This window comes from Podarcis melisellensis (assembly GCF_964234715.1).
Source record: "Podarcis melisellensis genome assembly, chromosome: 6".
NCBI lineage: Eukaryota > Metazoa > Chordata > Lepidosauria > Squamata > Lacertidae > Podarcis > Podarcis melisellensis.
In genome coordinates, this window is record NC_138538.1 from 9805787 (window position 1) to 9949965 (window position 144179).

At 45.9% G+C, this 144179-nt stretch overlaps 1 protein-coding gene across 2 annotated transcripts; it reads left to right on the forward strand.

Moving 5' to 3' along the window:
* Positions 1-27204: 27204 nt before the first annotated feature.
* On the forward strand, positions 27205-79956 carry GATA5 (GATA binding protein 5). Of its 2 annotated transcripts, none has more exons than XM_081917141.1 (7): positions 27205-27473; positions 51847-52517; positions 66379-66548; positions 75008-75133; positions 76407-76494; positions 77891-78015; positions 79192-79956. In XM_081917141.1, the coding sequence occupies exons 2-7, from the start codon at positions 51983-51985 to the stop codon at positions 79345-79347; spliced, it is 1200 nt and encodes a 399-aa protein (XP_081773267.1). In that variant the 5' UTR covers positions 27205-27473; positions 51847-51982; the 3' UTR covers positions 79348-79956. The 2 variants fall into 2 exon arrangements, with proteins under 2 accessions (XP_081773267.1, XP_081773266.1); XM_081917140.1 differs by lacking the exon at positions 27205-27473 and adding an exon at positions 45845-46235.
* The last annotated feature ends 64223 nt before the right edge of the window (positions 79957-144179 follow it).

Sequence of the window (144179 nt, forward strand, 5' to 3'; positions counted from 1 at the left end):
AAGTGCGCCAGAAATAGTGTGTGTGTGTGTGCATGCGCACGGGTGCTTCTCCATCCTGCACATGTGCGCACACACTATTTCCGGCCCACATCTGGGTCGGAGGAGCGCCCGTGCGCATGTGCACAGGCGCCATCGACCCGCAAATCGGTCCCCGCACTGCACCACACCGGTAAGAGCGGGCAGCGGGGTGGGGGCAGCAGGGGTTGCTATGGGCCAGTTAGACAAGCCTCATGGGCTGCTACCAGCCCATGGGCCTTAGGTTGCTGACCCCTGCCCTATATAGTGGATAAAGCTTGCTAAATTATGAGCAAATAGGTCCAGAAAACCTTGTGCTGGACACCTAAAAATTATATTTAAAAATTTTAAAGATAATGCTGATAATCTTTTAAATTTGGGGGCACCACTGGATGACATTTACAAGCCAAGCCAATCCTTCTGAGTCCTGATGAATTTCAAGGTAACTGCAGTAGCTTTCTGACAAAGGCAGAGTTCCCTGTGAAGAGGGATTGATTGATTGATTGATTGATTGATTGATTGTTAAGCCACTCTGGAACTACAGCTCAGGGAGCAGAATAAGGGTCTCCTAGGGTCTCCTAACCTCTCTCAGCAGGGATGCGGGTGGCGCTGTGGGTTAAACCACAGAGCCTAGGACTTGCTGATCAGAAGGTTGGCGGTTCGAATCCCCACGACAGGGTGAGCTCCCGTTGCTCAGTCCCTGCTCCTAGCAGTTCAAAACCACAACAGTGCATGTAGATAAATAGGTACCACTCTGGCGGGAAGGTAAACGGTGTTTCTGTGCGCTGCTCTGGTTCTCCAGAAGCGGCTTAGTCATGCTGGCCACATGACCCGGAAGCTGTACGCCGGCTCCCTCAGCCAATAAAGCGAGATGGGCATCGCAACCCCAGAGTCGGTCACAACTGGACCTAATGGTCAGGGGTCCCTTTACCTTTAACCTATCTCAGCACCCTTAACAAACTACAGCTCCCAGAATTCTTTGAGCGAAGCCATGGCCATTTAAAGTGGTATCATAGTGCTAGATATTTATGGTGTGAATGTAGTGCATTACTAATCAGCAGCACCAATAGCATCATTCTACATTTTAAGTAACATAATTAAATATACATAGAATCATAGAATTGTAGAGTTGGAAGGGACTACGGAGTTCATCTAGTCCAACCCCATGAAATCCACCTCTAAACATAAGTAAAAGAACTATGAACCACATAAACAATCTATATAAAAATATATGTTTGAAGGGTTTTTTAAAAAAAAACCAGGAGAAAATGATCAAAACCAAATCATATCTAGAAAACAAACCAGTCTGGAAAAAGCATGTCCCAGACTTTGGACTACAGGGCAGAAGAACCTGGAAAGGGTGTTTTGAGAAACGTCTGATTAAACTCCAGCCCTTTGTCAGCCTCTCCCATATTGCTGTGAAACGTGGCAGAAGCAAACAGCCTGGCTCAGCAAATAGCTCAGCACCGGCAATGTGACGAAAAGGCCCTGGAGCCTGGTACTGCCAGTTACGAGGCTGGTTGACTCATACCCTTTCCAGCCATAAACCTGCAGAGGCTGTTGCAAATTGCAGGAACGTAGGGCCAGGGAAGGAGGGGCACTGGCGGGCCCCTCCAGTGTGGCTCCAACGGGGGTGGGCCTCTGGATGAGGATGCAGCTACTCCCCAATGTCCATCTCTGGTCCGTCGGATGGATGGAATATATCCTCCGCAGATCAAAGCAAGGCAGGAGGGAGGCTTCCTCATTCTGCTTGAACTATGCCTGCTGACCCCTTCTCTCCAGTACCTTCCGCTCATTCCTTCTCAAACTTTAGTGTAAACAAAAGGAACATCCAAGAGGGATCATGAAAGGCCAGGAGCGATAATGTTGATGAAGGCTGCTGGTGAAATATTTTCTGTGTTGGGGAAATGGCTGGACTCGCGATCTCGATAAGGGGTCAAGTCCATCTCCATATATCCTTGGGCATTAACAGGCCTTAGTTGGAGGGCAGGGCTTAGGTAGAATGAGCAGTGGCGTAGCGTGGGTTGTCAGCACCCGGGGCAAGGCAAGTAATTTGCACCCCCTAACCCGTGGATTTGCGCCCCCTAACCCGTGGATTTGCGCCCCCTAACCCGTGGATTTGCACCCCCTAACACTAACCCCCAGATGTTGCGCCCGGTGCGGCCAGCCCCCCTGTCCCCCCACGCTACGCCACTGAGAATGAGGCTAAGAAAGATAGACAGAGGTGAAAGATAGACAGAGGTGAAAGAGGGAGTTTCAACTAAGGTCCAGGGGTTGTTGTTTTTCAGCTAGTACTCACCTCTCACTTCTGGCACCACTCAGGTGTGTACCATTGCCATTCTAAGAGAACGAGGGAGGCATTTATGGTGAGTTCTGGCACCTGTTTTTCTAGAAATATACCACTGCTAAGGTCATATCTATACTAGAGCAATGCCTTACCCCAAAGAATCCTGGGAAACGTAATTGTTAAGGGTGCTGAGAGTTCCTCTCTCAGAGCTAGAATTTCCAGAGTGATTTAATATCCAGTTCCTTTTCCCAAAGAATTATGGGAATTGTAGCTCTGTGAGATGAATAGGGGTCTCCTAAGGGACACGGGTGGGGCTGTGGGTTAAACCACAGAGCCTAGGACTTGCCGATCAGAAGGTCGGCGGTTCAAATCCCCGCGACAGGGTGAGCTCCCGTTGCTCGGTCCCTGCTCCTGCCAACCCAGCAGGTCAAAAGCACATCAAAGTGCAAGTAGATCAATAGGTACCGCTCCAGCGGGAAGGTAAACAGCGTTTCCATGCGCTGCTCTGGTTCGCCAGAAGCGGCTTAGTCATGCTGGCCACATGATCCGGAGGCTGTACGCCGGCTCCCTCGGCCAATAAAGCGAGATGAGCACCACAGCCCCAGAGTCGGCCACAACTGGACCTAATGGTCAGGGCTCCCTTTACCTTTACCTAAGAACCCTTAACAAACTACCCTTCCCAGAATTCTTTGAGGGGAGTCATGGCTGTTTAAAATTGGTATGATACTGCCTGATTTCCTTGAAAGGAGATCAGAAAACATCGGCTATTTGATTCATTCTGATTTGTTTGCAGAGAGGCTAGATGGTGTTGCATCAAAGCCAATGCTATTCCACACTTTCTGGCACATTTCCAGAAATCACTTTCCTTCTTGAGAAAAGGCCAGTCTTTTGTTTTTGTTGCAGTACTACACCTCCCAATCAAGTACAACTACACAGCTGAATTTGCTGGTGTGTGATGAAATCCTGCAAAGACAGTATAAAAAGCATCCTAAGTCGGCAGTGCAGGAGATATGCCCTCAGCCCAACCGAACTGCAATTCCCAGGAGTCTTTGCAGAGAGCCATGTATAAAATGAAAAGAAATCTATAGTGTAGCTATACCTTACTGGGTTTGAGCCAATGAAAGTGCTTTCTTCCATTCCTGTTTCCAAGCCAAAGATGGTACATGTTTCCCAGAGCTATGAGCTCCCATCTCCTCCCAAGCTCTTTCCTGTCTAAACTAATAAGATGCTGAGATTTGTCTTACAATTGGCACCCCTTCTCTCTCCACCCCCTCCCCAAATAAAAATCTGGCACTGATCCCAGGAATTCCCCAGTACCAAAGGTTAAGCCTATGGTGAATTAAAAGGTAAGTGTCTTTGTAAACCTTGAAGTCCAAGCCAACTGCCGGCTCCAGGTATCTGTACAATTAATAAAACCTGATTTAAGCTGGCCGTGCCTCTGACATTTCACAGATGTATGAAAGGGAGAAATTGACTTCTGGGATGGTCATTCAAAAGAGCAGCAATGCTGTTTATTAGTAATCTTGTATTTATTTGTTTTTTGGAAAAGGGGAGATGCAAGTGGGGGGGGGGTGAATTGCATTCCCAGAACTTTTCTCATTATGAAGTTGTAGAAAGACAAACTGCTCTTTTATTTTTCGTTGAAAAATAAATAAACCAGCACTTCCACAGCTCCATGCCATCAAATACAACAGAAAACCAGAATTGATATATTGGATTGTATCCAATGCTAGTCTTCTTCAGAGTATGAATCCTTTGCAAAGAATGACCATGACTAACTCGGGTTCATTGTTTTTAATAGGTCTACTCTGAGTAACACTGAGTTGGATAAAACTCAGAAAGGCAGACCAATAGTGGGGTGACAGCTTGCCAGTTACTGTTGGTCTGTTGCATGAATGAGTACATTTTATTCTGTCTTTCAAACAAACATACAATGCAATCCTATATGGGTCTACTTAGAAATCCCATGGAGTTCAGTGGAGTTTGCTCCCAGGTTAAAGGGTTCAGGATTGCAGCCTTAAGTTGCATTTTGCTCATGAGGATAGTGGCGGATAGCTAAATATTCTGAGATTGTGTGTTACATTTCTTTCATGATCTTCTGGACGACCGCCTCGCAGACGTGGGGATACAGGGCATAGCCCGTAACTGGCTGTGCTCTTTTATCTCTGGTCGGGGACAGAGGGTGGCACTAGGGAGGGAAATGTCGTCGCACCACTCCTTGGTGTGTGGAGTGCCGCAGGGCGCAATTCTCTCCCTGATGCTTTTTAACATCTTTATGCGCCCCCTTGCCCAGATTATCCGGAGCTTTGGGCTGGGCTGTCACCAATATGCTGATGACACTCAGCTCTATCTGCTGATGGATGGCCACACCGACTCGGCCCCGAACACACTGACCAGATGCTTGGAAGCTGTGGCTGGATGGTTTCGTGGGAGCCGATTGAAACTAAATCCTTCGAAGACAGAGGTCCTATGGCTAGGTCGGGATGACATGGGGATGAGGGACCAACTCCCTTCTCTTGCATGGGCCCAATTAGTGTCATTGCCTTCCGTTAAGAGTTTGGGTGTAATCCTTGACACCTCCCTTTCCATGGAGGCACAAGTTATAGCAACAGCCAAGGCAACATTTTTCCACCTTCGCCGCATCAAGCAGTTGGTCCCTTACCTTTCCCGCCCCGACCTGGCCACAGTGATCCATGCGACAGTCATCTCCAGGCTTGACTACTGTAATTCGCTCTACGTGGGGCTGCCCCTGAAGCTCTCCCAGAAACTCCAGTGGGTGCAGAATGCTGCAGCGAGGCTCTTCACGGGGTCTCTGCCATGGGAGCATATTCACCCAGTGCTTTTCAAGCTGCACTGGCTCCCGGTGAAGTACAGGGTCAGATTTAAGGTGCTGCTTTTGACCTTTAAAGCCCTTCATGGCCTAGGACCCTTGTACAGGACCGCCTCTCCTGGTATGCCCCACGGAGAGCCTCAAGGTCTATAAATAGCAACTCCCTAGTGGTCCCGGGCCCTAAGGAAGTTAGATTAGCTTCAACCAGAGCCAGGGCCTTTTCAACTCTGGCTCCGGCTTGGTGGAACGCTCTGCCTCATGAGACCAGGGCCCTGCAGGATCTGATTTCTTTCCGCAGGGCCTGTAAGACAGAGTTGTTCCGCCTGGCCTTTGGCTTGGAGCCAATTTAATTCGCTCCCTCTCTTTCTTTTTTCTTTTCGTTCTCCTCCTGCGATGAGCTACATTTTAATATTTTATTGTTTCAATATTTTAATGTTGTATTTTAATTTTGTTTTTAAGTTGTAATCATTCAACTTGTTATTATTATTTCTTGTAAGCCGCTCTGAGTCCGGCCTTGGCTGGGGAGAGTGGGGTATAAATAAAAATTATTATTATTATTATTATTATTATTATTATTATTATTTCCTGTCTTCTTTGCATAAAGTGGTCTCTTATTCTGGGACTGTGCAGATGTACAGTATATAGTTTCAGGAAGGCTGTTTCATTACACCATGTTTTTGGATCAAGGTGTTAAAAGGATTGAACTATTCTTTGCCAATGCCAAATGATAGACATAGTTTTCCTATCCCTTCTTCTGAATTTGACCACTGAGTGTGTTCTCATCATCTCAGGTGACAATTTCTCATAACCCGCTGGTGACCTTATCAAGCCCGTTCCTTGGCAGCTGCCTTCACCATGCTGATCCCGCACACCAAGAGACGCAACAGATAAGCACAAAGGCAATCACTGAGCTCTGCTCTGGAGATGACCTTTGCTTGATCTCTCCTTTGGCAGGTCGCACAACAAATACTCATTGGCAGGGCCGATCGGGTTTTTCCCAGCTGGAACAAAATGCCATATTTAACATGGACAACCAGAACATCTCCACTGGGGCAGGTTGGTCTTCCTGGGTGAAAGTTTCCAAGGCTGGCTCACATGAGATCAGAACTTTTTCCCTGATAACATGTTGGGACATAGGAACATGCTTTCTACCAAGTCAGACCATTGTCCCCTCGAGTTCAGTGCTGTCTACATTGATTAGCAGGGGGTAGGGGGGACTCCCTGGTCCTGAATGGGGCAAATGTGCCCCTGAAGGAGCAGATGCGCAGCCTAGGAGTCATTTTGGACTCACAGCTGTCCATGGAGGCGCAGGTCAATTCTGTGTCCAGGGCAGCTGTCTACTCACTCCATCTGGTATGCAGGCTGAGACCCTACCTGCCCACAGACTCTCTCACCAGAGTGGTGCATGCTTTAGTTATCTCCCACTTGGACTACTGCAATGCGCTCTATGTGGGGCTACATTGGAAGGAGACCTAGAAACTACAACTAATCCAGAATGTGATAGCCAGACAGGTGACTGGGAGTGGCCGCCGAGACCATATAACACTGGTCCTGAAAGACCTACATTGGCTACCAGTACGTTTCTGGGCACAATTCAAAGTGTTGGTCCTGACCTTTAAAGCCCTAAATGGCCTTGGCCCGGTATACCTGGAGGAGCGTCTCCATCCCCATCACTCAATCCAGACACTGAGGTCCAGCTCCGAGGGCCTTCTGGCGGTTCCCTCACTGCGAGAAGTGAGGTTGCAAGGAACCAGGCAGAGCGCCTTTTCAGTAGTGGTGCCCGCCCTGTGGAATGCCCTTCCATCAGATGTCAATGAAATAAACAACTATCTGACTTTTAGAAGACATCTGAAGGCAGAAGTTTTTAATGTTTGATGTTTTATTGTGTTGGGAGCCACCCAGAATGGCTGGGGAAAGCCAGCCAGATGGACAGGGTATAAATAATAAATGCTGATGATGATCTTGTATCTCCAGGGTTTGAGCTAGAATTGTTGTCCATCCCTGCATGGAGACGCTGAGGATTGAACCTGGAATCTTCTACTGTGGTACCTCGGGTTAAGAATTTAATTCGTTCCTGAGGTCCGTTCTTAACCTGAAACTGTTCTTAATCTGAAGCACCACTTTAGCCTATGGGGCCTCCCGCTGCCGCCGCGCCTCCAAAGCACGATTTCTGTTCTCATCCTGAAGCAAAGTTCTTAACCTGAGGTACAGTCTGTAACCTGAAGCGTATGTAAGCCGAGGTACCACTGTACATGCAAGACGTGTCATTTTACACTGAGCTATGGCTCTTCCCTATGACGTTGGGTTCTTGGGTCCCAGCTGCGCTCCCGTCGAGCTGATCCTTGACACGGGGAAGACAGTGGTTCCCCTATTTCTGCAGTGACCCCACAACCACCACCGAAACTTTCTGCCACTCAGGGAAAAGAAGAGCAATGAAACCAAACAATGTGATTGTGGACTGAGGAGGGAAGGCGGAAGAGTTGGTTTGTACAGTTCTGTTGGGCCGTATGAACCCTGTCTGTTGCTATAAATCACAGCATAAATGGGAAGCCTCTTAGACGAATGAGAAAATCAAGAGTCGTTTCGGAACATCTCATCCATCCTCCAAGGTTTGTTTTGTAATCTTTCAGTATGCCTTCCATTAAAGGATGCCAGGATTTTAAACTTTGGCCGGTCCCCTAATGACTGTGCAACGTGGGGAAAGACATTGTAAGTTCCTCCGAAGGGAAATATTTAACCCGGAGATGTCAGCGGAGTATAGAAATGTGGGGTCCAAGAATCCCAGAAGCCTGTCTTGTTTTTGTCTCGTCTCTTTCATCTCCCACTCGGGGTCATGGCATCACTTACCGGCTGCAGCCCAAGCAAGCAGCCACAGAGTTAAGAACCTGGAGTTCAAAGTGAGCCATAAACCTGCGTCTCTAAGATAAATCATACAAATTACTTTACAGAAATAAATAGAACATTTGGAAGAGAGGTTATCTTGTTGCCTTCGGTTTACATCTCTAATGATGGTAAAGTTCACAAATACATTCCATCAAAGAATACTAACATTGCCTTTATTGTCCCACAAAAAGATGGATATTTATTGCAGGGCTGCAGTTTGTTTGGAGAAACGGACGTCTCTTAATTCCTCCCTCCAAGAGGCAAGAACTTTCAGGCTCACCTGATGAAGTTGGTTGGCAGTACATTTAAGATGAAATACTGGGGGATGCGGGTGGCGCTGTGGGTTAAACCACAGAGCCTAGGACTTGCCGATCAGAAGGTCGGCGGTTCAAATCCCCGTGATGGCGTGAGCTCCCGTTGCTTGGTCCCTGCTCCTGCCAACCTAGCAGTTCGAAAGCACGTCAAACTGCAAGTAGATAAATAGGTACCGCTCCGGCAGGAAGGTAAACAGTGTTTCCGTGCGCTGCTCTTGTTCGCCAGAAGTGGCTTAGTCATGCTGGCCACATGACCCAGAAAAACTGTCTGTGAAAGTGGACAAATGCCAGCTCCCTAGGCCAGTAAAGCGAGATGAGCACCGCAACCCCAGAGTCGGTCACGACTGGACCTAACAACGGTCAGGCTTCCCTTACTGGGGGAAACTCTGAACCAAATGTCTAATTGCTGTTGGGATTCACTCATTCATGATGTCCACAAACTCAGAAGCACTCTTAAAGAAATAGACCAGAGGTTGTCATGTCAAACTATGGTCTGCAAAGCTGCATAACTGTGGAGAATACCCTGCACTTTTTTTCTCCCTTAACAATGGAAATCAACACCTCTTTGATCAGGTCTGGATTTCTCCAAAAGGCTGTCAAGATCCCGACATGGGGGCTTGTGATTTTCATAATATGGTGGAAGTTTTTCCTATTTTCCCCTCCTTCAAATTTACCATTATATTTCAGGCTTCTTAAAGAACAGGGGTGCTGCCAGATTGTTTTGTTTTGTTCAGGTGTCAATCTCGCTTCAGATTCTTTAAGCAAATCTAGAATGCACCATTATATTCCATCACCAAAATCACTGCTATTATTTGGGTCACAGTATGAAAATGTTAAGCAAAATAAAACATGGGAGGCTGTTCATTCAGAAGATGATACTTGCAGCTGTGAATGTACATTTTTGGGGGGAGTATTTTCTCACACACATAGCATTTTGCTGGTCTGGGTCCCTTGGTACTTAATTTTCCTAGTTGAGTGGAAAAGATCTGCACATAAGACACAGCAAGAGAGAGAGAAATTTGGTTCAAGGTTACTCTCAAGAACCCTTATCTGATCCCTGACAGTAATTTATCAGGCAGAGCCCATCATTAGTGTCAAGCTGTTTTATTACCCACTAACTTAACACTGTTTTGCCAAGAGTCAAGTGTGATGTCACTCACGTTAAAATAATTTACAGCTAATAGATTTGGAGTTCGGATCACCAGCTTGCCTCCTGGATGTTGTACATGCCCAGGAATTGTGATTCTTTCACAAATTGCCCAGCAATAATCAAAACACAGCAATAAGGCATATATTGGCAAAGAGGATATTTACTGCTTCATGAAGTGGGTGTCATTTGTTATTATTAGTAATTTATCTATCACCTTCAGCACACAAATGGCTTTCAAAGCCCTTATCTTGTTTGCCTTCGTGACATGTCTGTGTGGTAATGGCTTATAAATGCCGGGTTGTATTCAGTGCTAGCCCTACTCAAAGTAGATCTATTGAAATTAATTGACATAACTAACTCAATTCCATTAATTTCAATGGGTCTACTCTGAGTAGGACTCAGTTGAATACAACAACCCATTGTCCTGGTTTACTATCTTAATTTTTTATTAAAGATTGTCTTGGTTTACAACAGCACATGCCTTGTCTCTTTTTTCAAGTTGTACAGTCTTTTCTATAGTCTTTGTTATGAGATTAGTGCTGAGTACAGTATAAGGTCAGGAGAAGAGAAGAGAAGGGGAAAGGAGGGGTGGTGTTAAAATTTATGTTTTTTACAGCTTACGTGTGGGGTTTTGTGTCAGCATCAACTTAGATAGGGTCTCTTTCTATCCCCTTGTTACATTCCCTTGGTATTAAGAGATGTTCGGGGTCCAGGGTGTGGTTGCTTATCTGTGGTTGGCTGCAATGGGGTTTGTTTGCATTTGTGAGTGGGGAGGGCTTGTTGGATCAAGTAAGCCATATTGATTCATATGCTGTTGGTGGGTTCTTCTTGTTGTCTTGCTGGACTATGTATGTGATAAAAGGGAGTCATACTGGGGTGAAGGCATCCTCTTCTATTTGCCTCCGTGTCAGTTTCAGTTTCTTGGTTAGCTTTTCTCAGGGGTGAAGGAAGGCTAACTGGCCCCTGGTGCAAGGTGTTGGGGGCAAGGCAAACTGCCCAGCGGCACATGCGCGGTGCTGCTACCTACAGCGCATGTGTGGCACCGCTACGTATGGTGCATGCGCAGCACCACTACATAAGGCGCACACACATGCGCCATACATAGCAGCAGCGCTCATGCACCACCAGGCAGTTTGCTGATGGTGCTGCTCACAGCTGCCGTGGCAGTGGCAGGGATCCTCCACACACGGCTGCAGCGGCGCAATGGCAGCCGCTCATGCCGCCATGCCCAGGGTGGCAGGGTGAGCCCCCCGCGGGGTGCTTTCTTGTCACCCCCCTCAGAGATGACACCCAGAATGGACCGCCCTCCACTCCCCTTCCTCTGCCACTGGCTTTTCTAGTAAGGCTGTTTCCCATACGATTTGGTACCACTGGTCCATGTTCACTCCTGAAAGGTCTCTCCAGCCCTAGTTTACTATCTGACAACTCTAAGAAATTTGGCACAGTGAAATCACCCAGGGAGGCTGCAGTCAAGTCCTCATCGCCAAGAGGCATCTTTTGTAGAAGGAAGATTCCATACGCAAGCACCTAACTGGAGAAAGATGTGTGTACACATTTCAGATGTTGCCCATGTGGCCCAGAAGCTCATCATTACTCCAGTCACAATGACAGCACTGATCATCTGTGCAGAAGAACAGAGCTAAGTTCTGTCCTTTCTCCCTTCCTTTGAGATGTAAGTGTATAATGCGCTTTGGGCCCACCTAATAGATGGCCACGCTATGGTCTGGTAAGGACGGGTGGAGAACTTTTTTCAGCATGACTCTGGTGGGTGGAGGCCAGAGGCAAAGGTTGGAGCAGCCAGAGACAGAATGTGGGCAAGTCCAGAAGCAAAAGTGAGTGAACAAACTAGATCTGATTGTTGCTGTTGTACGGCAGCACATTTTCCAGCCATGCAAAAGCCAGAGGATTCTACACAGAGACAAACATGTCTCTCCATCTGCAATTCAACTAAGCAAGAGGCTGCTGGGCAGTGGACCAAACTGCATTGGTGGGAGATAGTGGGTTCTCAGTTGTGGGTGTATTTAAGGAGAAGTTGGACAACCGTCTGTCCTGGATGTTGTAGTTGCAGGGGTTTCAACCAAATGACCACCAAGATCCTTTCCAACACTATAGGTTGCGTTCAACTGAGTTTTACTCAGCAAAGACCCATTGAAATTAATGGACCTAAGTTAGTCATGTTCATTATTTTCAGTAGGTTTGTGCCACATAAAAATAGTGTTGGATATAACCCTATGGTTCTGTGTAAGCTGCAGTTGGACAGTATGTCTCTTGTCATACAAGCTGGAGATAAGAACGTAAGAAGACCCTGTTAGATCATGCCACTGTAGTCTTGTCCTCACAGTGGCAACCAGATGCTTGTGGGAAACTCTCAAGTAGGATCCAAACACAAGATTATTTGGATGGAGTGTCCTTGTGAAAAGCTCAAGAATTCCCCATCAAGTTATTTTGCTCAAGCCTCACTCCATGTGCCACACAGGATGGGAGAGTGGAAATGATCTCTCCTTTCCATTTCTATTCAACACTGCTAAACATTTGTGTTTTAGGGTGAAATCTGTATGGGTTTCCTTTCACTAAAGTAAAGGCCAATATGAGAAATATGTAAAATAACTAAGCAAGTATCACCCCAGAATTGTCCCTACTAAACATCTTCCAAGACAACAATACCCACTTACACGACAAAGAAATCATAACCCGCCTACTTTCAGCAGCCAGAAACACCATAACCAGACACTGGAGAGACCTGTCAGGGAGTAAGCGTGGACCAATGGTACCAAATAGTATGGGAAACAACCCTACTAGAAAAATTAACCAACAAACTGAAACTGACACAGGAACAAACAGAAGAAGACGCCTTTACCACATGGCTCCCCTTTATCACATACACAGCCCAACAAGACAATGACAATAATCCACCAACAGCATACAAATCAATATGGCTAACCTGATCCAAAATACCCACCCACCCCACTCACACACGAAAACAAAGATCACCACAGCCAATCACAAACAAACATACCCTAGGCCAACCCCAATCTCTCTCACCACCAAAGGAACACAAGTGAACAGCAGAGAACCTGCATGAGCAACGCTGACACCAAACCCTACATACATTAAGCAAAATAGAAACATCGCCACCCGACCCCACCCCCACTCACCTTCCCCCCTCCACCCCTTTTCTTCCTAATGTCCCAACAAATGAAACTGATTTGTAAAAATGTTACGTGGAAAAAATACAAGAGACATTACACATCTGTAAATCAAGAAAATCTTTAATAGGAAAAAGAAAAAAAGAAAAGGCCAAAGGAAAGGAAAAACAAACACGAAAAGATGATTGTTATTCAATTGAAATCAATGTCATTATTATTAATAATAATATATTACTTGTATCCCACCCGTCTGACTACATTGCCCCAGCCATTGTGGGTGGCTTCCAACAGAATATAAAGGAACATAATGAAACAGTGGGAATGGTATTTTAGGATTGCTTGGGATCAATATTCATCCAGTACTCATGTAAACTCCATTAGAACAACCTTTGTCAGTATTCCCATCTCACCTGGTTTAGTTCTTTTGGGGGGTTACCATATAAAAGAAACAGCAATGCACAGTGCCATTTTAGTGGATAGCCAGAAGAGATGGAAAATATTGCAGATTGAAGTCAAAATGGAGTCCCAATAGCAAAATGCCTTAAGGATTAAAATTTAACTTTCCTTGGAATCTCGGGTAAATATCTTGCTTTTTACAACAGCACCTGGACTGTAAATCATTGCAACATGCACCCTGTCAAATGCAACATCAGACCTGTCAATGTCTGTCTTGGTTAACAAATTCTGCTTGGTCAACAAGAGCTCTCAAAGTCAGCCTATTCAAGGGGTGACCTCAACTTCAACTCTGGAAGAAACATTGGATGCCGATCAATGGAGGTCTCATATGACCTGACCTCAGCTGCCTTGGTCTTCAGAATGAACAATGGTGGTCAATCCATTTAGGAAACAGCTGGGAGAAATGGGCTCAAAACATACCCCAATCGGATATCTAACCACAGGAGTTCAAGATGCCAAGTGGTTGCCCCCTTTAGCAACATGTTGCCTAGAACGAAGGTGTGCAACTGATGTTGGCACAGTGTTACCTATGTCAGGAAGATTCTGGACTGAAGTACTCTAGTGACCTCCTGCTTTGACTGCAGTAAAGCACTCTATGTAGGGCTGCCCTTGAAGACGGTCCAGAGGCTGCAGCTATAGCAGAATACAGCTGCTAAGTTGGTAGGTGGGCCAGCCCAAATGTCACTGGTCCTGAAACCTCTGCACTAGCTGCCAGTGAGCTACCAAGCCCAGTTCATCATGCTAGTGTACAAAGCGCTAAATGGCTTGGGAGCCAAATGGCTTGGGACTCCAGTATCAACCATCTCAGTACCTACGATCAGCAGGAGAAGTCCTGTTGGTGATGCCACTTCCGGCTGCTGCCTTGTTGTCACTCACCCATGATAGGGCCTTCTCAGTGGTGGTTCCCCTTTTCGAGAGTGCCCTCCATAGCAGGAATGGCCCATCCCATTTTGAAGCACTGGCAGTGAGTTCCATCAAGATGTCGGGAGATCTTGGTGACGTCTCATGAGATCTAGCTATAAACTGGCGCCACTGCTGGTGCTGCTTCACCACTGGAGGCAGCGAAGTATTATTATTATTATTATTATTATTATTATTATTATTATTACGCTGTTGGATTGCCATAGACATCACACCCTCCTACCCCACCACTTGGACTGCATACATGCCCTACATTTAAAGCATATGGTTTCCCCCCAAGAGTTCTGAGAACTGAAACTTTCACCTAACAGAACTACAACTCCCAACAAACTACAGTTTCTGAGGTTATTTGGGGAAAGCAATGTGATTTAAATGTATGGTGTGCGCACAGTCTATTTGTATGGAGGGAAAAATCTATGCCCTATATTTGCATTTCAATTTTTAAAAAACCCTCAGGCACATTTATCCCAAATAAGATGATTTTGAATAGCATGAACTCCTTTCTTTTTTGCCTTTACTTTGGCCTTTGGTTTGGACTCAGTCTGACCCTTATGTTTCCCTCCCCTTATGGTTTTGATCTGAATTTTAATGGTGTTAGCCGCCCTGAGCCGGGGAGGGCGGGGTATAAATAAAAATTATTATTATTATTATTATTATTATTATTATTATTATTATTATTATTATTGACTTTCAGAAGAAATTGAAAACCATTCCTGCTTACCCAGGCATTTGATGACTGATAGATACTAGTCATGACAATCATGCAATGCTCAAAGTCAGCAGAGCCATCCCCCAAAGTGTGCATACACACACACACACACACACACACACACACACACAATTGTATGTCCTGGAGAATCACACACACACACTTAACACACAAGCACACACAGGCGAAATCTGCTCTGTTAATTTTTTGAAAACTTGTCTGATTTGCATGTTATTTCATTGATGGGCTTGTTCTGATACTTCACTGTTGTGTTTCTTTGTTTAGAGCCTTTGCAAGTTGCCTTAGGAGGATCTTTGAAAAGTGGCATACAAATCAAACAGCAGCAACAGCAATGGCACATTTAAGACACACAGGGACGAACACATTTCTAGCATGCGCATCCATGCACTTAATGCCTCTGCTTTTGCTCAGCTCCATCAATATGCCAAAGGAGGTAGGATGAGAGAAATTGGCTGAGATATGAAAGTGAAGGACCGAGGAATAAATGTGAATGAAGAATGAAATCAGTCAAATGAGAAATGCGACCGAAGGAGAGGTGGGTGAAAAGCTATTCCACAGAGATTTTTGTTTTTTTTATTTTTAGCAGAAACTTGCAGGAGGAGGTGAGAAAGAACATGGAAATAAAAAATGAGATTAAAAGGCATTCGGTGAAAGTGTGGAGGAATGAGAGAGCCTTAGGCAGAGAGACATGAAATCCCATTGTGGAACAAACCAAGAAATGGAAGTGTTATGTGCCCACATTGCATTAAAAACACACAGCAAGGGGAATCTAAAATAAAATTGTGCAGTGTTCCTCTTCAGGGCTCCAGCCAACCATGCCTTCTTTCAGGATATTCCATTTCACCATCACCCTGGCATTTAATGTCTGCCCCCCCCAAACAGGTACTCAACATTCTGTAGCCAATGAGCATGCTCTGTCCTAATTGGGCTACTGGGGGTTGCTCCATTAGGTTCCCCCACCAAAGAATAGCTTCGCTTCCTTGTTCTGAAACCTGATAGAATGGCTATGGCTAGGAATGATTTGTACATTATCAGCTCTGAATGCAGAGCTAGGAGCTGGCAAAAGTTTTGATGCATTATTCTAGAGCAGGGGCTCATTTAGATGACAGTGAGTTGAAATTATTGGAGTAGACTCTTGAGAGTACGGTGGACTGCAAGGAGATCAAACCTATCCATTCTTAAGGAAATCAGCCCTGAGTGCTCACTGGAAGGACAGATCGTGAAGCTGAGACTCCAATACTTTGGCCATCTCATGAAAAGAGAAGACTCCCTGGAAAAGACCCTGGTGTTGGGAAAGATGGAGGGCACAAGGAGAAGGGGACGACAGAGGATGAGATGGTTGGACAGTGTTCTCAAAGCTACCAACATGAGTTTGACGAAACTGTGGGAGGCAGTGGAAAACAGGAGTGCCTGGCGTGCTGTGGTCCATGGGGTGACGAAGAGTCGGACACGACTAAATGACTAAACAACAACAACCTTGGGTTATATACGGTATACTTCAGGTTACATACACTTCAGGTTACAGACTCCGTTAACCCAGAAATAGTACCTCGGGTTAAGAACTTTGCTTCAGGATGAGAACAGAAATCGTGCTCCCGTGGCACGGCAGCAGCAGGAGGCCCCATTAGCTAAAGTGGTGCTTCAGGTTAAGAACAATTTCAGGTTAAGAATGGACCTCCGGAACGAATTAAGTACTTAACTTGAGGTACCACTGTATCAGTATTTATGGGCTGTATCCAAAACAGTGCAAAGTCTGTGCAAGGATATCTACTTGCACAAAAGGACTTGTCTCCTCTCTCCTCCCCCTAAACCCCCTAAATCTGTTTTAGGGGTTCCCCGCTGGAACAGAATTGGGGAGGGAGGAGTCTCATTGCAAAAGCAGCAATCCTTTCTCTTATAGGAAATGTTAGCTGAAGATCCCCAAGGAAATGCTCTATGGGGAGCTGGCTTCAGGCACCATGCCCATTGGGAGACCAAAGCTGGATCTAGACACATCAAAAAAACATTTCAGGAAAATGTGTTGTAAAACTCATAATGGGGAATCGCGCTGCCAAAGGATTGAACTCTACAGCGCCATCTACTGTCACTGTGTTATAACCCATTTAAAATACTTTTTCCAAAACTAATGTAACTGAGTCCCAACTACCGTATTTTTCGCTCCATAAGGCACCTAGTTTTCAGAGGGGGAAATCAAGAAAAAAAAAATTATCTAGAAATAGAAAAGCCAGCAGAAGCCGCTCACCATTTAAAGAGTGTGCGGCTTTTGTGTGCTTTTGCGGGAGGTGGGGGAATTCCCCCACCTCATAGAAAAGCCAACAGGAGCCGCACACCCTTTAAGGAGCGCAAAGCTCCTGCAGGCTTTTCTACGAGGAGGGAGAAGGGACTGACTGGCCGCATCAGTCCCTTCTCCCTCCTGGGGAAAAGCCTGCAAGAGCCGCATGGAGCTTGTGTGCAGCTCTTGGGGGCTTTTCCTTCCTGCCTGCCTCCCCCCTACATTCGCTCCATAAGATGCACACACATTTCCCCTTATTTTTTAGGAGGGGAAAATGTGTCTTATGGAGCGAAAAATACAGTATGTGTTACAAAGATGTCTGCAAACGTGATGTGAAAGCTAGCAACATCAACCCTGCTGAGGACGAATCCCTTGCCGATGACTGTAGTGCCTGGAGACAAACAGTCAAGGTTGTACACCCATAGCAGTGACCAGAGAAGGAATAACCGCTGGGAGGACACCATTGTGTATCCACAGCAGCACAACCAGACGCCTTCCTCTGCCCCAGCTGCAACAAAACATGTCTCTCCCAGTATCGGTCTCTACAGCCACAGCAGACACTGTGATCTTCCAACAGTTTGACTTCACCCCCAAAGGCTCACTCCTCCATTGTCTCCCAAGACAGATGAATGCCAACCTAAGTGTACTAGCCATGCTAGTGAGTCATTTGCAACTCACTATGTTTCTGTGGTCGGAGCCTTTCTGATACCTCCCCTCTACCAGCCACTAAGCCCTGGTAGCCAGTGGTGAAAATGCTACAGTTTGATAAAAGGTTAGGATTGAGAAAGCTGTTCAGGCCCCTGGTGAGAGAGCAGAGCTGGCTGGATCTCCTCACTTCTTGGGGAGGCTATTATCCCTCGATATCTATTAATGTAAAGGTAAAGGGATCCTTGACCGTTAGGTCTAGTCGTGACCGATTCTGGGGTTGTGGCACTCATCTCGCTTTATTGGCCGAGGGAGCTGGTGTACAGCTTCCGGGTCATGTGGCCAACATGACTAAGCCACCTAAACATTAGGAAGAACTTCCTGACAGTAAGAGGTGTTCGACAGTGGAATTTCCTGCCAAGGAGTGTGGTGGAGTCTCCTTCTTTGGAGGTCTTTAAGCAGAGGCTTGACAACCATATGTCAGGAGTGCTCTGATGGTGTTTCCTGATTGGCAGGGGGTTGGACTCGATGGCCCTTGTGGTCTCTTCCAACTCTATGATTCTATGATTCTGGCAAACCAGAGCAGCGCACGGAAACGCCGTTTACCTTCCCGCTGGAGCGGTACCTATTTATCTACTTGCACTTTGACGTGCTTTCAAACTGGCAGGAGCAGGGACCGAGCAACGGGAGCTCACCCCATCACGGAGATTCGAACCGCCGACCTTCTGATCGGTGAGTCCTAGGCTCTGTGGTTTAACCCACAGCGCCACCCGCGTCCCCTATCTATTAATGTAAGTAGTCCATAAAAACGTAATTTGGGGTGCAATCCAAACTTCCTGTGTGCTGGGCAGGTTAGGGGGTTGGAATGAGTGGAGATGTTCAATGCACTTGGCACAATGTGTGAATAGTCTTTATGACCAGCTCTTCAAGGTTTTCAGGATGTGTTTTTGAAAAGTACTATTAGAAAGCTGAGATGGAGGGGAAGAGAATAGACTGGTTTGGGGAAACTGGTGGCCTCTTTTTTAGGGACAGAGACCTTGAAGTGGACCATCCCTCTAGAAACAGCTTTTTTTTAAAAAAAAGAATATCACACAATTAAGGGCTGTTGAGACAGTCTCTCTGCCCTCTCTCCTATTTGAATGTTTGGAAACGCTCCTAACTTGAAAGGTCAAACTGGGACACACTGAATGTTTCATGGGGGGAACGAGAAGGAGAAACAAGCAACCTTCATAGCTGATGGTGCCAATGGTGGCAGGCAGTTCCTTGGCAATGTAGTACAGTGAGTAGAGTTTCCGATTAGGAGCTGGAAGACCAGGGTTCAAATCTCAACACAGTTCACTGGGTGATCTTGGGCCAGTCACTACCTCTCAGCCTAACCTATCTCACAGGGTTGTTGTGGGGATTAAATGAGGAGGGGGAGAACCATGTATGTCACCTTGAGCTCTGGGGGGGGGGTGAGATAGTCTTGCATGCCACCCCAATCTCTGAGCATTGCGAGTTTCCAGTGGTTTGAGGAGTTTAGCCAGGGTTCAGATTTCTTGGAATGAGGAGACTGTGGTGTCTTTATGATATATGGTTTACTGTATTTGCACATACAGTCGTACCTCGGAAGTTGGACGGAATCCATTCTGGAAGTCTGTTTGACTTCCAAAACGTTCGGAAGCCCCATCGGACGTTCAGCTTCCCAAAATAGTTCACAAACCGGAACACTCACTTCTGGGTTTGCGGTGTTTGGGAACCAAAACGTTCGAGAACTAAGCTGTTTGGAAACCAAGGTACGGCTGTATATACAACCTGAGGGGCTCACAACATTAACACTACAAGAAGGTCTTGTTTCTCCCATAGCCACAGAATTGGTTTCCAGCAGAAATCAAGCATTTCTCTCCCCTCCAGGCTTCCTTCCGCCTGCTGCCTGCTTCTAACTTCTAGCTCATGAACATCTCAGCCTCTGGCTTTTGTCCTTCTAACTACCAGCCAATTGAAGGAGGGAGGGAAGGAGGGCTCATGCACTTGCCCTCTGGCACAAATCCATTTTCTTTGCTATTTTCAGGACCTTTACTTAGGCCATTAAGTTAGCCTGGCTATTCCAACAAGTGAATCTTTGCTGGATCCAGGCATTAGGAGGGGCTTGGGCATATGGGCCAACCCTCCCCCCAAACTCATAACATTATAAATGCAAGCAAGCAAGCAAGAAACAAACAAACAACAACAACCCCCCCTCCAGTGGCGTAGCATGGGTTGTCAGCACCCGGGGCAAGGCAAGTAATTTGCACCCCCTAACCCGTGGATTTGCGCCCCCTAACCCTAACCCCCAGATGTTGCACCCGGTGTGGCCGGCCCCCCCTGCACCCCCCACACTACACCACTGCCCCCTCACTCTACTGCAGGGACCAGGAAGCTGTGGCTCTCCAGATATTGTTGGACTCTTAACTGTCATCAGTCACAGACAGCATGACCCATCAGGGGCGATGGGAGCGGTTGTCCAACCACGTCTGGAGGGCTGCAGTCTCCCCATGTGTGTCCTCCGTTCAAGATTATGTCACAGTTCGCAAAGGTTGCAGCTTTTCCTTTGGCCCAGATGAACAATAGCGAGCTGGGCTTCCCTTCCTCTCTGCGATCACGCCTCCTCCTCCTCCCTCCACCTCCTCGCTTCTCTTCATCTATAAATTTGCCTGAGCAAACAGTTCCCAGGATCTGGCAGGAGGCTAGAACTGGGAGTGAGCTGAGAGATAGGAGAATGACAGTCTGAAATGAAACACAGAACTGCTGGGGCTGCAGCAGTCAGACAGGAGCCTGGCCCTCTCCCTTAAAGATTAGTCAGACTCCTTTGCTGGAGCCCTGCGCATTCCCCACACTCCTAGCAACAAAGTGCTGTCTCCCGGCCTCCAATGAATCATGTGAATTTAACCTTTCACCTGGCCGCAAGGAGGTTAATAAACCAAAATAGCCTCCTCCTCCTGCCCTTCCCCCACTTTATGGGCTGGGGGGGGAGAATCAGGAAATTCAGGAAGGAAAGCCACGTATTATTGGAAAAGGGACCCTTCTTTTGTGGAAACAAGGGCAGACCCTCCAAGTGTCCCTATTTTCCAGGGACAATCCCACATTTACAGTTTCTGATTTGATCCCGGAATGTCCCGCTTTTCCTTAGGATGTTCCTATTTTCATCAGAGAAATGTTGGAGGGTATGGAATTATCCGACCACCACCACCCCGAGGCATCTGAAGGCAGCCCTGTATAGGGAGGTTTTTTGTGTTTAATGTTTTATTATGTTTTTATGTAAGTTGGAAGCCGTTCTGAGTGGTTGGGGCAACCCAGTCAGATGGGCAGGGTATAAATGGTAAAATTGTTGTTGTTGTTGTTGTTGTTGCTATGGAATAGGATGTCCCTATTTTCATTACCACTGTATTGTTTTTAACTCTTGATTGGGAGCCACCCAGAGTGGCTGGGGAAACTCAGCCAGATGGGCGGGGTATAAATAAATTATTGTTTATTATTATTATTATTATTATTATTATTATTATTATTACAGAAATGTTGGAGGGCATGCAAGGGTCATGGGATTCTGGAAAGCAACGTCACTACAGTTTGGTTTAGACTGAGGGTGTTTTCATACTGGCACAGTATTTGGGTGAGATTCATTCACATACAGTGGTACCTCGGGTTACATACGCTTCAGGTTACAGACTCCGCTAATCCAAGAAATATTACCTCGGGTTAAGAACTTTGCTTTAGGATGAGAACAGAAATCGTGGTCTGGCGGCGCGGCAGCAGCAGGAGGCCCCATTAGCTAAAGTGGTTCTTCAGCTTAAGAACAGTTTCAGGTTAAGAACGGACCACCGGAACAAATTAAGTACTTAACCCAAGGTACCACTGTACCAGTAAATCTAGATTGCTCAGTTATAGCTGATTTGGTGTTCTTGCACAAGAAATCCACTTTCCCAAAAGACTGGAACGTTTTGCAATAAGGTAAGTGATGGAGGGAAAGCAAAAGGTGGTTCTTGCTTTGACGCCACATCGTCTAACCTCCCTGCAAACAAATCAGGATGGATGCACACAGGGGCGTTGCCAGGATTTTTGTTAGGGGGGGCAGGACTTGGGGGGCAGAACCATTGTGACTGGCCAGTTAAGTATTTCTACTGTTTTACTTGATGGGGGGCAGCTGCCCCTCCCTGCCCCCCCCCTTGGCTACACCCATGGCTGCTCAATAATGAGGTCATCTGGAAGCACCCAGATACAGGCGGCATAAGGATATCCCAGCTGTCATTTAAGGTCGCATCCAGCTTATCTGCTTATTAAGCATTCATTCCGACTAGTTTACACAAAGTTTCTGTGGAGGTTGGATGATGTTGGCATTTTACTGAGCACTCGTTCTGATTTGTTTGTGGGGAGGTTAGACAAAATCCCATCAAGCAATTGTTATCCCACACTTTCCCTGTCACTTTCCTTACTGAATTAAATCTGGTTTGGGGGGGGGAGTGGGTTGGTTGTTCTAGAGCATTGGAGCCACTGCTGCCATGGAACTGAATCCCACCTGCACATAGCAACAGCTTAGAAGTGTCCTAACGTTTATCCAGCCCATCACAGCAGCAGTGGCCTTCAACTGGTCCAGACCCAAGACCGGCCTCTGACTCCCAAGCTGCAACATGGGACCGACTTTCACATTTTCACTTTTTCATTCATTCATTTTATTTGTATGACACTTTTATACACACACACACACATCATGCTCAAAGCAGCTTACAACAAGGAAACTGAGATGCACTTCAGGCAAACACTATAAACACAATGTCATAATAACATAGCAAAACAATAACAATGTCATAATAAGTTAGCAAAACGAAAGCAAATGTAATAACTTACCCAAAAAAAAACCACATTCCAATGCTATAAATATACCAAGATTACTTAATCAACATGTAGCAGCCAATATCAAAAAACAAGAAGGGAGATTCAGAGCAGGCTTCCTCAACCTTGGTCCTCCAGATGCTTTTGGCCTACAACTCCCATGATCCCTAGACAGGAGCAATATAGTAATCTCTGCAGTGTTTTCAAGTGGCTACATGTGACCACTTCCTAAACGTTCATCTGAATCAGGGCTGTGTGTGTCGGTTTTATTTTTCCATTCATTTTCGTGATTCATTATCTCGTGTGTTCAATTGCTCATTCATAAAAAATCACACTTGTTTTATTATTGGTTCCATATTGCTTCTTTCATTTTTGTTTCTGTGACTCCCCCCACCCCCATTTCTTTAACTCATTTTATTTTCTCCCTGCTGCTCCCCTGTGATGGTAACAGTAGTGGCAGCGGCAGCATAGGAAGCTTCAGTTTTCCCAGAATGCCTTGGGTGTTGCACAGCACCCCAGGGTAATAAAATCTATGAGCCTCATTGGAAGCCACCACTTTTTCCTTGAACAATGCACCATCTGAGACACTCTGGGGAAATAAAAGGATTGCTTTACAATGCGCACCCCAGAGAAACTCAACCTGGTGCCAAGATTGCCAGCTTTTAGGTACCAGGCAAAGCCATTCACATTTAATCAGGCTTTTGGATAGTCATTCATTCATTCATGATGTTGTTGTGTGGTTCAGCAGCTCCTTGTGAAGAGGGTTTGATTGTTAAACCACTCTGAGAATTGTAGCTCTGTAAGTAGAATACAGGTCTCCTAACCACACTCAGCATTCTCAGGAAACTGCAGGTCCCAGAATGCTTTGAAGACAGCTATGGCTGCTTTAGGGACACGGGTGGTGCTGTGGGTTAAACCACAGAGCCTAGGACTTGCCGATCAGAAGGTCAGCAGTTCGAATCCCTGCAATGGGGTGAGCTCCTGTTGCTCGGTCCCTGCTTCTGCCAACCTAGCAGTTCGAAAGCACATCAAAGTGCAAGTAGATAAATAGGTACCGCTCTGGTGGGAAGGTAAATGGCGTTTCCGTGCGCTGCTCTGGTTCGCCAGAAGCGGCTTAGTCATGCTGGCCACATGACCCGGAAACTGTATGCCGGCTCCCTTTGCCAATAAAGCGAGATGAGTGCCACAACCCCAGAATCGGTCACGACTGGACTTAATGGTCAAGGGTCCCTTTATCTTTTTATGGCTGCTTTAAAAACATGTTGCAAATGAGGCGGCAATGTGCTTCTGTACAACTCCAATTCCAATTCATCCCAACAGAACTTCTGCAAGACAAGCTGTTCATTGGCAGTATGCTAATGGTTCAGAACTAGGATATGAGTGTCACTCCAAAAATTCCATTTTAACATGGCTGTTGATTAAATGTAGCATCCTGCACACCATTCCAGACAAAAGTTCCTTACCTCCCAATTGATATCACCAAGAGTTGTGCATAGACTTAAGGCTGCAGTCCTACAGATGGCATTCAGTCCGCTACAGGTTTCTAGACGTATTAGCCATCCGGGCACAAAGCCACAAAGTGTTCAATCAGTTTCAATAAATCCTGTAATTGCAAGTTGAGGTGTCGTCTTAAAGGCTTTCTGTAGCCTAGGCAAAATAAAGCTGGATAGCGCAGTTGGTTAGGTAAGGGTAAATGGACACCTGACCGTTAAGTCCAGTCGTGAACGACTCTGGGGTTGCGGTGCTCATCTCGCTTTACAGGCTGAGGGAGCCGGCATTTGTCCACAGAGAATTTTTCCGGGTCATGTGGCCAGCATGACTAAGCCGCTTCTGGCACAAGGGAACACTGACACCAAAGCAGCGCGCAGAATCACTGTTTACCTTCCCTCCGGAGTGGTACCTATTTCTCTACTTGTACTTTGGGGCGTGCTTTCAAACTGCTAGGTTGGCAGGGGCAGGGACTGAGCAACGGGAGCTCACCCTGTCGCAGGGATTCAAACTGCCAACCTTCTGATCAGCAAGCCCAAGGCCTCAGTGTTTTATTAGCATGGTGCTAATAATGCCAAATTTGCAGGTGATAATGTCATCACTGCAGGTTTGATCCCCATATGGGACAACTGCATGTTCCTGCATTGCAGGGGGTTGGACTATCAGAGTTTCCCAAACTTGGGTCTCCAGCTGCTTTTGGACTACAACTCCCATCATCCCTAGCTAGCAGGACCAGTGGTCAGGGATGCTGGGAACTGTAGTCCAAAAACAGCTGGAGACCCACGTTTGGGAAACCCTGGACTGGGAAACCCCCAGAGCCCCTTCCATCTCTACAATTCTATGAGCAAGACTATAAAAGCATGTCAGGCTGTATGGGATCTAACATAGAAGATTCTTAAAGGAATCAGACCAGAATCGCAAATATCTCTCCCCAGCATCTATTCCACCATCCCCAAGTGGAGCAGAAGAAAATGTGAAGCAACTGAACCTTGCTGCTCATTGTCATGTTTGCTGTAATATAACCCTGGACTCCTTATTCTACTGTATTCCAGCTGACCTCCCTTTACAGTCTGGTTGAAGTGAAGCCCTTGGATATAAGGCAGCCAGGCACATTTACATGAAGTTGAACCCCACTGGCTTCGATGGAATGCCCAAGAGCCTTAAGGCTGATGATTTCACACACATTCAACTTTAGGCAAACTTTCAGAAATATGATTCAGGTTCTGGAACTTCCACAAGTTTTGGAACTTCCTTTTGAAACACATTTTTAGGTACACTTCGTTATGGAAAAACAGAGACCCCCTTAAATCTTACATTTTGCTGATGAATTCTTTGGCAATCATGATGGCTAACCTGCAAGGGGAAAAATACATCTTGGATATAATCCAAATAAAATTATGCATTTTCAAGTCCCACTGCATTCAGTGGGAGTCCTGTATGCATGTTCTTAACTCTCTGCTTAAAATCAATGACATTTAATAGGGTTTTGCTTTGACTGTACAGTAGAGTACTTCTTGTTCCCCATCACAGCCCATAAAAGCTTTAAATCCAGCAGGACAGCTGAACATTCAGATTCAGAATTCAGATTGGAAAAGCTTTTGGCAAGCGGGCTGAGACCAGGAGAAATTGTTCTTTCAGCACTCCTCCCCGCAAATTGGTTCCCCTAGAGCAAGTGAATTGTGTTCTTCGTGCCTATCACCCGAAATGTGAGCAATGCAGGCCAGCATTTTCTACTGAATTCCAACGGGGTCCTGTTCACACGGTCCTGCATGAAGCTACGCGTCACCTTCAAAGTGCAATGTTCTAATTAGCAAAATTGTGGGTGAGTTTGTTTTGTGCCCCACTCCCAAGACCACGAGTTCTTTTCCTCCATCATCCTCCCCATCTCATATTTATAAATGTCAGGTGGGTCATCTCTCCCCAAAAAAACCCTTGCCATTTTCGCGATATTATTGACTTTATGGAACTGCACGCCACTAACTTGACTCCATCCAGCGAGGGTTAACTGCGTTTCAATTCCATTGAAATAAATGCGGGGTAAATTCCTTAGGCTGTGATCCTAGGCCCACTTACATGAGAGCTCCCTTGAACTCGGCGAGACTTACTTCTGCGTAAACAGGCCTTTTAGGGTATCAGGCATTGCGGGAAGCGATGCTACATACTGAGGAGTTATTCCCGTTAAAATGAATGGCCCTGGATTCTGAGTAAGCATGGATAGGATTGCGCCATGGATTTCAGAGGAGCTCTAACCTAGGCCTCCGATGAGGCTGGCTATTCGGCACGTGCGCTTAGGATCTTAGGACCTGAGACACGCTTAACTTCCTCCGGCCTGCAGACCTTAATGTTTAAGGTGTGCTAACTAAAGGATAGTTAAAGCTATGGTTTTCCCAGTAGTGATGTATGGAAGTGAGAGCTAGACCATAAAGAAGGCTGATCGCCGAAGAATTGATGCTTTTGAATTATGGTGTTGGAGGAGACTCTTGAGAGTCCCATGGACTGCAAGAAGATCAAACCTATCCATTCTGAAGGAAATCATCCCTGAGTGCTCACTGGAGGGACAGAGCCTGAAGCTGAGGCTCCAATACTTTGGCCACCTCATGAGAAGAGAAGACTTCCTGGAAAAGACCCTGATGTTGGGAAAGATGGAGGGCACAAGGAGAAGGGGACGACAGAGGACGAGATAGTGGGACAGTGTTCTCGAAGCTACCAGCATGAGTTTGACCAAACTGTGGGAGGCAGTGGAAGACAGGAGTGCCTGGCGTGCTCTGGTCCATGGGGTCACGCAGAGTCCGACACGACTAAACGACTAAACAACAACAACAAACTAAAAGATCATCTAACCGTAGAGCTGGAAAGAACCCAAGGAGTTATCTAGTCCAACCCTTTTGCAAAGCAGGAATCACAATGAATAAATTTATTATTGACAGGAAATCCTGAGAAAGTGATCCCTGCGTTAAGACTCCCTCTTGTCCTGCGGGTGGAGGGTGAGGAAACCGGACTGAGCCCGGTCTGGCATTTGCTCACCCAAAGGGAATCCCCGCCAGCCGGAGTCAAGCAAGGCAAATAATATTATTCCCCTGCAGGGCGATCTGTTTGCTTAACCCTTTCCAGAGACGGGTTTCTCCGGCTTCCCGAGATGCCTCTTCGGCCTCCTCCCCGCCGACCCTTCTTATCTTCCTTTCCTTCCAACCAGCCCGTGAGGCTGTTCCTTTTCACTTCGCATAACATCTCTGCCTTCCCACTCCCTTCGGGCTCCCTCTCTCGATCCCTCTGTCTAGGTCTCTCTTCTCCGATCTTTTACTGCCTTCCACCTTCCAAAATAATCTCTCCTACTTTCCAAATAAGATGCATCTCTCTCTCCCCAACCCCCAGCAATCTTCTCTCTTTTTTCTGTTGCTGCGCGCCTGGCGGAAGCGCCTCCTCGTTTGTTCCTTGCAAGAGGCGCTTGGAATCGGGACCCAAAACGCCTAGAGAAAAGCTACTCTGGACAGGTAGAGAGGCGGGGGGTGAGGGTGTGGGTGTGGGTGTGGATTTGAATCTTCTCTGGGCTTTCGAAGGAAAGGTTTGCTTCCTGAACTGAACGACCATCAGGTTATGAAACTGACGTTTCGATCGTCAGGTGTGCGCTATATAGAACACGCACTCTGGGATCTTAAATGTTAATTTCGCAGCAGTGCAGTCGTCTTGGCCGTTTCAGGGCTTTTGCAAGGCTACGGTCTTAAGTCAATTGCACCGCGAAACGAGACCCGCTGAAATTGCTTCGCATTGAGCTAACAGCTGAAAAACATAAAATAAGTAACTGCGACTTCCGTGATTTAAGGGGATCGCCAAGTTTTAAGCGGCCTGCGGGTTTTAATCAAAGTTAGTCGCTTTAACCAGGTTGCATTTCGGGGTGGGGCGGGGTCGGTAATGCAAGGCAAGGGAAGAGGCAAGAAATAATTCAGCAGCCCTCGAAAACGGTTTGCCTGCTCGTACATCTTATTTGGAAGGAAAGACATTCCTAGGTTAACCTGATTATCAGCCCGATCCCCAAACAGGCTAAGCCGAAATATGTGGTTGGTGCCTATGGATACATTTAAAGCACATTATTTCCATTGGGAGCTGTAGTTTTCCCGCCCACAGAGCTATAATTCCCAGCACCCTTTCCAAACTATAAGTCCCAGAACTGTTTGAGGCAAATAATGTGCTTTCAATGTAATAGTGTCCATACAGCCTGAGATCGCGGGGCCCTAAGTCCTTCGCTGTCCCTTATGGAGAGCAGATTTTCTTTTCCCTACAATAATTCCAACCCAGTTCCAATCAGTGTCATTCGCAATTTATCCCCCGGAGTCGATTTTCTAAACAAAGGGCGTGAGTTGGTGTCAAACAAGCTTATTACTCGAAAGTAAATCCCAGTAGTCTGGGATTGCGCCTGAAGAGCTGGGCAACTGTGCCCACGTCCCGCAAAGCGCTACCTGGTTGTTTTTAATCATTTGAGAGATCATCAGTGCCTTTGAAGAAAACAAATCTCAAGGCGTTTCATCGAAATATTTATTATTTTTTATTATTGTATTTTATTAGCGCCGGAGGTGTAGGGAGCGATCGGTTTACTCGATAGATCTCAGCTTGCATCGGAGCCGGTATTCACTGACTATAGATTGGACAACTCCAGGGGAAAAGGGTTTTAGATCTCTTGCGCAAATAGATGGACAGACAAATATATGGCAGACAAATCGCCTCATCGAGATATAAAATCGACTGACACCCCATCCTTAATGAATACAGTTCATTAAAGCATAATTTAACAACCTAATGAAAAATTGAGTTGCTAACTCGACTTCGGTTAAATGCTGCGCTTCGATCCCTTTTAACACTAACCAGATATTAAACATTATTTAGCCGTTGCTGAAAGCTGTAAATAATGATTGATTTGATCTGAACGGTTAACGCAGAGCGATCCCGATCACCTTAACTTGTCAGTGGGAATCTACGAACAATAGAAAACTATTTTGTACGTTTTCCAGAGAGGCTGCAGCGAACACATAAAAATGAGCTTTGTGGCACCGCAAATACTAACAGATGTATTGCCCTCTGGAAATTGCTAGTGAATCACACGAGCGCGCACGCAGCCCATTAAAAATAAAAATAAAAATCTGTACGGAATCATATAAACGTAAAATGATCGTGTGTTTTTTTAAGAAGCATTTTCTATTTTGCATACCTTGTCAAGTTAATAATGCTACCCAGATGGGAAACACATCGCCGTGTAAGGGTACAGATGTAGCTGACACAAAAAGTCTTGATATGAATGGGTGTATAGTATTTATTTTAAAGATGGCGTGCATCTTTAAAATCTAGATCTAAAAATCACTTTAAACTGCATTAAGCTATTCTAGCGGCATACTTTAAAAGAGACGATATATGTCCATGAGTTGCATACGGAACAATCGTCTGATGTTCGAAGATGGCTCATAATTCACAGACATTCTGCACATATCCAATACACATCATTCTACCATGACAAGGGAGTAATTAAGACAGGCAGAAAATTGTCACTTAAGTTCCCAGAATCCCGAACTACCTAAGAGCATAGCAATCAGGGGAAAAATCAGGAGATATCAAGGATCTGCATTTTGAATTTGAGGTCCTGCGTGATTTTTCAGCTATGAAACTGGATTTCCAGCTTTAGGGAAGGTTGTCCGTGCTCAGGTTTTGGCAGCCAGATTTGAAACTTACTTTAGGCAGGTTTAATTAAGCGGGATAAAGGCGGGACAAGATGCGGCCAAAATGGAGTACTTTTAAGACTGCGATCCTGCTCCACATTTAATTGTGAGCAAGCCTCATTAAAGAAAAGGGAGCTTACTTCCGAGTCGGGCAACGCACGTCCTGAGACGTGGGAAAAACACCCTTAAATCTCTTCCATGTGAAATAAGTCGGATGGACCGAAACGGCCGTTTTTCAGACGCAAATGCCGACTTTCTCTTGCCCCGAAACCTGGAAAGGAACAGCGCGACGGTTTTCTGGAAGTTCCAGTTATTTGAGGGAGAATGGACAATTTCTAGCCTTTTTATATATTATTATTATTTGCAAATATATATACACAGTGTATGTAACATTGGGAACCTATGAGAAGTACCGCTAGCTCAAATACCGAAGTTTCGTCTAACCCAGTTTTCTGTTTCCAACGACGGACAGTCAGGTGTTTCTGGTGAGGATCACAAGAAAATACCTGGTGCTGAATGTATGTTATATTTCATTAGAAGCGACTCCGCTGGACATCGCTTCCATTTCAATGGACTGAGACTTCAAGGAATAGAGGTGGAAAGTCGCCACCCCGTGAATCTCCGACAGCCGAAGCATCAGCCAACTCCTAGGGGCCGAGGGGTCTTCGCCTCCACCCCCAATAAAATATTTGAGGGGGCTGCCCCCTCCAAGCTGATGAACATTGCCACTCAAATGGTGTGCACGCACCGTTGTCATGCGATCAGTTGTGCGGGGCGGGGCTTACCTGGAAACATCCCCCCAAAAAATAATTTCTTCAAGTTGGCACCCCTTTCAGAGAGATACACAGAAAGGTGGTTGTGAAAGGTCCCCTTCTTGGTAGGGAAAAGCCATGCAGCAGCGCCACCACGTCTGCAAATGCAATACACTGCAATGCAGGTAGAAGGAATCCTCTTGGGCTGACTCCCATGGTTTTCATACTACGTGGAGGAGAAGGTCGGAGCGGAGGGACAGGGGACCTGTAGTTTTCCAGGCGCTGCTGAACTCCCAGCTCCCATCCTCCCTGACCATTGGATATGCTGGCTGGGGCTGAGATAATGGGGCCCCAGCTCTCCACCAGTAGAAGCTGTAGAGCAGCTTTTAAGGGGGAATTCACAGGCAGAACTCCTGGCGCTTTGAGGGGAGGGTGGAAGTTCTCTCGAGGCAACCCTCCTCAATGAAATAAAAGAAGAATCTGAGCGGTCGGCTTCTATTTGGGACTGTGCACGGTCCAACAAATGCGGAGTAGGGGTTAAAATAAATACTTGCTGCTACTTAAACACGGTAAATGCTCAAATATAGGTCAGCATGATTATTACCATATCGCAGAAGGAAAGAGGTGGTGAGAGAATAAGTCGCTTTGGCATAGTAAGATCGTGGAGGAATGGAGATTTGATATACTAATGTTGTTTCTTTCTTTCTTCATATCCTACCGAGTGCAGAATAGGCTTCTCAGCAGTTCACAAGTATAAAAACAAATCACACGTGCATCAATTAAAATACACACTTAAAATGAATGCCAAATAAAATCCATCCCGTTGCAACATAAAAATAGAATCACCCCTTATTAAAATATACGCCAAAGCAATCCCCTTTAAATGACACAGTATTGTAATTAAAAATAAGAGAGTCGGGGCGAAAGAGCCCCCTGAATCAATCAAGCCCTTCCTGGGGCTTCCTGAATCAAGAAACTAATTGCAAGTTAATTTTTAAAAAAAAAAAATTGCAAAATGGGGTGGGAGGAATGGGGGGAGATTCCTAGTTTTGTCTAACTTAGTTGGAGATTCCTGGAGTCATGCGTGCTCTGGCATCGCAGCAGGAGACACGCACAAATATGTCTCTTCTCCCAAGGTGAGGCTGAAAAAGGAGTTAGGAAATGAGGTTAACAACTCTGAGAGTAAGTAAGGCTAGCACCTGAAGAAATGAACAGCACAGGTGAGTTCAGAAAGGACAGGGTAGGGAACTTGGGTCTTTTTCTCTCTGCATTCTCCCAGGAAGACGCATGAGCTTCCAGTGCAAGCTGAGTTGTATTCCAACACTTTCAGCACGCACTGTGTTGAACACCCTAAGCCCACAATGCTATACCTACTTACTTAGAAGTAAGAACCTCTGAATGCAGTGGGTATTACTTCTGGGTCAAGATGCCCCTTAAAGCATGCCACAAGTACAGTCTGGTATAGTGATTAGTGCATTGCAATTACAGCAGGGGTAAAAGGGTAAAGGGACCCCGACCATTAGGTCCAGTCCTGGCCGACTCTGAGGTTGCGGTGCTCATCTCGCTTTATTGGCGAGGGAGCCGGCGTTTGCCCACAGACAAGCTTCCGGGTCATGTGGCCAGCATGACTAGGCTGCTTCTGACGAACCAGAGCAGCGCACAGAAACACCGTTTACCTTCCCGCCAGAGCGGTACCTATTTATCTACTTGCACTTTGATGTGCATTCGAACTGCTAGGTTGTCAGGAGCAGGGACGGGAGCTCACCCTGTCATGGGAATTCGAACCAAGGACCTTCTGATCAACAAGTCCTAGGCTCTGTGGTTTAATCCACAGCGCCACCCGCGTCCCAACAGCAGGGGACTTAGCTGCAAAATCCTCACTCAGACGCAAAGCTTAGGTGACCTTAGGTGCGCTGATATCTCTTAGCCTTACAGGGTTGGCGTGAGGATAAAGCGGAGACGGAGACTCAGCTCTTCGGAGGAAGAAGGCATTCGAATGTTATAAATATGTACACATAGTAAGAATTATCACAGACTATGCTTCTTAAGCGCAGAGTGTGGCAGGGTGTCACTGGAGGTGTAAATGATTGTTGATAGGGGGACAGAACCTTAGATTTGTATTGATTTTGATTGATTTAGGTGGGGAGCTGCCCCCCTTGACTTTTGTTGTTGTTTAGTCCTTTAGTCGTGTCTGACTCTTCTTGACCCCCTGGACCAGAGCACGCCAGGCTCTCCTGTCTTCCACTGCCTCCCGCAGTTTGGTCAAACTCATGCTGGTAGCTTCGAGAACACTGTCCAACCATCTCATCGTCTGTCGTCCCCTTCTCCTTGTGCCCCCCATCTTTCCCAACATCAGGGTCTTTTCAAGGGAGTCTTCTCTTCTCATGAGGTGGCCAAAGTATTGGAGCCTCAGCTTCAGGATCTGTCCTTCCAGTGAGCACTCAGGGCTGATTTCCTTCAGAATGGAGAGGTTTGATCTTCTTGCAGTCCCTTGACTATGTCCATGTAATGACCATCAGATTTTGAAAAGCTGGAATCATTGGATAAAGTTCATCAGTTTTCTTGAACTAATCAAACTAAATAACTTTAAACTGGAGTCTGAATCAATGTGAAATTAATTCTTACTGTTTTGAAAAATGCTTTTTATAGGGCAGGGTAAAAGGCATTGGAACCAAGCTGGGGGGGGGGGGCAAAGTTTGGGAGCCACAGTTTTAAACGCTCAGCCCCATAGAAACCAACTCCTAGGGGCCGAGGGGGTCTTTGCCACCCCACCCCCCCCATAAAATATTTGACGGGGCCGCTCCCCAAGTTAATGGGCATTGGCATTTAAATAGTGTGCGTGCACCTCGTCATGTGATCAATTTGCGGGGCGGGGCTTACCTGCCCACCCACCCCCTCAATATTTTATTAAAGTTGGCACCCCTGCTAACACCCCTGTTAGAAACAGATTCGGGATTGAGAGACTCAATCTCTGAAATGTTTCCATTTTGCGGGCAGAGAAAGGCATCTGGGAAGGAGTGACGTGCGCACGGTCCCGGGTTCTCCGGGTCCACGAAAAAGACAGGATTCGAACCCAGGTCTCTTCCTAATGCCAGGCCTGTTTTCCCTTTGATTCGGCCCCTCCCCGCCGCCGACAAACAGCCCCGGATTTAGTGGAAAGCCACCGATTCCTATTCTCAACCCCTGCTAAGGACGCCACGTGTCTTTGTTAGGGCGAAAGGTCCACAAATCAAAAGCGAAACGTGTGGGGAGGGGATGGATTAGGCGTGGGGCGTCTAAAGGGCGCCGCTCTGTCTGTCGCAGGGTCCTGGAAGAAAACTTACCTGGACAGCTCAACCCTCCTAAATCTACTCTCCCCTCCCCCCCCCCTCAACCTTTGCATTCAGCCCAGCTGCGAATTATTAATACCCAGCGCTCGGAGTACTTCTGGCCGTGCGCTGGAAAATAATGCTAGGGTAATTACGGTCCTTTATCTGGCCATGCTTTTTGTAAAAGGAGCAAGATAAAGAGGGGGGAGAATGAACTATCCTACATTTGGATCCTGCACTCGTCTATTTATTTGTTCTTATCTCCGCACACACGCACTCAAAAAAAATCTGGCTTATTCATTTTACCGCATGTAATTGTGTCCTGGCAATGCATGCAGTTGTGTTTTGGCAATCCAAAGGAATTTCCCCCTTGCAAATAAAAAGTGGTTTGGGGATTTGATTTCGTTTCACTTCCAACAAGTGTTTGCAGAGGCTCGGCCCCTGGAATCAACTGGCTTTCTGTGTCGTCCCAGAAGCTATTCCTTCTGAGATCTGCTCCGCTGCCACCAGTTTGCTGTATTCTTAATGCTTCTGTTTAAATGCTTCCCTTTATCTACACCCACGAAGTCTTATACTGCCACATTCAAGAGTGACTCGCAAGATTCTTCTGCAATATAGACAAGAGAGGCTGTGCTTTTGAAGATCAGTGAATTTCTAATAGAGTTGACAGTGCACTATAGCTGTCAAGATTTATTGTCGTCTGTGTACATCAATTTAAAAAACTTTGTCCCTCCAGGCAGGGTCCCCAAATGTTGTTGGACTACAACTCCCATCATCTCTAGCTAGCTAGCTCAGGGATGATGGGAGTTGTAGTCCAACAACATCTGAGGAGCCACAGGTTGAGAACCGCTGCCAGAGGTTGCCGAAATACAACTTTCATCAGCCTCAGCTAACACAGTCAATGGCAAAGGATGATGGGAACTGTAGTTGGAGGACCAACCATTGCCCACACCTGATATATAACATTGGATTGGGAGTGCCTTTGGTCTGAGGTGCAGCAAGGCAGTACTTATAACCCGTTAGGGAAATGAATGGCGGGCCGGCCTATTAATGTCCATTAAAAGCACAATAGCTAAAAATAGAACTTTAATGTCTGGCGCATTGTAATTCTATTTCCAGTGTTCAAAGGAAGCATATACTCATTGTACAGAAAAATGGCATCACTCCTGCACAGACGGAAAGAATCCCAACATACTCAGAAGTAGGGTGGTGGGTTGAAAGGGTGGGAAAATGAAGGAGGGGGACCCAGAAAAACTACCCAGTTGGGACTGGGAATGCTCTGTGGTTGTGGAATGCTGTTACTTCAGAAATGAGTCCCATTGAGTTCAGTGATGCTACAGTACTTCATAGTTACAGTAGGTGGGTATAGAATTACAGTGTAAGTGCAGCTTTGCCCGTCACTGTGAAGGCAGAAGCTGTGACCTGGCTGGGACCTGTCTGTCTCGAGAGACAGTGAAGGAGTGTGCCTTTGGGGGTGAGGTCAAGCTGTTGGAAGGTTGCAGCTCCCTGCTTTGGCTGTAGGGAGCGACATGTTTTGTTGCAGCTGGGGTAGATGAAGGCACCTGGTTGTGCTATAATAGCCCTCTCTCAGGAGAGCAAGCTGGTAAGCTTGGCTTGCTTTGAAGGAGAACGTAAAAGAATCTGCTGAATCAAGCCAATGGCCCATCCAGTCCAGACTCCAGCATCCTCATCTCATAATGGTCAACCAGATGCCTGGGGAAAACCCTCAAGTAGAACTCAAGCACAACAGAGTTCGCCTCTCCTGTGGTTTCCAGCAAACCACAGATAAGATAATCCAGAGATCAGGAGACTTTCTGGTTTAGAGGAAAGGTGAGTCAGAGGCAACATGATAGAAGTGTTTGAAATTATGCATGGTATAGAGAAAGTGGATAGAGATTTCTGCCACCACACCTCCCATAACACCGGAACTCGTGGACTAATAATAATAATAATAATAATAATAATAATAATAATAATAATAATATTTTTATTATACCCCACCCATCTGGCTGGGCTTCCTCAGCCACTCTGGGCGGCTTCCAACAAAATATTAAAATACAATAGTCTATTAAACATTAAAAGCTTCCCTAAACAGGGCTGCCTTCCAATGTCTTCTAAAAGTCTGGTAGTTGTTGTTCTCTTTGACATCTGGTGGGAGGGCATTCCACAGGGCAGGTGCCACTACCGAGAAGGCCCTCTGCCTGGTTCCCTGTAGCTTTGCTTCTCGCAGTGAGGGAACTGCCAGTAGGCCCTGGGCACTGGACCTCAGTGTCCGAGTAGAACGATGGAGGTGGAGACGCTCCTTCAGATATAATGGACCGACGCCGTTTAGGGCTTTAAAGGTCAGCACCAGCACTTTGAATTGTGCTCGGAAATGTACTGAAATGAAGCTGACGGCTGGAAGATTCAGGGCAGATAGAAGAAAGTATTTATTCACATAGCACATAGTGACACTATGGAATTCACTTCCACAAGTGGTAGAGATGGCCACCAACTTGGATGACTTTGAAGAAGGATAGGTCAATCAATTCATGGTGCATAAGCAGCTTCTACCTATGATGACTCTGTTCCACCCCTGTATGCTTCTGAATACCAGTTGCCCGGAATCACAGATGGACAGAGCACTGCTGCATTCAATTGCTGCTTCTCATAGGCCTCTGGTTGGCCGCTGTGAAAACAGAACACTGGGCTAGTGGGCCATTCCCCTGATCCAGTAGGTTCCTATGTTCTTATTCCTCTATTAACTCATTCAATTTTTCTCCCACCCTTCCTCCTGAAGGGTCCAAGGGCAGCAGACAGAGTGATGATGAAACATTAAACCACAGCAACTAAAAACAGTTTAAAACATTCTGGAAAACAGCTAAAACCATTCTCAAATGGTATCTCAGCATTGCCAGGAACAATGTTCTTCAACCATCAAATGCCTGGGTAAACCAGAATGTTTTTAAATATCTCCTGAAAGTCGCTAAAAAGGGAGGCAGATGCACCTCTCAAGGGAGGGCATCCCACAAAAGGAGAACCACCACCAAAAAGGCCCTGTGGCTGGTCGCAGCCCCCAATGTCAGCACCACCAAGAAGGCTTCATCATCTGATCCTCAGATCCAAGGTGGTTGGTACTGGGCCAGTGACTTATGACCAAGCAAGGCAATGAGAGATGAAATGACCACAGGGCAGATATCCTGATAATTGCTTTACTAGCTTCTCTGCAGTCGTGTCAAGCCAGAAAAGGTGAACTAAAGTCCCTCACCCCCTCGCTCTGTTTTCTGACAAGCATCAGGTGCCTGAGTCATTCTTACTTTTCTGGAGATGACAGAAGGAAGGAGCTTGATTCTCCCCTCTTTCCATGGGAGTATTTAGGACCAAATAATAGTCACTGACAATTCTTGCAGGTCTGATCCAATCCACTTGAAATGAAGGGAAGCTGAGCAACCAGTGTGGCTTTGCAGACAGAGGTAGGAATAAAGAGCCAAGACATAAGATATTGGCTGGAACTAAGGCCACATTTTATTAAGTCACAGGTTTTTGCAGGAGGTAGCATAGGCACGGGAAACCATCTGAACTGTTTTGGGTGAACAAGCTCCTGCCAGATTTATTTATTGAACAACATTTGCATACTGCTTAACTGTAAATAAATCTTGCAAGAGGATAATGAGAGTGGCAGGCATTCACTTAAGCCCCATTTATTTCCAGATAGATTATGCACCTAGAGCAGGGGTGGGGCAGCTTTTGCTTTCCTGCCCAGGGCCACATTCCCTTGGGAGTAACCTTTAAGGGGCCACTTGCTGGCAGACCAAGGCAAATGGTGGGCAGGGCTAGAGTCAAAAGTGCACTTCTCCTCTTTCGTCCTGTCCCTTAATCCTCTCTTTATGTGTAACAACATAAAAAGAGAGAATGGCCCATCTAGTCCAGCACCCTGTTCTCACAGCAGCAACCTTCTTCCCCTCACCCTCTCTTTCTCCACCTGTTTTTCTTTCTTTCTTCCACACCCTCCTCTCACACACATTTTCTACCACACCCTTTCCTCTCTTTCCTTCTGTCCCTTTCCTGGCCTTTTGGGCAAAGATTACTCTTGCCAGAGGTCTGGACTAATTCATTACAGAGGACTTCCCCCTCCCTCCCCCTCCTCGTCCCCCTCCCCCTCCTCATCCTCCCGTCTCTTCATCCATTTTGCCCCCCTCCCTCAGTTCCCCCCCATACACACTGCCATCCATCTCTCCCTTCGCTTTCTACCCACTGACGTGAAATCAGGCCAAATTCCCAACCCCTGCCTTGTAACCTTGCCATTGGGACGTCAACTTAAGCTATACAAAGGTAAAGGGACCCCTGGCCATTAGGTCCAGTTGCGGATGACTCTGGAGTTGCGATGCTCATCTTGCTTTCAGGCAGAGGGAGCCAGCGTTTGTCCACAGACAGCTTCTGGATCATGTGGCCAGCATAACTAAGCCACTTCTGGAGAACCAGAGCAGCACATGGAAATGTCATTTACCTTCCTGCTGGAGCAGTACCTATTTATCTACTTGCACTTTGAGCTCACCCGTTGTGGGGATTCGAACTGCCAACCTTCTGATCAGCAAACCCTAGGCTCTGTGGTTTAACCCACAGTGCCACCTGCTTCCCTTTAAGCTACACAAGGACTGTCCTAATAGGGCTGCTTAGAGAAAGCAGCTTCCACTGCATAAATCACAGCTTCTACAGCAAATCCAGGGCTGGCCCAAAACTTTTTGGAACCTAAGGAGAGCCACAAAATGGGGAGTGGATATTTACATCAGAAACAAGCAGGGAATAAAGATCTAAATTGGCAACAAGGGTGGAAGGAGACCTGCAATGCCTCCTATTCACCAAGACGTAGCATGAGGAGCCTACGGAAAAGGTGGTGGATCTGGCCTTCAAGGTGTGTGTTGCAGCCATTACTGTTACTAGGCAATGACAGCCTTCCTGCTGCCTCAGGCAGTTGCCTCATCTTGCCTCATGGGTGGGCCGGCCCTGAGTAAACCTAGTGGGTTTGGGATAACCTTGGGCATAGTTCTTCCTCAGATGTCTGAGCTGAACGATTTCAAGATTGCAGGTAGAGGCTCACATAATTACACCATTCAAAAATCCCCTCCACACTGAAAACTAACTGCCAAAGAAAATGGTCCCAGTCTTGCCTTCCTCCTGACACGCTTGTTTTCCATGTTCAGGGAATATTTTGGTATGGAGGAGAGTTCAGTCATGTGAACTGAAGTGGTCTTCTTGTTCTTTGGCGATCACTCGTAGCTGAGTAAGATTGTCTTCCCTGAACACGGTTTTCAACTGTTCTAAAGTAGTACAGTCCAGACTCACAGTTTCCACCTCAGGGGAACAAGGCAAAACAATAAATAAATAAACCCTGGTGCAAAAGGATGGCGCTGGCGATTTATTCACCAAAGGTCCATCTTTCGGACTGGTGGATTGCATGCCATTAGATGGCTCCTATTTTGCAAAGAAGGTTCTGTGAAGAGGAAGGTGAAGGATTCTGAGACACTGTTGGCTGGGAACCTAACCTGGTGAACCATTAAGAACCAACCCTGGTCTTATCTGCATAACTTTACCTCTTCATTTGCATCGCAACACCCAAGGTTCTGTTTCCTGGTCACACTAGAATGTGACAGAATGTAGGGAGAGTGAGATGGAATGCTGGGAAATGGCTCTTGTAACGCAAGCCTCTTGGGTTGGGGTATTGCTTATTGGAGTTTGTTGGGGAGGGTGGTTGCTCTTAATTTTATGTCTCTTTATTTTGGATCTTATATAGAGAGAAAAATTAATTCCATTGTGTACTAAGGAGAGGGAGGACATATGTTCCATTAACAATTGGATAGTCCAACTTCCACTTATGATTTGGAAAACTCTGAAGCCCTTTCAGTCAATCATTAGTCCACCTGTCTCCCAGTGAGGAACTCAAGGTGGATCGCAACATAAACTAAAACAAATGCAACTAAAAAGACACAATAATTAATGTAGCACAACCCCAAATGTCACAAGGGGAGAAAGCAAGCATTTGAGTTCAGCAGGACTTTTCAGCAGGCTGTATATGAAATAAAACCAAGAGGGGGGCTTTACTGAAGGGGGAAGCCTTTTTGGTCCAGAAGTCATAATGTCTTCCTTTAGCCAGAAGCTCCTTTTGGTGGTGTAGTCTTAGAAGTGGCTCGGCTTATCGAGGGTTGTGGAGAACAGCTCCTGCGGTATCACTGCAGTACCATCCTGTGGGCATCGACCTCAGCCCCTGTTCCCTATTTTAATTCGGAAGTGCTTGTATTTGTTTCAGAAAGGGCTAAATACAACAACATGAACCTCCATTAAAGTGATTTACTGGTTAAAGGGGTCAGCAAACTTTTTCAGCAGGGGGCCGGTCCACTATCCCTCAGACCTTGTGGGGGGCTGGACTATATTTTGAAAAGGGGGGGGGGAATGAACGAATTTCTATGTTCCACAAATAACCCAGAGATGCATTTTAAATAAAAGGACACATTCTACTCATGTAAAAACACGGGCCGGATTTAGAAGGCGATTGGGCTGGATCCGGCCCCCAGGCCTTAGTTTGCCTACCCATGGGTTAAATTAATTGGTGCCTACCATACCAAAATGCATTTTGAGCTGTAGACCTACAAAGCACCCTTAATCTGGATGGATAAATAAATAAACACTTAAATAGCAATAGAAGTAAAACTATTTTTATGTAGTTATAAAACTATATATAAATATAGTTTCATTCTGGAATTTGTTTAATTGTTGTTGTTTTTTAAGGATTGGGGTTTTTAACTGTTCTCATTTTATCCTTAAACTGCCTTGAGTCCCTGTCAATGAAAAAGGGTGGGATATAAATATATAATCAAAATCATCATCCACTGAACTCAATAGGATTTTCTTTGGAGAGAGGATCTTTGTTCCCCACTGAAGGCCACCAGGACTGGGGGGGGGGGATAATTCCACGTTCTGCCACAGTATTAGTAAATCTAAAAAGGGAGGGGGAGGGGCATACCCCATCTCTAAGGTTGAAGCCCCCGACATTGCATGCAGGAACTGCAAGAAATCTATCATGTGTACTTACCTAGGAGTAAATCCCATTGAGTAGCGGGAAACTGAACTTGGCTGCACGTGCGTAAGATCGGGCTGCTGCAAAACTAGGCGTCGCAGGCCATTTTCTCCCCATTTTGCAGAGGGGAAAACTGACCACATACATTAGCCAAGAAGCTATAAGGGCTTTTCCCCATCCCAAAGGACACCGTTGCCCCCGTATTTCTCTCTCCATATGCATTGCAAGACATCCACCCGTGGATCTGTTATGTTGCTCTTGTTATCTTGAGAGACTGCGGGTTGCTTTTTCGTGCTTTGAAGTCTTTTTAAAATTATTTTAAAGTAATGTGATGTATGCTAAAGAACCAGTAGACTCTGGGTTTGTGGGATCGACTTTTATTTTGGCTGGAAGTGAAAGATGCACCAGTCAGAGCCCGAACGAAAAGCTAGAGAACTGAAGGATTCTGAGCCCAGGAATTTGTTCTGAGTTCCAGAACTAAGTCCTTCTGCGAAGTCCTTTTCCGTTCAAACGTCCATTTCAGCAGGGTCGTTTAGGGCAGGGAGGAGGGGTCGTTTTTTGCTGGGGGTCTTGCTAAATCCTTGCGGTTCTGCTGCAAATTATCCCGAGATCTACCTTCTGCCCACTGTCTTCTAAAAAGCAGATTATCAACCAGCAAAATAAGGCCACTCTTAGAGATTCTTATTTCAAATAAAAGTAGCCAAGGACGGTGCAATCGCAGTCCGTTTAATAAAACCACAATAAAGGGAGAATGGAGATGTAGCTGGGTGTTCATGCATGCTTATTTACGCGGAAGTAAGACCCCCGTCGGCCTCCGATGGGGTTTACTCGGAAGCAAGTGAGCAGGAAAATGTAGCCCAAGGGAAATTCAAACGCCCTTTATGACTCTCGCTTTCTTGTGTTTGATCATTTGTCTCTGGATGTTTTATTTCTGTGAGTGAACGTGGTTGCAGGAAATAATATATATATACAAATTCATCAGAGAAGGGAGAGGAATTAGGAATAGTTAAGAGCTGAGGAAATTATAATTTCCGCACTTTGAAGACGAAAGATACGGACGGGAAGTATCTTGGGATTCTACATCTCCACCGTAATACCTGTTCAGAGCCAGATTTCATCGAGGCAAAGAGTCTGGTTTTAATAAATATTATTATTATTATTATTATTATTATTATTATTATTATTATTATTATTAATAATAATAATAATATCTTTAGAAAATACAATAAGGTCTCTTCAGAACCTTTCCTGCAATCCCCGTCTCAGGAAATCACTTTCGGCTCCGCCGCGCAAGCCTAAGCAGGTCTACTCGGAAGTAAGTCCACCAATTGCAATGCGATTTACTCCCGGGAAAGTATGTCTAAGACTACAACAACCTAAACCCAGAGAGGTTAGGCTGCAGTTAGGTCTGTCCCGCTGAACATCCTGGGAGTTTAGATCTCGCCTCTCCGCCGCCACCGTCTTTCAAGGCGGGTCCCAATTTTAAAAATAGTAATAATCGACACTAAAACCCAGTGGGAAAATAAAGACTAAAACTAAGTTGTCCAAGGGACAACTGTCTCCAGCTACGTTACTGCTTGAGGCTCGTCAACACAAAGGTGCTGAATGCGTTCAAAGACAAATTGATTTTGGGGGTAGGGGCAGCTTCCATTTGCAAAAGTAATGCTACTTGACCACCTCTTTTTTCAGCCCTAAAAGCAGGGCTGTTATTTTTAACTGCGGACATGGTAGCCACGAGAAGCCACACCTGTTGAATTACTGTCTGACAGGCAACTGCTCATAGCAGAGAGCATTTGTTCCGGAGTGGGGAGGTGGGCGCACGCTTGGTTTCCTCTTTATTCGCTTCTTTTAGCTGGATCTATGGTGCTGGAGACCTCGCTTTCCTCGGCGGTTGAGAGGTTCTCGGTTTCCTAATTTGTTCTGCAGCGGGAGAGGAGGTTCAACGAACATTCAGAAAGTCAGGGCATCTTTCTGATTCGAAGTCACAAGCTAGTTAAACCGAAGTCACTTCGATTTTTAGATCAATAGAACCCAACCTGTGGCTTTCAGTTTTAAGGCTCCTCGCTCATTAACTTAAAATAAGTGGCAGCCAGATGAAGACGAGTTTCTTTGAACTTCGGAGGCCTCCTTGGTTCACAAATCTTTTCTTTTAAAGGTAGAGCCTACTTTGATAAATGACCCTCCACATCCGATGGAATACTGAGCAATCCGATGGAATAATACTGGTTCGAGTCAGCTGGACCCAAGAAAGAGAGCAGGGCTGCTCTGGAAAGAATTGCGCGTTTTCCTGATCCCCTTTTAAGTCACATCCAATCCACTTTGTCCTTTAAGCAACTGAGCAGGGAGTCGTTATTTAGGACATTATTCGAGGGCATGCCGTGGAGAATAGAAGATGCCACCTCTAGTTCAGTGTTGTCTACACTGGCTGGCAGCGACTCTCCAGGTAGAGAGACTTTCCCAGCTGTACCCGCAGATGCCGGACCCCCAACCTGGAACCTTCTGCGGAAACCAATTCTAGCGCAAGAGATTTGCAAATTAAGGTCCCTTCGGAAGTCCAAAGAAACTGGTTTCGCCCTTAATTATCACTCCTAGCATTTCGTCTTTCCTGCAAAGAGCTGCCAGAGAGCAACAGGTGCTTGTGTTTAGACCACATAAAAGCAGGAACACTTATGAATTTAGGGCCTGCTCAGGGTACAACGCACAACCATTTTTCTGTCGCCCCCCGAAATTATTTGAAGCTTCACCTCGGATTGAAATCCACGAGGCTTTGATTGTCGTTTTTATAATGCAAATCAGAAATGAATAGGCTTCGGGTTTGGTGCATCTACGTACATTTTTACGCTAATCTCAAGATCGCCAGAGCCGGTAAATCTCACCTATGCGGATGTATTTGGAAATCCAACCCAAGTTTTCCAGCTAGCAACCACCACTCTCTGGAAGTAAACAATCCAATCCTACCTTCGCGAGTTTGTTCTTTAATGGGGCTTACTCCTAAGTAAGTGTGGCGATCCCACTGAAAGAACCTACTTCCAAGTAAACATAGTTGGGAATGTGTTGTTGTGGCTATAGGCTTTACGCACGGTTATTTGGAGAGCAAACTCCATTTAAACTTAACAAGACTCGAGACTGCATACAGAATAGGTAGAATCGGACTAGAATCAGCAGTGGAAAAGCCTCTTTCAGTCAGAAAGGAAAAGATTAACTGCTTAATGGAAATATATCAAGCTGGGTTGATTCGAAGCCCGGCCAAATCTGACAAATTCCTCGCTATCAGCCAGAAACCAGATTCGCTTTTTTTAATTTTCTTTTTAAAGGTCTTCCCCTCAAACTTTGACCTAGTAGCGCCATCAAGGATTGGGGGAGGGGGCGAGATCGTTTTGAAACCACAGCATTTCAGCTTAACACTGTTGTGCCCGAGGCAGAAATATACTTTTTTGAAAAGTCACCCTGTCCTGGAGCTTGAGAATTCACGAGCTCTTTCGCGAATCCTCTTCTTTCCCTGACTTTTAACGTCTAAGGGGAAGAAGCGTTGCATCTTCTCTACTTCAAATTTCGGCTGCGGTCGGTTCCAGTTCCGCGTGGAACAAGCGAGCAAACGCGCTCAATGAGGTTTCGGGACAGTTTCGTGAAACTGATAAGCTCGCTTTACAGCCCAGTGGCACAACTGCAAAGCGGTCGGTCGGTTTTAACGCATCCTAAAAGTTGCAAGTTCAGGGTTTTCTTCTGCGGTGGGAGAAAGCTCGGTTTTCAGAGTTTGTCAGCTGGTACCAGATATCGCTTTCTCTCCCCCCCTTTTTTTATGGGTCTTCGGGGAAAAAAACCCAAGGCAAGGATGGTCCCCTTAAGGGGGAAGATGAGTTTTAATCAACCTAGTGGATGTTACATATGAATATGCAACAATGCGAGCCTAGACCTGGTCAGTATCCGAAGCAAACTTTTCTGCTTAAGTCAAAACTGCATGCCGCTGATAATTTTGAATGGGTTTCCTGGGTGAGAAAATCCTTCATATATTACTACATACATTTTTTTAAGGTTTCAAATGAATGATAGCAAGGCTGCTTTCTCACAATTAAAGCCGGTTTAATTCGAGTCACTTTTTTTAAGCGCGGGGAATGGTTTAGTTGTCTTAGACCGAGAGAATTTGCAGAGATATAGATATATAGATGCATGTCGGTTCCAGAGAATTCAGACGGGAAGCGAATACGGAATAACTGGGATTTAACGATACGAAAAACTTGGAACCTAAGGGAAAACGTCGACAAGGATTGCATAAAGGGGGGAGAGATGTCGGCAAAATAGGGGTGAACGGTCAGAACAGAGAAAAATAATGGGGGGGGGGACTTCTGAGAGATTGGAGAGAGAGAAAAACCCACTCTAAAAGTCCCACTGATGTTAAATGAGATTTCCCAGAAGTAATAAACGTAGCACGACTCTGCCTGCGTTGTTGACTCAACTAGAAGCCCAAGGGACTTATTCCCATGCAAAGGTGTTTAAGGGTTATAGCCTTCAAATTCCGCCCAACCGCAGTTTTAATTATAGAAATTGATTCTCATCGAAGCTGGAGGTGACATCAGAGGCCACAATTCCGAAGCAATCCGTCTTAAAAATGCTATCAAAACCGTAACTAGGTCTTTTCCCCCCTTTCCCGGTGAGGAGGTAGCCGATTGGCAATCCAGTCAATCAAGTAACCTCCACGCACACCAGACATTTAAAAGCCAATTTCTCCCCTAAAAGGAAGACATCTGGGAACTATAGTTCCCCCCCTCTGCCAGCCGGGGAGGCAGCTCTGGAAAGGAAATAATCGAGGGAGAAATCAAGAGGCCTTGCAACGCAAGAGAAATCCATATCCTGCTTTTAAAAAAAAATAGAAATATAAATTTTAAAAAATTCCCTTAAGTTACTTTCTGGTTTCGGGGCAGGGAAATCTCCCTAACTTTTTTTCCTCCTCCTTTTTTAAATGGTCGCCACCCAACCTTGCCCTACATGCCTCTCTCTTTCTCCAGCTTGCCAGGAGGTGGGGGGGCGGTCACGTGACACGGCCCCCCTCTCCCCCCCCGCCGTAAAGGGGCCGAGCCGCAGATGAAGGGAATCACTTTAAGGCCGAGATTAGGCGAGAGAGGAGCTCGTCTCCCAGGCGCGATAGGCGAGCCGGGTCCCCAGCAGCTATCAGCGCAGCGGATCAGAGATAAGAGGCGCAGCCGGAGCAGCGGCGACGCAGCAGAGCCGCGCTTCAAAGGAATGGGCTGCTGAGCAAGAACCCCTTTTGCATTTTTTTATTTTTTTTTAGGGGGTGGGGTGGGGAGATACTGGGATTAGACTCCCTTTACACGCGCAAACCCTTTTCCTTTTTTCCTGGGATTTTTCCCCCTTTTTGGATTTTTTTTTTAATTCTTATACTTTGTTTCGAATCGTCTCAACTCAGAAGTTTTCCTTCTCCAGCGTAAGTATCCCACTCTCTAAATTATCTCTCGTGCAAGCTGGGCTTATCTTCCCAGATAATGCCACACTCGGAGAAATGGAAAAGGGAACGTGGGGGGGGGGGACGACTCTATTAGCTTTGCAAAGACCCACTATTGATAACCGTGTCTGTGATTTACGAGTTTCCTGATTAATTCCCCCCTCTTTTTTATCCTTTTTTTTTTGTAAGGGTGGGGGAACCCTGTTCAGATAATGTTTTCCTACAGCAGAACAGATAGGGAAAAGACGCGCCCCTCCGCCCTGTTTAACGAGAGGATTGGTTATATAGGATGGGCCTAGGAAGCGCATTCCTTTTCCCTATTAGATAGATCTTGCAGGGGATCTATCTCGCCGCCGCCGCCGATCCCCTTTACTGAATTTGCTTTCCTTGGGTCCACCCGAATCCTAAAAGCAAATACACTGGAGATTTTTACGTCCCATTTTAGCATTAATGGCTTTCTACTTCTTTAGAACCTTTGCATGTATCCGTGCAAAAAAATCAAAGCAAAACAGCAGCAACCCCAAAACATTGCAATCTGATCTTGCAAATCCTGTTCGAGTTTTAATTCGGAGTTAAGCGCAGCTGGACTGACTTCGGAGTAAATCATGCTATCGTGAACCGCTTAATTCTGAGTTGGAATTCAGTGTGTTCAGCTTCTTCCTCGAAATTTTATTTTACTTCCTAGTAAACATGGAGCCAAGCTATGCTTTACTCGGAAGTAAGTTTACTTCTGAAGTCAGTGGGATTCTAATCCTCGAAACTAATCAGGGGAATTCTTGTTTCCGCAAGGAAACCTGCGTAGGGCACCGAAGTTGGTTACCGATCCTACAGCTCGTTGGAAATAAACTTAAATCTGTTCGAGAGATCCTCTCAAAGCGAAGTTGGCGCACTGGAAATCCCATTTAATTTCCGCGACAGCCTTTACTTCCGAGTGAATGGGACTGCAACCGAGGTCGCAGCCACACGAGCTGCTTAAGACCAGAGGCTTACTTTGGAGTAAAAGGTTATAGGTGTAAGTTTAAGTCGGCCTTCCGTAGTAACTCGTCCTGCTTTGGTCCCTGTGTTTCAGCAGCCAAAACCCGCTAACTACGTCAGAAAGTTTGCTGCTATTTTTTGTATTGCATAAAATTGTGTTAGTGAAATTAAAATACTTGTGCCCTCCAACTGCAGTGTTAGTTTGCAGGGCATGGGGGCTTCCTATATATATTTTTTTGAATATGTGATGGATCAGAGATCTGGATTTCCTACTGAACTCTTCAAAAGGGTTTCTACTATTTTCATTTTATGCATTTTTCCAATTTATTTATTTTTGGACAACAGCTGAATTATTTGCTTCCATGTAAACATTCAGAGGACTGTACTTATTCTATGTTTCTTCACCTCCTCATCCTTCAACTACTTTATTTCTTTATTTACTTTCTGAAACTTTAAAAAGAGTCATAGGTTAAGCACCCATTTCCAAGGTCACTAAAGTACCGTAGTTTTTTGGCTGAGTGGAATTTGAACACAGTCCACCCTCACCTCGGGCAATTCCTAGTCCAGCACTCTTAACTCATTGCTAGCTCTCTGAAATGTTCTAGCAGAGTGTTGCTTTTATATCTGGGATGAGGTTTTGGGGTTGGTTTGAAAGTCTGTATTTTAATGCCACCTTCGTGGAAGTGGATTTAGTGCTTTTGGTTTTCTCTCTCAAAATTGTCATTAGGGTGGCAAGTGGCTATTAGGATAGTAGTGTAATTTTGGGGAGAGCTTTCATAGATCTGAATTATCCAAACCATTATGGGCAGGGGAGAGAGGACAAATAATTCAAGAGTGTTCCAAGAAAGAAGAAAAACTATGAAGCCCTAGATTATAACACTTGGGTTTTCCTTCCAAAGTTCTGGGTCCAAAAATGGCTCACCAATTTCTGCACGACTTTTTCCCTTGTAAATGGCATGGAGCATGAACTGCAGTTAAATGGGAGCCAACTAATTGAATTTAGGCCGTGCTTCTGAGTAGACTGGCATAGAAATCATAACCCAAGAAAATCCTTAATAAAAACAATTAAAAAGGGGGGGAATCGTCTGCAAATAGTCTTAGCAGCAGTAATATTACTAATATTTATTTTTTAAATGCAATTTGTTACTACATCTATGGTGGCAAACTCTGACGCCAGTTGATAACCCCTTTGAGGACAAAAAATCTACATCCACTTACCTGGAACATGGTTCTTTTCAAAGAAGCGGGACTTATTTACACATATATGTGATGATTAGGACAAAATCTACTGTGGATGCCAGGAGCACACAGGATTAATTGTTAGTACTTAGCCCAATTCCAAACTCAGTTAAGAGCGACTGTGTTGCAGTGTATACTGTTAAGCTGCTAGCTTTCTGTCTAAATATTATAGGCTGAGCTTTCGGATGTAGTTCAGCGCACAGAGAGTATCCTATTTATGGCTTGCATTTATATCGGCGCAGTGTATTCACCACAACTGGGCAATGTGGTTCTAAACGGGCTTCATTATCCATCTGGGGCGATGCAACTTAACCCTGACAGCGCTTTTGGGACCGGGGTGTACCATAAATGAACTTGGAGGCTGCGGCATCAGTTAACACACAATCCACTGGCCTAATAAGGACAGCCAAATGAGACCAAAAGTCCGTTCTGTGTTTGACCATGGCCAGCTGGATGGTTCTTGATGCTCTGTCTGGCCTCTCCTTGTTGCTCCTTCCTGGAACCTGGCCTTCCAAAAGCAATTTCTTCTGAATAGATTCCTGGTGTTCCTTAAGCACTTATCGCTCATTGTATTTTAGTTTTATATGTCATATATATATATATATATATATATATATATATATATATATATATGCACTGGCGTAGCGTGGGGGTGCAGGGGGGCCGGCCGCACCGGGCGCAACATCTGGGGGGGCACACGCTCGCACTTGCAGCTCTCTGCCCCCTGCTAAAATCCACGGGTTAGGGGGCGCAAATTACTTGCCTTGCCCCGGGTGCTGACAACCCACGCTACGCCACTGTATATATGTATACATATATATAATCTTTTCCCAAAGTTGGTGGCCATCACAACATCTTCTGGGTGTAAATTCCACATGTTATTTGTGTGCTAAGTGTTTCTCTTTCTTATTCTGAAGCTTTCGGCCGTGTGTGTGTGTGTGTGTGTGTGTGTAAGGTGCTTTAATCCTTTGCATTCCTAGCAGATGGTAAGCTGAGCTCCTTTGGGAGGAGTTATAAAAATTAAATCATTAACAATAAACATGCAGAGGATTGTACTGCTTTTTGTTTCATTTTGGTAGTCTGTTCTATTCTGGGGGTTTAGGGGAAGTTACTGTAATATGGTGGTGCTTATGATATATATGCCCGCCCCACCAAGAGCACCACTGCTTATGCTTAATTATTTTAGTTGGACACACTTCATGCCAATGTGTTCTCCATGCTCACCAGAAGTATATGTAAGAGATTAGCTTTTCAACTTGGTGGCAAGGAAGAAACTTATCTGGATGAGGCCTCTCGCTCTTGGTTAATTCGTAATAGATGGATCAACTCACTCACAGCTGAAGAGGATATTCCATCTGGTTAACAGTGTCGTTTTTTGAGCCTCCAATGGGTTCCATGTGACTTTCGGTTCATAAATTATATTTCTGCCCCTGCAAATAAAAAATAAATCACTTAAAGTCAGAATGCTGTTATGCTTCAATTCACAACTTCTGAATATAGCAAATTCCTGCTGGGTGGCATGTGACGTGGATCCCCCATCCTTGAAAGCTTATGTCACAGTGAATTTGTTAGCCTTGAAGATGCCACAAGACTCTTCAATGAATCTGCTTGGAGTAGGACTTAGTTGGCTGCAACTCAGTAATATTTCAATTACTAATCACTAGAGCATCTCAAAGTGGATTCAGCTACTACTTCTAGAGTAAACCAACTGCTGTGGTACTCAGATTCTGCTTTTGGTGCTCCCATAGACATCTGGTTGGCCACTGTGAAAACAGGGTGCTGGATGAGAAGGGCCCTTGGCCTGATCCTGGAGGCTGTTCTTATGAGGGTGATAGGACTACCACAAAATGAGTAGGCTTGAGCTCTCTGCCACTGGCTCCCTGTGTAAGGCCCTGTCGGGAAGTGTGCTTGGAGACTGCAATGCACACTTGCTAGGGGATCAGCACCACTGACATGGGTGGGTCTAAATTCCATGTAGCCTCGCAAAAGAATTTGCTTTTAGGGCACAGACAATGCATTCTTGTTTGTAAAATACTTTTAAAAATAGCCAATTGTTCCACTTCTCTTTCCGTCTGTCAGACTACAGATGCAGGCTGTGACCCTCAACTCATTCATTGCAACATAACCCTATGGGGCTCAGTGGGATAACGCAGGGTAGGCATAAAGAAACTGAAGTCACCATAGTGTTGCTTATACACTGGGGGGGGGGGTGTAGCATAGGGACAACTGGAATCTACATGAGTTTGATGTTTAGTGGCTTGTGAGCTGCACCAGGGTCCAGATCCGAGAATGCAATCCTTTGCAGACTTTCTTGGGAGCAAGCCTTTTTGAACTCTGTGGGCCTTACTTCCAAATATACGGTACATGGATGGAGGGCATCAGTGAGCTGCAAATGTCTCTCATCTGGCTTCTGATTTTCAAAAGTGCTTCAACCACAGCAGAACTGGCGGGCTGGTGTCCAGGACAGAGTTGTCCATCCCTTTGCCCTTAGCAACAAAGCTCTCTAGGCGCTCACCCTCTGAACCTATTGTACCTCACGGGGATATTGTGAAGATCTTACTTTTCCCTTAATTGTATAGCTTATATTTCCTTAGCTTTATGCTGCCCTTGCTGAACATGAAAGCTGTACATTTCATAATTTAAGAATGGCAACAGCAATGGGGTACCTGCATGTTTGCTACCCTGACCTAGTTAGAGAAAGGGCAAAAAATAATAATATGAGAATAGGCTAGGTTATGGAAATGTGCTGCCTCTTTATATTTAGCAGCCCTTTTCAAGTCATTGATGCAAAAAAATAATAATAATCTCATTTAACTGGAGATTATTATTATTTAAAAACTTATTTAAGGTTTTTTTTAGGAGACATTTTACTAACTGATGATCTTTGACAGTAAAGCTGCTGTTAAAACATGTGAGCAATTTTTTTTTTAAAAAAATGTTGAACACTCCAAATTTCAAATGATGTGAGTTCCAGTCTTCCTTCTGATCTTTGCTGTGATGTTCAAACCACTCTTGCTAAGTTTTTTAGGGCAAGCTACAGGAAGCAAAATGGATACGTTTGATTAGAGAAAAATCATTGTTCACATTTACTACTAATAATAATTAGAGAACCCCTTTTGAATTTTTTATGTGCAAAGAAAAATGAATGAATTTGAGACATTTGGGTCTGAAGATTGGGTCAATATTGCTTAGCAGATAGCAGAACAGCTGGATGTTACCCTAGAGTGAATGTTTTGAATTATTTCTTTTATGTAACTGACAGATGAGCAAAAGAGGGGGAAAGGAAAAGGCTGAATGAAGCAACTTGCCATTTGCTAGAAGGAGCCAAGATACAGGACTCAAAAGCATCTCTTTATTTCTCCTCTCTCCTGTGTTCCAGGTGCCTGAAAGCTGCTTCAGTTGTATCGGCCAGGGAGGATTAGAGAAGTTCTTCATGTCAAACCTCCGACCCTTGCCGTCCAGCTGCCTTGTTTGTGCCCCACCAGCTGCGCTGCTCCTGCCTTGAAGGATACAAAATGTACCAGAGCTTAACTCTTGCCCCCAACCCTGGCCAATCGGCATACTCCCATGACTCCAGCAACTTCCTGCACTCGCCAGCCAGCCCGGCCGTCTACGTTCCCACCAGCCGCATGCCTTCCATGCTCCAGAGCCTGCCTTACCTGCAGAGCTGCGAACCTGCCCACCAGGGCCACCCCCTGAGCAGCCACCCAGGATGGGCACAGCCGGCCAGCGCCGAGGCCTCGCACTTCAATGGCAGCAGCCCTCATGCACCGCCGGGCTTCTCCTACTCTCACAGCCCCCCTGGCGGTAGCGGTGCCGGACGAGAGGCAGGCTACCAGAGCCCCTTGTTGCTGGGCACTGGGGGGCGCGACCAGTATGGCAATGCTCTGGTGCGCTCGGTCAACGGCTCCTACTCCAGCCCTTATCCTGGGGCTTACGTCAGCTCTGCGGAGATACCGCCATCTTGGACTGCAGGACACTTTGAGAGCAGCGTCTTGCACAGCCTTCAGACACGACAGGGGGGCTTGCCTGGCCGGAGACCCACATTTGGTATGTAGCGTATCTCCCACTAATAGAATTGTAGAGTCGGAAGAGACCCATGGGCATAGCTAGGGGGCAAGGGGGACAGCTGGGCCCCTAAATCAAGTAAATAAGTAAAGATGCTTCACTAAAAGTAGAAAGATTTTTGGCAGGTTTTTCTGAGCACTTGGGGTCAAAAGAAAGTAATTTAAAACAACGGTCGTTGAGACATTTCATTCCGAATCTGCTGGACAGAGCCAGACAGAGGATGTTAACAGCTGGGTGTCCTGCCCCACCCCACAACATAAATCCTGGCTACACCCATGAAGAGACCCAAAGGGTCATCCAGTCCAACTCTCAGAAGCCATTCCAAGAGCACATGGTTCTCTGCTATTGAGGGCCTTTTGATCCCTGGTAGGACACTTTATTCAGACCTGAGGGCATTATGATGGAGGCCTTATCACCCATTTCTTTTGTCCAGAAATTATCATTAAAGCAGTTGCTTAAAAAGCACCATGAAAGTCCACAACACCTGTCAATGAATGTTAAAGAAGTGTGTGGTCTATGGCCCGGTTCATGCATAACATGAAGCTGAATGGTGGTGTCATAACATGAATGAGGAAGCACACAGATGCCCAGAGTGTCAGCCAGAGTTGTTTTGCTTCTCCTCGGGCCCTTCTGTTTCTGCCTTGCACTGACTGAAGCCATGGTTTGGCTTGGCGCATCATCCAATCCCAGGGTTGTGGTTTAGCTCACTTCTGATAAACCATGAGCTGTAACCAAAATCTGCCCTTCTGGTTTGCCTGGGAGTGTTAAACCACAAGCTTGGGTTCAGTCCACATGCAGCTAAGCCAAACCATGGTTTCACTCGATGCAGCAGCAGAATGACTGGAAGCTCAAAACAATCACTATCTCCTTTCCAGAAGCCTACATGTTCTTACTAAGCCATGGTTTGACCTGGCATTCTATGCAAACAAGGACTATGTTGAGTGTATCACACTGTGTTCAGTACATGTCTGTTTGACCTACAATCTGTCTCTGGTCTTAATTTGTCATAAGCAAACCCAGTGGCGTAGCGCGGGGGTTGCAGGGGGGGCCAGCCGCACCGGGCGCAACATCTGGGGGGGGGGCGCTCATACTCGCAGCTCTCTGCCCCATCCGGGTTAGGGGGCGCAAATTACTTGCCTTGCCCCGGGTGCTGACAACCCACGCTATGCCACTGAGCAAACCTACCCCAGTTCCAGAACCTGGAAAATTCTGTAAATCCACTTTGAGTCAAAATGTGCATGTAGTCAAAGGCAGGGATGGGGAAGCTATGGTCTTCTAGATCTTTTCAGACCCATCAGCCCCAGTCAGCATGGCCAGAGGGTGAGGGATGATGGGAGCTGGAGTCCATCAACATTCAGAGGGACAGAAATTCACCACCCATGGCCTAAGAGTGCTTTTAAGGCTGTACTGAAACCAGAATCTAGTTGATTCGTAATTGGTTCTCCTCTAAGGTCCTCTGGAAATTATAGGTCTGTGAAAAGGGGATTATTTAAGAAGAAGAAGCTTCCAAGAAGTGTCTGAGTGACATTGGCTATGATGGCTACCCTTGGTGCATCTGAAAGCCAAGCCAAGGCAAGAAGGCATTTGAGTCAACACTGTTGAAAACGGAAAGCTGAACTAGGTTGATGGCTCTCTTGGTGTTCTTAAGCTGGTTTGAAATTGGCTTCAAAGTTTGTCCCAGAGTTTTGTTTTGTTTTATGTGGGTGCATGCATAACTACATCATTCATTTTAAAAATGCTAAGTTTCCCTTTATGGAATAATCTGCTAGAGGTAGTGTTGTAAATGGGGGCACTGGAGAGAGGGAACCATGGAATATTAGAAGAATGGAAACTTTGGCCAAGACAAATCCTCCCCACACCCTAGCATTCAAGAATCTCCAGCAAATGCTGTCTTGGCTTGGAAATGGTAAAAACTATTTGGGGGGTGTGCCTGGGACATGGCTTTGGAAGCCAAATTCTGTCCTTGGTGTGGCTGCAGACAGGCAATATATGGGAAGCCTTCGGTTTAGAATATGTGCCTGATCACTGTAGTTAGTGTTCGGATGCAAAGGAACTTGAAAAAAACAGTTGGATATTTTTCATGCCCTATATGGGAAGGAGCAACGTAGATTGTTTCAGGCAATGAATTAATCTGCTTGTCTCTCAGTAAGCACTTGAGTGCTGGATATATTTTGGCTGGCAGTAGCTTTCGATATATTCATAAACCTAGGTGCATTTTGCTCAGTGTGCAATTGCTCTGTGTCGTTATATATCTGTTCAGGTGTTATGCCGTTTCCTAGGCAAAGTGACTTCTATTCAGTATGTGGGGTGTGTGTGTGTGTGTGTGTGTGTGTGTGTGTGTGTGTAAAACTGCCTCCAAGAGGGAGAAAAGGCTTTGATGGCAACACTCTGTATTGTCACACTACATTGTATCAAATGTTCACAGCACTTCTGAAGTATTTCTACGAATGCAGATAGCAATGGGGCTGACATGAGACTGAGAGTGCAGGATCTAGCCCAATGGTGTGCAGTCAAGTGGACCAGGGGGACTAGACTAGTCCTCTAAATGTTCCTGGTAAATTAAATTATCAAAGCCTGGCACTTCCTTCCTAAAGCCCGGGAAGCTTCTGCCTGGCTCAGGGAGGGAGGCATGATGCTCCAACAGGGTCCAAGAGCTCTCTCTTCACCTTCCTGGTTTTGGGAAGGAGGCAGGAGGGCTGCAGTATCTTGTCAGAGGCCTGGAGCGTGTGACTCCCCCACCCCATCGCCCTTGCAAGCTGGTGCCTCTGGCCTAACTGTTCCCCTGCGGAAAATTTCACTGCACACCACTGGTCTAGCCTGAAGTCAATGTTCATTTGGAAGTGAGTTGGCGCTGATTTGCATGCAGGGCACTTGCCCCTAAGTCTGCTTCTGAGTTCATGACTTCCAGATCTGAACTAGGGATGGAGTGTTCCCTGTGCCTCATCAGCATATTGCCCTTAGATCTTTACCCCCATCAAGAGCAGCGCGAATGGGAAGGAATTCTGGGGTCAAATGCTCATCTATATCAAACTTTGGCCTTGCTTTGCTTTGCACATGGATTGGGTCTGGGTGGGTAGGTGTAAGTGTGCACATCTCTTATTTCTTTTGAAGGAACAACTGCACTCCAGTGAGTTTCATCGGTAGGGGATTTCAGAATGGAACTGGGAAGTCTTGATTCAGCATGGGGACTAGCACTATGCTATCAGCTATTTTCTATGCCATTGCAGCATATTTTAGGATAATACCATATTGTCCCATTGGGCTGGGAGGCAATTGGGCTTTCTCCTGGGAACATTTTGGAAGGGTTGTAGTTGTAGTAAGGTGGTGCCTGGTGAGGATTTTGCCTTTCTGATAACATTTCTTGTTAGCTGTCACCTGTTAACATAAAAAAGAAAGATGTGGCACTCTTCAAATCTGCACTGCAGATTAAAAATAGGACCATCTTCTGTTCTTCGGACATTTGACTTAAAAACCCAGTTCCCTGAGATTTTATCTGTCGCTTTAAAAGAATCGTTTCAAAACAGGGGTCTGAATTCCAGTTTTAAATTGGTGAGTGTTTCTACTGAATTGGATTATGGCTCAAAGTTTAATACTGGAATTTGCAAGAAGAGTGACTGACAAGGGAAGATTGACAATCCTGCGGAAAATGGGGCTGGTCTCCAAAACACATGCAAGAAGTTTTATATCTGTACCTTGATGCCATGTAGCTTGGTCCTATGCATGTTTACTTGACTGTAAATCCGCTGAATTCAATTAGGCTTCCTCTTAAGTAAGCAGGCAGAAGATTCTGACATTCCATTCCACAACCAGCCCTCGATTTTGCCGGGATTCGTTGCTTCCCAAACCCTTTTTTCTCTTCCCAAACCCTTCCTTGCGAAACTTCAGAAGGGAAAAAGATGTTGTTGTTGTTGTTGCACCCTTCCAAAGCTGCCTTGGTGAATAGCCTTTCTATAGTCACATACAGGCTATGAAAGAGCCACGGGGTTACACTTTCCCCATGGAGTCAGAAATAACAGCGGTGGTTTCGGGCGCCCGGAGTAATCTGCCTCTCTCCACAATATCCATGTTGTGCAGCTTTCAGAGGTGACGCTGTTTGGTGTTTAAATGAGGTGAGCAGATTTACAGCCGTTTCGCCTTTTAAAAGTAATTTATTGGGGTAAATGAGTTGAGATCTGAACAGACTCCAAGGCTCCTAATTCGCCTTCGCCCAAACAAATCTCTCGCCCTCCCCGGCTACGTGCGCCGTGGCACCATCTATCAACACCCGCTCAAAATCGCCCAGCCATAGGACCATCAAAGCCGCTTCGCTTCGCTTTGGGTTCACACTGCTTTTTTTTTTTTTTTACAAAAAGAAAAGAAAGAAACAGAAAAGAATCTCAGCCAAACGCACTTTCTTAAGCAGGCGCTTGGTTAATAAAACCTGCCTCGATCTGGTTCCTGCAACTGTCCCTGCATTTGGGCTTTGTTTGTTCCGAAGTCCCTTTTGAAAGACGACTTAATCTTTTGTTATCTTGGTTGGGTGGCCCTGTCTCTGCTTTTCTCCGCGCTTTATCTTTATCCTAAGAACAAAGCAGAATTAGTCCCCGACTCTTAAAAGGAGAAAAAGTGCTTTAACCTTGAGTCCCACCGCCAGAGTGAACGGAAAGGCTTCGGGAGTAAAATTTGGGGGTTGTGACCCAAATCCCACCCCCCGCACCGGGAAACGCCATTCTAAACACTGCCTTTCTCCTACTTTTCATCGCTGGAAATATTTTCGCATTCGAATAAAAGAAACAAGAAAAGAGCCCTTTGCGAAGTGAATTCGCCGCTGCCCTTTCAGTTCAGCTGGATTTTGCAAAACCCACGGAACCAGGTCTCCCCAGGATAGCAGGAAATATTCTTGGATTTCCAAAAGGCATTGTTTTTGTATTTAGGAGCTGCAACTTGTAGACAGGTCCTGTGCATTTTTATTCAGAAATCCCACTGTCTTCAATGGGATTTACTCTCAAGTAAGTGATCAGAAGACTGCAGCCCTAATTAAACCACTGGATTTTGTTTTTTTACTTTGAAATAAGTTTAATTGATTGCAGTATTAATCTACACCCTCCCCCCCCCAAAAGTATGGAGGTTCAGGCTTTCAGTTTAGGATTTACAAAATAATAATATAGGTGTTTAGTAGGCAATAAGACTGTTAATCCTGTGTCTTGGTGATCTGGGAGTAGATCCCTGAACACAAATTCCCTAAAAGTGGAATTTGCTTTCGAATAAGCACATAAGAAGTGAGTTGAACTTAATTCTGTGGGGCTAGTAGGCTGAAATTCTATGTACTATTTGTGTACATTATTTCCTTAAATTGTAAACTGATCTTCAGCAGAAGAGTCCAGGACGGGGTGTGAAATAATTCTGAATATGAAAGTGAAAAAATGCAACATTTTCAACCTGCAAGGAATTTCCACAATGTAACAACAACAACAACAACAACAACAACAAAGTTGGGTCCCTTTACACTTACATCAGTATCAAAATGGCATGTCTTTTCCCTCCCTGCTACTTACATTTGGAATTTTCTCAGCTGTTTAAATCAATATATTAAATTGCAAAGGAGCATGTCATTAACAACTCCTTTCAAACTTAACCACCAGTTTTTTGCTTGATTATTCTCTTTTCTGAGCTTGCAGAGATCAGAGTCATTGGAAGTATGAATTGTATTCCTAAGTCATGCTTAGAGGAGGACTGTTGAAATAAATAACTGAAGACTGTTGATTTTCAGAGTGTCTACCTGGAATATGACATATTGTGGATGGCATTAAACTGCACAGCACATTTACATCCCCGTCAGTATCAGTTTTGCAATCTAAGTTACAGAATTCAGTCTACTGATCTTTTTGTACAGCCATACGTCTACTGAGGTTTGGGGTGTGTGGTTTTATTTTATTGTGTTACGGAAATTGTTGAGCTGTAACAGATTAACTCCATCAAACAAGTGATCAACTAAATTATTTAGATATTTGAAATAACTTGTCTTTGGATAGGGGTGCTAAATCATATTAAAAGTCATATCAAATATTAAGCATATTTATAATTTTCATATCAAATCAATACATTTCCCCCATGTATGTATCATTATACCTTCTAATAGCTCAGTGACTAGAATCAGCATTCTCGACAGTGCAGTCCTCTGTTCATTTACTCAAAATGCAAATCCTGGTTCCAGTTTTTCTTACATTCCAGTGCATTTAGGATTGCACCCTTAATCAGGAAGTAAACCCTACTCAGCTCTCTGAAAGTTCAGAAGTAAACATATAATAAGACTGGGTTGTTGCTCTGTGATGTGAAATGTATCCACAGGGATTGACGGTGGGAGGGATCAGTTGAATTTGCATCCCTCGGCCAGTAAAATGAGATGAGCGCCACAATCCCAAAGTGGTCTGCGACTGGACTTAACGGTTACGGGTCCCTTTATTCTTTACCTAAATATCCTTGGGAGAGAGCGATGCTGTGCATCACTGAAACAAATTAGCACTGAGGCAATTCCTTTTTCATAAACTGTTTAAGCCTTGCTTATTCCTCCTTCATTGTTTGCTCTTAATGTGCCATGAGCTGCAAGGGTTGGTTTCTTTTGATAGTAAGCATTCAGCACTGTTTTCTCAGTTTGTGAACTTGATACTTTTCTTTGTTTGTTTGTTTTTACAATGGCTTGGCTAAGTACATATCCCTTGATTGCAATCCAGAGTTAAATGTCGAGATATGAAGCCCGGTCCATGTTTCACTTGGAAATAAACCAGTGGTATTCAATTAAGCTTTCCCATGAATGAGTTGAGGGTGACTGTATTCTATTTTCTGGTATGGGCACATGTGTACACAACAGTATTTACCTGAAAACCAAATGCTTTCTGTTTGTTTCCCTGGTTTGATGATTTTAACATAGAATATATCTCTACATATCAGAGCAGGTAACCCTTTTACAGAGCAGCAGATCTGTGTATTTTTAAGTTGCTGTATCAAAAATGAAGGGATGAGGGTGGCACTGTGGGTTAAACCACAGAGCCTAGGACTTGCCGATCAGAAGGTCGGAGGTTCAAATCCCCATGACGGGGTGAGCTCCCGTTGCTCGGTCCCTGCTCCTGCCAACCTAGCAGTTTGGAAGCACGTAAAAGTGCAAGTAGATAAATAGGTACCACTCTGGTGGGAAGGTAAACGGCATTTTTGTGCGCTGCTCTGGTTTGCCAGAAGCGGCTTAGTCATGCTGGCCACATGACCCGGAAGCTGTACGCCGGCTCCCTCGGCCAATAAAGCGAGATGAGCGCCGCAACCCCAGAGTTGGCCACAACTGGACCTAGTGTTCAGGGGTCCTTTACTTATCAAAAATGAAAGGGCTAAAACAAAACCATATAGGTAGTAAGTGACCTGTTTTAAAACGAGGCATTTCTTCTAGGGAGAGAAATAGGAACAGCTCTTCTTTGAAGTTGCCTGTGGAATGACTTTTAAATAGATCCTCTTTACAACAATGGCCACTTGTTGTATAGAAATGGGAGCTCATTGTCTGAAGGGTTTATTACTGAAGCTTTATATAAAGTGTATAAATACTGAAATAAATTGAACATTATTTCAGTAACCCAAAATGAATAGAGGGGGAAAGGCGGTCCCTGATTTTTCATTTATAAAGAATAGATCACAGAAGCTTAAGAGTTTGAGGGGATCCCTAGGGTCATCTAGTCCAACCCCCTGCAATGCAGGAATCTAAACTAGTGTCCATGACAGGTGGCCAACCAACCTTTGCTTGGAAACCTCCAAGGAAGGAGAGTCTATCACCTCTCATTGGAGTCTGTTCCGCTGCTGAACAGCTCTTACTGTCAGAAAGTCCCCCCCCCCCCCGAATGTTTAGTTGGAATCTCCTTTCTTGCAACTTGAAGCCATTGGTTGGAGTCCTACCCTCCAGGGCACGAGAAAACAAGCATGTGACTGCCCTTAAGATATTGGAAGATGGCTATCATATCTCCTCTCTGTCTCCTCTTCTCCAGGCTAAACATAGTCAACTCCCTCAACCATTCCTCATAAGGCTCAGTTTCCAGACCCTTGATCATCTTGGTTGCCCTCCTCTGCACATGTTCCAGCTTGTCAACACCCTTCTTAAATTGTCAGTTGTCTCCTCCTCGGTGTTGCTCTGTCACCCAATAGCATTTCTCCATGTTCCCTATACAGAGGACCTACCATTAGCTTGTTCTTCCTCTTCCTTCAGACATAGCCAAAGAAACCCTTTTAATTATTTTTAACCTCTCTCTCTATCGATTAGGGACACAGGTGGCACTGTGGGTAAAGCCACAGAGCCTAGGACTTGCCGATCACATGGTCGGCGGTTCGAATCCCCACGGCGGGGTGAGCTCCCGTAGTTCGGTTCCAGCGCCTGCCCACCTAGCAGTTCGAAAGCACGTCAAAGTGCAAGTAGATAAATAGGGGGAAGGTAAACGGCGTTCCGTGTGCTGCTCTGGTGCCGGTTCGCCGGAGCAGCTTCGTCACGCTGGCCACATGACCTGGAAGTGTGTGCGGACAGCGCTGGCTCCCGGCCTCTAGAGTGAGATGAGCGCACAACCCTAGAGTCTGTCAAGACTGGCCCGTACGGGCAGGGGTACCTTTACCTTTACCTTACTCTATCGATTAAGGGTGCATTCCTGTACAGTGGTACCTCTGGTTACGTACTTAATTCATTCCGGAGGTCCGTTCTTAACCTGAAACTGTTCTTAACCTGAAGCACCACTTTAGCTAATGGGGCCTCCCGCTGCTGTTGCACCGCCGCCACACAATTTGTGTTCTCATCCTGAAGCAAAGTTCTTAATCCGAGATACTATTTCTGTGTGTAACCTGAAGCGTCTGTAACCTGAAGTCTATGTAACCCTAGGTACTGCTGTATTGGAGTTTTTGGGCTATGTTTCTGCAACACCAGATACATTCTACAGGCATCACAGCTACACCAGTCAAACTCCTCTGATGCCAGCAATTTGGGTGATATACTTCACCATGCCTCTAGGACATGGTTATGTTCCTATCATTGGGCAATACCACCAGTTCTGGCACGGGACATTTCCCTCCCATTGACTTCAATGAAAGGCAAGACAACAAAAGCCACTCCTGTGTCAAAAGCCTCCCATACAACTTTACCATGGAAGTGCATAGGATACGGTGTATCTTGACACCCAATTGCTGGCCATCACCTTTTCAACTTGATGATTGCAACCTGGAAAGGGAAGATGAATTCCCTGGTGCAGATTTGAACTGGAAGTCCCCTGAGCATGCCTGTACATGCTTTGCAAACTGCACCACAGGGTTCCTGTTTCTGGCTACTGTCAAGCTATCCACCTTCATTTCATGCGAGATCAAAGAGCCCCCATGTTGGGACTTGCACCAGCAACCACTGGAGTATGGTTGTAGCTCCTTTGCATGCTTCTTGTGTATTGGGGTTGGGTGACCTGCATTGGTGACTGGAGTCCATTGGTGAGTGGTAAGGCAGACTGAAGGAAGGTCCAAGAATAGATGGAGAGCCAGAACCAACGACAGGACCCCATCCTTCTCCCTGCTGTGTTCTACCAGAGCAACATTGAGACTGAGGAGGAGAAAGGTGACAGGCACTGCCACCCTATGGATTGGATGAAAGATATAAGATAGGCAGGTGGAGGCTGCCTGAGGGCAGACTCAGGTTGGTGTGGGGCAATGCCATATTCACTCTAATGGACCAGCCTCCACTGGCATGATAGACGTCTCCTCTGGGTAGACTTCATGGGTTGGCTTCCTTAGTGTGTGGGTGTCATCAGCAAAATAGTCTTCGGGCATATCTGTCACTTTATGTATCTTTGCCCGATGCTCCACATAATTTGACTTTGCTTGGCCCATCAATCGTTTAAAAGCCCAACCGCATATAGAATCTGAAACTGGTGGGGAATAACACGCCACATTATGTCTAGATCTCAACTGGATGAGGGAGCATTTCTCTAAAATGCATGTGACTTTGTTCACATGGCACCAGAGAGGCAGTCATCTTGGTGTGTAGTTAACACATCCTATACTTTGGATTGCATGTAATGCAATTCCATTTATAAATGTAGACTAGCATATGTTCACTTTCAAGTATGCATGCACATTTAACACTCTTCATATACATACCTTGACATTTGTTTTAAATTGATTTTAACTTTGCATTTTTAAACTGCAGGGACCTTGTATTGAAGGGTAGGTAAGAAACTGAATAACTAATAATGACAATAAGAACACCACATGCATTGGTCTTCTTCATGTGGCACCCACTCTAGTTAAGGCTACAACCCTGTTCATTCTTTTAAAGGTAAAGGGACCCCTGACCATTAGGTCCAGTCATGACCGACTCTGGGGTTGCAGCGCTCATCTCCCCTTATTGGCCAAGGGAGCCGGCGTACAGCTTCTGGGTCATGTGGCCAGCATGACTAAGCTGCTCCTGGCGAACCAGAGCAGCGCACAGAAACACCATTTACCTTCCTGCAGGAGTGGTACCTATTTATCTATTTGCACTTTGACGTGCTTTCGAACTGCTAGGTTGGCAGGAGTTCATTCTTTTAGATGGGAGTAAATTAAACATAGTAGGACTTGCTTCTGCCTGTGCATAGGATTGCACAGCTCACCTTGATTAAGCACTAGCTGGATGCAGCCCATATCTATATATTCCCTATATTTATCTTTCTCCTGGATAAAATGTGTCTGTCGTACCTATACCTCCATTTTAAGATGATAAGATTCAATCTCTATTTTATGTAATGGTCTCTTCATGCATTGCAGTGGCATTCAGTTCTGAAAGTGCATTGGTGGAGGTCGGCTGTGAATCTGCCCTTTTTATTTGGTCAAGAGCACCTTCTAAATTATATCCTCTTATGATCCAAGCCTATGCAGCTAAGGTGCATGTGAGGCATTCTTGGTGCAGTACCTGAAAACTGCAGTGTCCTCTTTCCCTTAAATATTGAGTTGCCCTTCTCCAAGCAGGCAGACTTCCATTTAAAAAATAAATAAATGAGCGAGGTGAAGCCAGGAAGGGGTAGACTTCACTTATTGCCCCCCATCTGACAAGCTAAGTTGATCCTTACTATTAAAACTCTTGTGCCTGGTTTGGCTGTGGTGTGTATCTGCTGCAAGGAATGAAAGAGAAACCAGTCTTTGCTGGTATTTAACATGGGTCTGACTCCTTTAAGCAATGAAAAGCCTTGGCTTGACCTACCAGTTTAAAACTTGCAGCCCTAAAAGCAAGGCATAGGGCAAATGTGTGTGCCTGAAGGCTTAGCTCTGACCCTCCATCGGAGCAGAGCTCTGGAGTCCTTGCCTACCACGAGGTCAGTATTTGGGCGGCGTCATGCTGTAAAACTGACTCCGAACCTCTACCCGGAGTCTGTCATTTGTCAGCTCTGAGCTGTCGGTGTGATTGATACCCAGGCCTCAGTATCCCCCAACCTTCTCCATCAGCCAAAGACATTCCAGCAGGTCTTGTCCAGTCTGCCTGTCGCCACCAGTCAGCAAGCAGCGCTGCTTGATTGAAATCAGGGAAGTCTCCCGATCTCCTCCGCCTCCCCTTTTATCATCTTAGAATAACATCATCCCGATCATTTATTTTTACAACCAAGCTGGGTCACACTTCATCTCGCCCATTCAAACAGCACAAAGCAAGGGTTTTTCTGGGGGCAAATGGAAGCCATACACTCCTCCGAGTCTCCGCCGATGTCAGTGGCTATTAGTTATGGCTGCTTCATTGACAATACATTTATCACTAATTAAAGAATACAAGAAATTAACTGAAAAGGGGTGTGTGTGTGTGTGTGTGTGTGTGTGTGTGGACTGAGTGGAGGGGATGTAGATCATTTTTCTACTTGTCTAGTTCAGGAGACACATGGCTGCCTCTTAAAAACATAAGAACGAGACAAGTATTGGAAATTTGATTGTTTTAGTGCTCTGATCCTAAACCCCTTGGGCAAAATCTAGACGCACCTCAGCTTCGTGAACATCAGTGAAATCCTAACAATCTATTTTGTTTGTATTTCTATCCCGTCTCTCAGTGGAAGGCATATAAAAATACAGTTAGAACTACAACAGTACACACAGCCACACCCATAACCCCAAAACAATCCATACAGCACATTGCAGATTGCAGGGACCAAATGCAATCTGGAAGAAGATACCAATGATACAGTAGGGTGGCGCTGTGGTCTAAACCACTGAATCTCTTGGGCTTGCTGATCGGAAGGTCAGCGGTTCGAATCCGCATGAAGGGGGGAGCTCCTGTTGCTCTGTCCCAGCTTCTGCCAACCTAGCAGTTCGAAAGCATACCAGTGCAAGTAAGAGAAATAGGTACCTCTGTAGTGGGAAGGTAAACTGTGTTTCCATGTGCTCTGGCTAAGCGGTTTAGTCATGCTGGCTACATGACCCGGAAAGCTGTCTGTGGACAAACGCCGGCTCCCTCAATCTGAAAAGCGAGATGAGCACTGCAACCCCATAGTCACCTTTGACTGGACTTAACCGTCCAGGGATCCTTTAGCTTTTTTACCTTTTCCAATAATACGAAGTGGAAACTATTGGTTTTAAGTGTTCACTTCTCATATCATAGACCTGTAGAGTTGTCAGGGACACAAAGGGTCATCCAGTCCAGGAATGCAATGCAGGAATCACAACTAAAGTTCTATATATACTGATAGCAATACTGTAACTGAGTACTGATGGTACCTCATGCCTCTTTCTCCTCCCAACTCACCTCTCTTTTCAAGATCTCTCAACCTCTTGGCTCTCACCTAAGACACAACCCATCCAGACTGGTTCTCTCTCTCTCAGGGCCCAAGCACAGTCCCTTGTCTTAAATATATACACACAGTGGTCATTTTCTTGTCTCTCGGTCACACTGATTGGGCTTCCTGCCCTTAGTCCAATGTTATACCCGACTTACAAATGTTTGTGCACACAATAACCCTGAGGCTGTGTTTGGGGAGAGCAGGAAGGAATGCCCTCTATGAGGTTCACCCTTCCTTGAAATCCTTTGCCCTTCTTTCACTCCCATGGAATGCAATGGATTTCTCTGGGGGAAGGTTGGGGGGCAGGTTTATCCTTTAACATTATTGACACAACAAAAGGGTGTTAGTGGCGAATTCACTCCTGTTCATCAGTTGCAGTTAATAATAATTCATTTATAGCCCGCCCATCTAGCTGGGTTTGCCTAGCCATTCTGGGCGGCTCCCAACAGAATTAAAAGCACAATAAAATATCAAACATTAAAAACCTCCCTAAACAGGGCTGCCTTCAGATGTCTTCTAAATGCCAGGTAGTTGTTTATTTCCTTGATATCTGATGGGAGGGTGTTCCACAGGGTGGGTGCCACTACAGAGAAGGCCCTCTGCCTCGTTCCCCAAGCCACCATTTTGCTGTCGCCCCAAGAGGCTATGGCGTACCAAAAGGGGGACAAAAATAAACCCAGAATATTTGTGGTATGGATCCTGTGGGATTTCAGCAGGAAGTTAAGGGGATATGCACCAATTGGATGTGAAGCTATGAGGCAACCTCACCCAAAATTGAAGGTATAAGCAGTATTGACAGTGGGTTCTCTTGTGACTGTCTTGCCCCATCATGAGCACAATTTTTCATAAATGCAATGGAAACGATGTCTGGTGGGAGCCTCTGTAAGGAGCTTCAAAACCTAGCCTGTAGGCTTTCTGATGCCATCGTTCCCATTCCATGACTTATTGTATTTCACGGTAGGAGATTTACCATTTCTGAGATGTGCTACGGTGTCTCTTGTCTCGATGCTGTGAAGGGACCAGGTCCCTACTTAAATGCCTAACGAAATGTGTCTCACCTTTTGTTTCACTTTCAGAGTTCTTGGAGGAATTCCCCGGAGATGGCAGAGAATGCGTTAACTGTGGAGCGATGTCCACTCCACTTTGGAGGAAAGACGGGACAGGGCACTACCTGTGCAACGCCTGTGGTCTATATCACAAAATGAATGGCATTAACCGGCCTCTCATCAAGCCCCAGAAAAGGCTGGTAAGTCTGGCTAACCCTCAGTTGGCTTCTGTTTTACTAAAGGATTCTCCACATCCACCTTGTCTGGTCTTTAATATTAGATGGCCTCTTGTGTTTACTACTTCTGGAGTCTTAGGTGTCAGGGGCAGGGTATTTTTCAAGCCAGGAGCCACACACAGTCATGAGCAACCTTTCAGGGGCCACATACCTACATGCCACACTCCATCCAGGTGAGCCAGAGGTCTTGTCACAGATTAAGGGTCTGGAAGAGGTGTGAGGTCTGGACAGATTTCTACGGTTTCAGATTGAAATGCCTTGGGGCCACATTTAGGTCTGAAATCCACATTCTCTCTGCTTGCGGATGGTACCAGGGGTATGGAATTCTCTTCCCAGTGAAATCAAGTAGGCGTCATCTGCAATGAGCTTCACAAGCCAACTTAATTCTTGATTATTTCAGCAAGCCGCCTTATGAAAACGATTTACAGTTTTCATCAGCTTCTTGTCAGATGACCCATTCCTGTATTTCCACTGGATTTTATTCCTTACATTGTTTAGTTGAGGTTCTGAACATTGCATGGGAGGAAAGAGGGAAGGAGAGATTTCCAATATAGAAATGAATAAATCATAGAATCATAGAAATTGTAGACTTGGGAGAGATCACAGGGTCATCTAGTCCAATGCAGGAATCTGTTCTCATGTTCTACCAACTGAGCTATAATACGATGGTCTGGCATGCATAGTGTTGATATTTTGAGTGGGCAGACTGATTTCCACACAGCACTTGCCTCCCTGTTTTGCTTCTAACCTGATAGGCAGATTAGAAGCTCCATTTTCAGAGCCAGTAAAATCTACACGCCAGTTGCTGTGCCTTCCTGTTCTGGTTAATGGGCTTCCTGGAAGTATCTGGCATTATACTATTTAAAACAGGATGCTGGACTCCTCTCTCTCTCTCTCTCTCTCTCTCTCTCTCTCTCTCTCTGTGTGTGTGTGTGTGTGTGTGTGTGTTTATGTGTGTCCTACCGACACCCCCCCACCCCAATGGGTCTGATCCAGCAGGTGTCTGCTTATATTCTGAACTCTTTGCAAACTGAGTGGATGCCAATGCAGAGACCTTGGGACTGTTCTCTCCTCCTGCACTAGGAAAGCTGCCTGCCAGAACCCCCCTGGATCAGGCCCAAGGCCCATTTAGTCCAGCATTCTGTTCTCATAGCTACCAACGAGGTGCCTATGGGAAGCCCACAAGCAAGCCCCCCGGGTGCAAGACCTCTCTCCCCACTTGCGATTTCCAACAACTGGTATTCAGAGGCTTACTGCTGCCAGTACTGAAGGCACAAAGCCATCCTGGTGAGTAGGCTTTTCCACCAGGAATCTGTCTAATAAGCTAATCTGTCTAATAATTTTAATAAGCTTGAGTTTACATCCAGAGACTCTGGAAGCTGGGTGTAGTTTCTGTATCTTGGAGATGGGTGTGTTGTCAGTTTTAGATAGCGTTGCATTCTCTATGAAGCAGCAAATATAGTCTGTGGGTTCTCTTGGACCTAGCTTTTTGCTTAAGGCTCAGGTTACTTTGGTGGCTAGGTATGTTTCTGACCAGCTTTGGTTAGTGAGTCAGCTGCAATCTTTCCTGGATCAGCTTAGCTGGTCTGCAGTGATTCAAGCACTGGTAATCTTGAAGATAAGGCTGCTCTCCTGGCTGGTTTAGAAGCCATGACTGGTGCAGATTTCTGCAGCCTGTTTGCAATTGGGTGTTGGCTACTGCCAACATGGGACGCGGGTGGCGCTGTGGGTTAAACCACAGAGCCTAGGACTTGCCGATCAGAAGGTCAGTGGTTCGAATCCCTGCGACGGGGTGAGCTCCCATTGCTCGGTCCCTGCTCCTGCCAACCTAGCAGTTCAAAAACAGGTCAAAGTGCAAGTAGATAAATAGGTACCGCTCCAGCGGGAAGGTAAACGGCGTTTCCATGTGCTGCTCTGGTTCTCCAGAAGCAGCTTAGTCCTGCTGGCCACATGACCCGGAAGCTGTACGCCGGCTCCCTCGGCCAATAAAGCGAAATGAGCACCGCAATCCCAGAGTCGGTCACGACTGGACCCAATGGTCAGGGGTCCCTTTACCTTTACTTTTTACTGCCAACATATAACACCTAATATTATTTATTGTTTATTAAATTAGTATACCAACCACCATCCATAGATCTTGTGGTGGTACATAGCATAAAAATACAAGATGAAAACAGAAAAGGCATAATAACAAAACAAAACAAACCCATAATACCCTCTTCCACAAACACATTTAAAAGGAAAGAGAATGCTAACCAACCAAAGGCCTGATTGAAGAGGTATGTTTTTGCCTGGTACCTAAAGATGCATAATGAAGGTGCCAGGCAAACATCCCTGGGGAGAGCATTCCACAAACAGGGAGCCACTGCAAAAAAGGCCCCGGCTTGTGTTGCCACCGTCTAGACCTCCGGAGGAGGCACACAAAGAAGGACCTCGCATGATGATTGCGGGGTCTGGGTCGGACCTTGAGTTATTGTGGTTCTGAGCTGTTTGAGTTGAGGTTGCTCCACTGACTGCCAGTATGTTCTTGAATGTACTTGGAGAAGAGCTGTGGCTCAGTGGCAGAGCATCTACCTTCTCTGCAAAAGAGCCCAGGTTCAATTCCTGGCATTTCCAGGTGGGGCTGGCAGAGGAGCCTTGGTCTGGAACCCTGGAGAGTTGCTGCTGCCAGTCTGTGTAAACAGTACTGAGCTAGGCAGAACAATGGATCTCACTCAATATGAGGCAGCTTCCTATGGTTCCACCAACCTATTTTCAAGGACTTGCTATTGGCATACAAAGTCTTAAGCAACCTGGGGCCAGTGTGCATATGAGATCACCTTATTCCCCCATTCCTCTGCCTGATCTTTGCATTCTGCCACTGAGGCACATATGAGGATGCCTACAGGGTCAGACTCTCTTCAGCAAGAAAGTGTGCATTCAGTGTAGGAACTTTTATGGAACCTTTTGCAAAATGTTCTTAATATATATGTGACTTTAGGTAAAGGTAAAGGGACCCCTGACCATTAGGTCCAGTCGTGGCCGACTCTGGGGTTACGGCACTCATCTCCCTTTATTGGCTGAGGGAGCCGGAGTACAGCTTCCGGGTCATATGGCCAGCATGACTAAGCCGCTTCTGGCAAACCAGAGCAGCGCACGGAAACGCCGTTTACCTTCCTGCCAGAGAGGTACCTATTTATCTACTTGCACTTTGATGTGCTTTCGAACTGCTAGGTTGGCAGGAGCAGGGACCGAGCAATGGGAGCTCACCCCATCACGGGGATTCGAACCACCAACCTTCTGATCGGCAAGTCCTAGGCTCTGTGGTTTAACCCACAGCGCCACCCGCGTCCCCTATATGTGACTTTATCCACTTGCAATTTAATTTTGAATACATCCAAATGCAGGTTTTAAAACCACGTGACTGCTACTCCCTGCTTTTCTTTTCTTTTGGCCTGCTTTTCAGGTTTGGGGTTCCAATTTTAGGTTTCCTAAAGAAAGCCCAAGCTTTCAAAAAGCACAGCCATTCCCCAGATTCAGTCTGCAAAACTCTGGCGCCTCATGGTTGGAGTCAAGACTGCCTCTGTTTACATTTAGCAACTTCACACTTCATCTAATTTTATACCCTGTGGCTAGACTCCAGCTAACTCGGAGTAGACCCACTGAAAGTAATGACCCTAAGTTAGTCATGTTCATTAATTTCAGTGGGTCTACTCTGAGCAGGAATAGCATTGGATACAACCCAATGCGTCTTTCCCTTCCACTGTTACTCACCGAGCTTTAAAGTATAACATTCTTCCCTCCCCCTTCAGTTGTTTAGAGAATATATCTTACATCCCTGGCAGCAGAAATGTTGACTTGTCCTTGGGATTCCAAAGGTATTTCCCATGACCTTCATTTCTCTTTGCTGGATTAAAACTATTCAAGCCCTAAACGTAGTATTGGAAAGGGAGAGGAAAATACACGATGGCAGCTGGTCAGTGTGCACCTGGAATCTGCCTTAATCAAAGTTAAAAAGGGGAAGATTGTGGGGTAATTGTCCAATTCTAATCGCAGTGGTGAATGAGGATAAGCCCTTTCCTAGTATTGCTGTTTCTTCTTCTTCTTCTTCTTCTTCTTCTTCTTCTTCTTCTTCTTCTTCTTCTTCATCATCACTTGTCGCTGAGTAAGATTGTCTTCCATAAACACGGTTTTAACAGTGAGTCCTGCAGAGGCCAATTCTGGATCCCTCCACAGTGGGGACATAGGTTTCCAGGCGGGAGTTGATCATGGTGAGGGTTTGCCAAGTATACCTTCCTCTTAGCACGTTTCTCCCTTGTGTCCTGAGTTCGAGTGTCTTCAAAGCCCATGACACCTTTGGTAAAGGCTGTTCTCCAATTGGAGCTTTCACAGGCCAGTGTTTCCCACTTGTCGGTGTTTACACTACATTTTTTCCGATTTGCCTAGAGAGAGTCTTTGAACCTCTTTTGTTGACCACCGGCATTACGCTTTCCATTTTTAAGTTCGGAATAGAGTAGTTGGACATGAAGATAAGATCTAACCTAATATTGCTAGATAACCTCCCCATAGCCCCTTCTCGTAACCAAGCATGCATCTGGAATCAGAGTTTGACTAAGAACTAAAGTTCTGGGGAAGGTTAGCTAGAGGGGAGAGTTGTCCATCTCTTTCCCTCAGAATCATAGGAAGGGACCACGAGGATCATCTAGTCTGCAATGCAGGTATCTTTTGCCCAACATGGGGCATGGACCCATGGCTGTTCCTTGGGTGCTCACACAGTATGATCAACAGATGTACAATTTGTGCACACAAATCTTTGAGCTGCATACTGGCACGTTTATTCACAGGTAACATTCAACAAGTGTACACCAGAGTACAAAACAGTTGAGCTTCCTTTCACACAAACACTTGTGTGTGTGTGTGTGTAGAGTCAGCAATATAAAGAATTGGAGAAAATAATTGTTCAGCTGAGTATCATGTGTCGTTCGAGCCACAATGACTCTGGGTGCGACTCTCCATCTTGGTTCAGTCCTCTGGCTTTGTAGCTGAGGCAGCGTATGAGCCTTTCCTGCGTGCTTTGAATGAAACACATTACAAAGTCCACGATACCAAAAGCTTATCAGCTGCATTTGGCTGCCGAACGCAGTCTGGGGTGGACTTTCTGTTTTAAGGGCTCGGTCTGGTTTTGTATAAACAAACACATCGGGGCGCAATGTTGAAGTCAACAACTTCGTAGCCAAGGTCAAAGCTCCGCAAAGGCAGAGTGGAATAGGAAGAGGAGGGAGGAATTCACTTTCTCTTTTAAAAAAAGCACAGTAAGAATAATGCTGGAGCTGTTGAAACAAATGTGCCTCCCTCCCTCCTTCCCTGACAACCAAAATAGACCTTAGTCTTTTACCACTATTGCCAAATGCTGGAGAGAATTTGTAATCTGACTGTTTCCCTTCTGGAAGAGTAGTTCTTTTCCTACAGGGCTCATCCGCTATGGTCACAGTCACACCATATGTTTCGATCACTCTTATATGTCTTTAAACAGTCATGGCTTCCCCCCAAAGAATCCTAGGAACTGTGGTTTGAAGGGGGCTGATAGCTGATAGGAGACCCCTACGAAATGACATTTCTTAAGGATTTTGTTTTTTGGGGGAAGCCATCCCACTGTCTGATCAAACAGTATCACAGCAATCCTTACAGTCCTAGTTGATTTTACTTTAATTAACAATATTGTGATCTGTCAACACTTTTTTTCATTATCGTGATCACAGTGTTTAACCAATAATTTTGTTGAGGTCTGTAGCAATGGCCATTTTTGCTGTAGCCGCTGTAGAATGTGACCTGGCAGGGAAGGAGGGATGACCCCATATTACATATTACTATATAAAGCAGTGGGAGAAAACAAACACAAAACATTCAGGCCTGGACCTGGAAATCCCAAACCTGTGCCTAGAAATGGGGAACAAACGTGTGGGTGAGCATTCAGGAACTTCACAACCAGAATGCTAAAATGTGTCATTCCACTATGTCTTCCTGAAATGCCGGTCACCACTGTGGTCTTTGCAATACTACTCGTTCTGATTCCTGCTCCCCTTCACTTAATTCATCATTTGTGGGGGCCACGTTTTTAATAGCGAAACAAACGGATGCACACGTTTGTGTTTTTTTTGCATTGTGGGTAATTTCCAAGTCAATGGGTGATGCTCACGAAGAACTGATACTTTAAGGCTGTGAAATATTATTGAAGCACCTAAAGTGAGAGTATGTTAGTTTGCAAGATGTAGTTTGCTGCAGGACTACACAATATCAAGCTGCCAGGTTGGGGTGGGGGTTAGAGAGCCTTCCCTCATCACATAGAACTGTAGAGTTGGAAGGGACCCTGAGGGTCATCTAGTCCAGCCCCCTGCAATGCAGGAATCTCAGCTAAAGCATCCATGGCAGACGGCCATCCAACCTCTGCTTTAAAACCTCCAAGGATGGAGAGTCCATAGCCTCCCAAGGGAGACCGTTCCACTGTCAAACAGCTCTTACCATCAGAAATTTTTTCCTGATGTTTAGCTGGGATCTCATTTCTTGTAACTTGAATCCATTGGTTGGGGTTCTACCCTCCAGAGCAGGAGAAAACAAGCTTGCTCCATCCTCCATGTGACAGCCCTTTGGATATTCAAAGATGGCTATCATATCTCCTCTCTGTCTCCTCTTCTGCAGGCTAAACATACTCAACTCCCTCAACCATTCCTCATAAGGCTCAGTTTCCAGACCCTTGATGGTCTTGGTTGCCATCAAAGCTTCCTAGATATTTTTAAAACTCTTCTACACACACACACACACAGAGAGAGAGAGAGAGAGAGAGAGAGAGAGAGAGAGAGAGAGAGAGAGAAGGTTAACTTTTCATGTGAAAGGAGGAGTACTTGTTTCACCAGGCACAAATCCAATGGTGTGATTCTCATGCTGGCATCTGTGCAGGAAATCATCGCAAACTTCACATGGAACTGCTGATTGCATGCAGCAGTCAAAATATGTTTCTCTGTTTGGGTCAGAGACTTAGCAGTGGAACAAGTTGGGCTCCATAATTCTAACTCGTAAAACTTTCTCCTTTGAAGCCCTTAAAAGTGAAGGGGTTGCAACAGAGCCAGAGAATCTCTTAATTTTCTTCATGAACATGGGCACATGTATGAACATACCTTGAAGAAGACACCAGGGGCTGGTGAGAATTGCCTTTAGGCAGTAGTGGTAGGAGATTCAGCTCATTCAGGTACCCTTAGCATTGTCAGTTCTTGCATTGTAATTTTTTACTACAGTGGTATCTCGGGTTAAGTACTTAATTCGTTCCGGAGGTCCGTACTTAACCTGAAACTGTTTTTAATCTGAAGCACCACTTTAGCTAATGGGGCCTCCTGCTGCTGCCGCACCACCAGAGCACAATTTCTGTTCTCATCCTGAAGCAAAGTTCTTAATCTGAAGCACTATTTCTGGGTTAGCGGAGTCTGTAACCTGAAGCGTATGTAACCCGAGATACCACTGTATTCTGCTTGTTTACATAACCATCGTGCAAGGAAGGCCACTGGGTTATTTCTCTCTCTCTCTCTCTCTCTCTCTCTCTCTCTCTCTCTCTCTCTCTCTCTCTCTCTCTCTCTCCCTCCCTCCCTCCCTCCCTCCCTCACTGTGTGTGTATATATATACTTTTTGTGCCATAAGACGCACCAGACCATAAGACGCACCTAGTTTTTGGAAGAGGAAAACAAGAAAAAAAAATATTCTGAATCCCAGAAGCCAGGACAACCAGCAGGATCTCAGCGCAGCGATCCCACTGGCTATCCTGGCTTATGGGATAGCTATGCGCAGCCTCTCCCGGGCAAGGGGAGCTTTCATCCCGCTGCCCAGGAGAGGCTGCGCATGGCTAAAGCTCCCCCAAGAGCCGCACTCCCTTTAAAGAGCGCGCAGAGTGTGTGTGCAGCTCTTTAAAGGGAGCGCTGAGCAGAGCCTCCCGCCTGCATTCACTCCATAATGCACACACATTTCCCCTTACTTTTCAGAAGGGGAAAAGTGCATCTTATAGAGCGAAAAATACGGTATATGCAGGGTGAGTCCTTTAAAAGAGGCCCTGTGGATATAGAGTACACATGTTCCACGGGGCCTCTTTTAAAAGACTCACCCTGTATATTTCAACAGTTAACAAATTTAATAAAAAAATACATAGTTTTCCATTAATATTCAGTTACCTTCTCCACCCAGTACATAGTTATAAGCTATGGAATTCATTCCCCCAAGATGGTAGCGGTGACCGCCATCCTGGATGGCTTTAAAAGGCAATTAGACATGTTTATATTTGATGTCACATCAACCCCTCATCTTCTAGGAAATGGGCTTTATCTCAGATTTGATCATTTCCTGCCTGATGCAAATGCAGCAGTGCTTCAGCACCACCCCACTTATATATATCTCTTCCTTTTCAGTCGTCCTCTAGACGCGCCGGTCTCTGCTGCACTAACTGCCATACGACCAACACTACGCTCTGGAGACGGAACGCAGAAGGGGAGCCAGTCTGCAACGCATGTGGATTATACATGAAACTGCATGGGGTAAGGAGCATGTATTCATTAACCTGGTATTCTGAGCATATGTCTCTTCAAACACAAAGCCCCAGAGAAATAATAAATGCAGAAACAAGTACAATATATAGAAATAAATACAGGCACACAAACCTCAGTTTACACCAGAGTTACATTCCAGGTCACCGCATGCATTGGCAGAGCGCATTAAGCCGCCCGCCCCAGCCCTCCTCCTTCCGGTGCTGAACATGGTACATGCGTGCATCAAATGCACACAAATTGAGAGTGGCCTGTATGTAGTTAAAAACAATGGCTCTAAAAGTCAATTCACAAAAGAATCAGACACAAAAACCCTTCTACCCAACAACAGGATGGACAAATACTGCCATAAAGGCAACATAATATAGTGGTCTCCATCAGTTCCAAAATACAGTGGTACCTCGGGTTAAGAACTTAATTCGTTCTGGAGGTCTGTTCTTAACCTGAAACTGTTCTTAACCTGAAGCACCACTTTAGTTAATGGGGCCTCCTGCTGCCACTGTGCCGCTGGAGCACGATTTCTGTTCTCATCCTGAAGCAAAGTTCTTAACCCGAGGTAATATTTCTGGGTTAGCGGAGTTTGTAACCTGAAGCATATGTAACCTGAAGCGTATGTAATCAGAGGTACCACTGTACTTGAGAAAGAAACGTGTATTTGCCTTCCTGGGGAGAGTGTTTTGCAACTGAGGGGCTACCACGGAAAAGGCCTGTTCTCTCGTTGCTCTCCTCCAAACTTTTCTTGAAAAGGGCACTGAGAGAAAAGGCTTCAGACAACTATTTTGGGGTCTGGGTCAGTACTTATGAGATAAGGCAGTCTATAAGGAATCAGGGTCCTAAGCTTTATGCATTTTGATTTGAGTTCAGAAGTGGAATCTGCCCATCAGGCCAGAACCTGTGCCAGTGTGCTTTGCGTCTTTCAAAAATGTGGACCTAGGTTTCACCTGTCCCAGAGACAGAAGACTGTCCTTGTTCAAGAAGTAAAAATACTGTAGTCATCAGCCACAGCTATTTCTCCTTCCCCAGTAGTGTAGGAAAGAAACTGGAGGAAATATGGGTATGTGTGTCTGTCGTAAGGTTCTCCAAATACTCTGCCTCATGTATCTACTAGCCCAAGGACTGCCAATGAGAAAAATGAACCCCTTTGAAGGACAAGGGCACCGTCTGCATTGCACAGATACAGTGACTATAAAGCAAATACTGGAGTGCTCTGCAGAAAAGCAAGTCAAAGCCGGTACTGATGATTCTTCCTCTTTTTGATGTCAAGGTACCCAGACCTCTGGCAATGAAAAAAGAAAGCATCCAGACGAGGAAGAGGAAACCTAAAAATATCACCAAAGGAAAATCCTCAACAGGTATCAATAATAATAGTAAATTATAAAATAAATGGCGTCTCGGTGCATGCATGGCTGTCCTGCTCCAAATTGCTTACAGTCCAACCTTCTACACTGCAGAATTAAGGAAAGGAAGGCAGTATCTGCATGATTTGATCCTTCGACATCGACTCTTTCTACCATTGTGAAGCAGAATTCACAAAGTGTTCACACAGTTCATACACACTATGGAGTCAGCTACATTAGTAAAAAAAAAAACAGTGTTTTGAATGCATTATAAAGATGCAACACCAGATGGTGCTGGAGAGCAAACAAAAATATTTGCGATTTTTCATAGCGTTGTTTTTTCCTATAACGATTTAATTTCTGACTTATTTATAGCGTCCCCCCTGTGTGTAGATCCACCCCACGTGTTCGCACAGAGAGTTCATCTTTCTCTGTTTGTGTGATCCACAGTTCAGCCAAGGTTTCTCTCTGTGTGTTTAACCTTCACCCTCACACACATCCAACCCTAGCCAAACCCACAGTCCGAAGAGATGCAACCCAGAAAGAATTATTTCTTATGATTCTGCTGGCCGACTAGTTAGACCCTCTGTGAAGGATAAGGGTTAAAGCAAGGGCAAGGGTGAGCTTAAAGGAGGACAATTATAAAAATTAAGATTAAATTATAAGTGATAAAGTGCTTAGTCCTTGTTTGGCTATTTGGGGTCGTCGTCCCCATTAAGATCTTCCAAGATTTACTAAAGTATTTTCTGTTTGTTCAAACCTTGGGGACTGCTCCTCTTGTGTGTGGACAGTACTGTTTTGGCTGCAAAAGGATTGGCACTCAGTGGGTTGAGTTCGCTGTTGGTAACGGGATAAAACAACCGGTAGGGAGCCTATTCCAATCTGAGGGCTGTATTCCATTGCAGGAACTTTCTGGGGGCCACATGCAGTGATGGTAGGGGCCAGAGGCGAAAGCAGGGAAAGCAATGGATGTGATTGTTGCCTTTGTACAGTAGGCTAGATTCTAGCAATACAGAAGCTATAGATTCCCCTCCCTCCCTCTTCATCCTGCATCCCCAAAGCAAGAGCCATTATCACAGTTCCAGAAAATGTGACATCTAGGCAAAAGTTCTCAAGTTACACGCAGAGGAGAGCCAGTGAGAAGTATGGGGTGGGGTAGGGTCTAGGGAGGGTCCCAAGGGCCAAATAGATATCCCTCAAGGGCCACATTCAGCCCCTGGACCTGACAGTTCCTCACCTCTGAGAAAGAAGCAAATGTTTGGTCTCAGAGGCCTTGCACAGATGTCAGAAGTTTGAAGGAGATGGAAATATGAATAAATCATATGGCTTATAACTAGCAATAATAATGCAATCCGCTTCTGCTTCACACTTCCATTAATGTATGTATTCTTTAAACCATTTTATCTTGCAGGGTCCACCAATTCAACCACCAATTCCCCTTCCTCCATCACAAATTCTGAAAGCACCGTCACTTTAAAAACGGAACCCTCTGTAACAGCGCAATATCCAGGGCAGTCGATCGTGGCAGCTTCCCAGGTAAATGGATGATAGGAACTGCAGTACATCTTGACAAACGATATGATATAATATGTAGCATGCTCATGGATTTTGTGCTGCTGGTGGAGATGATAATGATTGGCCAAGTCATTGGCCAAGCTGCCGTAATTTCAGAGTCTCCTGGGCCAGTTAGAAATCGGGCATAGTCTTAGAGTACAGCAGGCCGGAGCGGAAATAAAGGCCTGTATTAAAAATGGAGGTCTATAAAAGGAGGCAGTAGACCAAAGGAATGATGGGAATGGAGGAACTAGGCATGTGAGGAACGGCTAAGGGAGCTGGGCATGTTTAGCCTGGAGAAGAGGAGGTTAAGGGGTGATATGATAGCCATGTTCAAATATATAAAAGATGTCACATAGAGGAGGGAGAAAGGTTGTTTTCTGCTGCTCCAGAGAAGCAGACACGGAGCAATGGATCCAAACTACAAGAAAGAAGATTCCACCTAAACATTAGGAAGAACTTCCTGACAGTAAGAGCTGTTCGACAGTGGAATTTGCTGCCAAGGAGTGTGGTGGAGTCTCCTTCTTTGGAGGTCTTTAAGCAGAGGCTTGACAACCATATGTCAGGAGTGCTCTGATGGTGTTTCCTGCTTGGCAGGGGGTTGGACTCGATGGCCCTTGTGGTCTCTTCCAACTCTATGATTCTATGAGATGAGTCCTGCAAAAGAATGAGTGGGAGACCTGAAGAAGGAATACAAGAGATTAGTGTTTCTCCCCAGCTGTTGGACCAAACTCCCATCATCCCTGACTACTAGCTAGGGATGATGGGAGTTGTAGTCCAACCACAGCTGGGGACCCAAGTCTGAGAAACACTGAAAGGGAAACTAGAAGCAGGGAGGCATAAAGAAGGGTGTGTGTTGGGGATGGAGAACCTGTGGCTCTCTGGATGTTGTTGGACTCCAATTCCCATCAGCCCAAGCCAACAGTGGCCACTGCTCAGGGATGATGGGAGCTGTGGTCCAACAATATCTGGAGGGCTACAGGTTTCCCATTCTTTGTGTATACAGCCAGGAGCTGCAGAGATCAGGAAGACTGGAGGTCTGACCCGTGTTAAACATCTTAGTCTTTACGGTAGGGGTTAAAATAACCAATGGAATAGAAATTTCACCTGTAATGGGGACAGCAAGCCCATTCATTTCTTTGTTGCAAATCCCCGTAGGGTCCAAGCCAATCTGAAGATACCCTAGCTGACAGCCACACCCAGTTCAAGTACGAGCCAGAGGACTACGCCTTCTCTGCGGCCACCATGACCCAGCAGTCGGGACTAAGCGTTCCTCTTCGCCAAGACTCATGGTGCGCCCTGGCACTGGCCTAGGAAACTGGTCTTCCATTTTTAAAATTGAAAGCAGGCAGCAGATCAACCTGTTGTTCCCATGACGTCAGTGGATAGCAGGCCAAAAAAATGGACCTTCCTACCTTAGTACTTTGGGTGATCAATGTGGGTCTATGTTTTCTAAATGCTGGCTTCTTTTTCCATGGAAGATGCACCATTTGAACTGAATATGGCCAATTGGCTCCCTCTTGACACATCTGACTCTATGGGTCTCTTTTGCTCTCAGAAAGTTTTCAAATTTTACCAGCACCAATCGAAAGTGGGAAGAAACCCAGACCTCTGTTCGGAGGAGGAGGTATCTATCTTCCCCATGATCCATTTTAAAGAAATAAATCTCAGAATCTATACTTTTGTTCACAGTGATTTCAACTCCCTTCTTTTTATGACTCCCCTGTGTGCAATTTTACTCCACTTCCCAATAAAGACTATAATAGAAAGTGGCACCAAGTAACTTAATTTTATTAAAATGTAAACAAGTCTTGCCTTCCTAATGTTTATTGGCATGGGCAATGCAAAGGGGGGAGGAAGGAGAGGAAAATAAACCTGTTTTAAAACATTTGCTGTTTTATATTAAAAAGAAAATACTTCTGATAGTGTGTTACCTTCTGGAGTGTCTAATTTATCACCATTTTAAAAAATAAATCGCACAGAGAAATTCTCTTGAACTGCTCTTCCAAGCATTCTGTTGAAGGAAGTTTCTCAACACACCAGCCCATCACACTGTAGCAGAGGTGGGACCACTCCCAGTCACCAGTCTAGCTGCCACATTGTGGATTAAGACTTTCATTGCCTACTTGTCATATTATACACCCAGGGTATGCTCTGAAGGCACATGAGGTCACCATCTTGCTGAGGTTCAGCAGGTCTGGGTCTGATCAGGGCCTGGAACCCCACGCCCACCACCCTGGGCTCCATGGCTGAAGAAAGGTAGGGTACAAATCTAAGAAAGTAAATGAATCTATCTGAGGTCGTACGCCTCTGAATGCCAGTCACTGGGGAACATGAGCCAGAGTTTGCACTGATGTTCCACATGGGGGCTTCCTATAGTCATCTGGTTGGCCCTTGTAGGTTCAGAAAGCTGGACAAGATGAGCCTTTGATCTGATCCAGCAGGACTCTTCATTATGAACTAACTACTATGGAAAATGGTTTTGGGAATTTAATTTTGACTTTCCAAATTACAGGCATTTGAATCTTTGTAGCTCAGCTTTGCTCTTGCCTTCTGTAATGGTTCTAGGGGTTGCTTGTGCGTAAATCATCGCCACACCTGGCTGGGCTACCTGGGTGAACCCTTTCTGTCTAGACAGCCACTCACCCGTGGCTGTCTCAATCGCTGGCAGAATCCGTCCATGGGCGTTTCTTGAACTTCTTCCAGCAAGGAAGTTCTTTGACGCCAAGTCTCCTCCTACTCTCCCTGCGCGGAAGTCTTATGAACAGGGAGGGTGTGGGCAGTGGAGGACCCGTGCTCTCCCTGCTGGTCTCCGGCGAGGAGTCCTGGAGCCCCCTCGCCAATTCCCCCATCTGCCCCCCTTCTCCACTGGTGCTACGCTGATTTCCTTCCCCAGCAGATGGGCTGCCTCTCTCCCTACTGGGACCCTCTCCGGCATCCCTCTGGAGCCTTCCCTCCACCTCTGGCTCCAATGGCAGTTCCCTGACACCCTCAAAGACCAGTCAAACATAAACTGAGAAGCTTGGGGCCAGGAGATTTCACAGCACTGCAAATACCTGACTGTCTTATCATACAGCAGAGGGCAAAGACTTGTTCTGTGTGATCCTTGAGGACAGGACGAGATCTAATGGGCTTAGAGGAGGAGGTTGGAATTTTAGTTGTCCATTAGGGTGGTAAGAGCAGCTCAACAAAGGAACTCATAACCTAGAGATTGGTGGGTTCTCCAACTCTAGAGGTCTTCAGGCAAATATTAGGCAGCCATATCTTGGAGATGCTCTATCCCTGGATTTGCTGGGTTGAGCAGGGGGTTAGACTAGCAGGTCTTGGGAGATCCCTCTTACTCTTGAAGAACCCCTTCAAGTTTGGGATCTGCCAGCATTCAGTGAAAGTATATTATGTTCAATATACTTGGGTTCCTTTCCAGACCAGCTTCTGTAAACAAGTGAGGATTTTCCAAGATTATTCAGGGACCAATATAAGGAGATTTGGAGAGACCCAAATTTACTGTTTTCTCCTGTTGAAATGCTCTATGGAAACAGAAATGGGAGTGGGAGAAGTGAGTGGTGAGGTGTCATCAGCTCAGCATGACCAATTGTGTGTCCAGTAACTTTGCTTCAATCTAGCAGGAGCTATTTATAGCCAGGAAGTTGTCAAGGAATTACCCATTATTATGGAAACAATCTGGTCCAGGGCTTCCTGCACTGGTTGTTTTCCTTGTCAAAGAGAAATATGTGGTTTGGTGGTGGTGGTGTTGTTTTTTATGATGTCAGACACACACAATGTCCCACGGTACTGAAGGAGAGAGGAGATGGAGAGGAGACTGTCTGTGAATTATGGGGACATTGTTAGTTCCCCGGGAAGAGGGATTGATCATTAAACCACTCTGCCAATTATAGCTCTATGAGGGGAATAGGGAGTCTCCTAGCAGTTCTCAGCCCCTTTAACAAACTACGCTTCCCAGGATTCTCTGGGGTAAACCATGGCTATTTATAATGCAGATGGTGCCTTATGTCTGCCACCTCTGTACTTGTTGGAACTCCACAGCATCATAATAGGATTACAGGGTGAATAACCTCCTGAAGCAAAGAGCAAGAAAATGCCTGAAGGTGTGTTGGATTTGATGAGAGATGTTGGAATGAAGATACTGGATGCTTTAGAATGCTTGAACAAAAGGGGACACAGAGAGAGAGCTATTTTAAATCCATTGACCATCAATCTTGTAGCCAGCAGTGGGGAATGGGTGGCCCTGCAGATGTTGGGACTCCAGTCCCCAATGGCTGCTGCTCAGCTCCAGCCAGCATGGCTAATGGTCAGGGATGGTGGCCTTTGGACTTCAGCAACACCTAGCGAGCCACAGCCATGTCCACAGGCAATAGCCATGCTATCAACCTTGTCTGCATAAGTCATTTTGTAAAGTGGGCACAGGGAGAACCAAAACTCTGCCAAGAGCTGACTCCCGATGGCTCCAGTAGAGTTATTTATGGGCTGCTGGTAAATGGAGACTGTACACTTGCAGCTTAAAGAAACAATGACAGCATCAGGAAAAAACGAAACAGTTGCACTGCAAGCCCGACCCGCTTTTACAGAGGGCTGCAAGGATTCTTGTTGCAAGGTATCCATTTTTACACCTGAAATATAATGGAGCAGCATTCCTCACCCAAAGGCGATGCTCATGTGCAGTCAGTCTTGTAGCCTTCAGAGTAGGTTTTGCACAATAGTCTCCAGTGTAGCAAACGGAACAGTTCCTTTTCTGCAATGGGCAGGGGCAGGAAAATTCACCCCTCTCCCACACCATCTCTATCCTGGTTCCCATATGTTGTCAATGTGTAAAAAGGTAAAGGGACCCCTGACCATTAGGTCCAGTCATGGCCGACTCTGGGGTTGTGGCGCTCATCTTGCTTTATTGGCTGAGAGAGCAGGCGTACAGGTTCCGGGTCATGTGGCCTGCATGACTAAGCCGCTTCTGGCGAACCAGAGCAGCACACGGAAACACCGTTTACCTTCCCGCCAAAGCGGTACCTATTTATCTACTTGCACCTTGACGTGCTTTCGAACTGCTAGATTGGCTGGAGCAGGGACTGAGCAACGGGAGCTGACTCCATCACGGGGATTCGAACCGCCAACCTTCTGATCGGCAAGTCCTAGGTGCTGTGGTTTAACCCACAGGGCCACCTGTGTCCCTCTCATCCATGTGAAGAACAGGCCTAAATGACTGGGAAGGTGGAAGCGGGCAGTTTCTGTCTTCAGTTTTATACAATTACAACATGAAAACAACAACAATAAAGACACAAATCAATACTCGTGGTCCACATCCTGGACCTGACAGAGCCTGAATGCGATCTTTATTTATAAAGGTATTTATATACTGCCATTTATATACTGCAACGTCAGGGCGGTGTACAATGATAAAACGTCATTTAAATGGTACAAAACAATAATTGAAAAGCTCACTTAAAAAAAACACCATTCAAACAGCAACATAGGCCTGTTCACAGAACATCTTCTTAAGCAACTGCAATTCAAGTTGGTATTGAGTGGACTTTACCAACTTTAGTTGGGAATCTTTAATTTTAATCACAGCAAGTGTCTCCTCTGCCAATTTCCAGATCTTCCACTGCCACTCTATAATTTCTGTTGGTGCCTGTTGTACTCCTCCCTTAGACAAAAGCTACTTCAGCTTAAACACCCATTCAGATTAGAGCTGTAGCACATTTTTGCCTTCAGAACAGCATATGCAAAAAAAGTCCTTTTTGCAGGGGTGCAGGTATGGGGGGGGAACCTTACCCGTTGCTTTTCCATGCCTATTTGCAGCCATCATTCTCCAGCTCTGCTGCTGCTTCAGTACTGGTTTATCTTTAACAAGCTGGCTGCTTCTTTTGCTACAATATCCTAGCCAATCAGGGACCATGTGAATGTGATAAGATAATACGGTTAAATCATTGAGGGTCAATGAAGCCCACCTGTGCATAGGAATGCATACAGAAGCATGCATTGAAAGCTGTATGGAATGATTTGATTGCTGAACTGAGCAGAGTTTCCTAAGAGTTGAAAGCTTTTGTTGCTTAAATTAAGGCACTAGTCCTCAAGCTAATGAGGAGGAACTTCATTCCTGATACCTAGATTTCTGGGCATGGAGAATGCATATGATGGAAGCATTCTAATAATAATAATAATAATAATAATAATAATAATAATAATAATAATAATAATTTATTTATTATTTATACCCCGCCCATCTGGCTGAGTTTCCCCAGCCACTCTGGGTGGCTCCCGATCAAGTGTTAAAAACAATACAGCATTAAATATTAAAAACTTCCCTTCAGATGTCTTTTAAAGATAGGATAGCTGCTTATTTCCTTCACATCTGAAGGGAGGGCGTTCCACAGGGTGGGCGCCACTACTGAGGAGGCCCTCTGTCTGGTTCCCTGTAACCTCACTTCTCACAATGAGGGAACCGCCAGAAGGCCCTTGGTGCTGGATCTCAGTGTCTGGGCTGAACGATGGGGGTGGAGACGCTCCTTCAAGTATACAGGACCAAGGCCGTTTAGGACTTCAAAGGTCAGCACCAACAATTTGAATTGTGCTCGGAAATGTACTGGGAGCCAATGCAGATCTCTCAGGACCTAAGCATCTACGTATGCTTGCCTAAAGAAGAATGCTTTTAGCAGGTGCCCAAAAAAAGTCTAGCAAGGGAACACGCTTTGTTGAAATTTCAGCCTTCACAACACAGGAAAAAAGGGCCAAATAAACAGCTATTTTCATGGAGGAGGGTCAGGATATTAACTGATATGCATGAAATTTCATATGTAGCCTTATAGTCCCTAGTGTAGTAAGATAAGACCTTTGGAGCAGGCATTTTTTTTTAAAAAAAGTTTTTTATGAACCTCCCTAGTATGTCAGTAATTGTTCCTTGATCATTTGTTCCCCACCCCCCATGATGGCACCTGGAGCAGACTGCCCCTCTTTTCCTATGCCCCTGGCACAGATCCTGTTCATTCCAATAGTCCAGAATAAATTCCTAGTGGATTGGGCCTCACTCTTCAAAGCAGTACAGATTACTGTGAAGGTACAAAGCTACCAAGTGGAACTGAAGTTGCAAAGGTTCCTGGTGGGACTGAAGCAGTAATGTTCCCTAGAGATAACTTTGAATTTTTATTTTTTTTAAGTCTCCCAGGTTAGTTCAAGATTTATTGCACCATTAACATGACCATAAACAAGAACAACCTGCATTGATATAGATGTGAGAGCTTCGTTGTGCTACTTGCTGACTCGGTGAAAATTCAGAGGCATCAGTGTAAAGGGCAGGACGAACAGATCGCTGCAGTTATGTTGTAAAACCATCTGGGCCAGTGGCCTTTGGACAGTGACAATGCATAGCCTGAAGGTGGCTGTGCAACAACAGCAGAGCGCGTCCACCAACGCACGTGGGGTGACGGGGTAGCACATATTGCACATGGGCTTTAGGTTAAGGAGGTGTGGCAGGGACACAGTTCTAAGTCTTTAAGCCCTGTGTATGCATAACAGGACAGCAGTGGCATAGCGTGGGGGGTGCAGGGGGGCCGGCCACACCGGGCACAAGATCTGGGGGTTAGAGTTAGGGGGCACAAATCCACGGGTTAGGGGGCACAAATTACTTGCCTTGCCCCGGGTGCTGACAACCCACACTACGCCACTGCAGGACAGCAAGTGATAGGCAGAAGAGGCATCATAGCTGCAGGCAGAGAGGTTCAAGCTAGACCATTAGACAGTCAAAGACGTGTGGTTAACGTTCTAATGGATTATAGACTGAAGGTTCATCTATAGGTTGGATGGCGGCTAACAGATTGAGGTTGAATCCTGACAAGACAGAAGGACTGTTTTGGGGGACAGGGGGCGGGCGGGTGTGGGGGATTCCCTGGTCCTGAATGGGGTAACTGTGCCCCTAAAGGACCAGGTGCACAGCCTGGAGTCATTTTGGACTCACAGCTGTCCATGGAAGTACAGGTTAATTCTGTGTCCAGGGCACCTGTCTACCAGCTCCACCTGGTACACAGGCTGAGACCCTACCTGCCTGCAGACTGTCTCACCAGAGTGGTGCATGCTCTGGTTATCTCCCGCTTGGACTACTGCAATGCGCTCTATGTGGGGCTACCTTTGAAGGTGACCCAGAAACTACAATTAATCCAGAACGCAGCAGCTAGACTGACTGGGAGTGGCCACCGGGATCATATAACACTGGTTCTAAAGCAGGCTTCCTGAACCTCAGCCCTCCAGATGTTTTTGACCTACAACTCCCATGAGCTAGCAGGCCCAGTGGTTCAAGGGTGATGGGAATTGTAGTCTCAAAACATCTGGAGGGCCAAGGTTGAAGAAGCCTGTTCTAAAGGATCTTCACTGGCTCCCAGTATGTTTCCAAGCACAATTCAAAGTGTTGGTGCTGACCTTTAAAGCCCTAAACGGCCTTGGCCCAGTATACCTGAAGGAGCGTCTCCACCCCCATCACTCAGTCCAGACACTGAGGTCTGCCTCAGGGAACCAGGCAGAGGGCCTTCTTGGTAGTGGCACCCTCACCGTGACACACCCTCCCTTCAGATGTCAAGGAGATAAAGAATTACAGAACTTTTAGAAGACATCTGAAGGCAGCCCTGTATCAGAAGGTTTTTAATGTTTGATGTTTTTATTGTGTTTTTAGATAGGCTGTAAGCTGCCCAGAGTGGCTGGGGAAACCCAGCCAGATGGGTGGGATATTATTGTTATTAATAATTTATTATTATTATTATTATTATTATTATTATTATTATTATTATTATTATTACCCTTCCCATAGACAGAAGGCACTTCTGTCTCCATTGTTCCTCAGCCAGACACCAAGTCTGTTTGATACTGTCACCATTTGGCCACACAGGAGTTTCTAGGCTTGTAGGTCCTTAACTTCAACCACCATGTTTTGTAAGAGTTCCATTGGAGGCTGGACATAATATGGGCCAGCAATGAAAATTTGGGGCAGAAGGGTAGTCAACGTGCTGCCCTCCAGAGGATGTTGGCTTACAGCTCCCATCATCCCTGGTCATTGGCCATGCTGATGGGAGTGGGTCCAACATGAGGAATGATGGGAGTTGAAGGCCAAGAAGACCAAGGAGACCAGGGTTCAGGTTGCTACTCAGCCACAAAAGTCACTGGGTGGTCTTTGGCCGGTCACTGTCTCTCAGCCTAACCTATCTCACAGCGCTGTTGTGAGGGCACAAAAGGGAAATGGAGAACCATGTATGCCACCTTCAGCTCACTGAAGAAAAGGTGGGATATAAATGTAACAGATAGACAGAGAACCAGCCTCCTCCCAGGGTGTTTTAGATTTTGCAAGACAGAATCATGGAACTCCATTGAAATATACTTGGAGTTGAGTGTGAATTTCATGCTCTTTATTCAGCTCATATATACATTATTTACATAATGGGACCCACCTGATTGGCTAATTCTGGGCTGCTCCTGATTCACTTCATCCAGAAGCCTGATTCGCTTCATCCAGGAGCCTGATTGGCTGCTCCCACAGGCCAATCAGGTCGCTGATTCACTTCCACCTGGAGCTGGATTGGGTGGCTCCTGCAGACCAATCAGACTGCTGCATTCTGGATTCTATTGTTCTAGGATTCAGATCAGTACATAACATCCCTATAATTTGTAGTTCAAATCTCAATGTGGGGAGGGGAAATTAGTGCTATGTCCTCCATGATTTCTTCCCAACTGATGTCCCCAAAGGTCATTTGTGACAGCTAACTTGGCGCATAGCTTACCATTTTCTTTTTTTCCTCTCTCTTGCTATCACTTGATCCATAGCAATCCTGACTCTTCATATGTTCAGGCTACTGTGCGAATGAGATGTCCATGTTTGACCTTGCCATCTTTCTTCTCTCTTTTGATTAATAACTCTCAAACCACAATCAGACGTGGGCGGGAGCACTTCCACAGTCGACAGTTGCTAATGCTGTTAGACATTTAAAAATAAATGATAATGTTTCTCTTAGCCTGACAGCTTACATGGGAACTTACTAAGAAGGCTGTGGGTTTGTTTTGGGGCTGTCAGGAAGCATTTAAAGTGCATTCTATCACTCCAGATTAAAGGGGGTGGTAAGCTACACACAGCAATACCGTTTCGGTCACAAGACCATTTGAAGCCTCTTTGCAAATGGGACAACAAGCTCAGAAACCTCTCTCGCTCTGGATTTCCTCTCCAGCAACCGAGACCAAGAAACACAATTCATTTCTTGGGCACACTCACTTGGCAGGGCTGCAGAGTTCTAATTCTCAAAGGCTGAGATCATAGGCAAGAAGAAGCTGCCTTATACTATGTCAGACCATTGTTCCATCTAGATCAATAATCTCTAAACCAGGGGGTGGGAACCTCCAGCCCATAGGCCTAATCAGGCCCAACATGGGTCCCAATTTGGCACATGAGGCTGTTTCCCTCTAAACCAAGGCCATCTGCCCTACATCTCATATGAGGTAGGGGACAGGTGGAGACATGGATGCTGATGCCTTTATGCTCCCAATCACTGACAAGGGGGGCAGCTGAGTTGTTGTTGTTGTTGTTTAGTTGTTTAGTCATGTCTGACTCTTTATGACCCCATGGACCAGAGCACACCAGGCACTCCTGTCTTCCACTGTCTCCTGCAGTTTGGTCAAACTCATGTTAGTAACTTTGAGAACACTGTCCAACCATCTCGTCCTCTGTCATCCCCTTCTCCTTGTGCCCTCCATCTTTCCCAGCATCAGGGTCTTTTCCAGGGAGTCTTCTCTTCTCATGAGGTGGCCAAAGTACTGGAGCCTCAGCTTCATGATCTGTCCTTCCAGTGAGCACTCAGGGCCGATTTCCTTAAGAATGGATAGGTTTGATCTGCCTTGCCATGGCGAAGGGGCTTGAATAACTCAGAGAAGCTATGAGCTATGCCGTGCAGGGCCACCCAAGGTGGACAGGTCATAGTGGAGAGTTTTGACCAAACGTGATCCACCTGGAGCAGGAACCGGCAAGCCACTCCAGCATCTCTGCCAAGAAAACTCCATGGACAAAGACAACAGGCAGCTGAGTGGGGAGAGTCAAATAAGCCTTGAAAGAGCTTGCAGGTCCCCTGCACTGTTGGGACTTCAAAGCACCCGATTGCCTGACGCCACTGCGAGTCATGTGATTGAATGTGGGAGATCCTGTCAAATTTGTTCCATGAGGGTTAGGGGAGATTAGGTGCCAGCCCACTAGTCAGGTCAACTCCCTGCCTCCAATCTGGCCCTAAACTAGACTAGTGGCGAAGGCCCCAAGTTCCAGACAGGGGTTTTCCCCAGCCCCACTTAAGAGACGCCAAAGAATGCACATCCATGTCCTCTGTCATGCAGCTACATGTAAGACATTGCAAGGAGCAGGTTTACCCTCTGCTTCAGAAGTGTAGTTACTGATTCCTTTGCTTTCTGCCATATGAAATCACCCATTGTTGTGAAGTGCAGAAAGGAAACAAGGGGACTAGAGAAGTGGTGGTAAATTCTAGCTATTTCAGAGCTAAGCAGAAATAGCCGGGGATCTGAAGCTTCTTGTTTCATCCTAGGTTAAATCCTAGGAAAATGGGACAGTAAGGTGAAGAAGCCTGTCCTTGTATATTTTTATTCCACCTGCCTCCCTCTCCCTCCCTCTCTCCTCTATTTACCCTTCCACCTACTTGTACTGTCCCTCAAGGGACCTTCTCAGGCAAAGCCCTACAGCTTCCATATCTCCTGGAAAGCTGTGCCAGCCTGAAAGCTTCAAATGGATATTGGTTCCTTTCACCCAATCCTAGCACTGCAGCATTATCTCAGGGGGCTTAGGGGTGCCCCCTAAGGGAGAAGAAGAAGCTTTGCATGGAACTTAGCAGAGCAGGAGGTTCTGCTTGTCATCAGGCTGCTGTCTACTTTACGCCCTCCTTTGCAAAGAATAATAATAATTAAATGGAGGGAAAGGGACAAGAGATGCAGGGTGCAAAAGCCTGGAGTTTGGGCTCCCTTGACCACCACTAATAGCACTCCTGCACTGGAGGCTGGCCCATTAGGGCACCGCTCCACCAACCTCAGCCAGCCATCAGTTGTCAGGCTTCAGGGAATTGACTTCCTCCCCCCTTTGGCATTAGATAAACAGGACAAAGGAAAAGGAGTCTTCTTACCAGTTAGAAACTTTAATGACCACAGCGAGAGAACAAAGAATCAATTTCCTAAGAATGAAGGTGCTCCTAATTAAGGGTTCCACTCACTTCCTCCCTAGTCACCCACGTCACTATCGTGTTGTCAGTGGACTGCCACCGAAAGGGGGGAGGGAGGCAGGAACGTACAGGGAGCCTCCTACTTTGCTGAGCAGTAACACTTCGTCAGAGACTGGTGACAGCGAAGCCTCAGGCGAAACGGAAGAAGAAAGGTGGGGGGGAGGTGAGGCAAAGGCTCACAGATGTTACTGCAAGCCCCAGCACTGCTCCCAGGCAGGCTAATAGGGAAACAGACATGCCTAGTTTTTGCAAGGGAGTCAAATGTAAGGAAAAGAGGTGGAGACTGGGGGTGTAGAGGTTCTTATGCTGGGGGGGGGGACAGGAAGAACCCACTCTCGGAATCTGCTAGTGACTGAGGCAGACATGAACTTTGGATCTCTGCACTGTACATAGTTTGCACCAAATAAAACCTGTAAAAAGGCAGGTCGGAGTCCTGGCTGTTTATTTGATACTCATCCCTGACACATGTCTTGTAACCTGAGCTCATAATCACTGTGCTTTCTGTGCTGCCACCTTGTCTGCTCTTCTTGACCTTGGGCAGAGCAAATGAATACTTTCCAGAGATAGTGAATTTGTTAACTCCCTCCCTCCCTCCCAGTACTTCTTCTTCATCTAGTATTTCCCAGCTTCTGCCTTCTGAACTGTGCCCCTCTGCAAACCACTGTTCCAAATCTATACTGTCCTCCTGCTCTTGGGAAGATTCAGGATCCTGATCAGGATCAGGATCAGGAGGCTGCCATCATTCCTCTTCAGAGCAGCCCTCCTCAGCAAGGTCTCTGACATCAGCCAACCCACAACCTGCCTGTCTTCTTACAACCAATCAGGATGGCTCTGCCTGTCATTGGGTCTGGCTCCACCAGTTGGTCCCTCCGGCTTCTGTCCTACCAGCCCCAATGGGCACCAGTCACTCCCAGTGTTACAGCTGCCAGTAAGTAAATAAGTAATTAAATGAATTTTATTATTTGTACCTCGGCCATCTGTCAGGATTGCCTCAGCCACCTCTGGTTGGCTTCTAGCATATACAAAAACACAATAAAACATGAAACATTTAAAAACTTCCCTCTACAGGGCTGCCTTTGGATGTCTTCTAAAGGTTGCATCCCCTTGACATCTGATGGGAGGGTGTTCCACGAGGTGGGCACTGCTACTGAGAAGGGCCTCTGCCTGGTTCCCTAACCCTGTTTAGGGCTGAGTGACAGGGGTGGAGATGCTCCTTCAGGTATACAGTAGTACCTCAGGTTAAGTACTTAATTCATTCCGGAGGTCTGTTCTTAACCTGAAACTGTTCTTAATCTGAAGCATCACTTTAGCTAATGGGGCCTCCTGCTGCCACTGCGCTGCCGGAGCACGATTTCTGTTCTCATCCTGAAGCAAAGTTCTTAACCTGAGGTACTATTTCTGGGTTAGTGGAGTCTGTAATCTGAAGCGTTTGTAACCTGAGGTACCACTGTACAGGGGAGAGGCCATTTATCCAAGTACCTGCAGACTGGGGAAGAACGCTACAAGTACATCCAGATGGTTCATCCAGGTGGCTCTTCACAGTGCTTTGCCATACCATGAAGAACTGCATCCCCAGTCGGGATCATGATAGTGACCTGAAAAGTGTCAGAAGCTTCTGGCTGGGCACTTTGATTCTCAACTGGACTAGATGGGCCTTTGACCTGTTCCAGGAGGGCTCTTCTCATGTCCTTATGTGCCCTTGCTCATTGGGGCAGGGTGGAGATGGCTTCATGGGCAAACCATCAGCTTGGCTGGATGACATCAACTCCCTTCCCACCTTGGAACCATTGGCCATCCCTGGTCTTTCCTCTTGAAGATGCCCTCAGTCTGGCTCACCACATCTCCCCTCAATGTATTGTCCCCATCCTTTACACACTGTGAGCGGCACCGGCGACTTTCTCTCCCCCTTTAAACATTCTTACTTTGCCTGGGATTAAAATGTGATTAGAAAGGATTTAGCCACTTTGGGGCATGAAATATTAACAACTCATTTATTTCTGTGTGTCTGGTTTTAATCACAATGTTTCAAGATGGTCAAAGCCTTCGCCCTGAAGCGGTTGACTTTTATCACTCGAAATGTGCCCTTTTGCCTTTCAGAAGTTGCAGGAACAGCAAACTTTCCGTCTGAGGCCACGTAATTTCTCAGAGAGTCGGGCGGGTTGCTGTGGAATGAAGGAGTCATGCAGTGGTGACAGCAGGACAGGACTTTGGGGGCAGTTTCAAATTACCCTCCTGTACCACTGATGGCACAGGAGGGAGACTTCTGGGCTTGAAGGTATGCTAGGTTCATTTGTGGATCATTAGTGATCCTGGGTAGGCTACTTTGCCTAATCCCTTCACAAGGTTGTTGTGAAGCTAAAGTGCCCCTCTGAGCACCTGGAGGAGGATGTGAATGTCAGGTAAAGGTAAAGGTAAAGGGACCGCTGACCATTAGGTCCAGTTGTGGCCGACTCTGAGGTTGCGGCGCTCATCTCACTTTATTGGCTGAGGGAGCCGGCGTACAGCTTCCGGGTCATGTGGCCAGCATGACTAAGCCGCTTCTGGTGAACCAGTGTAGCGAATGGAAACGCCGTTTACCTTCCCGCCGGAGTGGTACCTATTTATTCCCACCGGAGTGGTACCTATTTGCACTTTGACGTGCTTTCAAATTGCTAGGTTGGCAGGAGCAGGGACTGAGCAATGGGAGCTCACCCCGTCACAGGGATTCGAACCGCCGACTTTCTGATTGGCAAGTCCTAGGCTCTGTGGTTTAACCCACAGCGCCACCCATGTCCCTTTTACACTTTATGCATATGTTAATTGGTGGGTCTCCATTTTGTGTTTCAGCCTTTCTCTGAATGCCACAAGAGGTGTAAATGAGTCTCCTGAAGGGAGAGAAAATGGAGACTGTGGGAAGAAAGAGATCTTTGCTTCTAGGTCTGTTTGGAATTACCTTTGATTTCTAAGATGCTGGACATGCACAAGATATTGTGTGGAATTATTTGGATGCATTTTAGATGTTTTTGTTCTGTTTTGAAGATGGTTCTGCAGGGGAAGCTTGACTCAAACTTACAATGTTTTATTCCAAAAGGATTCAGTCTTTATGCATCCAGTTGCTTCAAGCAGCACATTATTAATATATGCAACAGAGAGTGTCTCTGACCATATGCAGAGAGATCATTTCACTTCCCACTGAATAGCCAGAACTAGGCCCCACATATCTTGTATGGGTAGGTTCCCTGCCCCTCTTCGCCTTATGGAATCCACTATTAAGGCGATGGCTACTAGCATAGAAGGCACTGAAAGGGGAAACTGGACCACTGATAGTGAAATAAATAAATTAAGATCTTATGTATATAATAAAGGTTCATAAATGTACCAGGCAAACACGTACATAGATATATAGGCCACATGTCTGAAGCTGCACAGGAGAGCAGCCATGGAGCCATTTTGACTCCCAGGCTGACCAGGTGTTCTTCACAAATCCTGTCTTAAGGGTATGTCTGTATATGAATAGGGTGAGCCTGTGACTTGGCTCAGGAACTACCGTATTTTTTGCTCTATAAGACTCACTTTTTCCCTCCTAAAAAGTAAGGGGAAATGTGTGTGCGTCTTATGGAGCGAATGCAGGCTGCACAGCTATCCCAGAAGCCAGAACAGCAAGAGGGATTGCTGCTTTCACTGCGATCCCTCTTGCTGTTCTGGCTTCTGAGATTCAGAATATTTTTTTTCTTGTTTTCCTCCTCCAAAAACTAGGTGCATCTTGTGGTCTGGTGCGTCTTATAGATCGAAAAATACGGTAAGTATTTTTATTACAAAGGACTGGCCAGGCTCCCCAGGGTATCAATCCAGTAAACATTAACAGGTAACTTGCCACACAGGAGGTAAACAACCCACTCAGATTATGAGATAAACAACCCACTCAGATTATGAGATAAACAACCCACTCAGATTTCTGCTTTAGCCCACCCCTTCTGTGATGTAGGTATGATGTTTCTGGGGGTGGTCTTTGACTCCAAGGTGGGCAATTTAAAATGTCTATATAAGGGCAGACACACCTTGGTTCTGGGTCCTCCTCCTTCTCCTGTGTGTGAAGGGGGCACCCTGTTGCAACAGTTCGATAAAGATCAGGCTTATGAGGTGCTTTGCTTTTCAATATTCTCTGGTTCGCTTCTGTTTTTTCCTCCGACCAATGGAAAACCTACAAAGAACTCTATAAGGGCTCTTCTGTCCCCATAAGGGAATAAGGGCAGATTGTTCATTTATTACAATAGCGAACCTGTGTCCTCCCTAAATTGTTGGACTCGAACTCCCATCAGGCTCAACCAGCATGGCCAGTAATCAAGGCTGATGGGAGTTGTAGTCCAACATCATATGAGTGGCCACAAGTCCATCATCACTAAGCAGATTCAGGAAGACTGATGTACTGATGGCGATCAACAATAGCTAAATGAACCCACATGTTCAGTAGAAGTCTACTCTTTGTGGAGGAGACATGCAATGTGCGTTGCTTGTGAGCACCTAATGAGAGCTAAGAATAAAGCTTCCGTGTACAGAGGCAGTGTACCTCTGAACCAGCTGCTGCAGACAAAAAGAGTTTTTGGATTTAATATCCCGCTTTATCACTACCCCAGGGAGTCTCAAAGCGGCTAACATTCTCCTTTCCCTTCCTCCCCCACAACAAACACTCTGTGAGGTGAGTGAGGCTGAGAGACTTCAGAGAAGTGTGACTGGCCCAAGGTCACCAAGCAGCTGCATGTGGAGGAGCAGAGACGCGAACCCGGTACCCCAGATTACGAGTCCACTTTTCTTAACCACTACACCACACTGGCTGTCTCAAGCAGAGGTGGACAGTTGTTTCGTTGCTTCCCATAGGAATCTGGATGACTACTGCTGGCCATAGAATGCAGCTCTAAATGGAGCTTGTTCTAACGTATCAAAACCATTCTTAATTTATTTAGCCCTAAGTTTTGCCATGGATCACACTTTATATCCCAGATAAATATGAATGCACTTAAGAAGGGTTGGGGGTTTTTTTGTTTTTTGTTTTAATGTTGCTGCTGTTTCTTCAGATTCTGTTCCAGCGCAGAGGGTAAGAAAGAGTCACCACGGACTTATATGAAAAGAGAGGGCTTTACAATGAAAAAAAAAAACACTAAAAACTAAAAATGGAAAACTTGTTCTAATTTAACAGCAGCTTTTATTAGCTGGGGCTTGTCCTGCCTGATTAATGGCCACTTCCCTTTGAAAGTACAGGAGGCGTTTCGAGACACCAAGAATAAGTGGGTTCCTTCAAACGTCCAGTTTCCTCCTGGATTTACTGTAGAAAGATTTAATACAATTCAGCACAAACATTTTAACCTTTCCATCTAAAGTGTTGAATCCAACCATTTCCTGAATGGGCATAATTTAAAAGGCTGTCCTTTTCCTGGGTCAAGTTCTCGAAAGCGTTTAACGTTGCCGGGCCGCTCTGGAGTCCTTTAAGAAAACACCGAGCGAGCATGCAGCCTCGTTGGAATAAATCAGAAATGTTTATTTTATGAATGAAAGAGGAAACTAAATACCCAAATAAAGTCCTACATCTCCACGCCAGGAGCTAACTGCCCTTTTAAATTTCCTTGCTCTCCTGAAGGAGGCTTTAAAGGTGATTTATGGAGCAAGGGACCTTTACATACTGCTGACTAAGATCCCAGGAGAGCCTCTGAGTTAAAAGGAGTGCCTTCTGCAACATTTTCAACTTTTATTGGAGGATATCATGTAGGGTGTGTGTGTGTGTTTGCAAATGTTGCATCTCCCCGCCACCACCTGAACTTCTCTATAGAGGGACGCCACCCGGGTGGCGCTGTGCCTAAACCAGAGGTCAGCAAACTTTTTCAGCAGGGGGCCGGTCCACTGTCCCTCAGACCTTGTGAGGGGCCAGACTATATTTTGGAAAAAAAATATGAACGGATTCCTATGCCCCACAAATAACCCAGAGATGCATTTTAAATAAAAGGACACATTCTACTCAGGTAAAAACACACTGATTCCTGCACCATCTGCGGGCCAGATTTAGAATGTGATTGGGCTGGATCTGGCTCCTGCGCCTTAGTTTGCCTACCCATGGTCTAAACCACTGAGCCTCTTGGGCTTGCCAATCAGAAGGTCAGCGGTTCGAATCCCCATGATGGAGCAACCTAGCAGTTTGAAAGCGCACCAGTGCAAGTAGATAAATAGGTACCACTGTAGTGGGAAGGTAAGCAGCATTCCATGTGCTCTGGTTTCCGTCACGGTGTCCCGTTGCGCCAGAAGTGGTTTAGTCATGCTGGCCACATGACCCGGAAAGCTGTCTGTGGACAAACGCCGGCTCCCTTGGCCTAAAAGCGAGATGAGCACCGCAACCCCATAGTTGCCTTTGACTGGACTTAACCATGCTGGGGTCTTTTACCTTTACCTTTTACCTATAGAGGGAGACAAAGAGATGACTTCCATGTATCCCAGCTAGGGTACCCCTAGTTGCCCCCTGTTCATTAATTCATGGAACCATGGAATTGTAGAGTTGGAAGGGACACTGAGGGTCATCTAGTCCAACCCTCTGTGATGCAGGAATCTTTTTGCCCAACGTGGGGCTCAGACACATGGCCCTGAGATTAAGAGTCTCATGCACTTTTCATAGCTCATTGGGTAAGAACTTGGTGCTGATAACGCCAAGGTTACAGGTTCAATCACTGTATAGGACAGCTACATATTCCAGCATTGCAGGGGGTTGCTACTCTACAGTTCTTTGATTCTTAGACCCTATGCCCTACCAACTGAACTATCCTGGCACCCCAAATTTTAAAAACTCATGGTCTTTTAATGTGTCAATCATGTCCGCATTACTCATGGTCTTTTAAACTTTGTGCATACAGAGTATTCTTTTTGTTACTATGGTATGTATTTTTGTGTTTTTATATTGTAAACCGCCCTGTGATCCTTGGATGAAGGGCAGTATAGAAGAAATAATAATAATAATAATAATAATAATAATAATAATAATAATAATAATAATAATAATAATACACACTGGAGATGATTCTGGAGAATAGACCCACAGAACCCCAAGATTTGGGAGGGATCTCCAATCTTACCTAGACCGACCTGGGGGCAAGCGATACAGAAAATCCATTGCTACCATATCCCTGATAGGTAGTCACCCAACTTCTTGAGTGTGTAGAGGACACACAGAAAAATTGTGCAAATCTGCTTGGTTTCAGGTTTCAGAACCCACCTTTTCTTGTTACAGAATTTGCATTTCCTGGAAACAGGACTTTGAGCTGTTTAATACCGAGCCTGCCTATTCCCTAAAAAGCTCGTTTCCAAATTGAAAAGGTCATAAATCTGCACGTGCCCTGGCCCATTCCCTGGGATTCCAGACTCCTCCACCGTCGCTGCTTTCGATCATCATGAAATCTTCTGGTTTGCTTTTTTTGCATGCTGAAGGAATGCTGTTGTTTTACGCAGTGTTCCGACACACATTGATTCGGTAGTGGCCGTGTGTCGCTTTCCAACGTGGTATTAACTGTGCAACAGCTTCTTAAATTGCCCCCCTTAAAGATAAAGGTAAAGGGACCTCTGACCATTAGGTCCAGTCGTGACCAACTCTGGGGTTGCGGTGCTCATCTCACTTTATTGGTCAAGAGAGTTGGCATTTGTCCGCAGACAGCTTCCGGGTCATGTGGCCAGCATGACTAAGCCGCTTCTGGTGAACCAGAGCAGCACACGGAAACGCCGTTTACCTTCCCACCAGAGCGGTACCTATTTATCTACTTGCACTTGACGTGCTTTCGAACTGCTAGGTTGGCAGGAGCAAGGACCGAACAATGGGAGCTCACCCCGTTGCGGGGATTCGAACTGCCGACCTTCTGATCAGCAAGTCCTAGGCTCTGGGGATGTCCCTATTTTCATCTGAGAAATGTTGGAGGGTATGCCACTTATTTAGAACACCTACTGCCTGAGGTGGGTCCCTCACTCTGGTTGTACCCGATTGTACATTGACTTCTCTTTCAATCTTTGCATCATGTACATCTAACCAAGTATTATTCCATTCTGTTCTGAAAACCAAGACATCTTCGGGGAGTGATCCAACCTTCCTAAGCCTTCAGAAAGTATTCCCCCATCCATCCACCCACCCTGCTTGCCCTTGCTGGGAGTTTTCTTCAGTATCTCATCCTGCTGTAATAATGAATGGCTACAGTAATGCGGACGTGATTGACACATTAAATGCCTCTACTTGAGCCAAACAGATTATTGGATGATAAATGTCCGAAGGCCCATGTAAATGGTTTGGATTTCCTTCTTCTCCAGCCCCTGGGGCTCAGCATGCTCCATGCAGCGGGGTCAGGCTGGGTTCGTCTCTTTACTTTCCCTGCCAATTTCCCGAGCAGAGCTCGGCGGATAAATGAGGCTTCTGCAGCAACTTGGGCCACAGAGCTCCTCGCTGCAGCATATGGCTTTAATGTTTATAAGCTCGTCGCTTGGCACACGATATTTCAGCCCCATGTCCAAACACAACAATTTGACATATAGCTTTATTTATGTAAAGGGATGCTATCGGAGTCTTTCCCCGTCCCAATTGGTTGCCAGTGACTCGGGCTGCAAAAGGGGGCGGGCTTCTCCACCCGGGTCAGACGCCGGCACTACGGCTGCTGCTCCCAGTAGGTTCAAAATTCTTCCTCAGTTGCGACAGGAAAGTAGAGCAGAACCATTTTGAAGAGGATGATTATGGAGGGGGAGATTTGGCCCATATTCACATCAGCAAGTCTTTCTGTAGGGGTTGCATCTAGAGCAGGGATGTGTGAATTTCTCCATCTTGGTCCCTCTCCACTTCTCATTTTCCCAGTCTTAACCTTGGTCCACCACATTTGTTTGTTTGTTTATGCCAATTAATTTTTATTCCTTTCCCAAATTTATAACACATCAATGCCAAATTAAAACTAATTTAATACAATTTCCCCAAAAACTGGCTTCCCACTCTCTTCCTTGGGTATTTCTATTTCTTCCCCTATTACACGCTGCTTACATTACAAATTTATCTCTAATTTGTGCCCATTTCTTAAAACAAATACCCTTATCTCTCAGCTGTCCCTTTTCCAACTCCTGTGTTTGCCACATTTTTGCATCCATTTGTAATCATTGCTTGAAAGTTGTAGAACCATACAATTGTAGAGTTGGAAGGAACATTGGTGGTTGTCTGTCACCTGTCTGGCCCCAGGCAACCCCTGCTATGCCACTGGCTACAGAACTATACTATATCAAACTGTCAGTTTGGGGAGGAGGGTTAGAGAACCTTCCCTCATTGTAGAATTGTAGGATTTCAAGGGACACTGAGTGTCATCTAATCTAACCTCCTTCTGTGCAGGAATCTCAACTAAAGCATCCAGCACAGATGGCTGTCCCAGCGTCTCCTTAAAAACATCCAAGGATGGAGAGTCCTCTTGAGCATCTTAATGGGCAACAGCTGTGTACTGTGAGAATGGCCAGAATTCATAAGAACATAAGAGCTTGCAGGATCAGGCCAAAAGCCCATCTGGTCCAGCACCCTGTTCTCACAGTTGTCATCCAGATCCCTGTGGGAAACCCACAAGCAGATGTCGAGCCCTGTGGTTTCCAGCAACTGGTATTCAGAAGCTTTGCTGCCTCCAACTGTGCAGGTAGAACATAGCCATCATGGCTTGCAGGCATTGACAGCCTCCTCTTCCATGAATTTGTCTAATCCTCTTTTAATCCAGTATATCTGAAGGAGCATCTCCACCTCCATCGTTCTGCCCAGACACTGAGGTCCAGCACCGAGGGCCTTCTGGCGGTTCCCTCACTGCGAGAAGCCAAGTTACAGGGAACCAGGCAGAGGGCCTTCTCGGTAGTGGCACCCTCCCTGTGGAACGCCCTCCCACCAGATGTCAGAAAGAACAACTACCAGACTTTTAGAGGACATCTGAAGGCAGCCCTGTTTAGGGAAGCTTTTAATGTTTGATGTATTACAGTATCTTAATATTTAGTTGGAAGCCGCCCAGAGTGGCTGGGGAAGCCCAGCCAGATGGGCGGGGTATAAATAATAAAGTATTATTATTATTATTATTATTATTATTATTATTAAAGCCACTGAAATTTGTGATCATCACAGCCTCCTGCAGGAGTGAGTTCTGTGGTTTAATTTGCAAATTCCAAACTGAATCCCCACCCCCAGTGGCGGAGCTTCATGCTCCAGCACCGGGGGGGGGCAGAGAGCAGGTGGGGTTGGGGCTGGCGCGCGTCCTGGGGGCGTGGCGGGTGTCCTGGGGGCGTGGCGTGGTGCGCCGCCCACAGTAGTATGGCATGCCGCCTGGGGGAGTGGCTCCCAGTACAGGCGTGGGGGCAGCCGCGATGGCACCCCACCGGGATCACGCAGCCAGGGGCAGTGGGCTCCCCCCGCACTCCTCTTCCTCCGCCACTACACACACCTGTTTCTTTATCCAGTTTTCTTCAATGCCCATCCCACACAGACCTCCTTCCAGTAAAGCAAGAAGCTTTATCTGAGTTCAGGATCACATCCAACTCAGGTAAAAGTACTCAAGGAAGGTGCAAAGCGGGACCAGAAAGGGCTGGGGGGAAGGGGTGTTGCATGAGGAGAGTTCTGAGGGCCAGGCAGAGAAGCACCCCTGTCCTAGATTCACATAGGGACATATGCTTAGGAGCACACTTGTAATTCACAAAGCCTAGGGATGCTGTGGGTTAAACCACAGAGCCTAGGACTTGCAGATCAGAAGGTTGGTGGTTGGAATCCCCGTGACGGGGTGAGCTCCCGTTGCTCGGTCCCTGCTCCTGCCAACCTAGCAGTTTGAAAGCACATCAAAGAGCAAGTGGATAAATATGTACTGCTCCAGCGGGAAGGTAAACGGTGTTTCCGTGCGCGGCTCTGGTTCGCCAGAAGCGGCTTAGTCATGCTGCTAATGACCCGGAAGCTGTACGCCGGCTCCCTCGGCCAATAAAGCGCCGCAACCCCAGAGTCGGTCATGACTGGACCTAATGGTCAGGGGTCCCTTTACCTTTACCTTAAAGGACTTCTACCCAGAGCGAGAATGCAACCTGTTTACCCCCTCTCCCTCCGAGAAGGAAAGCCGACTCACAAACCGAAGGACAAAAAAGCACTTCTGTGAATACTCCACCAGAACTTCCTCCTGAAAGCAATTAATTGTGGAAGCGTGACGGGCCCTCTGCAATGTCCTAGTCCGCACTGCGCAGCACAATGTCAGAGCAGACAATAGCAGCTAAAAATATCCCGTGACAGGAATTTGCCTGGAATGTTTTTCAGCTTGGTAGATGGAGAGGTTTTATATATAGTCAAGGGGCAGGAGGGTAAATGGGGTTTGCTGGTTTATCTGTGTGGAAGAGATCTTATTTTTAAGCCGATGAAGCTGGGTGCAGGGTGTTTATTTTTAAGTTATTCCTGTAACGCACCTTCCAAAGTCACACAGCAGCAAGCGTGGGGCTTCCACAACCCTCTTACAACCAATACAACAATTGTACAGGCTACCACAATGTTTTACTTAGATGGAATGCATTGGTCAGAGTGACTTCCTCTCACCAGCAAATAATCTCCATCTATCCTCTGGCCAGCATATGAGTCTAGCTTGGTTTTTAACATAGGCTCCATTCAAGAAACATGGGGTGGCTTTTCCATGTCCCTGTCTGTGACCGTACGTTTCCGAGCACAATTCAAAGTGTTGGTGCTGACCTTTAAAGCCCTAAATGGCCTCGGTCCTGTATACCTGAAGGAGCGTCTCCACCCCCATCGTTCTGCCGGGACACTGAGGTCCAGCACCGAGGGCCTTCTGGCAGTTCCCTCCCTGCAAGAAGTGAGGTTATAGGGAACCAGGCAGAGGCGCCTGCCCTGTGGAACGCCCTCCCAGCAGATGTCAAGGCAATAAACAACTATTTTACTTTTAAAAGACAACTGAAGGTGGCCCTGTTTAGGGAAGTTTTTAATGTCTGAAGCTGTGTTGTTTTTGATATTTGGTTGGAAGCCGCCCAGAGTGGCTGGGGAAACAAAACCCAGCCAGATGGGCAGGGTATAAATAATAAATTATTATTATTATTTGAATTATGGTGCAGGAGGAGACTCTTGAGAGTCCAATAGACTGCAAGAAGATCAAACCTATCCATTCTTAAAGAAATGAGCCCTGAGTGCTCACTGGAAGGACAGATCCTGAAGCTGAGGCTCCAATACTTTGGCCACCTCATGAGAAGAGAAGACTCCCTGGAGAAGACCCTGATTTTGGGAAAGATGGAGGGCACAAGGAGAAGGGGACAACAGAGGACGAGATGGCTGGACAGTGTTCTCGAAGCTACCAGCATGAGTTTGACCAAACTGCAGGAGGCAGTGGAAGACAGGAGTGCCTGGCGTGCTCTGGTCCATGGGGTCATGAACAGTCGAACACAACTAAATGACTAAACAACAACAACAAATTATTATTATATTATTATATATATTTATTTTATACTGCCTGCTTCTGCTGGTTCTCCTTTTCAGTGGCATCTCCATGCCTGCGGATTGCTCTTCCCAGAGAAGCCATCTTCATCTGTTTTTAGGCACCTGGCACCTGTTTTTAGGCACCTGGTTACAGATATAGGGACGCAGGTGGCTCTGTGGGTAAAACCTCAGTGCCTAGGACTTGCCAATCGCATGGTCGGCGGTTCGAATCCCCGCGGCGGGGTGAGCTCCCGTCTTTCAGTCCCAGCTCCTGCCCACCTAGCAGTTCGAAAGCACCCTTAAGTGCAAGTAGATAAATAGGTACCGCTTTATAGCGGGAAGGTAAACAGCGTTTCTGTGTGCTGCGCTGGTGCTGGCTCGCCAGAGCAGCTTCGTCACGCTGGCCACGTGACCCAGAAGTCTCTCCGGACAGCGCTGGCCCCCGGCCTCTTAAGTGAGATGGGCGCACAACCCTAGAGTCGGACACGACTGGCCCGTACGGGCAGGGGTACCTTTACCTTTACCTTTACAGATATACCGTATGTTGCCTCTTTTTGTGTGGAAGAATCTGTAAGGCCAGACTTTTATCTGCACAGATGTGGTTTTAGGTTTTTATTGGTTGTGTGTGTTAAAATTGGTTTTAATGTTTGCTCTATTTTTGTAGGTCACTTTGCAGGAGGAAAATTACTAAATAACAACAACAAGAGGCTCAGCACCCTTAAAGATACAGTTCCTCTTTAGGAATCATTACTGCTACCCTGACACTCAGTACTTGTCTCTAGAGCAGTGGTTCCCAATCTTTTTGTGGCTATGCCCTACCTAAGCATCTTAAAATCCCGATGCCCACCCCTATCTGTGACATATAATTCTTGTTATTCAAAAAGTGAACTCCTATTCACACGGAGGAAGCCTGAAAGGCCATTAACTTGGACTAAGGTAAAAGGGTCCTGACTATTAGGTGCAGTCACAGATGACTCTGGGGTTGCAGCGCTCATCTCGCTTTATTGGCCGAGGGAGCCGGTGTACAGCTTCCGGGTCATGTGGCCAGCATGACCAGGCCACTTCTAGCGAACCAGAGCAGCGCACCGAAATGCCGTTTACCTTCCCACCGGAGTGGTACCTATTTATCTACTTGCACTCCATGCTTTTGAACTGCTGGGTTGGCAGGAGCAGGGATTGAGCAATGGGAGCTCACCCCGTCGTGGGGATTCAAACTGCCAACCTTCTGATCGGCAAGCTCTAGGCTCTATGGTTTAACCCACAGCACCACCTGAGTCCCATTTAACTTGGACTAAACAAACTCACAAATTGCCCCCCTTAAAAATCAAATTGCCCCCCTGTGTGGCATGTGCCCCACGTTGGGAACCATGGCTCTAGAGGAAGCTTATACCGGGTCTAGTTATTTGCCCAGCTAGCTCACTGTTGTCTATTTTGACTGAGAGCAGAACCTAGAGCTGAAGTCTTTCCAATCAGCTGCCATCTCACCCTCTTAACTGGAGATGGCATGGACCAACCTGGGATCTTCTGCATGCAATCATCTGCTCTGCTGCTAAGCTATACCTCCCTTTCTCCCACACAAAGCTGGCCATGTGCACTGACTTCAGCCTCAATATGTTTACCATGGTGTGCTCCACAGCTCCAGGCCAGAGGGGTCACTGGCTGCCACTACTGTCCAAGACAAGCGTAAGAGTTGAACTATCTTTGAGGGTTGGCTTTATCAGCTTCTCCCATCTGGAAGGTATGCAAATACACCCATTGGGAGCTTTGCATTTCGGTCTCCCAAATTGTGCAGTCTTGTGGGATATGACCTGCGTTCTTCCAAAGAAGAAAAACAGCTTGAGGCTCCCTCTGCTGACTGGTTTTGAAAATGCTCCGGACATGAGAGAGCGAAGACGGTTCCAATGAAGAAATCTTTGGCTGTGGGTGCGCGTTCCCTTTTTACTCCAGCTCCAGTGTGCTCCTGTTGCTGGTGTTTGAAGTCGAGTACACATAGCTCTAGCTGCAATCCACAGGCATGCCGTCGTTTCTTGAGAAACACTAGTTTTTGCTGTGTTTCCCCTCAAATTGGCTTCCATTTGATTTGAAAATGCCAACTGCAGTTCAACTGAGGTGTGGGCATTTGAGACAGCCATTGCAGGTGTGCCAATGACAGCACATGAGCAGGCGACAACTCCATTGAATAGGAGTGCTATGCAGGTAAGCGAATAATTCAATGTGCGCCAATTAAGACACCTCTGGTGTGTACAACCAGTGGCAGACTTGGGGACCTTGGCAAGGCCAAAATTTGTCCCATACACACACACCAGCCCTTGCCCTGCCTTTCCAAAGGTGGGTAAGGAGGCACCCAGCTTTAGGGAGGAGGTGTGAGGGCTCTGGCAGGGTCCCAGAGCCCACCCTCCTCCTCCCCCCCAGCTGGCTCCCAGTACGTTTCCGAGCACAATTCAAAGTGTTGGTGCTGACCTTTAAAGCCCTAAACGGCCTCGGTCCAGTATATGTGAAGGAGTGTCTCCTCCCCCATCGTTCTGCCCGGACACTGAGGTCCAGCTCCGAGGGCCTTCTGGCGGTTCCCTCACTGCAAGAGGCCAAGTTACAGGGAACCAGGCAGAGGGCCTTCTCGGTAGTGGCGCCCGCCCTGTGGAATGCCCTCCCATCAGATGTCAAAGCGATAAACATCTACCGGACATTCAGAAGACATCTGAAGGCAGCCCTGTTCAGGGAAGTTTTTAATATGTGACATTTTAGTGTATCTTTCATCTTTGTTGGAAGCCACCCAGAGTGGCTGGGGAAACCCAGCCAGATGGGCGGGGTACAAATAATAAATTATTATTATTATTATGGTAAAGTGCTAACTAGGATTTGGGAAGTGGGAGGGAAGACTCTAGGATTCTAGGCCCCTGTTAGCACCTCCTGCCTCCTTCCCAAAGCCCAGCGCCTTGCTTACCAGGCTTTGAGATGGTGCCTCCTCAGCTCAGCGAAGAAAAGTGATTTGAATTGCAGCCGTCAGAAACGACGTCGCTGAATAGCAGTCACTGGCAATGCCAGTGGAGAAAGTGCTGTATCACTCCGGTCCTTATCTCAGGCTTTCCGTAGGCAATGGGGAACAGGATGCTGGACTAGATGGGCTACTGGCCTGATCCAGCAGGACTCTTCTTATATTCGTAGAATCATAGAATTGTAGGGTTGGAAGGTACCCCAAGGGTCATCTAGTCCAACCCCCTGCAATGCAGGAATCTCAGCTAAAGAATCCATGACAGATAGCCACCCAGTTTTCTTGATAGCTATGCTTTACCTTCTTAAACAGGCATAGGCAAACTCCGGCCCTCCAGACGTTTGGGACTACAGTTCCCATCATCCCTGACCACTGGTCCTATTAGCTAGGGATGATGGGAATTGTAGTCCCAAACATCTGGAGGGCCAGAGTTTGCCTATGCCTGTTCTTAAGGTTATATTGGTGTACTCCAGGCCAGCACAGAGTTAAGTTAAGGCTTATTGTCTGTTTTGAACCCAAAGCAGTGCTGGAGAGGTTGCAGCTCTGAGGAGGAGAATGGTCAACGGGTGGGAGAGGGAGTTGGTTGCTTAACCCTTCCCCACCCACCCAGTTTTTCACCATGCAGGAAGGGTGGAATATTGACTGGGAGGACAACTGCAGAGGACAGGGCCAATCAAATCTCACCCTTCATGCAACTCCAAGTCATGTCTGGTTTGGGCGTAGGCAGTCAAATGCAGGCCTTGGAAGAAGCCATGCTTGTCTGGAGTCTCCTCACCACATCGTTGGCAACGCTCTGTGGCCACGGCTTCTGAAAGATAAGAGAGACAAAAGATGCTGAAATCCATGGTGGCGGAGCATGTAACATTGGTGTTGGCTCCTGATGCAATCAATCAAGCTATGTGCTTTTTCAAAGGCAAACATACTTCGGGTGTTCGTTATCGCTTACATATACACAAAGCCAGACACAAGGCAGCCCAGTCAAACTTCATTAATCCATGTGTGGGTTGAAACCAGCATATCTGACTCGGCCTGCGGCTTCTCTGAATCATACCCGCACTTTGGTCCACATGCCGCCTCTGATACTGTTGGTAATGGGAGCACAGTAGTTATAGCCTGGCCATCTTGAAGGAACAAGGAACTTCAGTAAGGCTTCGCTCCATGCATAGGATGTTGTTGGAAAATATCTTGCGGTGTCGTCTTCCTTGCTCACTTGGCAGGATCTACTTTCCAAGTGAGGGCCTGAACTAGACATTATGGGTGATATCCACTGTTAGCTGCACTCAGGCTCACCAAAGTCAATTAAGGCTCCTGCCCCCAAAGTATCCTGGGAACTAAAGTTTGTTAAGGGTGCTGGGAGTTGCTAGGTAAAGGTAAAGGGACCCCTGACCATTAGTTCCAATTGTGGCTGACTCAGCTTTATTGGCCAAGGGAGCCAGCATACAGCTTCCAGGTCATGTGGCCAGCATGACTAAGCCGCTTCTGGCGAACCAGAGCAGCACACGGAAATGCCGTTTACCTTACTGCTGGAGCAGTACCTATTTATCTACTTGCACTTTGACGTGCTTTCGAACTGCTAGATTGGCAGGAGCAGGGACCGAGCAACAGGAGCTTACCCCGTCACAGGGATTCAAACCTCCGACCTTCTGATTGGCAAGTCCTAGGCTCTGTGGTTTAACCCACAGTGCCACCTGTGTCCCTGGGAGTTGCTAGGAGACCTTAGGAGACCCCTATTTCCTTCACAAAGCCGCAGTTCGCAGCTTCTCCTTCTTCCCGAGGAACTCTGCGAACTCTAGCTCAGCAGCAGAACAACTTGCAAGAAGAAGGCCCCAGGTTCTGTCCGTAGCATCTTGAGGTAGGTTTGGAAATGTCCATTACCTGAAACCTTGGTGAGTCACTGCCAATCAGTCTAGGTAGTATTCAGCAAGAAGGCCTAATGGTCTGACTCAGTACAAAGCAGCTTCAAGTGTTCCTAGGTAAAAAGGTAAAGGTAAAGGACCCCTGGATGGTTAAGTCCAGTCAAAGGCGACTATGGGGTTGCGGCGCTCATCTTGCTTTCAGGCCGAGGGAGCTGGCGTTTGTACAGAGACAGCTTTCTGGGTCATGTGGCCAGCAGGACTAAAATGCTTCTGGCACAATGGAACACTATGATGGAAGCCAGATTGCATGGAAATGCCTTTTACCTTCCCGCCAGAGTGGTACCTATTTATCTACTTGCACTGGCATGCTTTCGAACTGCTAGGTTGGTAGGAGCTCGGACAGAGCAATGGAAGCTCACCCCGTCACAGGGATTCAAACTGCTGACCTTCTGATCGGCAAGCCCAAGAGGCTCAGTGGTTTACCCACAGTGCCACCCGCATCCTATGTTGTTGGTGGTCCATTGCATAATTCAGCTGAGCTCCACCCAACCAGCTCTGATAAAACGTGTATTTTTGTGCACCAAAAAATGCATTGCAAAATATGGAAAAGTTCAAAATCTGATGGTGGTTGTGTTCTTAACTGCAAGCAAGCCTGGGGCCATTGAGCTGGCAAAAAGAAGACCAAACAAATTCCTCCTCCATCCCTATCCACAGTGCTTTTTAGCACCACAGGCTTCTTCATTCATTCCAGTGCCAGGAAGTCTGGATTGGATGGGATTGCAAGGGGTTATTTTCTACGTAGCTCTAAGTTGAAGCCCCTTAGATGGAATGCTTGTTCCAATGGCAAAATGTTTTGTGCCAGAGGAACATGGTTGCATATGATGCTGCTGGTAACTTTGCTGCACAACAGATTGTACAGTATGTCCTGCAGTGACTTTGAATAGCACAACTCTTCCATCAGATTCCTCTGCTGCACAGCATTTAAACACAGCCACCTACAAGCACATGATTTCTCACACTACTGGACAGAGAACATTGGATGCAGCCCAATCTGTTTATACCACCTTTTGACGGGCCTAATTTAAAACCGCAGATTAAAACAGTAACAAAGAACACTGTGCAATATTCGAGAAAGCAGTTCCCCAATTGCCTGGACAGTCTCAAAACCTCTCCAAAAGGGGAGCTCCTTTAATCATCCCTCCAAAAAACCAGGAGCAAGGAGGCTGAGCAACTCCTTGCTGGAGGATTTCACAATCTTAGTGGCTCCCTTTTGCAGGAGGGGGTCGTCAGGATCCTAGCACAAGGGGGAAGCTTTACACCCCCTATCTCTGTGCTGTGGCTCCAACCCTAATCCGGCTCCCTCAGAGCAGCTGTTAAAAACTAGGCACATTCATTGCAAGTCTGCAATTAATGTGTGTTGTTTGGCACAAGGAAGAATAATGACTCACTCGTAGTGGAACCTATTCAGTGCGCTCTTATGTGAGTCATTGTTCTGGGCAAGGCTCCTGATTAAGAAGAGGCAAGCTCAGAGCAGAAACGCAGCTCAAGCAGTGATGCAATGGACAGTTTTATCTGAAGGGGAAGGGAAGCCTTCTGCTGAAACACTGGGCTAGGAATGATTGGATTATGCACACACAAGCACACCAGTGAAGGCTGATTGGAAAATGGCCCAGAGCAGTAAATCATGCAGAGATGTAGCAGGCACCCTCCTCTGTGGGGCGATACTAAGCACTCACAGCAGTTGCAAATTGCTTTATGAAATAATGTCCCTTGGCAGATGAGAGCACCCCAGTCTGGGAATTATTGTGCTCATCAGAAGAGTCTATGGAATGTCACTGAGAAGGTGGCTAATTGAAAACTCGGAAGCACTGGAGACAGAGAGAAGGAGCAGGATCCGCACCAGAATATGGCATCCTTGGGCAATTGTTGGAGAGCCAGCAATGATGGCTACTGTATTGTCAGTTGAAGGGGGGCAGCGGAAAATGGAAATGATGAATCAAGGAGGACACACGCAGGTGGGGGGTAGCTGGAGGTGAGAGGTACCTGCAAGAAAAGCAGGGTAGGATCTCTCAAGATGGACAACTGGGAGAAGAGGTGGGCACCCAGATGGGAGTTGGGGGAGTCTGCCTTTCTATGTGGGGATAAATGATAAGATATGCCTAATATAAATTTGATAAAGGATCTTTTTAGTTATTCCGGTATGCCCCATAGTATGCCTCTCCCAGTATGCCCCACGGAGGACCATAAATAGCAACACCCTCGAGGTCCCGGGCCCTAAGGAAGTCAGATTAGCCTCAACCAGAGCCAGGGCCTTTTCAACACTGGCTCCGGCCTGGTGGAACGCTCTGTCTCATGAGACCAGGGCCCTGCAGATTTCTTTCCACAGGGCCTGCAAGACAGAGTTGTTCCACCTGGCCTTTGGCTTGGAATCAACTTGATCCCCTCCCCCTCTTTCTTTTTTCCTTTCTCCTTCTGTGATGGAACTCCTACTTGGGGACTTCCCTGGCTTTTTTCTGGCCCATGTAGGACCAGTCAGGATAGTTAGCCTTGGTGAAGACTTGACGTTTTCATCCCAAAAAACGTTTTTGAGTTTCTGCTGAAATGAGGCTGCATTTTAATGTTGTATTTTAATCTTGTTTTTTAAGTTGTATTTCAATCAATTGTTTTATATCTGGTGTTAGCCGCCCTGAGCCCGGTCTTGGCTGGGGAGGGCGGGGTATAAATAAAAATTATTATTATTATTATTATTATTATTATTATTATTATTATTATTATTATTATTTATCACCTAGGACATGCCAATTGAAAGGTCGGCAGTTCGAATCCCCGCGGCGGGGTGCGCTCCCGTCGCTCAGTCCCAGCGCCTGCCAACCTAGCAGTTCGAAAGCACCTCTGGGTGCAAGTAGATAAATAGGGACCGCTCTGGCGGGAAGGTAAACAGCGTTCCGTGTGCTGCGCTGGCTCACCAGATGCAGCTTGTCACGCTGGCCACGTGACCCGGAAGTGTCTGCGGACAGTGCTGGCTCCCGGCCTATAGAGTGAGATGAGCGCACAACCCTAGAGTCTGGCAAGACTGGCCCATACGGGCAGGGGTACCTTTACCTTTACCTATATACAACTGGTGTTTTGCATTTTCTCGTAGGCAGCTTTGAATCTCATTTTTTAATATGTTAAAAATTCAATAAAGTTGTTATAACAAAAAGAAAATGGAAATGGTGGCACCCGCGGGTGATGGTGGGAGAACCACATTGATTTGGCCAATGCTATGTCAGGGGCCACACTGGGAAACTAGAATGCCATACAGCTTTCCCAGGCCTAAGGTTCCCTGACGCCTGGGGCAGAGAATGTGCTCTGCATTCAAAACAAGGGTCCCAGTTTCAGTCCTTGGAACCTCCAGTTGAAAGATAATCTGGCAGCAGCTGATGGGAAAAACCCTCTGCCAAAAAAAAAAGCCTGGACCTCTGTTGCCCGTCGGAATGCAGGCAATGTTAGGCTAGACAGACAAAACAATCTGATCTGGTGCAAGGCAGTTTTCTCTGTTCACCACCACAGGCGCACCAACGCTGCCTCCGCAGCGTCCCGTCTCCAGCAAGCCTCAAAAGTTATCTGCAGATTATTAAAGGGTTCTGTAATATTTATATGGGCACTCAATTAATTATGAATGCTTTATTATAGCTATAAGCAGCTAACACCTTCTGGAATTGTATCTGTTTTCTTTTGAGGGCCGCTCGTTTTAATTATAAATGGTTCCTCTGGCCTCCCCGAAGCCACTTAGAGTGAAATGTGCTGCACTTAAAAGAAAGCGAAAACATTGGCAGCAAGTGCTCACTTGCCATAACTGTTTGTCATAGTAATGACTCGAGCCAGAGTTGCATTGTTCCCATTCCAGAATAGCTCTGTGGAAGGCATTTTCATACATACATGGTTCAGCTAAGCTAGAGGGAGCGCAGATAGCAAAAAATAAAATAAAAAAATGCAGCCACTTAATAAATCAATCAACTGAAAACTTTAGTTGATTGATTTGTGGGAGGGGAATTGTAATCAGTGAGAGTGAGAGCTAAGGGCATCCTTGCATTTTCTGTGCACACTGCAATAAGACTTAAAAAACAACAACAGAGTAAAGACTAGCAAAACACCCATCATGGCAGTGAATGGGTTCTCTGGAGAGGAACATGTTGCAGACACCTATGGGAAGTTTTTTTGCCTTCACTACAACAGTGCTCTCCAGAACAACACTTTATGTAGCAAACATTAATGTATATGAGAGATGTAAACATACAAGGAGAACATATGAAGGTGTCTTTCCTGAGTCAGACCACTGTTATTGCCTGCTCTTATAGAAAGTAGCTTTCCTGGGTCTCTTTCCTCCACCACCCCTGGCAGAATTACTTTTAACTTGAGATGCAGAGACTTTCTGCATCCAAACTACATGTTCTGCCACTGAACCACGACTCATCCCCTACTGCACTTCTCGGACATTGGTCCCCAGTTAGAAAGCACATGATATGCAGCAAGCTTGCTAAAGCTAAGCAGGTCTGAGCCTGGTCACCACCTGGATGGGAGACCACGTGGCCCGCTTGAAGTTAGTCCTGGAAAAAAGGTAGGAAACAGAGGCACACTTGTTTTTTCCTGCTCTGGAGGGGAGGACTCGAACCAGTGACTTCAAGTTACAAGAAAGGAGATTCCAACTAAACATCAGGAGAAACCTTCTGAGCTGTCCAACAGTGGAATGATCTCCTCCTGGAGGTTGTAGGCTCTTCCTCCTTGGAGGTTTCTAAGCAGAGGTTGGAAGGTCATCTGTCATGGATGCTTTAGCTGAGATTCCTGCATTGTAGGGGGTTGGACTAGATCAGGAGTCAGCAAACCTTTTCAGCAGGGGGCCAGTTTGCTGTCCCTCAGACCTTGTGGGGGGCTGGACTATATTTTTTTGGGGGGAATGACTAATTTCTATGCCCCACAAAGAACCCAGAGATGCATTTTACAGTCATACCTCGAGTTACAGAAGCTTCAGGTTGCGTTTTTTCAGGATATGGACCCACTGAAACCCGGAAGTACCGAAACTGGTTACTTCTGGGTTTTGGGGGGGTCGCACATGTGCAGAAGCATTAAATCGCACTTTGCGCATGCACAGAAGCTCTGAATTGCAACCCGTGCATGCACAGATGCTCCGTTGCAGGTTGTGAACTCTGCAGGTTGCAAATGCGCATCCCGCACAGATCATGTTCGCAACCCAAGCGTCCACTGTAAATAAAAGCACACATTCTACTCATGTAAAAACACCAGGCAGGCCCCACAAATAACCCAGAGATGCATTTTAAATAAAAGGACACATTCTATTCATGTAAAAACACGCTGATTTCCGGACTGTCTGCGGGCCGGATTGAGAAGGCGATTGGGCCGGATCTGGCCCCCAGGCCTTAGTTTGCCTACCTATGGACTAGATGAACCTTGAGGTCCCTTCCAAACTCTACAGTTCTTTGATTCTATTATATATCTGGATGAATAAAATACCAGTGCAACTTCACAGCTTCACCACTGTTTCCAAATGTACTAAGGATGACAAACAGTCCAATAATGCAAGCAAAGGATACAACATCTATCTACCTCAGTCCATTTGCCTCTTTAAAAAGTTACTTGTATAAAGAAAAAGCAATCCGGCACAGCATGAAATCCACCATCTAATAACAAATCTATTTAACTGGGAACATGCAACGCTTTCTCTTATTGAGGCACTTGTCTGTCTAAAACTATACAGCTTGCCGGTCTTAGACCAGTACCATCCATTCTAACTGGGTTCTTTTGCAGAGGTCTATCCATTCAGCTGCTCCCTGACCCTTTTCAGTTGGAGATACGAAGAACTAAACCTGGGACCTTCTGCATTCAAAGTATGTGCTCTTTGCCACTAAGGAACTAAAGAAGTAAAGGCGCACACTCAGATTGGCTCCTGTTCACAGTGATTGAAAACCAAGCTGTGATACAGTACTATACCAGCAATAATAGACTGGCAAACACTCATGGTAGAGTATTTTCATTTAGCAAAGCTGACTGGAAAAGTTAGGGGAGCCCTAAATCAAAAAGTATATAGAGAATGGATATTATTCAAGGAGTATATAAGATCACACTGTAAAAATGAAACTATCCTGGCAGAATTGAATGATACTTGTGTATAATAAATAATTGGGGAAAATATCTTAGAAGAATATGCAGAAAAAGCTATAAAATAAACTGTGCGATAAAATCAAGATATTTTTTTAAAAATACAATGAAAATGATTGTTCCAGAAGACTTTATTGGTCAAGATATGATGATATAATTGATATTCTTTTATTTTAATGTTAACTCTTTTTTGCTTTTTATTTTTATTCTTGTTATTCTTTTTTTCATTTTCGTGTGAAACTCTGTTGTAACCTTATGTAATGTATTTGTATGATAGTATTTCAAATCAATAAAGATGTTTATTTAAAAAAAGAAAAGAAAAGAAAACAAGAAAACAAGAAAACAAGAAAACCAAGCTGTGAAGTACCAAACCTCATGCTGGATTTCGTTTCTTGGTCGCAAGTTTAAAGGAATGCTGAATACTTGCTTTATTCTGAGCCCTGCTGACCAGAGGGCACAACACTGCCATCTTCAGACTCCCCTGCAGTGCCTCTATATCTTTCCAGCCTTACATAAGTCAAAGAAAACTAAACAAGACAAGGTCCCTTTAACTAAACGGCCTCGGTCCTGTATACCTGAAGGAGCGTCTCCACCCCCATTATCCAGCCTGGACACTGAGGTCCAGTGCTGAGGGCCTTCTGGCAGTTCCCTCGCTGCAAGAAGTGAGGTTACAGGGAACCAGGCAGAGGGCCTTCTCGGTAGCGGCGCCTGCCCTGTGGAATGTCCTCCCAGCAGATGTCAAGGCAATAAACAACTATTTTACTTTTAAAAGACAACTGAAGGCGACTCTGTTTAGGGAAGTTTTTAATGTCTGGCGCTGTATTGTTTTTAATATTTGGTTGGAAGCCACCCAGAGTGGCTGGAGAAACCCAGCCAGATGGGCGGGGGGTATAAATAAATTATTATTATTATTATTATTATTATTATTATTATTATTATTATTAACTACCCAGCCAGTTCTCCCAGGCAGGTGGCACTCAGCTCACTGCAGGTCTGATCAGCCAACATACGGCTTCCATTGGCTCTTACTCCCTGCTGGGACAACATCTTCCTGCAGTTGCCTTACGATGAGAGCACTTTTCCTCCTCTTTGGAGCTGTCCAAGGTTCTGTTCTTGCCTGCCCTGTGCTTTAACCCGACTTTGATTTCTCTTCACTGGATCCTGCCAGCTTCCCCTGCAAGCCTCAAAGTCCAACAGAACTGGACACACAAATCTTCTTGTTTATTATATGGGGACATGGGTGCAATGATGTGGTGTGGTTTTTTTAAAATGTGGTGCAAGGGATTGTTCTGACTATTGACCATAACGGGAGACTTCCAACTCCCATCAGCCTTGGCCAGCATAACCAACAGTGGAGGATAATCAAATCTTGAATCCAGAAACATCTGGAAGGCCACATGTTCCCCATTCCTGTCCTAACTGTTTGCTGATGTAAAGCGCTGCCAACAAAAAATGTTCTGGCATGTTTAATTATGAATATTAGTTATGAAAAATGTGAATATTAAGTACATTTGCTTTTATGGTTATTTTGCATAAGCCGTTCTGCCTCTGTTAGCCTTGGGATGGGGAAAAACCAAGGATGGAATAGGAATCTAGAGGAAAGTCCACAGCATAGTAGAACAGCAGGTGCTTTTCATGCAAAATGCTCCAGGTTCAATCTCTGATGTCTCAGGTATGGCTGAAAAAAGACTCCCTGTGTGAAGCTTTGGAGAGCTGCTGCCAGTCAGTGTAGGGCATACTCAGCTAGTTGGGCCCATGGTCACACTTAATGTATCATAGCTTCCTATGTTCTTCACCTCACTAGTATTCCTGCTCAGCAACCTCAACCCAAGCCTGATATATCACTAGGTGTTTTCAAACATATCTTCACAGCCCAGAGGGCTAGAAACCTGGTTGATCATGCTGCTTTAAAAATGATTCTGATGAATCTTAATATTGCAGGGGTCCCTTCAGCACTGCAAAAACAACACAGGAGGCAACAGCTTACGAGTTATAAACTCAACCTGATTGGCATAAGGCATGAGTTGCCTTAGAGAGTGAGAGAGATCACATGACCTCTGGGATGAAGAGCGCAGAGAGAAGAAATGCCAAGGTGTAATCTGCAGTGCACAAGTGGACTCCTTCATCTGCCCTATCTGTAATAATAATAATAATAATAATAATAATAATAATAATAATAATAATAATAATAATAATAATAATAATAATTTATTTATTCCCCTCCCATCTGGGCGGCTTCCAACAAAATATCAAAATGCAGTGGTCTGTTAAACATTAAAAGCTTCCCTAAACAGGGATGCCTTCAGATGTCTTCTAAAAGCCTGGTAGTTGTTTCTCTCTTTGACATCTGGTGGGAGGGAGTTCCACAGGGTGGGCGCCACTACCGAGAAGGCCCTCTGCCTGGTTCCCTGTAACTTGGCCTCTCGCAGTGAGGGAACCGCCAGAAGGCCCTCGGAGCTGGACCTCAGTGTCCGGGCAGAACGATGGGAGAGGAGACACTCCTTCAGATATACTGGACCGAGGCCGTTTAGGGCTTTAAAGGTCAGCACCAACACTTTGAATTGTGCTCGGAAACGTACTGGGAGCCAATGTAGGTCTTTCAAGACCGGTGTTATATGGTCTCGGCGGCCGCTCCCAGTCACCAGTCTAGCTGTCGCATTCTGGATTAGTTGTAGTTTCCGGGTCTCCTTCAAAGGTAGCTCCACATAGAGCACATTGCAGTAGTCCAAGCAAGAGATAACTAGAGCATGCATCACTCTGTTGAGACAGTCTGCAGACAGGTAGGGTCTCAGCCTGTGTACCAGATGGAGCTGGTAAACAGCTGCCCTGGACACAGAATTGACCTGCGCCTCCATGGACAGCTGTGAGTCCAGAATGACTCCCAGGCTGCACACCTGGTCCTTCAGGGGCACAGTTACCCCATTCAGGATCAGGGAGTCCCCCACACCTACCCGCCTCCTGTCCCTCCAAAACAGTACTTCTGTCTTGTCAGGATTCAACCTGAAACAAAATGTGCCTCTCCTGCATCAGTTTCTTCTGCCACAGCAGGTACCGCAACCTTCCAACAGCTTGACCTCACCCCCAAAGGCATACTCATCCACTGTCTCCCAGTGCTGGCATATCAAATTGTACTCGCTGGCCTGCAAGCTTCCAACAAAGCTGGCGTGGGAGAAACTCTGCACCAAGCACAACTTTCCAGGTGTTTTCTGAAGCACAAGAGGAGTGCACTCTGCAAGAAGCAGTGCGTTTGAATCAGCAACAGTGGCTTCACCTGCCCTCAGAACCAGGTTATCTATTGCACATAGAGTCAGGAGGGTTAAGCTTCCTTCTCAAGAAACCCAGGAATGTCCTTCAGAGGATCTGTAAAACGAGTTCAAAGGTTTTCCCTCGTGCGCCAAAAACACCCCGTCATAAACCAAAGTGCAGTGCCAACAAGCAGCAGTGTTAATTATCATCAAGGTAGCAGTCATTCTGTGGGGGTTAATAATGGGAAATTAAAGTTTATTTATGGTAGCACAGCAGACCATAAAGCCCTTCTCAATCCACTGCGAAGCCATCAGTAGCTGCAATACGGGCAAGGGTTAGAAGGAAACATAAACTGAGTGCCTAATTGTGATTGTTGTTTATTTTATGAACCCACACTTTGGCAATGAACTTTGCTTTGCACTTAAAACCTGGAAAAAATACACTTGTTTTTCCCCTGTGACCTCATGGCAGTTGCTTTTCCCTGTCTTCACCAAGTCTAGTGGCAACTACAGAATCAGCCACGAGGATGTGGCTAAGAAATCTGGGGTTCTAAATTAACATAATCCAGAATTATTTGTGTTTTCTGTGTTTACAGGACAGAATAAGGATATGAAGTCTAAATACTTAATTTTGTGGTTAGACAAACTATCATTCGGTGGTGGGGGGAAACCTGAATAACCTAAACTCACCAGCATGGTATAGAACAACTTGTACATTAGCAATGGAAGAGAAAATTACACATAAAACCCAGGTAAGGCAAGGAAAAGAAAGAACACAATCATTTTACATCACCTGTTGGAACCTGATTACATATGCATCCAGGAAAAAAATACAAAAAGACACAACTGTGGCAGTACATGAATTCTGGAACTCTTTATTCTTTGAGGAGGTCATGATGTGACTTGTAAATTTCTTGTATTTTCTTCCCTAGAAAATTACATCATAGTGCATGGTTTTTCTTTCAGATAAATGATCTTGAAAAGAAAAAGAGAAAAACTTGCTTACATAAATACAGTATACCTAAACAACCTGTTATGGGACGCGGTGGCGCTGTGGGTTAAACCATAGAGCCTAAGACTTGCTGATCAGAAGGTTGGTGATTCAAATCCCCGCGACGGGGTGAGCTCCCGTTGCTTGGTCCCTGCTCCTGCCACCCTAGCAGTTCGAAAGCACCTCAAAGTGCAAGTAGATAAATAGGTACCACTCTGGCAGGAAGGTAAACGGCATTTCTGTGCTCTGCTCTGGTTCGCCAGAAGCATGCTGGCCACATGACCGGGAAGCTGTACGCCGGCTCCCTTGGCCAATAAAGCGAGATGAGCGCCACAACCTCAGAGTCGGTCACGACTGGACCTAATGGTCAGGGGTCCCTTTACCCTTACCTTTAAACAACCTGTGTTGATTTTTTTAAAAAAGTTGCATGTGGCTTCAAAAGCCTAGTAGATTCATGTGATTTCACACCACATGTTTAATGTAGCACTATGTAGATTGGCCTTAAACCAGAGACTGCAAACCTGCAATTCTCAATATGTTGTTGGTCTCTAACTCCCATGAGTCCCAGCGAGCATGGCTAATACTCAGGGATTTTGGAAGTTGCAGTCCAACAACATTCAGTGGATCAGAGGTTCTCTAGCCTTGTCCTAAGCAAAATACTTTTCTTTTTCTTTTTTTACAAGCAGGAAATGATGGGACCTCTTAGCTTAGGGTTGCCATATTTCAGACAGTGAAAATCGGGACAGAAAAGTTGTTGATTTATTTTTGGCAAATTTGCAAAAAAGGGGAGAAGTTTTTGAGCTGTTTTTAAGGAAAAGCATTGGACCCTTTGTCACTTCTGGTTTATAGCCAAATTGAAAGTGTGTTGCTCCAACAGAACACAGCAGTGAATTGAGATTTGCTGAATGGGCCTGGTTTATCAATAACAAGATTCAGCTCTGTCTGATAGTTAGGAAATCTTGTCTGGCATGTTCATCTGTGCCTTCTCAAGATCTGGATGGAGCAGGCACAGGATCTTGCTTTGTCTACGCTTCATAAAATTTTCTTGGGACTTTTAAAAAAGAAAAAAGTACATCTCTGACTGAGACTGTTGGCTGAACCTTACATTTTACAAGATTCGAGACAATGCAAAGCCCTGGAAGAAATGATGAGGTGCTAAGAACAAATATAGACCTAGGAATCTTAGGGATAATGTTACAAATCATACATATTACCAGTATCACACTGCTGAAAGGTAGTTGCTCAAACTTAGATTGGTATATCTGCCATGGTTTCTCCTCCACTGGAATCCTGGGAATTGTAGTTCTATAACATGGGCATCCAATGTGGTGCCCTTGAGGTGTTGTTGGACTCCAACTCCCATCAGCCTCAGCCAGTATGGTCAATGGTCAGGGGTGAAGGGAGTTGAAGTCCTGCAACATCTGGAAGGGACCACGTTGACTACCCTAGTTCAATAAGGAGAGCTGTGGAACTTCTCTCCATCTGTTGTTTCCTTCCATTATCTAGAAGAACAATAATAGCCAATCATATAAATGAACTGGAATTATAACTAAAACAAACCACAAAAAGTCAGAATTTTGAAAAACAAATGCATTGCACTTTTGGCTGGTATGAAAATAACAGGAAGAAAAGAAACGTTGTATTTTTCAGTTGCAGTCCTGGTCCTCTGCAGAATTATTGGAAACCAAGTCTTCTGTGTTCAGGCCTTCCTTTCACAGATACAATTAACAAACTTCTGAACAGGGCACATGATTCCATCACAATGTATGCTTGGCTTTTTGAAAGGATCCCTTCTACTTTTTCTTCTGCTTTCGCAATATTCATACAAGGCATGAGATATGAGGGAACCAAACTTCAGGTGTTGAATTGGGGTGGGAGAGCCTTCTTAGTTTCACTTCAAAACTCAGTACACCGCACACAAACTCCCCACCCCCCAATTCCCTGGCTTTAAAATTAGAGTAATGCATTTGATCATACCCATTTGGAATGCGGAATCCTGTCTTCTCCCGGGAGAGTCATTTATATTGCTCAGCCTTGCCTTGAACTGATTAAAACCAACAGGCTTGCCAACTTCCATTATCTCCGAAAGCCTGAAAAGGTAAGGCTGAATTGGATCGAGGGCTGGCGGCGATGAGTGATCCTTACCAGGTGCCCTCCTGGCGTTGCCCAAGCATGCGAGATTTTTCCTACTGCGATTGTCTTGGGATATATTCCCAATGCGGTCATGTCTTCCACCGCAGTGGACGTGTGGGAACGCCACTCACTCTGACCGCATTGACAATGCCCAGTTGCCACCTGACAGCCAGTTTCACCAGCCAGTTCAGCAACGCCAGTCGTAAAAACCCAACGATTATGTTATGCAGCGGAAGAGCTATTTTTCGCTTTGAACAGTTTGGTGTCTGGTTGTTTCAACAGGTCAGCCGAGTGGGGAAAATGGATGTCTCCGAAAATGAGAATCCGTCCATTTTGGTTTCTCTCAGTTCCTCGTTTCTCCAATCATAAATTCAGTCCCGCACATTTACACATCAGTTTGCGATGAAAAGAAATTTCATCCGCATTTTAGAATTGATTTCTCTTCATATACATGTTTTTGTATGCATTTTTGCTTAATACGGACATGCTTCCAAACAAATATTCCCATATATAATGCACTTTTGTAGGTGTGTTTTTTTTTACTAATATATCCATTTATATGTACACATTATCCTGGCATATTCATTTGTGTGCACACGCCTCTTTTAGGATGCGGGTGGCGCTGTGGGTTAAACCACAGAGCCTAGGACTTGCCAGTCAGAAGGTCGGCGGTTCGAATCACCACGATGGGGTGAGCTCCCATTGCTCGGTCCCTGCTCCTGCCACCCTAGCAGTTTGAAAGCACCTCAAAGTGCAAGTAGATAAATAGGTACCGCTCCGGCGGGAAGGTAAATGGCGTTTCTGTGCACTACTCTGGTTTGCCAGAAGCAGCTTAGTCATGCTGGCCACATGACCCGGAAGCTGTACGCTGGCTCCCTCGGCCAATAAAGCGAGATGAGCACTGCAACCCCAGAGTCGGTCATGGTCAGGGATCCCTTTACCTTTTAACTTATCTGGAGAACTCTTTTGTAAAATCTGTATTAACTGTATTCCCACAATACCTCCAGGACTCTCTTTCCCCATATGAACCAACCCAAACCCTGCGATCATCATCTGTTGGCATTCTTTGTGTGCCTTCTCCACAAGAGACCAGGAGGGTGGCAACACGAGAATGGGCCATTTCTGTGGTGGCTCTCCATTTGAGGGATGCTCTCCTCAGGGAGACTTGCCTGGTGCCTTCATAATACATCTTTAAACCTTTCTTTAGAACCAGGCCTTTGGCCGATTAACATTCTATGTCCTTTAAAATGTGATTATGGGAGGGGAGGTTATTGATTTGTTTTTGTTTTATATTTTATATTCTCATTTTGTCCCTTTTTATATTTTGAACCGCCCTGCAATCTTCAGATGAAGGGTGCTACTCAAATTTAATAAATATAATCAATAAATAAAATCTGGAAATTTGGAAGGATGGCTGTGTCCTGATTCATGTATTGTTTTGGAAAGTTCGGATTAGATAGTCAATAAATAATAATAATAAATAAATAAATAAATAGATAATATGAGGTGAAATGGTTACACCATACTAGAGTTTAGCAATGCTTAGCATAAGGGTAACACAGCTCTCTCTTTTTCTTTATTGCCAATATTGGGCTCTCAGTGGGCTTTCAGCAACTTGATCATGGAGGCAAGGAGAAAAGCACTTTCACAAATATTCGTCGAAGATGAAAGTCTATGACTTACTCTACAAATAGCTTAGGCCTCCCTGACATAGTACAAACACAACATCAATCATGCTTCTACTCTTAACGTATGGACAATGTAAGAGCTGTAACAGCTAATTAAATAACATCTCTCGAAATAGATCTGAAAGCTTCACAATCAATCGTAATCAATTGTTTTGAAATCCTGAGTGCGAGTCACACAGACCGTAGATGTCACTGACCAAATGCCAGCTGGGTTGAATGGGTCTGGATCGCACCTTCTCCTCCCTCGAAACATTGCAGATCGTAGCCCTATGTCTTAATGTGTCTTTCCCACATTTAAAAGGGGAGAGAGGGGGGCAGGAGAGACATGAAACAAGGGAGTGATTAGGGAAAATCCAGCCTCATTTCTCTTTTAGGTGAGTTGTATATTTAATGGTGCCAGCCAAGTCCGAAAGAGGGGGCCGGGAGCCAGTCCCTTATCTCTGGCGATAAGACTCACAAACTCCTTTTGGTTATTACACGCAAAATACCCTCTTACATTTTAGTTCTGCCACTTGGGCCTCTGGTTCATATCAGAAACCAGGCTCATACTTGTTAAAAAAGAGAGACGGAATAGAAGGGCTTTAGGAAAACAGGAGATCCTGTCATTTTGGATAAGTGGAATCAAGGGGATTGTTAAAATGACTCGGTTCCCCTTTTAAGGGTGAAGTGGCTAATGGCAAGCAAATTCAGGTTGCACAACGATAGTCGATTTGGAGGTCTTTGTTATAAAGGTGCCACATTTATAATCCACTATCCTCCAAGGAGCTCAAGGTAGAGTGCTTGGTTTCCCTCCCCATTTCATCCTAATGAAAACCCTGTAAGGTAGACTGTTGTTGTTTAGTCGTGTCCGACTCTTCGTGACCCCATGGACCAGAGCACGCCAGCCATTCCTGTCTTCCACTGCCTCCCACAGTTTGGTCAAACTCAAGCTGGTAGCTTCAAGAACACTGTCCAACCATCTCGTCCTCTGTCGTCCCCTTCTCCTTGTGCCCTCCATCTTTCCCAACATCAGGGTCTTTTCCAGGGAGTCTTCTCTTCTCATGAGGTGGCCAAAGTACTGGAGCCTCAGCTTCACGATCTGTCCTTCCAGTGAGCACTCAGGGCTGATTTCCTTAAGAATGGATAGGTTTGATCTTCTTGCAGCCCATGGGACTTTCAAGAGTCTCCTCCAGCATCATAGGTAGCACCATAGGTAAGGTAGATTAGGCTGAGAGATTATGTCTGGTCCTAGCTCACTCAGTCAGCTTCATGGCCGAGTGGGGATTTGAACCCTGGTCTCCCAGGTCTTAGTCCAAGACTCTGTCCGCTAAACCACATTGGCGCAACTAATCCACTTCCCCAAAAGACCAGACTTTTCACAGTAAGGAGGGGAAGTGCAATGGGAAATGTGGGGCAGAAGTGGTTTTAGGGCAGCATGATGGGTTTGTCTGCAGGGAGTGCCAGTACCGCAGGAGGTTGCAGAGAACCAGGCAGGGGGCCTTAGCAGTGGTGGCACCCACCCTGTGGAACACCCTCCCATCAGATGTCAAGTAAATAAACAACTACCTGACTTTTAGAAGACATCTGAAGGCAGCCCTGTTTAGGGAAGTTTTTAATGACTGATGTTTTATCATGTTTTTAATATTGGGAGTTGCCCAGAGTGGCTGGGGAAATCCAGCCAGATGGACGGCGTATAAATTATTATTATTATTATTATTATTATTATTATTATTATTATTATTATTAACCTCTTCACAAGCAAATCAATACGAATGCTCAATAAATAACCGGCGTCATCTCACCTCCCTGCAAATAAATCAAGGTTGAAGGCTCAATAAACAGGTCACCTGGAAAAGACCTGTTTCCCCTGGTAGTGACACTTCCTCCATGGTCATCACTCCTGGGGAATCCCTAAAGACTTGGACTGTGGGCGCATGACACCTTTAGAGCACACCCAAAGCCCATTTTTCATCTAAAAGAGTTATGGGCATGATAGTTAACAAACAACAGTGCCCAGAATTCTTTGAGGGGGGGAAACATGCTTTGAATGTGCTCTAAAGGCAGAGTCCGTACGCAAACGTGATGGCCAGTAGCCCCCCAATTAAGACTGGTTTTTCCCCAGGCAGGCGGGACATGTTGTGCCTAATGTATAGAAGTTCCCAAGAGGCATCTTTTCAGCCTGGACGGCCCCAGAACCCCTCACACTCCACCTTCCCCCTCTCCCCACATTGTTCCATGTGGCTGCAAGACAAAGGGTTAAGTCAATGTTTTGAGAAGATAAGAGGCCTTGTTGACAAGCGGCAGGCACCAGGGGCCTTCACAGGAGCTCTCCCAGCTGTGATAAACCAGGGAGGTTTTCAGAGTGGAATTGGTAGGCGCCACAAGAGAGAGAGAGGTGGGCGGTAGTTCCTGGCACGTCGCACCAGAGGTGGGAAGGAATCTGGAGATGGTTAGAGATCCCACGCTTTGGGGTTGCTGCACCTCCTCCTTGTGTAAAACAGGGAAGGGGAGTGAGAGGTTTTGTGTTTAGGTAGCAAAGGGAAAGGGTCTCATATAATCAGCTTTCAGGTGACACATGGTCTCATTTTGTCCACTAGGGATCACTGATACGATATGATAATCTTTATTGTCATTGTCCCATATAGAACAACGAAATTGAAAAAAATCTACATCAGACATTCAAAAACCAACAAGCCTCCTATCCCAGCTATCCCAGCCTGGTTAGCCCGTAAAAACTCTGATACCTCATAATTGAATACAGTATACTCACATAAAGACTACCTTAAAGGTAAAGGTAAAGGAACCTCTGACCATTAGGTCCAGTCGTGGCCGACTCTGGGGTTGTGGCGCTCATCTCTCTTTATTGGCCAAGGGAGCCAGGGTACAGCTTCTGGGTCATGTGGCCAGCATGACTTAAGCCGCTTCTGGCGAACCAGAGCAGTGCACGGAAACGCCGTTTACCTTCCCGTCAGAGTGGTACCTATTTATCTACTTGCACTGGTGTGCTTTCAAACTGCTAGGTTGGCAGGAGCAGGGACAGAGCAATGGGAGCTCACCCCATTGCAGGGATTTGAACTGTCGACCTTCTGATCGGCAAGTCCTAGGCTCTGTGGTTTAACCCGCAGTGCCACCCGCGTCCCAAAGACTACCTTACACTGCATCTAAAACCAAAATCGCAATTGGATAGAAACTGTTTCTCAGCAGGCGGCTAGTCCTAGTCTTTATAACCCTGTACCTTCTTCCAGAAGGCAGAAGCTGAAAGAGATAATTTTTTTTTCCAATGATGCCCATTGAAAAAATGGGTTTGATACGGTCTCTGTCTTCTGCTTCTCGAAGTCGTTCCGATCATTGTTTGGCAGTGAGCATATGCTGGAGCTGATGGGAGTTCCTGCATTGCAGGGGGTTTCACTTGATGACACGTGGGGTCCCTTCCAACTCTACGATTCTATGAGTTATAGTCCAAAACATCTGGAGGGCACCAGGTTGGGGAAGCTGCTCCAATTCCAAAGCAAGTATTAATTCTACTCGTTTAGCAAAAGAACCCAAAGTCTTGATGAAACAAAAGTAGAATCCTGACACAGTTTCAACGAAGTTTTACTAGAGCTATTGATATGAATGGGCCTCGCTTAGTCATGTTCATTCATTTCAGTGGGCCCACGCTGCGTAAAACTTTGAATAGCACCCACAGAGTTGAAAGGTGAGCAGGCAAGTCATCAAGTCCAATCTCATGCTCAGTGCAGGATCTGGCAATGCAGGATGCAACAGCAGAATCCTTGAGAAACAGCCATGCAGCCTCTGCTTAAAAGCCTCCAGGATAGGACAGCTCCCCCCACCCCAAGGTGATCTGCTCCACTGCCAAGCACCTCTTATGGTTAGGACCTTCCCCCCAAGTGTTTAGCAAAGCTCTTAGCCCCTAACATTTGCATTGATTCAAGATCAACCATCTGGAGCAACAGAGGCCTGTCTCCGACCCTATAATTTCAGATATTTGATGGGTTGATTAAAGACCTCTTCGCTGAAGAATCAACATGATTTTAACTAGTTAATCAAGTCAATCATCATGCATTTCCCTACAACGTACATAACACTTTTGAAACAAAGGGGATCCTGTATTTTTTTGCAATGTGCATCCATATCTTGCAGCGGATGCCGTCTTTGAAGAGGTGCCCGCTTTCCTGGGAGAAGGCGGTCAAGGATATATATCCCTTCTATTTTTCTCTTACATTTTTCCTATTGACCTATATTAAAGAAAGTTAACTTTCATTTCTTTAAAAAAGGGGTTGCCCAATTAATCGGAGTTCAGTCCTACTAAAATTGTTTCCTACAAGCTGCACTGTAGTCCAACTGACAAATTCCCTTCCTCCAAAAACGTTCCATTTGCTCCGTGTTGTTCCACCTCCCTGGTCCAGCCATTTACTTTGATGTCTGCCTCGAGTGCCAAATTTTATTGGGTCAGCCCTGTAGGAAAGAGTCCTGAGGGCTGGAGGACTGCATTTACCCCCTGGGCCTGATGTTCCTTACATCTGGGTGAGAGGTAAAAAGGTAAAGGGACCCCTGACCATTAGGTCCAGTCGTGACCGACTCTGGGGTTGCAGCACTCATTTTGCTTTATTGGCCGAGTGAGCCGGCGAACAGCTTCCGGGTCATGTGGCCAGCATGACTAAGCTGCTTCTGGCGAACCAGAGCAGCACACGGAAATGCCGTTTACCTTCCCGCCGGAGCGGTGCCTATTTATCTACTTGCACTTTCAAACTGCTAGGTTGGCAGGAGCAGGGACTGAGCAACGGGAGCTCACCCCGTCATGGGGATTCGAACCGCAGACCTTCTGATTGGCAAATCCTAGGCTCTGTGGTTTAACCCACAGCACCACCCACGTGAGGAGCATTGGACTAAAGCTGTAGAACCCCTGGTTCAAATCTTCATTCCAGCATGAAGCAACTGACTGACTTTATACAATCACTGTATCTCAGCCTAGACTACCTCACAGGGTTGTTGTGTGGATGCAATTTGGGGGAGGAAGGGCCCTTTATGCCCCAATGAGCTTCTTGGAGGAATGAGAAGATATAAATATAATAAATAAGTAAGACAATGTTCTCCTGCCCAAGAGAATATTTTGATGGCCTGGGATCCCAGCTCAGAGACATGAACTTTCCACAGAGCCTTTGGTTGATCAGTATAGCCATGAGTTCAAATTCCCCCCTCAGACATACCACCGCTCACCCATTTTAGGACTCTTGAGTCCTCAGGAAGCAGCCTATAATACACTCTTAAGCTTCCTCGAGCTGCTCCTGGGAAGCCAGCCAGGCGGGGTCAAAGTTGAGCATAAATACGATTTAGAGATCACAGGAAGGGGGGACGCAAGATTGCCTGAAGGAATTTTGATTGAAATTTTATAATGTAAAGAAAATGGTTTGCAGATAAATGGGGAGATTGTTTAATAAACAGCCAGGGAGATTAAAATTGAAATAAATCCAGAGTTAATCCCTCCCGTCCCCTCACGAGAGGGGGGCGTGGATATAGAAAGCTGGAGAAGGGGGTTGCGAGGAAGATGCCATGCACAGAACGGAAGGCTTTCCAAAAGAATAAACACTTAGGCGAACATGTAAAAATAAGCAGAACCCAGCAGGAAATATAGATGGAAAGATGGATAAGCAAATACTGAAGGGTGGCTGAGAGCGTCTAACAAGGAGGCCTGCAAGCTTGGGTTAAACCGAGCCAAAGGGAGGAGGAGTTTCTGAAACTGAGGATGGAGAAGAAGAGAAGAGGAGGGCATCTGATTAAAATCTTTCATAACTGTCTCTCTCAAGAGTCACGAGCAGGCCGGGTTTATATTTCTTGGCAAGGCAGGGGAGGAATTGGAGGGTGTGAAGAGACAGCTGCACAAAAGACTTATCTCGAGATGAAAACACCTGATAAGGCAGGCCCAGGGAGACAAACCCTGCAGCAAGTGCGCCAAACTGGAAACAGGTACCATCCATCCAAGAACCAGGCGGCATTGCCAGGGACAAATAAATAAATAAAAATATAATACTGATGAGGCACTTCAGGGGGTTCAAAATGCTCGACATACACCTCTCCTCATGGCACCCTTGTAAGGTAGACCAGAACAGCTGTCCCCATATCGCAGGTGCAAGGCTGAGATGGTGACGTGGACATTTCCCCAAAGCTACTTAAGTGGTTTAATGGCAGAAGTCGGACGAAGGGTTTCTTGGCTCAGACTCTGAACCTGTGTAGTGTACAAACCGTTCCTGGCATCCGCAGACAACATCCATTCCTTGGGCAGCTGCCAAGGGTGACTGTCCCAGTCCCACTTTCCTGGAACTCTGAAGAGCCCTGGGTGGCCGCCATTTTGAATATCTGTGATGTCTTGGAGCAGCACTATGTCAGTACTTTGTGGCAGAGATGGATTTAGAGCAGCACGACTGGTTCCCCCACATAGGGCGCCAAGCTGAGGGAGCGGCTTCCCACCTCTTCCCCAAAGCCTAGTAAGCACTTGCTTCAGGTAGAAAGTTGCCAGGAAGGGGCACCTGGCTCTGGCAGGGTCCTAGAGCCCTCCCATCTCCTTCCCAAAGCTGGGAGAGCACTAACTAGGCTTTGGGAAGGGGGCAGGACTGTAGAGCCCTCACTTTCCCAACTTTGGGAAAGCAGCTTGAAGACTGAGGTGACATTAAATTTTGGCCGTGCACGGGGTGCCATATTACCAAGGTCTGCCCCTGATTGTGGGCAAGTGCAACAACAGACACATAACCTCCATTGTAGCAGCAACAAGGCATCCCTCCCCTGCTGTTGCCTTGTGCCTTTCTTCCCGCTTCTTTTTGTAAGGCCTCTTCCCAGGTGGAATCTAGACACATATAAAAAAACGCTGTGAAATATGTTTTTTTTAAAAAAACGTTTTGAAAAATATGTTGAATTTGCCACAGCTCCCCATCGCCATCTAGTGTCACATTCGCATAATGCACTTTATAACGAAACATTTATTTGCAGCAGTATGGCTGAGTCCCCTACCCATCCCCTCCTCAGTGGGAAGGTCTGGAGGGAGGAAGAGGAGCCAGACCTTGCCACAAGAGACGTGCGCCAATACGGGAAGGGTGCTATACCAAAGGGCTCTCCAAACTTGAAGCCAGCTCTGAAATACTTAGGCAGAAAAATGACAACCAGGATGTTGGTCTGCACCTCTTGGCAGGCTGAAATAAAAGAGTGTGTTTGTTTATTTAAATGTTCCTGTGTCTTGCTTTTAAGGCCAAGCTTGCACAACGTGGCTAACACTAAAACACAAAACGCAGTGTCCCAATAAAACACAATGATTTAAAATGGGGGTTTAAAAGTACATTTCACAGGCTAGCACCACACTCCTGTAAAATTCATTTAGAAGACAGAACACACCGAAAGACCAGGAGCAGCACTTAAGTTCAGCAAATTGTTAAAATTCAATCCAGTATCTCAGCTAAAAGCAGAGGGAAGGACAAGGAGGTGTCTAAAACATTTCCGTACTTTGCTGAATCCATTGCATTATTGAGTAGCTGTCCAGCAGAATTCTTCAGGGTGGTCTGGAGGTTGCTGTCCCGGGATGATGAACCCCTGAGCCCCTCTAAGGCTCTTGGGGGACAAATCTGTCCTCTTCGCAATGATCTTGGTGGCATGGTTATGGCAGCTGTCAGTGAAACATTCAATATTACATGGAGTCAGCAAAAAGAAGGCATTATGCCGGAGAGGCAGCTGGATGAAAGATGGAGAGTGGGGAGACGCACCCCTTGCAGAAGTAGCTGTCTCTAAGAAGCTGTTGTTTGGGTTAGGGTTTGTTTTTTCTTGTTTTTTCTTTCTTTTCCTTTTTTTCTTTTATATTTTTTCTTTTATGCATAATGTTGATGTATTTGTGTGTTTAAGGTGTGTTTTATGCTTGAAAATTTAATAAAATATTTAAAAAATAAATAAATAAGAAGCTGTTGTTTGGGGAGGGATTAATGCAGGTGGCGCTGTGGGTTAAACCACAGAGCCTAGGACTTGCCGATCAGAAGATTGGCGGCTCGAATCCCTGCGATGGGGGGAACTCTCGTTGCTCGGTCCCTGCTCCTGCCAACCTAGCAGTTTGAAGGCACGTCAAAGTGCAAGTAGATAAATAGGTACTGCTCTGGCGGGAGGGTAAACGGCATTTCCATGCACTGCTCTGGTTCACCAGAAGCGGCTTAATCATGCTGGCCACATGACCCCGAAACTGTACACCGGCTCCCTTGGCCAATAAAGCGAGATGAGCGCTGCAACCCCAGTCGGTCACGACTAGACCTAATGGTCAGAGGTCCCTTTACCTTTTTTAAACATCAGGGCTAGGCTCCCTGAGGCTGTATACCATTGGCCTCAGCGGCTGTAGCTGCTCAGAACACTCCCCAAACCAGCACACTTTGCATTGGTGCTGTGGGAAGTGAGAGTATAAGCCAGGCCTGCCAGAAATAGTGAGTTGCACCATTGGTGGAGCTGACCCCAAGGGGACAACTTCCCATCTTTGGATCCAAAAAACGAAAGATTTTGGGCTAAATCATGGGCATTTCTTCCCCAGTACCAGATCCTTCATTTGTAGTGGTTAAGAGTGGTGTAGTGGTTAAGAGTGGTAGACTCGTAATCTGGTGAACCGGGTTCGCATCTCCACTCCTCCACATGCAGCTGCTGGGTGACCTTGGGCCAGTCACACTTCTTTGAAGTCTCTCAGCCCCACTCACCTCACAAAGTGTTTGCTGTGGGGGAGGAAGGGAAAGGAGAATGTTAGCCTCTTTGAGACTCCTTCGGGTAGTGATAAAGCAGGATATCAAATCCAAACTCTTCAAACTCTCCTTTCTTGAGAGTGGTCCACAGCCCCAAGGGTAAGGTCAGCCCGCCTTGAGTTATATAACTTTGCTGAAGAGTGCCGTCCATGTCATCGCCTTGCCAACAGAACCGCAGTGCTGGGTTGTTCTAATAGCACAATTACTCATTTGAACAAACCGTACATCTTGGCACCAAAATCCCATCTCCCCGGGTGTATCTATCGATTAGCCAAGGCAAGTCTGAGCTCGTTCCCACTTATCAACTTGGTGAAGCTGTCACACGCAGGAGACGTGGAGCTAATTGAAACCCTCCTTGAGAAGAGCGGACTAACTCAACCCTTCACTGAATCTCCTGAGATCCCTTCCGTGAGCTGACTATGTGCGGATATATGTGTGCTTCGAGTTCCAAACTTTGCATCTTAACCCTGGAAACAAAACAGAAGCCCTGGTTGCGCTCATCTATAATATTGCGCTGGCCAAAATGGGTGAATTAAGGAGTGCCCCGCCAGTTTTACTCTACCGTCAAGCAATAGGACTTCCTGTACTTCTGAATGGATGTGGTTAGGACTACACTGTTAGTCGTCTTTTTCATTTGCTAGAAATAATAGATTCATCTGTTCTGGGATCAGAGATACACTCCCTATGGCTAGCAGTCAGAGAGAAGCACATAGAAGGGCTGTCACCCAAACAGCATGATGAAAGGCATTTTTTCCCCTATCATAGTGCTACATATGAACGTAAGATGTAGTATGTATACCTGAAGGAGCGTCTCCACCCCCATCGTGAGGTCCAGCTTCAAGGTCCTTCTGGGGGTTCCCTCACTGCAAGAAGTGAAGTTACAGGGAATCAGGCAGAGGGCCTTCTCGGTGGTGGTGCCCGCCCTGTGGAACACCCTCAAGGAAATAAACAATTATCTGACTTTTAGAAGACATCTGAAGGCAGCCCTCTTTAGGGAAGTTTTTAATGTTTGATGTTTTAGCGTGTTTTAAATATTCTGTTGGGAGCTGTCCAGATGGGTGGGTATAAATTGTTGTTGTTGTTGTTGTTGTTGTTGTTGTTGTTGTTTTCAGGCCAATGGTCCATCCTGTTCTCACTGTGGCCAAGTTAGTGCCCATCATCCCTGTGGGATTGAGTTCCACAGGTTAACTAATTGCTGAGTGAAGAGGTAATTTCTTTTATCTAAATCTTCCAACATTCATCTTCATCAGATGCCTACAAGTTACAGTGTTATGAGACAGGGAGCAATTTATTGAGGGTCCATTCTGATTTGTTGGAAGGGAGTTATATGGCACCACAATGAGAAAATATTACCCCACCATTTCCAGTGCACTTTCACATCACTTTTGCAAAAAGTTCAATTCTGTTTGTGTGTACACTGGTGGGAAAATCTTTAATTGTGCAATCTGAATTTGTTGGTGTGTGGCTGGCTCCCACCCCAAAATAATGACAGTTTGGAAGTGCCCTTCAGGAACAGGGGAGAAATTTGATTTGGTTCACATCTAAAGGCGAATCTACCTTTTCTAAAACGTTATGCAAACACTGGGGTGAAGCGTTCACAAAATCAAACGTGATAGTGAAAATAGCACACAAAGATGTGTTATGGCAAGGTGAACTGCTTTGCAAAAACGTGTATATTACACAAAAAATGCATACAAACCTGGGAGAAATTCACACTGTGGGGCCGATGAATTTTCATGAGGAGTTGTTTCTTAATGCAAACTATGTGGAAATGAGAACTTGAGAGGAACAAAGAATGAAAGGTTTGCCCATCCACGGTGCCTTGAGACAGGACAGTCCTGACAATGCACCCTCAAGGTGACGGGAATACCCGTTTGTCTGCTGGTTGCTGAAGTGTCTATTCTTTCCCCCTGACAGTTATTGTGAAACAGGCAAATGGGAACGAGAGACAAGCAAGGCCTTCTCCCTCCTTATCGGCGACCCTGGTCAGTGTCTTGCTGTCAAGGACTCTCGTAATTTATGTCAGAGCTGGCTGAGTGTTTACTTATCTGCTCCAGTAACTGGCTCGGCCAAAATCAGCCAGACTGGCTCCTTTGTGGCCCACCAGCTTTTTCCTGCTGCTGAGTGGGAGTGCTGGGGATAAGACAGAGCTGGGTGCTGTTTCCACTCTGCAGCGGCTGCGTCGCAATCTGGGGAAAACAACACGGAAGGTGTAAGAAGTCAAGTCACATATACAACCGCCCAATCTCTCGCGGCCAATTTGGGCCTGACATGAGAAGAGCCGACAGCCGCCCCTATCAGGTGGCCATCGCAGTTCTAGAACGGAAGCGAGGGAATTAAAAAGGCCAGCGGTTTCCACAAAGAATTTGGCCTCGTGCCTGTAATCCTCCCCCAGAGCAAACCGGGTGAGAAAATATTACGGCTAACATCTGCAACAGCCTTTCCCAACCTGGTGCCCTTGAGATGGTTAGGAATCGAACCAATGGCTTCAAGTTACAAAAAAAGGAGATTCCGACTAAACATCAGGAATAACTTTCTGACAATAAGAGCTGTTTGACAGTCGAACGGTCTCCCTCGGGAGGTGGTGGACTCTCCTTCTCTGGAGGTTTTTAAGCAGAGCTTAATCTGTCTGCGGGACGCGGGTGGCGCTGTGGGTTAAACCACAGAGCCTAGGACCTGCCGATCGAAAGGTTGGCGGTTCAAATCCCTGCGGCGGGGTGAGCTCCCGCCGTTCAGTCCCAGCTCCTGCCTACCTAGCAGTTTGAAAGCACCCCTAAGTGCAAGTAGATAAATAGGGACCGCTTTCTAGCGGGAAGGTAAACGGTGTTTCCGTGTGCTGCGCTGGTGCTGGCTCGCCAGATGCAGCTTAGTCACGCTGGCCACGTGACCCAGAAGTGTCTTCGGACAGCGCTGGCTCCCAGCCTCTTGAGCGAGATGAGCGCGCAACCCTAGAGTTGGTCACGACTGGCCCTGATGGGCAGGAGTACCTTTACCTTTAATCTGTCTTAGATGGGCCACCTGTCTTAGATGTTTGAGTTGAGATTCCTGCATTGCAGGGGGTTGGAATAGATGGCCTTTGGGGGTTTCTTTCAACTTAAGATTCTGTGATTCTATGACTAAGCTGTCTATGCATGTGACAACAACAGCTAGGATTCTCTATGCACAGAAATGAAAGGAAGAAGTTCCCACCCAAGAAGAATGTATAAGTAAATTGATGGCCTATGTGGAACTGGAAAAGTTAACAGTCAATTTTTTATATACAGTCATACCTCAGGATGAATACGCTTTAGGTTAAGCATTTTCGGGTTGCACTCCGTGGCGACCCGGAAGTAACGGAATGTGTTACTTCCGGGTTTTGCCGCTTGCGCATGCGTAGATGCTCAAAATGACATCACACGCATGTGCAGAAGCGGCGAAACACGACCTGCAGATGTGCAGCCACACAGTCGCATGTTACATTTGCTTCAGGATGCAAACAGGGCTCTGGAATGGATCCCGTTCGCATCCAGAGGTACCACTGTATATTGAATTTACAGTGGTACCTTGGGTTAAGAACTTAATTCGTTCTGCAGGTCTGTTCTTAACCTGAAGCACCACTTTAGCTAATGGGGCCTCCCGCTGCTGCCGCGCCGCCAGAGCATGATTTCTGTTCTCATCCTGAAGCAAAGTTCTTAAGCCGAGGTACTATTTCTGGGTTAGTGGAGTCTGTAACCTGAAGTGTCTGTAACTTGAAGCGTCTGTAACCCAAGGTACCACTGTATATTGAATTTATATACCGCCCTATATCCAGAGGTCTCAGTCAAAATAAGAGAACCTACTGATGTTTCTTTCGTGGAAGAAGGGAAGCCTTTTTAGGATTACTTAAAGAAATACTATAGTATGATGAACTCGCCAGCAGGATTTGAACTATCAGCAACAGAAGGAATTAGAGATTGTTGCATTGTTGTTATGGTACAAGGGACAGAAGATAGGGTGCAGTAAAGGGGGAGAAATAAAAAAAACACCATGGAAAACAGGGTGGGAGTCTATAAAACAAAAGAAAAAATATTGATGTATTGGAGGGTAAAAAAAAAAAACAAGAGGGAAAGAGTTAACCCCCCTCCCACCCAACTCACAGTCCCAACCCAATCCCAATCCACACCCCAGCTGTTGTTTTCTTTTAAGAACAGTGGTAGCTGTTTTAAACCACCTTTACTTAAGAATGCTTCTTTTCACATGGCATGCAGTTTGACTCTTAGTCCTGGGTGATATAAACTCCGACCCCAGTTTCCCTATTTGTAAAGGAGAAATGATAATGACTTATGCAGCGAGGAGCTTTGGGGCACTGTTACCCCAGCGGAGGGGGACCCTTCACCTGGATGGTGCTGAACATCCAAACTGAACATTCTCTTAGATTACATCCAGTCTTTGTGCAAAGTGGAAATGGCATCCCTCTAAAGCTGGCAGGCCTATCTCTGGTCTTGGGAGCTTTGCAATTGCCCAACTTTGCCATTTTCTGTCACTGGCCTTGGATTAATCCTCACCTTCTTCTTTTTTTTATATAAATAATGTTTATTATTTTCCATTACAAATAAACAATTCTGCCAAATTTTCACAATTTTAGTTCTTTTTAGACTTCCTTCGGCTTCTCTGACAATCATCCGTATTTATCTCTCAGTTTACGCATTCCTCTGTTTATATTGCCATTAAACTTCCCTCCCACTCCTCTTTCTTTTTAACAATATATCTCAACTTTCACAGTGCTTCTTGAAATCCTGCCAGTGTTGTTTGCACCTCACATATTCTTTTCAGATACTCAACAAATTTCCCCCAGTCCTCGATGAACTTTTGGTCTCGGAGATACCTAATTTTTCCGGTTAGTCTGTCCAATTCTGCATAGTCAGTCAGCTTCAGTCTCCATTCTTCTATTGTCGGTATTTCCTCTTGTTTCCATTTCTGGGCCAGTAGAATTCTTGCTGCTGTAACTGCATATTGAAAAAGTTTACAGTCTTTTCTTCTAATTTCATTCCCTGTAATTCCTAAAAGAAAGGTCTCTGGTTTCTTTACAAATGTATATTTTAACATCTTTTTCCTTTCATTATAAATCATCTCCCAGTAACCCTTCACTTTCTTATATTCCCACCACATATGGTAAAATGTACCTTCTTTTTCCAGTGTGGTGTAGTGGTTAAGAGCGGTAGTCTCGTAATCTGGAGAACCGGGTTCGAGTCTCCACTCCTCCACATACAGCAGCTGGGTGACCTTGGGCCAGTCACACTTCTCTCTGAAGTCTCTCAGCCCCATTCACCTCACAGAGTGTTTGTTGTGGGGGAGGAAGGAAAAGGAGAATGTGAGCCGCTTTGAGACTCCTTAAAGGGAGTGAAAGGCAGGATATCAAATCAAAAACTTTTCTTCTTCTTTAAATTTCCAACACTTGTTACACGTCTTATACATTTTTTGCTAATTTTACCGGTGTAATATACCATCTGTAAAACATTTTCATAACATTTTCTTTAAGTACCGTACAAGCAGTAAATCTTAAATTCTCTTTCCACAGTTTTTCCCAGTCCTCAAACTGAATATTATAACCAAAATCTCTGGCCTCACCTTCTTGTCCTGTTTAGGGGCTCCTAGAAGAACCTGCTTGGCCAATGTTGTGGAAAATCATCATCATCATCATCATTATTACTACAGTGGACGCCCGGGTTGCGAACATGATCCTTGTGGGCTGCACGTTCGCATCCTGCAGTGTTCGCAACCCGCAGCAGCATGTCTGTGCATGTGCAGGTTGTGATTCAGCACTTCTGCGCATGCGCAACCCCCAAAACCCGGAAGTAACCCACTCCGGTACTTCCGGGTTTCAGCGGGTCCGTAACCCAAAAAAACGCAACCTGAAGCATATGTAACCCAAGGTGTGACTGTACTACTACTAAAATATGTATACAGTGGTACCTCAGGTTAAGAACTTAATTCGTTCTGGAGGTCCGTTCATAACCTGAAACTGTTCTTAACCTGAAGCACCACTTTAGCTAATGGGGCCTCCCTCTGTCACTGCGCTACCGCCACACGATTTCTGTTCTCATCCTGAAGCAAAGTTCTTAACCCGAGGTAATATTTATGGGTTAGCAGAGTCTGTAACCTGAAGCGTAATGTAACCCGAGGTACCACTGTACCGCCTTATACCTGAGATGCAAACAGAAGCACCTGAGATGGATAGAAACACACACCTTTTTTTGCTGTTGTGGATAGGCAACAAAAACACATTTATTGCAGTGGTGGCCAATATGGCACTATCAAGGTGTTGTTGGGTTACAACTCATATCAACCCATCAGCATGGCCAATGGTGAGAGAGACTTTCTTCTTCTCTCCTCATTCATTCTCTTTTCACATTGTGTCTGGTAGATGGTGAGATACGTGCAGTGCTTTATAAGGATGATAATAATAATTTTTGGAGTTGGGATCCAGCAATACCTGGAGGTCACTATTATGAAATCCTCTCCCTGGCAAAGGATGTCTGTCTTAAGCCACAGGGTTACACGTTGCCAGGAGGGTGGGATCTGCCCAACTTTTCCTTTCCAGCCTTGTGAGCCAGGGCTGTGTAACTATTAAGTCATAGATCGCTGATCAGAGTTTCTTCCTTTAGATTCATTTCCAAGGCTTTCCTTCCAGGAGCTTCAACAAAGAAACCATTTGTATGTTATCCAAGCTCTTGGCTCTCTTGGCTGGAACTTGCCTGCACTGTTTCAAAGCAAGACTGTCTGCTATCCTTTCTCATAACCAACGCAGGCATTTCTATAAAGAGACAGGCAAGTGTGTGCATGATAACTAATATGGTGGCTCCTTTGGACAACTCCATCTTGATATGTGCCGCATGGAAAAATAAATACAGATCGCTGGCTTCTCCCTTTTTCCCAGCTTGGACCACTTGTTATCATTACCGAGCAAGGAAACTTTTCACTATTTGGAACATTTGAAGACAATAGATTAAAGGCTCCCGGCTATCTCTTGCTAAACGAGCTGTTATTTTCAATTTGTTTCCTCTTTCATCCAGGCTACGCCTCTCGCAAAAATCCCCTCAACTGGCGACATTTTCCCCCTGACAAATATTTCCGTGAAGTGTCACCCCACCCAGAAACAAAGGATCAAAGGATCCTGTACCCTCCCTCCGCTGCAAAGTGTCCCACACTCTGTAAGAGCACCATCTAGACTAGGTTAGGGCAGGGAACAGGTACACCATTGGTCTCTGCCATACCATTGGTCCATGCAAGGCCTGTGGGTATGAATGAATCACTGCCTCTAAAGGGCATGTCTAGATGGAGCTGGAGAGGCACTGTGGAGTTAAGCCCAGCTCTGGAGGGACTGGTTCCCTGGTAGCCAATGGGAGAACGGCAGACAGTACAAACCAGAATGTCCTCTCCGTGGTTTATCACAGGAGAACCTGTGGTCTACTGGATGATGCTATGCTTCATTCCCTCGTCTCTGATTATTGGCCAGGCTTGTTGGGGCTGATGGGAATCAAGGTCTAACAACAACTGGGGAATCAGGCCAAAGATTTTCACATTGTAGATGTGAGGCTAAGAAAGAGTAGCTTGCCTGTGGCAAAGGCAACATTTGAACCAAGAACTACCATACTAAAACCACTGCTAAAACCAATCTTCTATGTCCATAAAAAAATGTATAATCTGGGAGTAGGCATTGTCACATTTCTGAAATTTGAGGCCACCAGCCAACATAGTTTGAGCCTTCAGGCATGGAGAGTTGGGGGTTCATGCAGATTCTCAAGAGTTAGGTGGGGATCCTAACTCAGTGCTACTGTACATGCCTTGACTAAGGAAGGTTCGGGGCATTATTATTATTATTATTATTATTATTATTATTATTATTATTATTATTTCAATTTATACACCACCCTATACCCGGAGGTCTCAGGGCCAAGACCACAACATATAAAATCAAACCAAAAAGAATAACCCAATTAAAAAAAACACCCAAAAGAACCATATTCTAAAAGGGGGTTGGATGTCAATAAAATCAACCAAAGGCCTGGTTATAAAGGAACGTTTTTGCCTGGCGCCTAAAGGTGTATAATGAAGGCGCCAGGTGAACTTCCCTGGGGAGAGTATTCCACAGGCAGGGAGCCACTGCAGAGAAGGCCCTGTTTTCATGTTGCCGCCCTCCGGACCTCTCAAGGAGGCAGCACATGAAGAAGGGCCTCAGAAAATGATCTCAGGGTCCGGGGGGCTTCATATGGGAAGAGACAGTCCTTGAGGTATTGCGGTCCTAAGCCTTTTAAGGCTTTAAAGGTCAAACAATCCCTGGCATCTCCAGTTTAGAAAACTCAGGTAGCAGGTGATGTGAAAGAGCTCTGTTTGGCAGAATGCCTGAAGATCTTCTGCCAGACCAGTGTGGTTGATGCAGGGCTTGACAGACCAACAGTCTAACCTGAAATGGGTCAACTCATTGTTCCAGCTAGTTTGGCGTTGTGTTCACTGACTAGCAGTAGTCCTCCAGGATTTCAGGCTAAAGGGCACACTCCCTTTTGCACCTGAAGATAAAGGTAAAGGTAAAGGGACCCCTGACCATTAGGTCCAGTCGTGCCCGGCTCTGGGGTTGTGGCACTCATTTCGCTTTATTGGCCGAGGGAGCCGGCGTACAGCTTCCGGGTCATGTGGCCAACATGACTAAGCCACTTCTGGCGAACCAGAGCAGCGCATGAAAACACCGTTTACCTTCCCACCAGAGTGGTACTTATTTATCTACTTGCACTTTGACATGCTTTCAAACTGCTAGGTTGGCAGGGACCGAGCAACGGAAGCTCACCCCGTCGTGGGGATTCAAACCGCCGACCTTCTGATCGGCAAGTCCTGGGCTCTGTGGTTTAACCCACAGTGCCACCCATGTCCTGAAGATACCAGGGTCTAAATCTGAGTAGACCAGCAAGAGAGACTCAAGATCTACCACTGAACCGTAGCTCAGCTGAGTTCTGACAATATGAAGAGTTAACACCTCACAAAGCTCACTCAGTTGGCTTCATTTGCCAAGGCCTTACCCTGGCTAGACCCACTCCCTAAATAAACAGACATAGCAAAGTCTCTTTAAGGAGATACTTATGATGCTTTTGATGTGAGATATATATATATATATATATATATATATATATATATACACACACACACATGCGCTTAGCTTCTGCTTATTCTCCAACATCCAATTGTTTATTCGTTTTTAAATAGCTGAAATTCATGTCAAACATTCCACATGTTAGCAAAATATTTATGAAGTGTTATCGCAGTTTATTTAATGCCAAATGTTTGGAGAAAGTCAATATAAAATGATGGACCACACAGAGTTGCATGCTGAGTCATCTAGAAATTGCAAAGACACGGGATGATGTGTTGATACCAAACAACACTACCAAAGGCCTGTCATAATAGAGGGCATTCTTTATATTAAAATGATTGCTTCCTTTGGCTCCTTCCCCCATTCTCAAGGTCCAGGAAGTTCAGGGCACTCCTTGACCGATTTGTTTTCTTGAAAAAGGGCACTTCCAGGCGGATACTATTTTGGAGTGGGGTTTAATCGCATACTAGCAAACGCAGCATGCACAATTAAAGTTGATTTGGTGCTCTTTTTGCAAGAAGGAAAGTGACGGGAAGTTGTCCTGGAAAGTGTGGGATAACATTTACTTTGATGCAACATTGGATTATCTCCTTGTAAACAAATCAGGGTACGGTATGTGCTTAATAAATAGCTGGCATCATCTATACGCCCCACAAACTTTGTGCAAATGAATTAGGGTGAATGCTTAATAAATAGGCTGCCTGGAAGCAACCAAAGAATTAGGGTGATACTTATAATAAATAAGATTAGAATTGTGAAGTGATCTCAACAACAGGACATTATCAGCGGAACAATGATAGTGGCAGGCAGGCAGGCAGGCAGGCAGGCAGGCAGATAGCTAGGATACTGTATTCAGATCTATTTCCAAGGTTTTGTCGACTGAAGCTACCAAGCTGCATACAGCTCACTCTATAGCAGTTGACCACAGGTTTGTTTAAATATTCCATTATTTCCCCATCTTCAGTAGCAGGGGATGGTGGGCTCTGCAAGCCTGGTGGTCTGCCTTCAGCCTAATGGGCCCCACATCCTGCAACGTTCATGAGTTGCAATCTGAAGCAGAGATGAAAAGGAACAAAGCCTGCCTCTCGCCCTGGACACTGGTCCATAGTGGTAGGGCATAGATTATACCCATACACACCCAAGATACAGCCCTGTACTGTAGCCCTTTCAGGTGTGAAAGTCCCTGTGCATTAGGAATCTCGTGAGAGAGAGCAAGCAGGGGTGTGCTAGCTACCCACCTGCTCCTTCCATCACAGCATAGAGCCCTCCTCAAATCGGAGGAGAGATCCGGCAGTAAGAAGACATTGCCCTACAACGAGGGCCGGCCCTATCATTAGACAGAGTGGCACAATTGTCTCAGGTGGCAGATACTGGATGGCAGCGCCTTCTAGCCACTCTTCTTTCTTTCTTTCTTTCTTTCTTTCTTTCTTTCTTTCTTTCTTTCTTTCTTTCTTTCTTTCTCTCTCTCTTTAATTTAAAAGCATTTATAAACCACTTGATATATTAAAAACATCTCTAAGCTGTATAGAATATTTTAGATAAGGTTTTAAAACCTGGGATTTTGTGGGGGAGGCAGGACTTTCTAAATGTTTAACGCAGCTACCAAAAGAACATGTGTGGCAATTTTCAGCTACTAATTCTCAACGTCCAGATCAGGCATCCCCAAACTCGGTCCTCCAGATGTTTTGGGACTACAATTCCCATCATCCCTGACCACTGGTCCTGTTAGCTGATGGGAGTTGTAGTCCCGAAACATCTGGAGGATCGAGTTTGGGGATGCCTGGTCCAGATCAACTCCTAATTTCCATCAAATACACATGAAGAAGGCCAGCTGAAGAGAACAGGCATGAAGTATTTCAGGTCCACAGTGCGGGAGTGAGCTATTGGCATTTGTTAGAAGCAGTGGGTGTGAACACACCCCTTTACCCAAGTGATTTGGTATGCCTGGAGGGAGCAAAAGGAGAGGACAGCAAAATCTATTAATATCATCACCCATAAAAACTCATCTGAAGCATTCCTCAAAGGCAACTGTGGCTTACAGCATGAATATTAATGCCTCATTAATATTTACTATATGCAAACATAGTTTACTCCACATTAATATTTATAGCGGCCACGTCATGTCATATTAGTCTTTCTCCCCCAAAGGTAAACTAAAGGCTAATTCACATCAACATGCCGGATTTATAATACGCAAATGATGCTTTGCAGCCCAGTCACTGGCATTGGCTGTTGCGGGCCTCTCTGTCCTCACCTTAGGAAACTGAAAACCCACGCCAGAGAGGACCTTTGCTGAAACTGCCAATATATAGTTTTTCAAAGAAGAGAGTGAGGAGCTGATTTAAAAAGACCAGGTATGAGCCCGTGGCTCAGGAATAGGATTGCCATGTGTCCCACCTTTGCTTAAAAGAGTATTTTATTTGAGAGGCAGTCCAATTAATGGAAACTACATGACAACAACAACTCTGGGAGACTTCCAGCATATACAAAAACATAATACAGTCATACCTCGGGTTGAATGCGCTTCAGGTTGAGTGCGTTCGAGTTGCGCTCTGTGGCAACCCGGAAGTAACGAAGCGTGTTACTTCTGGGTTTCGCGGCTTGCGCATGCGCAGATGCTCAAAATGACGTCACGCGCATGCACAGAAGTGGCAAAAAGCGACTTGTGTGTGTGCAGACATGCCGTCGGTAGTTACGTTTGCTTCTAGAAGCGAACGGAGCTCTGGAGCGGATCTTGTTCATATCCAGAGGTACCACTGTAAAACATGAAACATTAACAACTTTCCTGAACAGGGCTGCCTTCAGATGTCTTCTAAAGGTTGTAAGGTTATGTATCTCTTTGACATCTGATGGGAGGGCGTTCCACAGCGTGGGTGCCATTACCGAGAATGCCCTCTGCCAGGTTCCCTGTAACTTCATTTCTCACAATGAGGGAACCACTAAAATATCATATGTTGTCATACGTGTGGAGGAAAACCTTAAACACATTGCAGAGTTCATCAGAGTTCCAAAAAAATAGATCAGAGGCAATAGTACCGTATTTTTCACCCTATAGGACGCACCGGCCCATAGGACGCACCTAGTTTTTTTGGGGGGAAATAAAGAAAAAAAATTATCCCCCCCCCAGTCGCGGCTTCATCGCGCCCCGTGCTCCAGGCAGCAGGTTGCTATCTGCAGCCTAGGGAGCCCTGTGGGAGTTCCCGCGGGCTCCCCAGGCTTGCTGATAGCTTCCTGAAGCCTGGAGAGCGAGAGGGGTCGGTGCGCACCGACCCCTCTCGCTCTCCAAGCTTCAGCGAAAGCCTGCATTCGCCCCATAGGACGCCACACAGATTTCCCCTTCATTTTTGGAGGTGAAAAGGTGCGTCCTTTAGGGCGAAAAATACCGTACTTCATGCAGCAGAGCTTTACTTGTGCTGAAGGCAAATGAGAGTAATGGTTATCAGATCCAATACAAGCAGGATTGGCTCAGTTCATACAAAGCCCAGTTGCAGCATTTATAAACTTAGCTCATAATAAACCTTAGCACTAAGGATCCTATGTACAGAAACAGAAACACTGCACCAGAAGGAAGAGAGAGAAAGAGAAAAGTAAGGCCCGGGCTCCTTTTGGCCTATATTTATAGTCAGCATGACTGCAGAATAGAGAGAACTAGTTCAAAGCAGCTTCCCAGAAGGTATAACCCAAACAATCATTAATCCTTCTGCCTCTGCTTCTCTCACACAGAGAAGCTTCTAGTAGTTTCTTGTATTAATCAGAATAGGAAAGAACTTTACACATGAGATCAATACTTTCTGCACTAAGAAATGCAGACTGACATAAAAGGCCCTTGGAGCTGGACCTCAGTGTCCGGGCTGAATGATGGAGGTGGGGACACTCCTTCAGCTATACAGGGCTGAGACTGTTTAGAACTTGAAAGGTCAGCACCAACGCTTTGAATTGTGCTCGGAAACTACAGGAAGGGTGCTCTTGTGTTCAAACACTGCTTGTGGGTTTGCCATCTGCTTGGCCACTGGCCTGATCCAGCAGGCTCTTAAATATAGATACTTGAGGGTGCATTCCCTTACTTAGCAGTAAACCTGGCGTGCTCTGGTCCATGGGGTCACGAAGAGTCGGACACGACTAAATGACTAAACAACAACAACAAACTTGTGGAACTCAGTAGAACTTGGTGGGAAGTCGAATCGGGTTGCTAATTAAGTGGGTTTTGTGCAGCAGCCTGAAAAGGTACACCTCCGAGTCACCTTGCCAGCCAGAAAGCAACACACTGCAACATACCAGGGTGGGGAAGAAGATGAAACGTCTTCTGCAACACTTAAAGCAGCTGAACTGTGATTGATTAGTTCCAAACTCGAGCAAATGCACAATTTTTTATTTTAGCTTGGCACACTCAGCTCCCCACATTAAAGCGGCTATATTAAGACCCTTCGAATATATATTTTAATTGCTTGCAATTTTTAAAGGATTTCTTAACACCCGGAGAAATCTTCCCCAAAGGCTTGACTTCATTAGTTAAAGGGAACACAGGGTGATTTATAATAATAAACCCATGGCATATTATCA

What these genes read in the sequence shown, in the direction of transcription:
- GATA5 (XM_081917141.1), top strand. Translation starts at nt 51,983, where the DNA reads ATGTACCAGAGCTTAACTCTTGCCCCCAACCCTGGCCAATCGGCATAC. An exon ending in TATACATGAAACTGCATGGG is followed by an intron (nt 75,134 to 76,406) that starts GTAAGGAGCATG and finishes TTTGATGTCAAG; the next exon opens with GTACCCAGACCTCTGGCAAT. An exon ending in CAAAGGAAAATCCTCAACAG is followed by an intron (nt 76,495 to 77,890) that starts GTATCAATAATA and finishes TTTATCTTGCAG; the next exon opens with GGTCCACCAATTCAACCACC.